General features: G+C 40.4%; 2 protein-coding genes and 1 pseudogene across 4 annotated transcripts; 1 reads left to right on the top strand and 2 right to left on the bottom strand.

The window, feature by feature from the left end:
• Positions 1-4,190: 4,190 nt before the first annotated feature.
• On the bottom strand, positions 4,191-5,877 carry LOC132399327 (elongation factor 1-alpha 1-like; annotated as a pseudogene).
• Positions 5,878-14,770: 8,893 nt separating this feature from the next.
• eif3ba (eukaryotic translation initiation factor 3, subunit Ba) lies at positions 14,771-71,364 on the bottom strand. Its single transcript, XM_059979575.1, has 19 exons — positions 71,206-71,364; positions 62,251-62,443; positions 56,506-56,625; positions 56,174-56,231; positions 55,381-55,509; positions 47,919-48,076; positions 46,800-46,931; positions 39,671-39,737; positions 34,092-34,138; positions 33,666-33,876; positions 31,614-31,686; positions 28,115-28,237; positions 26,505-26,583; positions 22,012-22,150; positions 21,510-21,635; positions 19,337-19,414; positions 18,553-18,661; positions 17,280-17,393; positions 14,771-15,216 (listed from the first exon to the last, which is right to left on the bottom strand). The coding sequence occupies exons 1-18, from the start codon at positions 71,321-71,323 to the stop codon at positions 17,290-17,292; spliced, it is 2,064 nt and encodes a 687-aa protein (XP_059835558.1). The 5' UTR covers positions 71,324-71,364; the 3' UTR covers positions 14,771-15,216; positions 17,280-17,289.
• Positions 71,365-71,410: 46 nt separating this feature from the next.
• brat1 (BRCA1-associated ATM activator 1) lies at positions 71,411-112,451 on the top strand. 3 transcript variants are annotated; one of them, XM_059979571.1, is made up of 14 exons: positions 71,411-71,541; positions 76,038-76,187; positions 76,612-76,763; positions 83,080-83,227; positions 86,973-87,393; positions 88,430-88,549; positions 95,401-95,483; positions 98,175-98,293; positions 98,588-98,774; positions 99,457-99,530; positions 99,702-99,807; positions 100,706-100,804; positions 107,461-107,639; positions 109,067-112,451. In XM_059979571.1, the coding sequence occupies exons 2-14, from the start codon at positions 76,061-76,063 to the stop codon at positions 109,751-109,753; spliced, it is 2,502 nt and encodes an 833-aa protein (XP_059835554.1). In that variant the 5' UTR covers positions 71,411-71,541; positions 76,038-76,060; the 3' UTR covers positions 109,754-112,451. The 3 variants fall into 3 exon arrangements, with proteins under 3 accessions (XP_059835554.1, XP_059835555.1, XP_059835556.1); XM_059979572.1 differs by lacking the exon at positions 71,411-71,541 and adding an exon at positions 71,628-71,693; XM_059979573.1 differs by lacking the exon at positions 71,411-71,541 and adding an exon at positions 71,794-71,889.
• The last annotated feature ends 7,530 nt before the right edge of the window (positions 112,452-119,981 follow it).

Genomic DNA, 119,981 nt, shown 5'->3' with positions numbered 1-119,981 from the left:
ATAGAAGCAAGGAGTTAGATGCTTCTTCAGATTGCGAGGAAGCATTTTGACAAGTGGTTACAAGAACTGGACGAAACCACGCTGTGAGCGCAAAATACAACACACAAAACTGGAAGAAATGCAGGTGATTTTTGTTTCACCCTGACGGGTAATTTGGTTCTCCAGACAGCGAGTAGGAAAGAGATAAAAGGGAAAACATTGCATCCCCTGCAGTTGCATGAAAAATAATTTTCTGAGTGGGAGAGTGGCGCAGGGAATTTTATGAATGGGAGAGTGGAGCAGGGAAATCTTCTGAATGGGAGAGTGGAGCAGTACCTATAGACTACTGAAAGAGAGGGGAAAGTGAACCTGCTGGCAAAATCCTGGAAATTAGGGAATAAATTGGGATGCTGGTAGAATGGATGTGAAGGTGAAGGAAGCTTTATCCTTATTCCAGGAAGGAGAGGGGTAAGGGCAGACGCAAGAAATAGAGGACGTACAACTTAGACCCTGTTGACTTTTTTGGGAGAGTCACAGTTAAGGTAAGAAAAAAACACCTTGAAGGTGGTGGTGTGGAAAATCTCATCTGCAGACAGATAGAGCAAAGAAATTTATAGAATCAGATGGAATCCTTAGAGGGAGCAGGATGGAAGGAGATGATTTGTGGATTGAATTTATAAGGACTCTGTCAAGCTAATGGAGAGAATTTTTAATTTATTAATTTACTGGCGTTATAAATACTGGCTAAGCCTCTGAGGTGTGGGAGATGATCAGTGCCTGGCGCTTGCATGGCTCAAATGTTACTTGCCACTTGTCAGCCAAAGCCTGGATATTGTCCAAGTCCTGCTTCATTTGGATATGAACTGCTTCACTGAGGAGTTACGAATGGTGCAGAAAATTATGCAGTCATCTGCAAACATCCCCACTTCTGACCTTATGATGGAAGGAAGGTCATTGATGAAGCAGCTGAAGATGGTTGGTCCTAGGACACCTCCCTGAGGAACTCCTGCAGTCATGTCCTAAGGATGAGATAGATGATTGACCTCCAGCCACCACAACCATCATCCTTTGTGTCAGGTATGATTCCAACCAGCAGAGGGGTTTCCCCCTAATTCCCATTGACTTCCCATCATTCCCATTGTCAGGCAGGTTGGTGAGAATGAGGTCAAGTGTGTTTTTCCTTCTTGTTGGTCCCCTCACTGCCTGCTGCAGTGTCAGTCTAGTAGCTGTGTCCAGTAGGACCCAACCAGCTCTGTCTGTGGTGGAACTACTGAGCCACTCTTTGAGTCCTCCACCCAGAGTACATTCTGAGCCCTTTCCATCCTCAGTGCCTCCTCCAAGTGCTGCTCAACATGGAGGAGTACTGATTCATCAGCTGAGGGAGGACAGTACCTGTTAATCAGCAGGAGGTTTCCTTTACTATGTTTAACCTGGTGCCATGAGACCTCATGGGGTCCAGAGTCAATGTTAAGAGTTGTCAGGGCAACTCCCTCTCTACTGAAGACCATTGTGCCAACACCTCTGCTAGGTCTGTCCTGATGATGAGACAGTATGAACCCAGGAATAGTGCTGGTGGAGTCTGGAATGTTAACTGTAAGGTATGATTCTGTCAGTACAGCTTTGACAGGCTGTTGCTTGACTAATCAGTGAGATAGCTCTCCCAACTTTGGCACAAGTCCCCAGATGTTAGTAAGGAGGAATTTGTAGGGTCAACAGGGTTGGTTTTGCTGTTGTAATTCCCAGTGCTTAGGTCAATGCCAAGTTATCCATCCAGGTTGATTCCTTATTATTTTCATTTTAGTGGTTGGATACAACTGAATGGCTTGCTAGGCCATTTCAGAGGGCATTTAAGAGTCAATCACATTGCTGTGGGTTTAGAGTCACATTTAGGCCTGACCAGGTAAGGGACATTTCTTGAACCAGATGGGTTTTTACAACAATCGACATGGTTTCATGGTCATCAGTTATTTTTATTGAATTCAAATTCACCATCTGACATGGTGGGATTCAAACTGATGTCCTCAGCGTATAATTGGGTCTGGATTACTGCCAAATCTCCCCACTTCTAGGATCTCAAAATGAAATTCAATAAGAACTGAGAAGGAACAACTTCATCTGGAGTTAGCTAGCTCAATGAATAATTGAGGGGAATAGTGTTGATGCATCGAGTTTGAGAAAGAGCAGAAAACAGCTAATTCCACAAAGATTGTTGACAAGTGAGAAGATTGGACAGAATATAAAAGCAACCAATTATAAAACAAAATAATAATTAGAAAGAAAACAGGTGGTGTGACAGATCTAGCTAAAAACTTAAATCTAAGTAGATGACAGATGAATTAAATGGGTATTTTTCATTGGTCTTCCTTGTAGAAGATACAGTTAGAAATAACATTCCAAAAAACCACTAATTTAGGAATTGGAAGGGAGAAAGGAACTCAGGAAAACAGCACAGTAGTTCCATTAACCTCCATATTACAAAGGGAGAGAGGTATAACATTCCTAGAAAGTGGCCTATAATCAAATTGCCATAATGTGAAGGTGCATCACCTGTGCCTGTCAAAAGATGCAAGTTAAAAATAAAATCAAAACTTTTTACCTTTTCCCTCTCATAACTATCATGAGTGCAAACTTTATCCGTACTTTTTAGGGATTGATTTGTGAATTTTGTCAGGGTAAATTTCCATAACACTAATGGTTGTAATGCATGGGGTTGCCTGTACTCAGCAGATTGTTGGAGCTGAAACCTGACGAGTCTCCAGGTCCTGATGGACTTCAAACTGAGAATTAAAAAGTGGCTAGTGAGATAGCTGATGTGTTAGTTTTAATTTTGCAACATCCCCAGATTCAGGGAAGTGTTAATATTATTCATAATAGTGAAATATTATTTAAGAAATGGAGGAAAGTAGGAAATAGTAAACTACAGGACTGTTAGTTTAACATCTGCCACAGTGAGAATGCTAGAAGCTATTAACGATATTGTAGCAGGACAGATGGGAAATTCAAGAGAAAAAATTAATATAGTTTTGTGAAAAAGAGAATAAGATGGTTTAAAAGTGCTGCTTTATAGTTGGCATGGATTTACTGGGTTAAAGGGCTTACTTCTGTGTCTCCAGAATTTGTGTAGGAAAAGGTAGGATCACTTGTTAAAATTGACCTGGAAAGATCACAGTTCTGAATGGCCAAAGAATGAAAAGTTTGAAGAAGCAAAACTGAGATTGTGAAAGAGGATTAAACATATGGACAAGGCAGTGGGTGGGGGTTGGGGGGGAAAGGAAATTGGACAACATTCTGAGATTAAAAAATACAGTACAGACTAAAGGCAAAACAAAAGCATGTTACTCAGCTCATGATCGATGCTGAACGTGTCTTTTTTTTTAATCTTTAGAGCTTTGGAACAAAAGATATACAGTACTGTGCAAAAGTCTTGGCACATGTATATAGCCAGGTTTCAAGACTTTTGCACAGTACTTTATTTGTCAACATGGAGTGGAGAGAGAGTTTGTAAGTCTGATGGGAGCATAGGATGTTGGGAATGATGAGGGTGGAACGCATGGGAGGTGTTGGGATAGGTGGCAGAGGTGGTGTGCCAGGGGCAAGGGGTGTTGTGAGTGCAGACACGCCCAGCCCTGAAACACCAGGCAAGGTCATTTGATTCTAAACAATTGCTTTATTGATCATTACGGAATGTCTCTCTAATGTTTCCCGCTCCCTCTCCCTGCTCCTTCTCACTCTCAGTGGAAAACTAGAGATCCAGATCAGAATCAAGTTTATCACTCATATACGTCATGAAACTTTTTTCCCAGTGGCAACAGCATAATGTAGTACCTACAATGAATACAGTGCTGTGCAAAAGTCTTAGGCACCCTAGCTATACATATGTGCAGTATTGCAGATAAGCCTAAAATTATGATTAATTTTGTGAACTTGGAGTTCAAAAGAAGTTATTTAGCTAAAAAAGGACATTTGAATATATACTGTAGCTATAACTTTGAAGTGAAATGGGAGAAGAAAAATTACCAATGTCAAGGTAACCACAAAAACACAATCCAAAACTATTATCTTTGATCTGCCAGCAATCTTCCTTATCAAAATGTTATACTATTTTTCAGTGAATGTATGTATCAAATTAATTCATGAATACATTTTGCATAAAACCTCTCTAATTATTTGAGTGTGTGCCTCAGTTCTTTTTTTTGCTTTTGAATATTTATTAGTTTTAAATCATTACACAACCAAAACAGCTTCTAATTAGTCAAAGGACATTTGCAATTACACTGTTAACTTTGGAATCTACATTTAGAATCCAACATTCCTAATCCTTTCCTTCTGAATTTCTTTCTTAGTCAATATCCAGTCTCTTATTAATATACATATTTGGCTGGTAATGAATAAACATTTTGGTGCAAGTCTCAAGGTTTGCTGGATCCTGGTGGCCAGTGGTAACATTCACTTTTTCTTTAATACTTTAGTGGCAGCCTTGGTGGTTTTTGTGGCCATATATTTCTTAGTAACTGACTTGATAACACCAGCAGCCACCGTCTGTCTCATATCACAGACAGCAAAGTGACCAAGAGGTGGATATTCAGAAAAGCTCTCAACACACATGGGCTTAGATGTTATCATGTGAACAATGGCTGCATCTCCAGACTTTTCAAATTTGGGGCCATCTTCCAACTTCTTGCCAGATCGACGACCAATTTTCTCCCTCAGCTCACTGAACTTGCAGGCAACATGAGCAGTATGACAATCAAGTACTGGGGCATAGCCAGCAGATATCTGACCAGGATGGTTCAGGATAATAACCTGTGCAGTAAAATCAGCAGTTTGTATTGGAGGGTCATTTTTGTTGTCACCAGCAACATAACCCCGATGGATATCCTTAACAGAGACATTCTTGATGTTGAAACCAACATTGTCACCAGGAAGAGCTTCTGGCAAGGCTTCATGGTACATTTCCACAGATTTCACTTCTGTGATGACTGGATTGGGAGCAAACTGCACCAACGTGGATGGTTTCAGAACCTGTCTCAACCCAACCGACTGGTACTGTGCCAATGCCACCAATCTTGTAGACATCCTGGAGAGGGAGATGAGGAGGTTCCTTTATTGGGCACTCTGGAGGCTGAATGCTGTTGAGAGCTTCAAGCAGTATGGTACCAGTGAGGTTTTCATTTTTCCTGGTAATTGACCAACCTTTGAACCAGCTCATATTCTGACTTTGTTCTAGTATGTTGTCACCATTCCAACCAGAGATGGGAACAAGTGCTACAGTTGCTGGGTTATAGCCGATCTTCTTGATGTATGTGCTGACTTCCTTCGTGATTTCATTGTATCTTGCCTCGCTGAATGGGGGTTCTATGTGGAGTCCATCTTGTTGATACCAATGATGAGCTGCTTGACACCCAAGGTGTAGGCAAGCAGAACATGTTCCCTTGTCTGTCCGTTCTTTGAGATACCAGCTTCAAACTCCCCCACACCAGCTGCAACTATCAGCACAGTGCAGTCAGCCTGTGAGGTTCCAGTAATCATGTTCTTGATGAAGTCTCTGTGTCCTGGGGCATCAATGATAGTGATGTAGTACTTTGAAGTTTCAAACTTCTATAGAGAGATGTCAATGGTAATACCACGCTCACGTTCAGCCTTCAGTTAATCTAAAACCCAGGCATACTTGTAGGATCCTTTGCCCATCTCAGCAGCTTCCTTCTCAAATTTTTCGATGGTTCTGTTATCAATTCCACCACATTTGTAGATCAGATGACCTGTGGTAGTAGATTTTCCAGAATCGACGTGTCCAATGACAATGATGTTGATGTGTGTCTTTTCCTTGCCCATTTTTTAACGTTGGAATGAGTCTGTTAAGATGTAGCTGCAAACCTCCCTTCCACAAAATCGGAGACTGAAAGGCGTGCCTCAGTTCTTGATTGTTGTTAAGTCAAGTCCAACTCTCTGTGACCTCATGGATCACAGGGTTTTCATGGCAAGATACGGAAGTAGTTGACAGGCCTTTCTTCTGTACAGATACTGCTGGGACGTGGCTGGGTATGAACTCAGGATCATCTGTGTCCAGTGCTGATGCCACTACACCACCAGCTGGTAGTTCCTGAACAGAACAGAGTTTGATTGAATTGTTCCTTGCTCTTGCTCCACTCCACCCCAGCTGGTTCCTGTACATTTTAGGTCACACATCATGGTGTTACTTCAGATATCCAAATAATCAGACTATAATACTGTAACTATAAATACACATTATAAAGCAGTGCCACATAAGAGTCCTCTGAGAAAGAGCAAGTCCTGGGATAAACCAGTAGTTAGCAAAGAGCAAGTCTAGTAATCAGGATAGCCAGGGACACAATAAAAACACAAAGAATATTTAAACTGCATTTATTTCAGTGCTTGAGGTTTAATGGGTAAGGCAAACTCAAGACTATGGATTGGGATATTATGGCCATAATAGAAACATGGCCAGTAGGGCAGGACTAACAACTTAATATTTAATGATATAGATGCTACAGGTGTGACAGAGGTGAGGTAAGCAAGGAAGGAGTGCAGCCTTTTTGATAAGGGTGTAACAGCTGTACTTAGAGATGACATTTTTGGCAGATCATCCCCGTGAGGCCATATCTTGTAGAAACAAGAAGACAGCCAGGGGTTACTTTAGCAGGTCTGTATTACGGACTACCCTACACAACCCCCGCCCCCCACCACAAACACCATTGGTCGGGGGAATTTGAGGAGCAGATGTATAGAGAAACTGCTCATAGTTGTATGAATAATGGGGTGATATTAGTGTGAGATTTTAATTTCCCCACTATTGACTGAGCCTCCAGAGTGAGGGAGCAATACTGGATCACCTCATAGGGAAAAAAATAGGGCAAGTAACTATAGTGACAGTCAGGGAGCACTTTGCCTTTTATGACCATAATTCTATTATAGTTTCAAGATAGCGATGGAAAAAGATAGGCCCACAGATTAGCAGGAAGACTTACTCTGGGTGAATTCGGCAGGATCTATCAGAGGCTGAGTGGGTGAGCCTGTTTGAAAGGAATTAATGGCAAGAGAGAGGCTTTTAAATGTATGATACCAATAGTCCAGGAACAGCATGATTCTGATAGGTTGAAGTTAGAGAGCTTTGGCCGATGAGAGATACTGAAGCTCTGATCAGGAAATAAAAAGAAACATAAGTAGGTATTGAGCAAATCCACTGATGAATATAAAAATAAGAATACTTTTAACAAGGAAATCAGAAAGACAAAGACAAGGTATGAAATGGTTCTTTAACTATATTAAAAGGGTAGCTAGAGGGAATAGGTTCACTTAGAGATTGGCAGGCAGGGCTTCCTATGTCTCAAGCTGTAGGAGATGGATAAGGTTTTTAATATTTCTTGTTGCTGTTTACTGAGATCATTGAAGAGGTAAGGGAAACAAGTGAAAATATTTTTAAAAACATTTGTATTATCAGGGAGGAGGTATTTGCAGCCATACCGCACAATAAGTCTACCACCTCAAACCAAGTGTATCCTGAAATTTTGTGGGAGGCTAGAGAGGAAATTGTGGAGATATTTACTTCTTCATTAGCCACTGTTGTAGTTCCCAAAGACTAAACATTGGATAATGTTTATCCGTTTACAAAGAGTAGCAAGGTTCAAACTAGGAAACTGCAGGCCAATTAGTCTAAGTTTTGAAAAATAACCAGGTAGTAAATGAGGGTAGGTGAGACTTGTCTATTTGGACTTAGTGTTCACCAAAGCTCCACGACGTAGTTTCATCTGGAAGGTTGGGTCCTGTGGAATCCGGGTACAGCCAGTTAAGTTGATTCAAAATTGGATTGGAGATTGGAACCAGAGGGTGGTGGATGAAGGTTGATTCTGGGAGTGGAGGCCAGTGATTTGAGGTGTTTTGGAGGGGTCAATGTTAGGACACTTGTTATTTATAAATTATTTGAATATGAATACACAAGATTTGATCAGTAAGTTAATGAATGACACAAAATTAGGTGTTGTTGATAATTAAGGTTATTGTAAGTTACAAGAGGATCTTGATCAGTTAATAAGTGGGCCAAGGAGTGGCAAGTAGACTTCGTTACAGTTAAGTATTGTGAGGTGTTGCATCTTGGTAAGTCAAATCAGCACAGGACATGTACTATGAATGATAGAGCACAAAGGAAGATAATGAAACAGGAACCTAGCAGTACAAGTGCATGGTTCATTGAAAGCAGCATCAGAGGGAGATAGGGTGGTAAAAAAGCATTTAGCATGTTGGCCTTCAAGGCGAGCATTGAGTACAAGAGTTGCGACACGAGGTTGCAGTTGTTGAAGCTGCACTTGGAAAACTATACAATTCTGGTCACCGTGCACCCTATTATAGGAAAGATGTGGTTAAACTGGAAAGAGTACAGAAAAGATTTGAGGATGTTAACAGGACTGGATGGCATGAGTTATAGGAGAGGTCGGTCAGCCAGGATAGGACTTTATTCCAATGGAACATGGAAGAATGGAGAACTTATAGAAATGTTTAATATTATGAGGAGCGTAGGTAATAATTTCCCAGCAACCCCAAGAATATAGGAGTACAAAACTAAGGGAAAAGGTTCCCGGTAGAAGATTTAAAATGAGTCTGAAGGGCAACTTTTTCCTACGCAGAGGGTGGTGAGTATATGGAATGAGCTGCAAGGGGAAGTAGGTGAGGTAGATAGAATAGAATCACTTAAGAAGCACTTGGGATAGGTAGATGGCAGGGAAGGGCTTACAAGGATAAGGTAAGATACCAAATGCAGGAAATCAGGAATAGTTGGGTAGGCACTGTAGTCAGCATGGACTCGTTGGGCTGGAGCATATTCCCATGCTGCATTGCCCTAATTCCATGTCACTCCTCCTACCATTAAGGTCATCCATCCAGCTGCTGTTTAAACTGCAAATTAAATGCTGCAGTTTCTGGAAATTGGAATCAGAAACTATAGCAAACATTTAGTTGGATGAAGTACACATGTTGAGAATTGAAGATGGCAAAATTTTAAATGTTCATCTCCAGTATTCTGTGTTCCATTGATGTCAAAAATAAAACAAAAATCATTTGAATAAACCCAATTTCCACTCTTCCCCTAGTCAATGATATTGGATAAATTAGGTACATAAAAGGTTTTAATTTATTTGTTGCATAATGTGATGTAGAACACACACCATTACTATATTAATGACCCATTATAATTAAATGCAAGATTTTATGTAGTTTTACACAAGTCTTGATTCATTCTTTTTGTTTTGAACATACATTTTTAAATAATGCATGAGATGTTCACAAAAAAATCTGTGAATTGAATTGTCTTTAAAAGAATGAGTTATGTATTCATTCACCCAATTTATGCAGTGCCAAGTACAGCATTTCAGTTTTCCAACCATGATCAGTAATTAATCACGATAATACATTGCTTACTGTGTATTGGAAGACAGCTTTCTCTCAATCTGAAAAGAACAACCAATGTCAATGTTTCCACATTTTAGAACAGCTTGTCTAAGCAGTCAGATTTGCATTATCCACAGCTTTGTATGTAATTGCATATCTGCCATGAACTGAATTGACACTTTGAAATTCATTTTATACAAGACTCTTAAAAGGATTTTCATCCAGTGCATTCAAGTCAAAAAGGTTAAAACTTATTGAATAATGTCACTTATTGTCTTACGTTACCCCTAGAATGAGGGAATTAACCCCAATATGCTGGCCAATATTTATCCCTCGACCAACATTACAAGTATACCTGGCTGTCAACTGTCAAACTGCTTATTTGAAATGAGTGGCAAATATAATATTGCAATTATTTATCATGTCATTAGCTGTTATGCTGTGGGCAATTTTAAAGTCATATAATTGCCCACGGATGCAAGCCCTCCCACCCCACCCCATTTGCACCCATATCCTAATATTTTAAGATTTCCAAAGTAAGGCATACAGCAAGATCCCACATGGAAGTCTGGCCTAAAGGTTGGAGCATACGGAATTTAAGGCAAGTTGGAAAACTGATTTCAAAATTGGGTTGGTAATAGAAGACAAGGTAATGATGGTGGATTGCATTTGTGATTGAAAGCCTAGTACTAGTAGAATACCACAGGGATCAATGCTGGGATCTTTACGGTTTATCATATACATTTGCAGAGTCCCACAAAAACTGGGAGTGTTGTTTATAGCCTGCAGGATAGTCTTGGGTTATATAATATCATCGAACAGCTGGCAAGTTGGACAAGGCAATGGAACATGGAATTCAATCCCAATAAATGAGGTGATGCAGTTTGGATGCTTTTATAAGGGAGGCCTAATCATATGGCATGACTGAGGAACAGCAGGATGATGCAGAAGTTCATAGATCCATTAACGTGGCACAGAAAATAGCAAGATGGAGGTCCTGGTTCAATTTTATGGTTAGGCCACAACTGAAATATCATGCAATTTTGGTTGTCACACAATAGGAAGACTGATTGCACTAGACCAGGGGTCGGCAACCCGCGGCTCCGGAGCCACATGCGCCTCTTTCATCTCTGTGCTGCGGCTCCCTGTGGCTTTGGAAAATAAATGATGAGTATTTAATTAAAATGTATTTTATGTTAGTTTGTTAGTTTTTGAAATGTATTTCTAAATTTGAAGATTATGGTGATCTTGTACAATCTAAATAAAACATGTTTTTTGTTGCTATTAATATACGTCACCACTGCCAATGCCTGACAACCGCCAATGCGCGATTTCTTTAATTTTTTGATCCAAGGTAGGCTAACTATGGATAATTCTAAAAACAGAAAAGTGACTGAAGAAAACAGAACGTTTAATGATACGTGGGCAGATTCATTTGCTTTCACTGCTGACGAGACTGATTTACCAGTATGCTTAATATGCAATGAGAAACTAGCAAACACCAAAAAGTCAAAAGTCGCAAGACATTTCCAGAATAAACATGCAGCCTTTGCTCAAAAATATCCGGATGGAGATGAGAGAAAAAAAGCCGTTTCAGAACTGATGCAGAAGGTTGATCTGAGCAAAAATCATTTCAAGAAGTGGATGATGTCTGGAAAATCAAAGCCATTTGCTAGTTTTGTTGCTGCTCAGGAAATAGTCAAGCACAGGAAGCAGTTTACAGATGGTGAATATATAAAAGAATCTTTCATTAAGATTTCAGAACATCTATTCACGGACTTTAAAAACAAGAGTGAAATTGTGCAGAAAATCAGGGATATGCCCCTCTCTGCAAAGACTGTCAAAGACAGAACCATAAAAATGGCAGAAGACATCATAAGACATCAATTCAGCTGTGGCCTACTCGATTGCCTGTGACGAGTCTAAAGACAAAGGTGATATTGAACAAATAGCGCTGTTCTGCCGGGCCACAGGAAGAAATGATTGAGTTGATACCTCTAAAAGGCCAAACACGGGGGGGGGGGGGGGAAGGACATCTGTGAGGCTGTCTTGAATTGTTTAAGAGCTAAAGTAATAAAGACCACCCACCTGGTGTCAGTAGCTACTGATGGGGCACCAAGTATGACAGGAGCGCACAAGGGATTTATGGCTTTACTGCAGAAGTCGCTGGACAGAAAGCTGCTGACTTTTCACCGCATCTTGCACCAAGAGGCACTGTGCGCTCAAACATTTCCTCTGGAATGCACAGAAGAAATGGATGTTGACATTCAGATTGTCAATAAAATAATGGCAAAAAGTTTAAATCACCGTCAATTCCGTTTGTTACTGGACGAGCTGGAAAGCACATATTCTGATCTCCTGCTGCACAACAAAGTCCGGTGGCTGTCAAGAGGGGAGATGCTGAAACGCTTTGTCACGTGTCTGGAAGAAGTGAAAACTTTCCTGGGCAGCAAAGGACATACAGCCCTGCACATGTTGGAGGATGTTTTGGCATTCGAGCGCATGTTGACAGTGCTTGCCAGAGATTTACAGAAAGGCACATTGTCTCACTTCCCCAAATTGAGAGAGTTCAAACAAGCTCACGACATGATAAATTCGGAGTATTTACATTCTGCAATCATTGCAGTGCAAACATCGTTTGGGAAACGCTTCTGTGAATTCAGAGAAGTAAAAAACACATTATCCTTCCCGGTCACTCCCCTAAGCATCGATCCATCCCTACTGAATACGACTGCATTGGCAGGTGTGAGTAAACCTGATCTTGAGATGGAACTGGCCGACATAGCCGACAAAGACATATGGGTGTCCAAGTTTAGACGCTTGACAGCAGACCTTGAAGATGTTGCCCGTCAGAAGGCCGTTCTTGCTCAGAATCACAAATGTAGTGATATTGAAAACCTCCCCAAACCGGACAAACTTGTGTTCGAAACATGGAATGCTATCCCTGACATTTATGTAAACATTAAAATGTATGCGCTTCGAGTCCTGTCGATCTTTGGATCCACATATGTATGTGAGCAGGTGTTCTCCAACATGAACTTTATTAAAAACAAACATCGCGCACACCTCACAGATGACAGCTTGCGACCCTGTGTAAAGATGAAGGTGACGTCATACAGCCCTGATGTGCAGACGCTGTGTGCTGAGGTCCAGGAGCAGAAATCCCATTAACCAAGTATGATAAATATTTTAATTGCCTATTATTTTACATATATTCATATTTTTTCATTGTTCAGTGAAATAGTCCTTTTATTTTTCAGGTTGACAGCTGGCTGACGTTATTTTTGGTTTGCTGCTGGCGGACAATTTAAGTTCGGCGTTTTTCATAAACACAAGAAGGACTCAAATAGACATTGAGTATTTTACCTAAAAGTAACCTTCAACCCAACGTCTTTTTTTCGGAGTTCAAAATGTTTTTGTTGCATGCAGAAATGTAATTTTGTTTTCTCTGCAGGAGTCCATCGATTTCATAAATGCAACACATTATAGTTTGTTTATACATAGCATAAAGGCAAAAAAAACGTTGTATGCAGTGTTATTTCATTTTAAATGTCAAATGGGTTTTGTGGCTCCCAGTGTTTTCTTTTCTGTGGGAAACGGGTCCAAATGGCTCTTTCAGTGGTAAAGGTTGCCTACCCCTGCACTAGACAATGCAGAGATTTACCAGTATGTTGTATGTGGTGGATCCTTTCAGTAGCTTATTTTCTGTGTGGAGATGGCTTAAGAGCGAATTGTAAGAGGAAATCAAAATTGAGGGATAGAGATGGGGTGGACTATGAAAATGACTGCCCTCTGGCTTTTGACATCTCCATTATTGAGAATAGGTTCAAGGGACCACTAGAGGTAACTCTCACACCGAGGGTCACTACAACTTGGAAGGCCTCACCTATCATATCTCCCAAACTGCATCTTCTCTACACCAATCACAATCTTCCTGTGGTTTGATGACCAAAAATGCACGATTCCCCAGCTGTAGTCTAACTAGTGTTTAAAAAAAAATGGACCATAACTTTCATGCTGTTATTTTCTGTGCCCAGCATCCCATTGTCTAAGAGGCTGGTTAAACAGGTATTCATAGCATTTCAAAAGCATCTGAGTAAGCACTACAACCCCTATGGACCAACTTCTAATCAATGGAATTAATACAGACGGTTGATATGAATGTAATGGGGTAAAAGGCCCCATTTCATGCTGTATGACTGAGATCTTTAAACCACGGCACAGGAGTACAAATAATCTCAATCAGCAGTACAATTACTATTATAATCTTTGAAACCAATTTTAAGAATTCAAAATATTAGCTATTCCTTACTACAAAATGGACACTACATCAATATTCCATCAAAAGAAGAACTAAGATAGTAGCTGTTGTTTCACTTCTAACAGAGAATGAGCAGATCAAAGTCTTTCTAGAAGGCACATCCACTTCACAGAAAGGTTACAGGACCAACTGGATGATTATTTATTCTACATGCACCAATATCCAACAGGGATCATCTCCTTTACTGATTTTATTCATGTTCTTAAATTTTGTAATAGCTCCATTTTATCTCCCATAGATGCTGCAAGACATTCTTGCTGGCACACATGCTATGTTTTGAAAAGGTTACATAATTTTGACGTGGCAAGATTGATAATGATCTTTAGAATGAATAGATGGCTCTGCGAGAAGCATTGCTTTACTCAGTCTTCTACTAGATGTTCAAATCTATCTGCCCCAGCATCACACCCTTCCCATTCCCTTCTTCCTGACTTGTGCTTCAAGATCAGCAACACGGACGAAGTTTCAGCACTGGATTACTCAAAAACCTGTTGGAGAGAGGTATGCAATTCCAGCACGTACCTGTTATGCAATATATAAATTGATCATTCACTTGCCATAGATTACTCAATTAAAAAAAAACTTCTCATGAAGTCTGAACTATTTAAACTCAAGACTCAAAGACTGGATATTGTTACAACTGTGCAGTTCTGCAAAAATACATAAATTCACTGCAAATTAAGAATTGCTCTGAAAGATTATTGATAAAGTAGCCACCAACCCAATCAGATCAAATTGTCCTGCTCTAATATAATTTAATGCTCAATTTTGGCATCAATATGGGATTTCCTTAGCATCCAAATTAATATGTAGACTTTAGGGTACTCCTACAGCTCTTTAACTGATTAGACAAATAGTCATTTATTAAAACTTACATTTAGTATTGTTTAGAATTTATTGTGCCTAATGAAACTGAGCAGTGTAGACTAGCAGAATGCAAAACCTGGGTTTGTAATGGTTCGTATATTATCAGCACAGTTTATGGTTTACCTTGGTGTGACAAAGTCAGCAAGGCATGTAGTTTCTTCGGACTGAAGTTGTTAAGTAATCAATACACAAGTACAACAGTAATTGGTGTTACTAAGCTTTATTTTATCCCATTTGATGTCAGATATAACCTGAATGGAGGAGGATACAGTCCACTGTAGTGCCTTAAGTGGACACTAAAATACATAATAATTCTCTTTGTAGTCTCAATATTCCTCCATACAAAATGCAATGTTAATTTACCATGGATGTAAAAATAGCCCATGGCTACAGGAAAGAGTGCCTCAATATTATACTTACTTAAACCAATGACAGCTTCCACAGTGACTAGCGAGTTACACAAAGTAAACTGCAGAGCTGCTGCTAATTAGTGAAATTTATTCACAATTAGTAGAAGTGAAGGCAGCGTCTTTATCACCACCACGGAAAGTAATATAGGAAAAGGCACTGTGATGATCTTTGCAGAGTGAAGCACATTGAACTTCCAGGTGACACAGGAGAAATCGGCTTCGCTGAAAAATATGGTGGCACTGGGGAAAAACAACAAACAAAACTGTTTGCACATGCACTGAAAAAATATCCAACGACTGTAAACCTGCAGGTGCTCTTTCATTAGATATGGAGGCCCCAATTCCTCTCTCAATTGGACATTAAAGATTACATGGCATGATTTTGGAAAAACAGTAGGATTTTATCCCCTCTATCCACAATAATCAGACCCACAATTTCCTTAATTTACAGGACTAAAGGAGATTATTTCAAAGTTATCTTACTGCTGTGTCTTGGATTTTGGAAATGTGCTGTCTTGTTTCCTATGTAATAGTGGTTCAATTCAAAACTAATTTATTGACTGTAAAGTACTTTGGGATATTCCAAGACTGAGAATACTTCATACCAAAAATTCAGTTAGCTTGCATTAACAGAAAACTCTACTAGATTGTAATTTATGTTAGGAAGTACAATTATTTGCAATGTTCCAATTCAAATGTTGTAACGATAAAAGTTTTATTTAAATAGAAGTCACAACAGAAATGTTTGTAGCCACAACCAAAGAGTTTTCAATCTTTGAAGTATATATTTTTATATTTACTTATATCAAAATTGGATGGTCTATCAGAACAATGAATAATCAATTTGTTCCAAGCTTATTTAGCTGTTCATTAAGAATATAGCAATCCTCTACCCCAAGGCTATAATCTTCAAATCAGTTGATTAAAAACCCTATCAATCTCAGACCAGAGTATATTTATTCAGAATATAATCTGTTGGATTGGGAATTCAAGATATTTCTTGTATCAATCTTAAATGTGACCTTCTTTTAAAGTTTATGCGCCATTATTCCAGACTTTCCAGCCATGGGGAATAATTCCTGAACATTTAGCTTATCAACTTCCACTGAATATAGTATACTTCAATGAGATCATGCATTTTCTTCAAAACTTCATTGAAGGGTAGCATACATTCACATTTGCTCACTCAGAACTGAGCTTTTCACTACAGAAAGATCAGTCATATGAATGGGTACAGAGATTAAAGCTGCATTCCAGTTATGATGTCAATGGTCCAGCAAGTTTCTTATATTTGCATTCCAAACAACTTGCAAAGAAAAAAAAAGAGGCCAAGATGCTTACAACACATTGAGGTTCCAAGTACCAGAGCCTGAATCCTTCATTGTGTCAGGACTTAAGTATTGGTGTTTCTAAACAAACTCTAGTGTTCCTTATACCAAGATGAATAACTTCCCCCAAGTTTTCCCCACTTAATCAAATAAAGTGCGTTTGCAGATTCCTGTCCTCTAATAGTCTCCCAACAGCAAATCTACATACATCACCTTCAGCCTTTTCATCTATAGTTACTTGAAAACCACAAGTGGCTCAACATTAATCCCAAAAGCAGTCAACCTGTGACAAATAGTTATACCATATTTATTTCTATTCCTTTATTCTTTAACTCTTTATCCCTGCTAATACATTATCCCATACATCTTGGCCCCACTGTCTTTTATGTAGCATTTGCCAAAGTGCCCTTTGAAAGTCAGATAAACTACAAAATCTTTATCTAGCTTGCTAATCATACCCTTGCGGAAAATCAGATCAAGGCTATACAGTATTCTATCAGATTTCTATTTCTCATGTCAAACAATTTCACTTTCAGAAAACCACTAACCACTCCCTCATACATCATTTAACCTTGACCCCATTACAATTATTGGATTCTAGTATACATCCACCAACTTATACCAAGTTAGCACCTCCTGCGGCAACTCATTTTCTCTCGATCCCTTCCTTGAACATTATAATCGGTACATTTTTATAAGATTGCCACTAACATATATACTATTTCAGCAGACACTAGTTTTAGATCCCTAGGTTATCAGCCATCTGGTGTCCTGGGAATTTATTCTGATAACTAATAATCAAAAATTCTCACTTTGTGACATCTAATGCAAAATTATTTGTTTTAAACCTCAACCACCTCTTAACTTCCCATTATAATATCTCCTGCTTCTTCAAGTATTAAAGACTAAGTCTTCCCTTTCTTCATACTACACTTAACAAAGTCCATCAGATTCCATATTATTATAGTAGCTCACCTGTATAAGACTACTCCTGATCTCCAACAGGGATAATTTCTTCTGTCACAAAAAATTCAACAGTCTCTTCCTCCCAATCATCAACGTTACTGTCCAGCTCATCAGTGTCAACACCTGCAAGGCAAGGAGGAAGAATTTAATTACAAGGATATTTATTTTTCTCAAAAGCACATTTTAACACCAGTTCAATCAGCAGAGTTTTGTTCAGATAAAATGTTTCTGTCTTACTGTTTAAATCAAGAAATCTTCCTTTTTAAAAGATAGCATGCAGCACTAAGCATAATTTAATCAAATTAAATTAGGTGAGGCCCCAACTTCAACCAACTTGTGCACTTTGTTATAAATGTAAGAATTCCTGTCCAACCAAGGTGGTATTTCCATTTAATTTTAAATGGAAATGTTACACTCACCTGTCAAGAACAAGTTCAAGGTGCGCATTGCTCTAGTTATGAAACCTAGATACAAAGCAGCATCCAATTCATTAAATAAATGTAAGCTAGGATACTATTCTGATGTGCAAGGTGGCTGCAGCCAGAGCATCTAGTCCACAATTTGTTTTTATTCCAGCTCACTTAAATATTTGAATGCCAAATTTCTTAAACTCAGAATCAAAACTCCTGCAACTATTTTTAATCAATGAAATAATTAAGTTTCCTTTATGTGGATGGGCCAATTTTCAAGTAGAACTTTACATACTTTAGGACAACCATACTGTATGTATTTCATATTTGCTTATAATGCAGATTGTCATTCAGATTATTAAGTTTGTGCATGGCCTGAAAGCCAGTATATCAGCCCCATTTCACCACTGTTTCCCTATGACATGGTCTTTAAACACTCTCGATTCTTCCACTGGCCGCCTACCCTCGGCCAATTCATAGGCAGCAAATCTTTGGGATGATGAAGGAAACTAGTGCTCCCTGTGGTAACTCACATGATCAGGAAAATAATGTACAAATTTCACAAAGATGATATTAAGAGATCAAAATAAAAATTGTACTGACTTGAAATATCTATTTTACAACAAAAAGCGATTACCCTTTTAACATACTACAGAAAAATGGTAAACTAAATGATCTTTCCCACCACAAACACAAACTTTATTACTAATGTTAAAAATAAGCTTATTTAGCACACATTTGGAAAATTACCTTTGTGGTTAGTTTGCCCCAAGATGTATACTTATTAAATTGATTTTATTAACCCCACAGCAATAGTCCTTAAACCTGACAATTTTAGCACTGAACAGATTAACCAGAAACTCAATTATTACCTCCACGGAGCTCTAAACGTTGGGGCTTCTGCTCTGCGTAAATTTGAGTAGCCTTCTCACGATACTTATGGAATTCTTCCATCATTTTACGCCGCTTATCTACTAATTCCTTTAAAGAAAGAATTTCATTAATGTAGGAGACTGACCCTAAAGAGTTACTTACTGAAAGATAGGGATAAACAATAAATTTAAAATTTTCTGTTTTGAAGAAATTTAACCAGATGCTAATGGCGTAAAATAGGAGTGCTTGAAGAACTATTAAACGTCCATCCTGATTTCACACGAAGAGATTAACAAGACACTGAAATAATATTACTCCAACTGCTGTCAACTGTTGTTAATATAACCAGTGACCATCTTGTGCACTTACCTGTCTATAAGGGGAAAAAGGGATTTCTAAATTTCAGCATATGCAGGAAAGCTAACCAATTCTTAACCAAAATAATCTGAATTTTTAAAAAATCTTGGCAGAAATTTATTGAAATTGTCAAGTGTTCAGTGACATACTTTAGAGAAAACTCTAGTGAAAGCTCTATAACCCAAAGCTGCAACACAACATACTGATTCAATACAACTAATGTTACAATGACAGTCAATTCTTAAAGGTAACTTTTATATCTGAATCAAAAAAGCAGTTCTAGGTTATAATTATTTCACTTTAAATCACGATGGACAGAATACAAATTAAGAAACAAGTTACTTTTAATAAAGTAAACAAGTTTACAAATGGTAATTCATGCAGGTTTGGATTTCAATAACCTTTTGTTCACTATAAAACACTTACCTTGGAAGCCTTGGACTGACTCAACCGATCTTTCTGCTCAAAGATTTTTGAATATTTCTTGTAATCTTTTTTAATTTGCTAAAAGATAAACACACACAATATTACAATTAGGTAAAATTACATTTATAACATTGTTAATAAGATCTATTTGTTAATAACTTTATAAAATCAGCTTACATGCAAAAACTTCATCTGAAAATTCCATTCGAAGAAAAATTTGGACTGCTTAATTTCAATAAATATTTTGTACATACTGTAAATATATAATTGAATCACATAGATCAGAGTAACCACGTCCCTAATGGGGATAGAATCGAGTTCAGTTCTAAAGAAGGGCCAAGATTCTAGCATGGTTAAAGCAGTGGCTGATTGGCAGGAGGCAGATAATGGGAATAAAGGGAGCCTTTTCTGGCTGGTTGCCGGTGACAAGTGGTATTCCACAAAGGTCTGTGTTGGAACTGATACTTTTTATATTATCTGTCAATGATTTGGAGGGACAGGTGGTTTTAAGGAAGTAGAGAGGCTACAGAAGGACAGATAAATTAGAAGAATGGGCAAAGGAACGGCAGATAGAATAGTGTTGGGAAGTGTTTGGTTATGCAGTTTGGTTGAAGAAAATGAAAGGGTTGACTATTTTCTAAATGGAGAGAAAATTTAAAAAAAAACACTGAGGTGACTTTGGAGTCCTTGTGCAGGATTCCCTGAAGGTTACTTTGCAGATTGAGTCTGTGGTGAGGAAGGCAAATGCAATATTAGCATTCCTTTCAAGAGGACTAGAATATAAAAGCAAGGATGCAAAGTTGAAAATGTATAAAGCACTAGTGAAACTTCACTTGGAGTATTGTGAACTGGTTTGAGCCCCTCATCTTAGAAAGAATATACTGAAACTGGAGAGGGTTCAAAGGAGATTCACCAAAATGATTCTAGGATTGAGTGGCTTGTCATATGAAGAGTTTGATGGGTCTGGGCCTGTAATCACTAGAATTCAGAAAAATGAAGGGTGACCTCTATGAATCTTATCAAATGGTGAAAGGCCTTGATAGAGTGGCATGGAGAGGATGTTTCCTATGGTGGGAGAATCTAAGACCAGAGGACACAGCCTCAGAATTGAGAGGCGTCCTTTTAGAATGATGACAAGGAGGAATTTCTTTAGCCAGAGAGTGGTGGATCTGTGGAAATCTTTGCCACAGGCAGCTGCGGAGGCCAAGTCTGTATGTATATTTAAGGCAGAGATTGACAGATTCTTGACTGGTCAGGGCATGAAGGGATACAGGGAGAAGTCAGAGGATTGGGGCTGAGAGGAAAATTGGATCAGTCATGATGAAACGGTGGAGCAGATAGCCTAATTCTGCTCCAATATCTAATGGTTTTATGGAAATAAAATAGCAAAACAATTAAATTAATAGCATGCTAATGATGTTGAGTAGTTGACTGCAAGTCTGAATTTGCAAGCTTTCATGGCATATCAAAGTATTTATACTTCACCTTGATAAAATGTAAATTCAAAGCTAGTTATATGTATAGATTTAGAAAGATGGATAAAGTTCTCAACATGATAAATCTTTCACAGAAACATTGCTAGACTCCAATTTATTTTGACTTTTTATATCTACATTCACTCTAAGACATTTTCTTAGTGTTCTCCACTTTGGATAATTATATCCCATTTCATCTCTCTCTCTCATGCCTTCCACCTCACCTAATGTCACAGTATGTATCTACATAAAATAAAATCAAGTATCTCAGAATTCATATCAGTGACAGTGGAGACTTCAGACTTTCAAATCCTTGTAGGCACACTAAAAGACATGCATAGTATTGCCCTCATACAACCAAGTATCACAAGACAATTACGTTTGAATGTAACATTAAGTAAGCAACTCTGCTAAGATAGAATAGTTTTAGTGGGCCAATATTAAATTTGAAAGCATCTCCTGTATTTTGTTTTGCTGTAATATTCAAGCTCTGAATCTGACTAGCAGCACACCAAGTTTTGTAATTTACCCATCAGGTATTAACTTATTTACAGAACAGTACAAGGCAACTTTAGTATGTTTTTTCCAAATTAACTCTCAACCAAATGATACTATCAAACCAAATCTTTGAGAGAAAATTTATCAATTAGTCACAATAATAACTTTTATTAAAAAACAAAGCAGCACTTGATACATACTTTAAGCTGATCCTGAGAGAGCAGAGTTGCAGGTCTAGGTCTCCACAGCAGTTGACAGAAACGATCCTTGGTGTTCTTTTGCAAGAGACGCCCTTGGAATGTCCACATCCAGTATGCATTATCCACCTAATAGTGCAAAACACATGACAACATCCGTGACATTACACAAGCACCTGGATGCTACAGAAATACACCCTTCTCAACAATGCAGAGGCAATTTGCTCTTCTCTACTAAATTCAATGCTAAGGAAGATCAGTTACCCAGACAACCATCAGCATTTCCAGAATGCAGAACTCAAGTCCTGTTACTTACTATCTTAAAGGGTCGTTACAACAAGATTCCAGTGCCAGCATTTCTTGTATACACAATCATACCTCAGTTGTATTACTGCACTTCTATCTCTATGTAATATAAATTCCCACTTGAACTTGCTGCTCTATTTAGCCTGGTCTAGAAGTGCTAATAAGAAATCAGACATCTGAGATAAGTATTTAAGCTTACCTTGTGACTCCACCATGAGACTGAAGTAACTACATATCGTCCGGTTGGGTCCCATTCGACATCAGAAGCCATATAATGCTCTGCTACATTCATCAGTGTACAATCTGATGTGTCATAGAATGCTAAAGCACCATTCATGCTACAGATAAAGAACACTTTATATTAACCAACTAACAGATATTTAAGTACAAAGCACATGACTCAATTTATGTATTGCCTTTTCAGTTTTGTATAGTGGAACTAGAGGAACAGTACTTTCCTACACAGGCATAGAACAGTAAGGTATGATACAGTACGATATGGTGCTGACCTTTTAACCTACTCCAAGATGAATTTAACACTTCCCTCCCACATAGCCCTCCATTTTTCTTTCATGTATGTGCCCATCTAAGAGCCTCTTGAACATCCTTAATGTATCTTCCTCCACTATCACTTCTGGCAGTGTAATTCGTGCATTTATCACTGTAAAACAAAAAACTTGCCTCTAACATCGTCCAAATGCTTTCTTTCAATCATTTTATAAATACACCCTCCAGCCTTAGCCATTGCCACCATGGGAAAATGGCACTGGCTGTCCACTCTATGCCCCTGATCATGTTATACACTTCCATCAGGTCACCTCTCGACACCTGACTCCAAAGAGAAAAGCCCCAGCTTGGCTTATCTTTCCTTATTAGACATGATCTCTAAACTCTAATGTGCCTGTCAAAATAAAAGGCAAAGATAACAGGTTTAGAGAACCTTGGTTTTCAAGAGATATTGAGGGCCTGGTTAAGAAAAAAAAAGGTGCATAGCAGGAATAGGCAGGTAGGAACACACGAGGTTCCTATGGAGGTTGAGAAATACAAAACACTTAAAATAAATCAGGAGAACTAAAAGAAGGCATGAGGTTGCCCTAGCAAACAAGATGAAGGGGAATCCTAAAGGATTCCACAGATACATTAACAGCCAAAGGACTTCAAGGGACAAAACTGGTCCTCTGGAAGATCAGAATGATAATCTACGTGTGGAGACAAAAGAGACGAGGGAGATCTTAAATGGATTTTTTACATTTGACTATCCCCAATCAGTCCATGTCTATCCAAATACTCAAATATCCAGTCCCTTAGAATACCTTCAAGTCACTTTCCCACTATTGATGTCATGCTCACTGGCCTACAATTCCTGGTCTGGGAGACGGATTCAATCTATACGAGTGAAGCAAAGCAGCAGCAAGGTCACGGACCCTATACAGATTACAGAGGAGGAGGTGTTTGCTGTCCTGAGGCAAATTAGGGTGGATAAATCCCCAGAGCTTGACAAGGTGTTCCCTTGGATGCTGTGGGAGGCAAGTGCAGAAATTGCAAGCGCCCCAGCAGAGATATTTAAATTATCTTTAGCAATAGGTGAAGTAACCGGAGTATTGGAGGATAGCTAATGTTGTTCTGCTGTTTAAGAAAGGCTCCAAAAACAAACCAGGAAATTATAGGTCAGTGAGCCTGACATCAGCAGTGGGAAAATTAAAGAAACCAGATATGAGTATTTGCATAGACATGGGACTGATTAAGGATAGTCATGGCTTTATGTGTACTAAGTTGTGTTTAACCAACTTAAAGAGTTTTTTTTTGAGGAAATTACCTGGAAAGTTCATGAAAGCAAGGCAGTGGATGCTGTCTCCATGGACTTTAACAAGGCGCTTGACAAGATCCCGTGTGGGAGATTGGTCAAGAAGGTTCAGTCGTTTGGCATTCAAGATAAATTAGTACAAATTAGGAGAAGACAATGGCGCCCAACGGAGACTCATTTGCTTGCATCTTCAGAAACAGCTCTCAGGGTTTCACGACTGGCTGTTATTTGACATGTCATGGGCACAGCCTAAGACTTCACTTAGCCTTCAGAGGGCCAGGATCTCATGGCTCTGGAGATGGGTGGATTGGAGATCAGTGTTCCAGCACATCGGTGTGTCCTGGGAGTCGGAAGATCTATGGCTGTGTGCCCAGAGATCTGAGATCTTTGGGCACAGAGCTTGGAAAAAAAGCGACACAATGGACTTTTAACATCACAAACCAGCGAGCTGTTTGTTATGTCTCTCCTTTTGCTGTGAGAGCCATTTCTTTCTCCCTTATTAGGGTGAGAGAGAGAGAGAGAGAGTGAGCGAGCCTGCGGCATGTCAAATACCAGGTGAACGAGTAGTCTTTGGGTAACTCCAAGTCTGTGTCTATGCTGTTGCTTTGTTGCATGCTTGAGTGCTCAGTGGTGGGTGCCGATGCTTTTTTTTGCTGGTGGGGGGGGGGGGGAATCATTGCTGCCGCCTACGTGCAGGAGGGAAGGGAGCTGGGGGGGGGGGGGTGGGGTTGGTTCTGACATTTAACTGTCATTCATTCTTTGGGGACACTCCTCTGATTTTGTGGATGGTTGCGAAGAAAAGAACATTTCAGGATGCATTATACTCTGACATTAAATGCACACTTGAAACCTTTGAAATGTTTTACACATCGGCTTTGTGGGAGAAGCAGAGAGTGGTGGTAGATGGTTGCCTCTCTGACTGGAGTGCCACAGGGATTGGTGCTGTGTCTGTTGTTTGTCACCTATATCAATGATCTAGATGATAATGTGGTTATCAGCAAATTTTCAGGATGACACTCAGTTTAAGGGTGTAGTGAACAGTGAGGAAGACTTAGAATTGGCAGCAGGATCTGGACCAGTTGGAAAAATGGCAGATGAAATTTAATGCAGACAAGTGTGAGGTGTTGCACTTTGGGTAGGACCAACCAGGGCAAGTCTTACACAGTGACCGGTAGGCACTGAGGAGGGTGCTAAAACACAGGTCCATAATTCATTGAAAGTAGCACACCAGGAAGATAGGGGCATAAAGAAATCTTTTGGCACATCATTGTCCTTCATAAGTCAAAGTATTGAGTACAGGAGTGGGATGCTATGTTGAAGTTGTACAAGACGTTGGTGAGGCCTAATTTGGAGTATTGTGTGTAGTTTTGGTTACTGACTTACAGGAAAAATGTAAAAAAGGTTGAAAGAGTACAGAGAAAAATTACAAGGATGTTGCCAGGTCTGGAGGACCTGAGTTATAAGAAAAGACTGAATAGGTAAGGACTTTATTCATTGGAATGTAAAAGATTAAGGGGAAATTTGATAGAGATATACAAAATTTTGAATGGAATAGGTAGGTTAAATGCAAGCAGACTTTTTCCATTGAGATTGGGCAGGACTATTACTAGAGGTCATGGGTTAAGGGTTAAGGGTGAAAGGTTAAAAGTTTAAGGGGAACATGTAGGGAAACTTCTTCACTCAGAGGATCATGTGTGGAACAAGCTGCCATGCAAACTGGTGTATGCGAGCCTGATTTCAATGTTTAGGAGATATTTGGAAAGTACACAGATGGTAGGAGTATGGAGGGCACAGGCCCAGGTGTAAGTCAACAGGACTGGGCAGTTTAAATGGGTTGGCATGGACTAAATAGACTAAAGGGCTTGTTTCTGTGTTGTATTTTTCAACAACTCTTCTGACTTTAACCCAGGGAGCATCCTGATAAATCTCTTTTGCATCCACTCTGAAACTTCCACTTCCTTCCTATAATGAGGCGACCAGCACTGACCACAACACTCAACGTGGTCAAACAAGAGTTTTATGCAGCAGCAACATTAGCTTGCAGCTATTGAGATCAATCCCCTGACTAATAAAGGGCAACACACCACATACCTTAACCACCCTATGAAACTGCACGGCAACTTTGAGGGATTGATGGACTTGGACCCCAAAATCCCTCTGCTCCTCTACACTGCTATGAATCTTGATATTAACTTTGTACTCTGCCTTCAAGTTCAACCTTTCAAAATGCATCTCTTCACTTTTCTGGATTAAACTGTTAGCCACTTCCTAGCCCATCCTGCCGATGTTCCATTGTAACCGCTACACTATCCACAATACCACCAACCTTCATGTCATCTGCAAACTTCCTCATCCAAGTCATTTATAAAAATCAAAGTGAAAGGGTCCCAGAACAGATAAATCCATATATTTCACTGACAAGAAATTGTTTTTAAGTCACTCAGACTGGAAAATATCTGAACACAAATGCAGCTTTTATTTTTTCAGATGGATATGTCAACTTGAATTGAGTGTTGCTTAATAACACAGTTGTCAATTTAAACTTTTGATGCAACTCTCGTAATATTTTACATCAAAATGGCAGATATTCTGCAGGATTATATAACTGTTGTATAATAGTCAAAGGTTCTTAAAATAAAAGAAACACACAAATTCCAGCAGCTCTTCCAAAAATACCTTTCAGCTACCTTTCTGAAGAACACCTACGATGAAAATCTCACAAAAATCACCACATATTTCTGCTTGAGACAAATCTGAATTGTATTACATTTTACCTTTTATTTTGATATTGACCAAAAACCCTCTCCTCTCCATCCACTTTTACCTGAAAAAGTTTCAATAGAAAGACAGCCAATGTGGAATAATCTTAATACTATAACATCACTCACCTCCTCAGACCAGCTAGTACCAGAAACTGGCCTTGTGGACTCCAAAAGATGCTGTTAGCTTGCTGTTTGTCAAACATTTCTGCAGAAAGAGATCACAGCTAAATACATTTTATCTTAATTTTTAACATCACAACTACCTCCTGCTGCTATTTGACCTTTACTGCACAATGCTGGCAGAATCTATTGTTACAAGAACAGATTGACAAAAGTCAACTCTTAGCAGATAGCAAAAATTAACCATTAAAAATAGCAACCAATCTTATATTTTATGTCATAGATCAATATTTGAAGGTCATCAGTCTGCAATTGTTATTGTACATAATAAATCATTCATTTTTCTTTTCCCTGTATCTTGTCAAATTATCATTTCTCCCTGGGAAATGTGATTTTATGTGCTCATAACCACAAATATTTTAACATCAGAGTTTTAACAGTAATAAAACTGAACACTGGTTAATAGTTGAACAGTAATTATGATTATAAAATCCTGCTGATTCCTAACGAATTAATTTAAATTACAAACCCACATTGGTTAACACCCTAATTTTACGCTCAATACACTTAATGAGTGAACTGAAAGCAAATATAAAATGCATTCCAAGCAATAAAGCAAGCACTGAGTTTAAGACTCAAACAAATACTTCCTTATATTTTACTGTATGCTGACATTCTGGGGCTTTAGGAGGTAGTGTTGTACTGGGTGCTTTATAGAACATTAGGATGGAGAAGTCTCCAAGACCTGATAGGATTTACCCTAAGGTATTTCAAGAACCAGAACATTATAAGACAGCAAACCCTGGGAAATTAATGGAGAAGATTTCTAGGGGCAGGATGTACTCACGCCTGGAAAAGCATGGACTTTAAAGGTGTGCGTGAGAGTCTGTGCGTGTGTGATTAGAGGCGACAATGTTTGATGAGGTTAGGGCAAGTGCATGGTGTCTATGTGGTCCTTAAGTAAAGCGTTCAACAAGGTCCTTTATGGTAGACCGGATTTTTAAAAATTATCTTGATCAAGGATTGCCTGAAAGAGTAGGCAGAATTTTCCCTCAGGTTGGAAATGTCGATTACTGGAAGGCATAAATTTAAAGCAGGAAAGGGAAGTAGATGTCTGTGGCATGCTTGGTTTTAAAAGCATAGAGTGGAAGGTGCCTGGAACGCACTTCCAGGGGAAGTGGTGGAGAAAGATCCAGCAGCAATGCTTAAGAGACATATAGGTAGGCACAGGAACAGGCAGGAAATCGAAGGACATAGACCACGAGCAGTCAGATGGAATAAGTTCAAATTGGCTTCATATTGGACACAAGCATCACAGATTGAAGGGCCTGCTCTCTACTGTGGTGTTCTACGTTCTTACTTCTCTGTGCCTATAAGAGCAGAATTGTTGGACAATCATCTAATCTATTCTTTTCAAACAGCAAAGATTAATATGCTGAAGCATACACCCAATTAATAGAGTTAAGTGCACAGAGGACCTAACTGGGTTCCTTTTCGGTAACCCAATAAAAGTCTTCAGAATTATTAATATTTAAATGAGTGGGACAGGAGAAAGCAAAATCAAGGTAACATTAATGCAAGACTGTCAACAATAAATTCAATAGGCAATTACTCACTGATTAGTTCAATTTTGCCATTATTCTTCACATGGTAGAAAGATACCGATATTCTAGGTGTTTCTCCATGCAGAACAGCAAACTTACTTCCATTTGGCTCCCAAGCAAAAGCTATGATACCCTCTAACAAAATATGGAATACAAAAAGACAAGTTATTTTAAAAGCCTATTAAAATTGCTTACACCATAAACAAAGACATGGATACACGTAAACACTCCAAACCACCTTGAATTTGAGCTTCTCAAATGATACATTAATATTTAGCTCATTTACATTCTCATTTCTCACCATCTACAGTACCCCATCCAAAATCCCAAAATAAATAACTAATGAAAGAGACTGGGTTTAAATATTTACAATGTACTTCAGATAAACTGAAAAATGAAACACTTCTAGTAGTTTTCTCCACTCACATTATCTATTATGTAATTTCTAGAATGTCAGCCAGAACTTATACAAAATGCCAGGGAGTAAATGTCCTTAATATAATTAACATTTCTGAATTACCTTCAGAATGAGTGTAATTCAGATGAGCTTCATTCAAACTGAACTTTTACACTCACTGGTGATCAAGTATGTTTGCATCATATTCAAGAAAATGAGGCATAATTTATATAATGATTTGAATAGGATGTCTATGGTCCTCTCTACTCTGAGAATATTTTTAATTGATTATAGTGCTGTAGATAGCATCATTCTCATGAGAATACAAATGCATACAGCAAAAACGAGTGGGGAGTTAAAGGATTTGGAAGCTTTTAAAACCAACAGAAGGCAACTAAAAACCATAAGGAGAGAAAACAAGGCAAGCTAGCTGCTAACAATTTCAAAGATGAAAACCAAGTTTTTCAGTTATACAACGAGTAAAAGAGAGGGACAAATAAATGCCAGAAGGACTTAATTATTTGGTGTCAGTCTTCACTGTGGAAGACACTAACAATATGCCAGAAATCCAAGTGTCAGGAGGCAGAAATGAGTACATTTGCTATTACTAAGGATATGGTGTGTGGGAAACGGAAAGGCCTGAAAGTAGATATATCATCTCGACCAGGTTCTAAAACAGATAGCTGAAGAGATTGTGGAGGCAATTGGTAATAATCTTTCAAGAATCACTAGATTCTGGAATGGTTTTAGAGGACTGGAAAATTGCAATTGTTACTCCATTCTTTAGGGGAGGGAGGCAGAAGAAAGGAAATTATAGGCCAGTTGGCCTGACTTCGATGGTTGGAAGACATTGGGGTGATTATTAAAGACGAGGTTTCAGGGTACTTGGAGATGCATGATAAAGTAGGCCAAAGTCAGCATGGCTTACTTAAGGGGAAATCTTACTGACAAATCTGTTGAAATTCTTTGAAGAAATAATAGGCAGGACAGACAAAGGAGAGCCAGTGGATGTTGCTTACTTGGATTTTCAGAAGGCCTTTAACAAGGTGCCACACTTTTGAGGCTGCTTAACAAGAGCCCACGGTATTACAGGAAAGATACTAGATTTGCTGACTGGCAGGAGACAGAGTCAGAATAAAGAGTATTTATTCTGATTGGCTGCTAGTACATGTGGTGTTCCGCAGGGGTTGGTATTGGGACAGTTTCTTTTCATGTTATATGTCAATGATTTGGATGACAGAATCGATGGTTTTGTGGCTAAGTTTGAAGATGATACAGGGAGGGGCTGGTAGTGTTGAGGAAGCAGAAAATCTGTAGAAAGAATTGGTGAGATTGGGAGAATGGGCAAAGAAGTGACAAATGGAATATACTGTAGGGAAGTGTATAGTCATGCACTTTGATAGAAGAATAAAGGCACAGACAATGTCCTAAAATGTGGATAAAAATGCATAAATCAGAATAGCAAAGGAACTTGGGAATCCTTTTATATGGTTCCCTAAAGATTAACTTGAAGGTTAAGATGGTGGTGAGAAAGGCTAATGCAACATTAGCATTCATTTTGAGACAACTAGGACATGATGCTGAGGCCTTATAAGACACTGGTCAGAACAGACCACACTTGGAAGTATTGTGAGCAGCTTTGGACACCTTACCTACAAAAAGGTGTGCTGGCATTGGAGAGGGCCTGGAGGTGATTCAAGAGAATAATTCTGGGAATGAAATGGTTAATACATGAGGAGGATTTGATGACTCTGGCCCTGTACTTGCTGGAGTTTAGAAAAATGGAATGAGGGTGGTATCTCATCGAAACCGATCGAATATTGAAAGGTCTCGATAGGTTGGATGTGGAAAGGATGTTTCCTATAGTGGGTGAGTCGAGAAGGAATTTCTTTAGGCAGAAGGTGATGAATCTGTGGAAATCATTGCCACAGACCATTGTGGGAGCCAAGACAATGAGTGTACTTACAGAGGAGATTGATAGGTTCTTGGATTAGTCAGGGTGTCAAAGATTACAGTGAAAAAGCAAGAGAATGTTGGTGAGAGGAAATGTGCATCAGCGATGATGGAATAGTGGAGCAGACTCGATGGACTGACTGGCCCAATTCTACTTCAATGTAATTTAATTTAATGTAAGAGAACAAGAATCAACACATACTATGTGAACAGAAGTTAGCACAGGACCAAAAAGGAAAGAGAGGGGATACAACTTTGAAGATGGCAGGAATGTTAAAGTCCCTATAAATGATATGATCTCATCAGCTTTATGGACAGATAATACAACTACAGACACCAGGCAAACAATCTTTGAAAGGTACTGATAGTGGCTAGGGTCACTCATCCTGTAAAAAGACAGTCCAAAAGGCAATGGCAAACCACTTCTGTAAAAAAATTTGCCAAGAACAATCATGGTCATACACCACGATTGCCCACATCATACAACACAGCACATACGATGATGATGACAACTACAATTACAAGTAGTCATTCTAAAAATTAAGCAAGATGGAATATGGTGGGAAAATATGGCCACAGACATTTGGGGGTTAAATTCCAATACAACGTTCTAGTGATGAAAGACTATGGAAATTTAACAGAGCACAGAATCTGAGATTTAAATATCATTAATGGGGTTTGGTGAAAAGAATCCTCTTCCAGTATCAGATTATTTAAAGAATTTAACAAAGTAAGCAAAGGCAACAGAAGAACTGCATTCTCAAAGCAAAAGATTTTTATGATCCATTATGCACTGCCTGAAGGCAGATTTAATAACAACATTTAATGATAAACTGGGTAACTGCTTGAAGCACAAAGACTTCCACTGTCAAGTGGATCAATCCAGGGTCTAGGACTAAATGTGCTGACACAAATAAGGGTCCCCTTGTGCTGTATCATTCTACCAACTCATTTGTTTAAAAAAAAGAGGTAAGTATGCTACATACAAAAGAGTTAAGTATGCAGACTCGAGGGGCCGAATGGTCTACTTCTGCACCTATTGTCTATTGTATTCTGCTTATAAAGCATCAATTAGAATTGTAGACAATAAAAGATGAGCTTTCATGGCAATGTCAAAACTGATGTTTGTTCAATTATAAGAATAAATCAGCCACAACTCACCTTTCATTTCCACAACATCTACAGGAACCTGCTTTTCCCTCATTCTGAAGATTTCAAAGTTAGTCACAAGACCCTATAAATGAAAAGCTTACTAAACATTACACATGCAATGTATTTCATGTCAAAATAATTAACAGCAGTTATTACTATCACTGCCTGAGGTGGATTAGTTGAAATCACAAATGCCAATCGCTACAAAACCAAACTATTTGCTTTACATAAATTTGGACACTGCACTTAAAATGCGCACATTTCCCAGTCTTTAAAACCATGGATGAGAAATAAGTTTTAAGAATAATTCCAACAATAAAATGTTCCAACAATTCCAATAAAAATGTTCCAACAATTATGATTAAGTTGTTACACTGCAACCGCAACTGAACACTAGCCAGAGCACAGTCAAATGTTGCTGCAACGGATCTGGTACAAATTTCACTGAAAGAAAAGATCCACAATAAAACTCCAATAACCCACACCTAGGTCAACAACTCCTGTTTCCTTTGTTCTTTTTAAACTCACTGAAAATTTATTATACTACTCTGGAACAGTTGTAATGCCCTGGTTAAGGGCATGTTTTATTATATTTCTCCTGCTATACCAATAGGTATTTTAGTTAGCAAATTTTCAGCAACCGCAGAATGTTCTATCAAGCTTCATAGACCAGTGTTTTGCCTTTGACTAAGATAATGAGTCCTCTGCTAAACTTATGAATGCTATGTCAGCCAATTGAGTTTGCCTTGGTTGCATTCTGTCCGGTGTGGGGGTGCCATGGAACATTCTAAAGATTTAGGCAGGATCAGATTTCTGAAGGACAGTATTCTGGTTTTAGCTTTTCGGTTGGGAGGTTTTAGAAGAGGTGTGGACCGGAGCACAGGGGAAGATGCTCGCAGAATACTGCTCATAGGAGAGATCCTGTTGTAAAAAGTGTTTTGTGCAGATGAATGGTTAAGGATGAGTAACAATACTCCTGAGTTAGCCAGTTCATCCAAAATGGTCTTCAAGGGAAGCTTGAACTGTGGCTGGTGACCTTCATGCAGAATGTGGGGTTAATGTGCGAGTAATCAAAGTGAAGCACCCAACCACTCCAGAAACAAACTCCAATGTTTGTCTGCACATTTTGACTGATTTAGCTGTACTGGGCCATTGTTTTCCCCCTATTAACTGTTCATTAAAATTGAAATATCTGTAAATAGACTTCTACTCTAATTTTATGCTGGAGTAAGGTCTTATTTTCTTGGCGAACAATACCTTTGCATGGGGTGGTATTTATTCAGCATTCACCATAATTTTTGTTCCCTCATTGGAACATTTCAACTATCCTGTTTGGTTGAACATGAACCATACTGACTCGAGAAACGTGTTGCTTATTGAAGGTCGCCTTCTCCATGCAACGCCGATTCACGAGGCTGCTAGCCAGAGTTAGCTAATGAGCCAAGTTTGTTATGAGACACGGTGAGAGGGTTATACAATAATACATGAAGTGCATTAGGATGTTATTAGGGAATGCTATCCAGTAAGTTCAGAAAAATCTGCTAGTCCAGCACCACCAAATCCAGAGAATGCCAGAATATCCACTGTGCAAAACCTACACATTCACATATTAACTGGGGAGTAAGGTCACAAACTATAGATTAAATTCAATATTTCAGTTGTCAACTGATCCCCATTTATTCTGTCCTAATCTGATGGAGAAATTTTACAGCACAGGAGGCCTACATTCTCATAGATGGCTCTTTGAAAAAAATCAGTGCAACGCTAATCCCATTGCTGTAGCTCAAAGATTGAGCACATCAGCAATCTTGTTTAAATGTATTAGCATTAAAATCTTTGCAAAGACATTGCCCCTGTCCTTTCCCTTCACTCTGAATTACATTTTAATTAACCATGACTCAGGATCTACAACTGTCCCCAATATCTTCCTCAAAATTCAAGTTCTATTTCATATTAATTAAAAGGTGCGTATTATAGATCCTCCATCAATGAGAGTTTAGGCTTTACATAAATTAGGAAAAAATCCCTTTGTTGACCATATCGCCCAGGTTAAGCACATACCTGTATACCTTTCAGAGTTCTATCTACTTTCACACAGAGGTAATCTCCATTTTTCTGCCAGTGTAATTTACAGTCCACCACATTGAAAAGATTGCGCACTCTTATTTCTTGCCTTGTTGGAAACTGCATTAGAGTGACTCTGGCTGGAATATCTTTATCCTCTGGCACCCAAAATGCAATAACATTATCACCTGGAGACCATGAGAAATCCCTGATGAGAAAGCACAATATGATTAAAAAGAGCCCTTGTGCACCTGAACAAGCTTGAAAAATAACACACAAAGCCGACTGCAAAGGAATGAAACATTTGTATGGAATAAGAGATATAAATTCAGTAGAAGAGAGCACAAAAGGAATAAAGGAATGGCATAGGTATAACCTTGGCAGAACTCACAAAAGCTAGCAAATAACTCAAAATACACTTACTTTATTCCACTAATCTTGAGGCTCTTTTTATCTAACAGACCCATGGACTGGAAAAGAAAATTAATCATTAGTGATCCTCAAATGTACAGTAAAAGATTACACACATTGAAGAGAAAGCAACTGACAAACTACAGAGGAATTTAAAATGTACATCACTTCTGTTGTTGCCAGCATTTAAACCCAATCACATTCAACACCATACTCTGATTGCTCCTTCTCTATCCACTAATCTGCCATGATTTAAACAATTTCCTCAATCAAATAACCTACTATTACAAATTTTGACAATGAACCTTAAGAACTGAAAGGAAGATCTAAAATGCAGATTAAAATTAATAACACTCCTAAAGGACATGGTGGGTCTAGAAATTTAGGTGCAACAGTGGAGAAAAGGTAAACAGATGTTGTCCAGTCCACCAAATACCTCTTTTTGCACTAGATCATTAGCACCCAAATGGGGCTTTCTGTGTGCATACGGACTGGTTTTGGAAAGGTTGACATAGTCCTGGAATCCTAACATGGATTGGGCTTGGTTGAGATTAATTTAAATATCAGAGCCCCAGGACAGATGGGCTTTAAAAGATTGAAACCTATTTAATATACAGAGAGGGGGGAAAAAAACCTAATTGGGGATGGTATCAAATGAGTGCTAAGATCTTTGGCCAAGGGTATCTGTTAAGTAACTAAAGGAGAGCAGAGTAAGTAAAGGAGCCCAAACTTTCTGGATTTCTTAATGAGTGCAGTGTATAGAGAGGGAAATACATGGATTTCTCGAAGGCTTATGGTAAGATGCCATGTTTTAAAAAAACCCATAAGGATGAATGAAATTACGGGTAATGAGTGGAGGCAATTGAAGGCAGCTGGGATAAATCTCTCATTGATAGTCAGTGGTGAGCAGAGTGCCACAAGGGTTGGTGCTGGGCACACAACTGTTCATGATATACATTAAAGATTTGGAAGAGGGCACAGAGTGTAGCGTATCTAAGTTTGCTCATGACACAAAATTAAGTCAAATAGTAAATTGGGCACTGCAGTCTGCAGTGATATAGACAGGTTAAGTGAACGGGCAAGGGCCTGACAGATGGAGTATAACTGGTAGATGCAAGGTCCTCGACTTTAGAAGAAAGATTGCAGCATGCTGTTGCGCACAGGGACCTGGGAGTGCTTGTGCACGACCAGCAAAAGGTTGGTTTGCAGATGCAACAAAATATCAAGGCGCCAATAGAATGTTGACCTTTCTTTGCTAAAGGGGTTGACTTTATGAGCAGAGTGGTTATGCTGCTGGGTATGGCTGGACTACTACATGTAGTTCTGGTCTCCTTACTTAAGATATACAGGTCTTGGAGGCAGTGCAGAGGATGTCCACCAGGTTGATTTCAGAGATGAGAGAGTTAGTTTATGAGGATTGAGTCACCATGGAATATACTTGTTGAAATTCAGAAGAATGAAAGGGGATCTTATAGAAACAAATAAATTATGAAGGGATAGACATAGTTTCCCAGTTCCATTCTAGCCCCCATATCATTGGCTTCCTACCTTCCACATAGAAATCTGGGAACCTTAGATGCAAAGCACCTTATCCTTTGAATCGGCAGATTGTAGCCCTCGGTGCTGAATGTCAGACACACAGCCTTTTCTGTAAGTATCCAAATTGGCCAGTTCTGATTATTTCCAAAAACATTAAACCATATGTTATTTTTTCCCCAGAGGTGCTGTCTGACCTGACGATTTCTTCCCGCACTTTTTGTTTGAACTGCTTCTGCCATGTACCTTAGTTCTAATATTTTTTTGCCTTACTCCTTTTTCTCTTTGTCAATCATCTTCTACTTAATCTCTAGACACATCACCCACTCTCATCAATCCCCCTCTCAACCAGCGCCACTAATACTTGAGCCAATCAGTCCGTTTTGCCCTACATCATGAATATCTCCACTGTTATATTCCACCTTTGCCCATCTTCTACATCTTAAAACATGTTTAACTTAAGGTAAACAATGATTCATTCAATTAATGAATAGTCACTGACCTGAAATATTAACTACAAATACGGCCTCGCACTCAGAACTTAGTTTTTATTTCATTTGCCAATTAATCATGTATTTTTGTTGGATTTGCAAAATCTAGTACAGGTGTCCCCCGCCTTATGAATGTTTGCTTTTACAAAAGACCTACATTAGTAACCTGTTTTCGCATTACAAAGAGGATTTTTGCTTTTACGAAAATTTTTCCCACATAAATTAATGGTTCTTCGCTTTACACCATTTCGGCTTAAGGAACGTTTCATAGGAGCATTCTACCTTTGTAAGGGGGGGAGGAGACATCTGTACTCACAGAAAGCAAACTTAATTATGGCCCATATATCAGCAATCTGCCAAGATTTTAAGCTGTAAATTATAGACTGAACAAAATATTCTGCATTTTTCCCTCTCCCCAGCTTCCAGAGCAACCATCTTAGCACCAATATCTCTGATGAGGAATTATCGGGTGAGATTTTATAAGATCAGCCTCTAGAAACTGATAAAGTGGATTCTGTTATTGTTGAAAATGTACAAGTTGGACCAGATTGGCCTAAGAAACTTCAAAACGTTATCCAGACGATCTTTCCCAAGCCTGGGAAAATTACAAATGAATCTTATCTAGAAACAAATGGGAAGACTAACGGGTATGTTATTATTGTAGTGTCTATTACTGTGACTTAGGTGAAGTTCAGACCACATTTTATGAGTAATTAATGCAGAAAACCAGGTGGTTGCAAAGGATTCACAAACTTTTTCTTGCAACTGCGTATTACAGATATTGGGAATAAATAACGCAAAACAAAAAATATAGAAAATGCAGAGAGGGTTAGGCAGCATTTTATCACTTTGGTGGGAAAAAATGAAAACATTATTTCCCTGGTAAATGCAGGTAATTCCACACCTTTTAATTTTTCTGGGGGGGGGGGGGAGGATCATAAAATAAGAATGTTGCCTCCTTACTTACACTGGAGACAAACATAGAGATTATATATCAGAGGCAAAAGAGCAGCACAGTCATGAACAGTATCTGCTTTGCAGAAGTGATGCTGGCTGTCTTGAAGTGAATTAAGGTGGATACGGGCCTAATAAGTTATTTCCTCAGACTTTATGGAAGGTTAGTGCAGAAATTACAGGGGCCCTGGTAAAGATATTTGAAACATCCTTAGCCACAGGTGAGTGAAGGAGGACTGGAGAATAGCTAATATTGCTCCATGGTTTAAGAAAGGCTCTAAGAATAAGCTGGGAAATTACAGGACAGTGAGCCTGATGTCAACATTATGCAAATTATTAAAAGGTACTCAGAAGGTCAAGATGCACGAGGATTTGGATAGACAGGGTTGGTTAGGGATAGTCAACATGGTTTTGTGCGTGGCAGGACACATCTAAACAATCTTAAGTTCCGTTGAGGTAGTTATAAGGAAGGTTAATGAAGGAAAGGTGGTGAACATTGCCTATGGACTTTAGCACTGCCTTTGACAAAATCCTGCATGGGATAATGGCCTGAAGGGTTAAGTTGCTTGACATTCAGAATGAAGGAGTTAATTGGATATCACATTAGCTTAACAGGAAAAGTCAAAGATTGGTAATGGAGTCTTGTCCCTGTCTGCAGACCGTTGCGCTGCGTGGTTTAGGGCTGGGTCCACTACAGTTTTTCATCTTTATGGTTTAGATAATGTGGTAATCTGGATCGGTACATTTGTGGATGACACCAAGAATAGGGGCACAGTGGGCAGCGAGGAAGGTTATAAAAGCTTGCAGCATGATTTTGATCAGCTTGGAAAGTGGGTTAAAGAAAAGGAAGATAGAATTTGTAAGTGTAAGGTTTTACACTTTGGAAGACAAACCAGGGCAAGACAATGAATGTTAGGGCTCTGAGGTGCGTGGTAGAATCAAACAAAGGGACCTGGGAACACAGATCTATAATTCTCTAAAAGTGCTTTTGGCACATTGGCCTACATAAACCAGGGCACTGAGTACATAAGTTGGGAAGTTATATTGAAATTGTTCAATAATTTGGTGAAGTGGAATTGAGTATCGTGCGCAGATTTGGCTACCTACCTCCAAGAAAGATATTAATAATTTGGAAGAGTGCAGAGAAAATTTACATGAATGTTGCCAGGACTTGAGGACCTTAATTGTAGGGAAGGGTTGAATAGTTTAGGATTCTGTTCCTCTGTGCGCAGAATGAGGGGATATCTTATAATCTTATAGTGGTATGCAACATTATTTATATGGATAGGATGAATGCATGCAAGATTTTCTCCTCAGATTATGTGAGACTAGAGTCTAGACTTCCCTTTCTCAATCTGTCTCCATCTCTGGAGACAAATTGTCAACCAATCTGTTTAAACCTACCAATTCCCGAGGTAATATTGACCATATCCTGATCCATTCAACCCCGCCCCCCCCCCCCCCCCCCCGTTAATCTTCCTCCTAGCATTTAGCCCTATAAGCCGGCTAAGTGCTACTGACCAATCACCACCTCCATTCAAGGCCCCAAACAGTCCTTCCAAGTGAGGCAACACCTCACTTGCAATTCTGCTGGGGTCATCGATAGTGTCCAGTGCTCCCCATCTTCTCTGCACTGGTGAGATCCAAGGTAAATCGGGGGACCACCTTGTCAAGCATCTCTGCTCCACCCATCAAAAGCAGAACTTTCTGGTGGATTTTTAATGCCAATTCCCACGTTGGCCCATGGCCTCCTCTTGTGCCAAGACGAGGTCACCCTCAGGGTGATGGAGTGACACCTTATTCCATCTGGGTGGCCTCCAACTTGATGGCAAGAATATCAATTTCTCCGTCCAGTGAAAAAAAAAATATCCCCCCCCCTTCCTTGTTTCCCCAATCTAGCTTTTTACCTCTTCCCACCTGCCTATCACCCTCCCAGTCCTCTCCTCCCACAGTCCATTCTCCTCTCCTATCAGATTCCTTCTTCCCCAGCTCTTTACTTTTCGCGCCCTCCTAACTTCAACTATCACCTGCCAGCTAGCTTCCTTCTCCTCCCACAACCTTTTTATACCGGCATCTACCCCCTTTCCTTTCTAGTCCTCAAGAAGGGCCTCGGCCCAAAAGGTCAACTGTTTGTTTATTTGTATAGACAGTAACTGACCCGCTAAGTTTCTCCTACATTTTGTTTGTGTTTCTTGGAAGTAGAGGTCACAGGTTTAAGGTGAAAGGGGAAATATTTAAGGAGAATCTGAGGACAAACTTCTTCACACAGATGGTGGTGCAAGTGTGGAACAAGCAGCCAGTTCAATTGGTACACATGGGTTCAACTGTAACACTTAAGTGAAGTTTGCATAGGTACATGGATGGGAGGGGGTTAAAGGGATATGCTTATGGTGCAGGTGGATGGGACTAGCCAGAAAATCAGGTCTACGTGGACTAGATGGGCTTAAGGGCATATTTCTGTGCTGTAATACTTGTATGACTCGAATTCTATCTTACACTATCACTGGTTGTATTCTGTCCTTGAGAAACATTCTTAAAGACAAAAATTTAAACATGTTCACTTCATGATTCAAAGATTTAAAAATCCTAGCAGTTAACAGATATACTCACAGGTGTTTCATAAATACTAAGAGTATCTTGTGTCATTCGTGCAAAAAACTTGCCATCATGGCTCCACCTATTGAAGAAGAAACATTTAAATCACTATTTACATGACGCTCTTTACAGTCCAAATTGCCGTCTGCATTACTGAAGGCAGTGCTCAGGTTGGCATCATATGACATTTAAACTTTGTACAGGAGAAAATTCAGCACTACACGAGGAATACTGTCCTGGTAAGTCAAAATGAAGAGGATAATGCTGAGTTTATAATACCATGATAATTGAAAGGGGGTGGGAAGAAATACGATCAAGCTGAGCAATTAAGTATATGGTCTTAGCACAGAAAGGATGTAGGGCATGGGGGGAAGAAGAGCTGGGTTGCACCTTGCACATACATTTTAATTTTTTCTTCAATGGTAAATCAGGGAGCCCTGGTGGGAAAGGAAACACCCAAATACAACATCAAAATCAGCCTGAAGAAAGTTGATATTACATAGAAAACCTACAGCACAATGCTGTGCCGAACATGTACAGGCAGTCCCCGGGTTACGAACAAGTTCCATTCCGAAGTCCGTCTTTAAGTCAGGTCTGTACTTAAGTCAGAACAGGTACATCCAGTATTATTTAACATCAGTTAGTCAAATGTTTGTCTTTAGTATACAGTATATATTTACCTTTCTATGCATATAAAACACATAAGAACACTTCAATACATCTTCAACATAGTAATACAGTAATAATAAAAGTAACTACATATGGTTCCACTGATGTCTTGCATACCGGAAGGGGCATTTGTGAGGTAACATTATGAGGGACTTGATTCTGCTGCTTGGGGCGGGGGGGGGGGGGGTTTACTATTTGAGTCAATTTCTTGAAGTAGGCATCAAGGGAGACTTGTACAGAGCTTTTCTTTTTCTCGTCATAAATAGCCTTGTAGCAGCTGAGGTCCTCAGTAACTGCACAGTGAACTTTGGCGAACCACTCTCTATTAGGATGTTGCTCCTCTAACTTTGCTATCCCTGCTTCAATGAGATGGAAAGCTTCAACTAACTCTTTTGCCACAAACTTTTTCAGTTCTGGAGTTCCTAGGTCCCAGTCTTCTTCTTCCTCAAATGCTCTCATCTGCTGCTCTAGTTCCATAAGGTCTGGCAAATAACCTCCCTCCTCAATAATTTTTTTTAAACGTTTCAGGAAAATCACTCACAGCACTTACATCGGCACTCACTGCTTCACCTTGCACTTTACTTATGTAAATTTGCCTACGCTTTGAAACGACTGAACCAACCCCTACTTGCAACAAGTTCTTCATCACAATCACCTTCACCTGCTGTACGTGCAGCTTTCAATTCATTGAAAAGGTTCCGAGCCTTTTCTTGCAGTAAAGTAAGGCTAATAGGAATATTACGATGATTTTGATCGTCTAACCAAAGTATCAATAGCCTTTCTATTTCAATAATCAAACCACTGCATTGCTTAATAATAATTGTAGTTTTCATCAGGCCAGGGCCTTTCACATGGTCCATTTTCTCACTTCATCCTTTAAAATTGTTCTAACTGTTGACCAACTGTAGCCTAATGCTTTTCCAATGACCGATGGTGTTTCACCTCTTTCCGATTGCTTTATTATTTCCACCTTATTTTCAATCGTGATTGTTTTCCTTTTCTTTGATGCATGAACAGCACTTGCATCGGATTTACACTTCAGAGACATGGTAAATAAGTGAAAAGTTTAAGCCAAATACAAAGTTACACACTCAAAACAGTGTTAAAATGGCGGATAATGTTCTCCTTCCTCGAGCCGACGAACTGCTGAAGCCACGCAATGTTTTCATGAGCATCACACAGTAGTGCGTGCATTCGTTTATTACGAACCATTGTATTTAACTCGAATTTTCAATATAATAGGCTTTATGGCAGGCCGCTTATAAATACGAGTTGCTTGTAAGTCGGACGTTCATAACTTGGGGACTGCCTGTACTTACTTTAGAAATTACCTAGGGTTACCCATAGCCCTCTATTTCTCTAAGCTCCAGGTACCTATCCAAGAGTCTCTTAAAAGACCCTATTGTGTCCGCAGAACTCTAAAGTTATATGTTGGTACAATTAAAAAAGAACTTCCAATAATAATGTCTTAACAAATATGTCTCGAGAGCTACATCAAAAAACTGAAAAGATATTGTGCTCAGTAGATACCTAGATGAAATCTGTTAAGGAGGGAGCTGTATTACATGAGAACAACCTCTGCTGTGCTGCAGAGAACATGTGGCAGCTGCAAAATGGGAGAACGAACAACCAAAAGACCCAACCATTGACCTCAACCACCACTCACTCTTGCTCACACTGCACCAGAATACGCAGATACCGATCAGCCTCTACAACTATGTGAGGAAATACCAGTAGACAACGCCTTAGGAGAACATCATACTTGACTCAAATGATCACACTGTAGCGGTGTGCTACAAGCAGCGCTAAAATTACGACACGGAGTCGGTAACTGCAGTCGAAGGAAAAACTTTATTCGAAAACTTCAGCCTCACTTTTAAGCCTCTGTCAACCGGCCCCCCATGGCGAAGAGGCTCCAAAGCTCTGTGCTCGCAAACCCCCGTAGGCTATCTAATTGTGAGTCGGTTCGCATACGCTAGGAAATGAGCCGCCACATAACCCCCCCCCAGAACCGGCGACACACCCCCCAATGTCCACAGCCTGGGCCAGAACCTGCTTGGGAGGTCGGCCTCTGCGCCGAGGCGCCGGAAACTCGGCCGGTTGCGCCAGGTCCACATGGGCCGGCTTGAGGCGGTCCACCGTGAAAACCTCCTCCTTCCCCCCAACGTCCAGCACGAACGTGGACCCGTTGTTCCGGAGCACCGTAAACGGCCCCTCGTATGGCCGCTGCAGCGGTGGCCGATGCCCGCCCCTTCGTACAAACACAAACTTACAGTTCCGTAGGTCTTTGGGTACGCAGGTCGGGTGCCGCCCATGCTGTGAAGTGGGTATGGGGGCCAGGTTACCGAGCTTCTCGCGAAGTCTGCCCAGGACTGCAGCGGGTTCTTCCTCTTGCCCCCTCGGGGCTGGTAGGAACTCCCCGGGGACGGCCAGGGGCGCGCCGTATACCAACTCGGCCGACGAGGCGTGCAGGTCGTCCTTGGGCGCTGTGCGGATGCCGAGAAGGACCCAGGGAAGCTCGTCCGCCCAGTTGGCTCCTCGCAGGCGGGCCATGAGGGCCGACTTCAGGTGACGGTGGAAACGCTCCACTAGCCCGTTCGACTGTGGGTGGTAGGCAGTGGTGTGGTGCAGCTGAGTCCCCAAAAGGCTGGCCATAGCTGACCACAGGCTGGAGGTGAACTGGGCGCCTCTGTCGGAGGTAATGTGGGCTGGTACACCAAAGCGGGATATCCAGGTGGCGATCAGGGCTCGGGCGCAAGATTCGGAGGTGGTGTCGGTGAGCGGGACCGCCTCTGGCCATCTTGTGAACCGGTCCACGATAGTCAGGAGGTAACGCGCTCCGCGCGACACTGGCAGGGGGCCCACGATATCCACATGAATGTGGTCGAAACGCCGGTGGGCGGGATGGAACTGCTGCGGTGGGGCTTTGGTGTGCCGCTGAACCTTGGCCGTCTGGCAGTGCATGCACGTCCTGGCCCATTCACTGACCTGTTTGCGGAGTCCGTGCCAAACGAACCTGCTGGAAACCATCCGGACAGTTGTCCGGATGGAGGGATGCGCCAAGTTATGAATGGAGTCGAAAACACGTCGCCGCCAGGCTGCGGGGACGACCGGACGGGGCTGGTTGGTGGCGACGTCACAGAGTAGGGTCCTCTCACCTGGGCCCACGGGGAGGTCCTGGAGCTGCAAACCAGAGACTGCAGTCCTGTAACTCGGAATCTCCTCATCTACCTGCTGTGCCTCTGCCAGTGCCTCAAAGTCTACCCCTTGGGAAAGGGCATGAACGGTAGGGCGAGAGAGCGCATCCGCCACGACATTGTCCTTACCCGAGACGTGCCGGACATCCATTGTGTATTCAGAGATGTAGGACAGGTGGCGTTGCTGGTGGGATGACCAGGGGTCGGATGCTTTCGTAAACGCAAAGGTAAGCGGTTTGTGGTCCGTGAACGCGGTGAAGGGCCGACCTTCTAGGAAGTACCTGAAATGCCGGATTGCCAGGTAGAGCGCCAACAGTTCCCGGTCAAAAGCACTGTACTTGAGCTCGGGTGGCCGCAGGTGTTTGCTGAAAAACGCCAGGGGTTGCCAGCGACCTGCGATGAGCTGCTCCAGCACCCCACCGACTGCCGTGTTTGACGCGTCCACTGTGAGGGCGGTAGGGGTGTCCATTCTGGGATGTACTAGCATTGCGGCGTCAGCCAAAGCTTCCTTCGTTTGAACGAAAGCGGCAGCGGACTCCTCGTCCCAGGTAATGTCCTTGCTCGGACCCGACATCAGGGCGAACAAGGGGCGCATGATCCGGGCAGCTGAAGGGAGGAAGCGGCGGTAGAAATTGACCATACCTACGAATTCCTGAAGGCCTTTGACCGTGGTGGGTCGGGGGAAGTGGCGGACCGCATCTACCTTAGCGGGCAGAGGGGTTGCCCCGTCTTTAGTAATCCTGTGGCCCAGGAAGTCAATGGTATCAAGTCCGAACTGGCATTTGGCAGGGTTGATTGTAAGACCGTACTCACTCAGTCGGGCGCAGAGTTGACGGAGGTGGGACAGATGCTCCTGACGACTGCCGCTGGCTATGAGGATGTCATCCAAATAGATGAACGCGAAGTCCAGGTCCCGTCCCACCGCGTCCATTAACCGCTGGAACGTCTGTGCGGCATTCTTCAGGCCGAACGGCATGCGGAGGAACTCGAAGAGGCCAAACGGGGTGATGAGAGCCGTCTTGGGGACGTCGTCAGGATGCATCGGGATTTGATGGTACCCTCGGACAAGGTCGACCTTGGAGAAGATCCGGGCGCCGTGCAGGTTTGCCGCAAAGTCCTGAATGTGCGGCACAGGGTAGCGGTCCGGTGTGGTAGCCTCGTTCAGCCTGCGGTAGTCGCCGCACGGTCTCCAGCCCCCCGTCGCTTTGGGCACCATGTGCAGGGGGGAAGCCCAGGGGCTGTCGGACCGCCGGATGATCCCCAATTCCTCCATTCTCTGGAACTCCTCCTTCGCCAGTCGGAGCTTGTCCGGGGGAAGCCGCCGAGCACGGGCATGGAGGGGTGGTCCCTGTGTCGGGATGTGGTGCTGTACGCCGTGCCTGGGCATGGCTGCTGTGAACTGCGGTGCCAGAACCGATGGGAACTCCGCCAGGACCCTGGTGAAGTTGTTGTCGGACAGCGTGATGGAGCCGAGGTGAGGGGCTGGCAACTGGGCCGCGCCCAGGGAGAACGTCTGAAAGGTCTCGGCGTGTACCAGTCTCTTCCTGGGCAGGTCAACCAGCAGGCTGTGAGCTCGCAAAAAATCCGCACCCAGAAGCGGTTGGGCTACGGCGGCCAGTGTGAAGTCCCACGTGAACTGGCTGGGGCCGAACTGTAGCTGCACCTGACGGGTGCCATAGGTCCTTACTGTGCTGCCATTCACGGCCCTCAGGGGGGGACCCGGTGCCCTGCTGCGAGTGTCGTAACTTGTCGGAGGTAAAACGCTGACCTCAGCCCCAGTATCGACCAAAAAGCGGCGTCCCGACCTGCTATCCCACACATACAGGAGGCTATCCCGATGGCCAGCCGCCGTAGCCATCAGCGGCGGCTGGCCCTGGCGTTTCCCGGGAACTTGCAGGGCGGGCGGCAACGGCGGGCTTCTGCGCCCCACCGCTGGTGGTAGAAGCACCAGTGGTCATTGGGCCGGGGGTTAGTGGGCTCTGCGGCCGGGCCTGGACTGGTTTGCTGCCGGGAGCGTGGCTGGGTGATCTGTGCGATGGACGCCCCGCTCACCTTTTTGGCGTTCCACAGCAAGTCCGCCCGGGCTGCCACCTTCCGGGGGTCACTGAAATCCGCGTCGGACAGCAGCAGGCGTATGTCCTCGGGCAGCTGCTCCAGGAATGCCTGCTCAAACATGAGGCCTGTGTGTCCCTCGGCCAGAGACAACATCTCGTTCATTAAAGCCGATGGAGGTCTGTCGCCCAAGCCATCCAGGTGCAGTAAACGGGCAGCCCGCTCGCGCCGTGAGAGTCCGAAAATCCTGAGGAGCAGGGCTTTGAATTCCGTGTACTTGCCGTCTGCCGGGGGCGACTGTACGAACTCCGCGACCTGGGCAGCTGTGTCCTGGTCGAGGGAGCCCACCACGTAGTAGTAGCGGGTGTCTTCTGAGGTGATCCGGCGAACGTGGAATTGGGCTTCGGCTTGCTGGAACCATAGGTCCGGGCGCTGTGTCCAGAAACCCGGCAGCTTCAACGAAACCACATGAACAGAGGCGGCGTCGGTCATTTCTGGTCCAAAAATCGTTTGGACCGTCGGGGTCACCAATTGTAGCGGTGTGCTACAAGCAGCGCTAAAATTACGACACGGAGTCGGTAACTGCAGTCGAAGGAAAAACTTTATTCGAAAACTTCAGCCTCACTTTTAAGCCTCTGTCAACCGGCCCCCCATGGCGAAGAGGCTCCAAAGCTCTGTGCTCGCAAACCCCCGTAGGCTATCTAATTGTGAGTCGGTTCGCATACGCTAGGAAATGAGCCGCCACAACACTATTACTACTTATACCACAGCCTACATTTTCTGTTCATCCAATCTGAATTGCATGGACCAATATCTTGGTAATCCAACCACACCAGCCAGGGTCTGGAGTCATATACAAACCAGACAGGACAAAGTTGGCAGAGTTCCTTTCATGAAGAACACAAATGCATCAGATAGAAATTCATGACAATCTGGAGTTATGGTCATAAAAGTCAACTTCATAAGCCCAGTTCAATTAAATTGTCTGAATTCCACATTTGCTGCACAGAATTCATGTGTTTTGTGAATGAACAGCTGAGGCCTCTGAGTTTTAAAAAAAAGCTATTATTTTCTTGAAATACAAAACAGGTGACAGGAACAATGCAAGTGTTTAAATGGTGAACATCTACAAAACTTAATAATAACAAAAAGGAAAAAAAAACAAATTTACTTTCTTCAGGTTTAATTACCTTCTGGCACAGAAGCACTCCTGAAATCATACTTACTTGAATATTGGCCAATGGGCTGAGCTTTCACAATGAAACCCTCGCTTCTTATGGCCGGTTAATACATCCCAAATGATAATGGCTTGAGGGTCGTCTTTTGTGTCCATTAGAGGACTAAATGACACCATATACCTGAAGGGTAATTAAAGAAACAAATTGTTAGCATTCAAATACATCCAAGTCACGTTCATTCTTTAGCTCTACTGGCATTAGCATCAGCAGCACTAAAACATTTGCAAAATGGTCAGAAACAAACTTCAATTAATAATAAAATTGCTAAAGTAGGGTAGTTAAAAGGAGTTTGAAAGAAGGAAATTAAATTAAAATATCTAGTTTTCTGTACTAATCTATTTATGAGTTACAAGTTCAGACACAACCAAAATCTGCTGTGGATTTGTTAATACAATCTCAATCCAATTATCATTAAGCACAAACATCAAGCTACCCTTGATTTCTGCAAATGAATCAGATCTCGCTCAGAAATGCCTCGCAAGACAAGCATGGTACTTTCCATACAAAGAGCTTGAATATTTCTTGACAATATGTTTGCTAGGTAGTAACTTAGCTTGGACCAGTAATTGCTTGAGTTGGACTCTGGGTATGAAAAGCATTTCTGATCCTCATTATAGTCAGTCTTATGAGTACATTGCACTCTAACCTCAAACTTCACTAAGACTACAAAAAATTGCACTATATTTATGCCTGCATTTCTATTGCTGAATACTGCACCTCAGCTAGTGAAAGAACTGCATTCCTGAATGGATAGCAAACGTGGCCACATTTCCACATCACAACTGCATCACCATTGCAGGATTAAATTTCAATTCCATATGTCCATACTGCTGTCCCAAAAAAGATTGTTATAATGTAATGTATATTGTTTGACTGCTGAACAAATAGATTATTCATTTTGAAGCACTGCATAAAAGAGAAGTATAGGTAAAATAATAAAATTGAATACATTATTGAAACATAAATATAGGTAATCCAATGCAAAATTTTCATGGATTATTAAAAAACTTAACACACTTCAGTTATAGGATACAACATAGCTAAAACACCGAGCACAAATGTAGAATTACGATTGAGGAAGCTATTAGTCTTCATTTACATAAATACCTTTCACATGGAGAAAAATCAATTAGCTGGACACCTTGGTGGCTGAACCGCTGAATTTGCTTGAACTTCTCCCCACCCCAAAGAGCAATACCACGTTGATGGAATGTTGCTAAGTATGTGCCTTTGGGAGACCAACGAACATATGTTTCTGTCCAGCGCTGTAAACAATAATAAAAGTATTTACAAACCTGAACATCTTATAGCAGATACAACTTGCTCAGCGATTATTCAAAGCAGACACGATAATTAATATTCAAAGTTAAAGCGCGATGCCTGGAAGTGTTTAGGCATCACACACAGATACTGGACAAACTTAGCAGGTCAGGCAGAAGTCAGAATAAGGTATTGGGAGAAAGGGGAAGGAGTACAATCTCGCAGGGGATAGGTGAGACCAGGTAAAGGGGAAGGTGGGTGGGTGGTATAAAACAATAGTCCATTTATCAGTAAGCAAATGAATACAAATTATAACATTTATAACAGGCTCATGAATTAATGGCACACATGAAAATGAATCAGTACAACCCAAGAACCATTATGGAAATGTACTTGCAAAATGACAAACCGAATTAAACATTCCAGGATATTTTTTTATATATAAAAAAAAGTCAACCCCCTACCAACTACCAAAGAAAAAAGCTGATGGATGATAATGGATAATTAGAAAAAAAGCATATTCGCTTAAGAAAAGATAAAAATATACAAAAAAGTCTGCGCACTGTTAAACTTTATAAATTGGAAAAGTAATTTAGGAAAGGTCCCCAGGTATCATAAAAAGATTGTTTTGAATTTAAGACTGAGCAGCGGATCTTTTCTAAATTTAAATAAGACATAATATCACATAGCCATTAAAGATGTGTAGGAGGAGTAGACTCCTTCCATTTAAGCAAGATTGCTCTTCTTGCTAAAAGGGAGGTAAAAACTAAAAAAAAAATCTTTTATTATGTATGACCTATCTTTAAATTTTTGATTACAGAGTGGTATACCTTTATGTGTTATGTTATAACATTTTGATCAATTTTATTACAATATATGAATGTACACAAGTTATGTTGAGATGTATCTATGTGTTGCACTGTAAATCTTGTTTTTTTCTGAATAAAAATATTGTAACTTTTAGAACAGACTACAGTACAAAAGCAGAAAAGGAGGGTATTAGTTTTTATATTAAGGAACAGAATAACTGCAATAGTGATGAAATTTCTCAGTAAGAACATTTACAAAATACAGTTTGGGTAGAAGTAGTTACAGCAAGTGACAGAAAATACTAGCAGTAATTTGTACATGCGCTCCCAAACCACAGAAAACATAATGACTAATCTACAAACCAGGAAACTGGAGGCGCATCTAACAGAAATCCAGTATCATAGAAGCCTTTAATCTACATATAAACAGGTGGAACAAAAATCACCAGTGGTTGTATAGAGAACACTTCATTGGAATGTAAAAGAGATGGTTTCCAACAAAACATTGAGGAACCAAGAGAAGGAGCTTAATACTTTCACTCTAGCATTGTGTAATGAAAAAAAGCTTTAATCTGTTAATTTTGATAATCTATCGATTAAAGAGCTTTTAGCCAACAGTGATCATTACATGTTGCAATTTTATACTAGATTGAAGGTAACTTAAATTCAATCTACATCTATGTCTTAAATCTGAATAATGTAAACTGCCAAGACAAATGACATGAACTGGCTATAAAAACTCCAAAGCAGTAGTTAATATCTCAACAATTAACATCTTACAAATAATATTTTATCCTTCTGTAGGCAAAGAAGAATAGAATAAGTGACCTATCCATGGTTTATGAGTGAAGACAGGATCAATGGAAGATGCATATAATCAAAAAGTAAACCCAAATACAACAATAGGCGAGGTAAAAACAAAAGGTTTCTATCAAGTCAAAAATCAGAATTTGATGGGGTTGCTTTGACTGAGAAAGCAAAAAATACATTGGGGAAAATAAAGCAACAGCAGAGAAATAAAATGGTTTTATGCTTTTTTCCAACAGAAGATGACACACAAAATATTCCAGTAGTAAAAGACTAATGGCTCAGAGTAAACGAGTTCAAGGAAATTAATCTCAGTAACTAATGGGAATAAAGCGCAATAAATCCTTATAACATGTTAACCCATATTCTAGGAATTAGGGAGGTGCTGATAGAGACAGTGAATGTACTGGTTATCATCTTCTGACATTTCAAATTCTACACAAGGAGCTATAAACTGGTGAGAACAACTGTGCTAGGGAATATGCGGAAAATTAAGGAAATGGGAAGGAAACACATCAAAAATAACAATAGAATGGAGCAATAAACTAATCTGCAAGAGATTATAAAACAGATTTAAAAAAAATAAATTCACTGATGTGGCAAAATTTGACCAGAAGGTCTTCAATAGAGAGACACTCAACAAATTATTAAGAATTATAATCCATTATACAAGGATAGTATGTTGGTGTGAACTGGGAAGTGATTAGTGGTTGAAAATAGAAATACTCAGGTTACTCTTAGATTGGGAGGTCACAACCACCAGAATTATTATCATGCCCCAGTTGTTCACAAACTATATTCAATGATTTAAATGAAGGGATCAAGAATAACGCAACATGGCAGATGAAATATAAAGTGGAACCATCATCCACACTAGTAGGAAACAAATTTCTTTAGGTGGTGAAAGACTAAAGGAGATAGACCGGCTGGTTGAGTGGTGTCACAACAACAACCTTGCACTCAATGTCAGCAAGATCAAGAAATTGATTGTGGATTTCAGGCAGGGCAAATCAGTCCCACTAAGGAGCCAGCAGTGGAAAGGTTTAAAAAAGGCTCAAAAAGTAAGCCGGGAAATTATAGGCCTGTAAGTTTGACATCGATAGTAGATAAATTATTGGAAGGAATACTAAGAGATAGGACCTACAAGTATTTGGATAGACAGGAACTTATTAGAAACAGTCAGCATGGCTTTGTGCATGGTAGGTCATGTTTAACCAATCTATTAAGAGTTTTTTGAGGAAGTTACCAGGAAAGGTCCCAAATGGGAGGTTAGTTAGGAAGATTCAGTCACTAGGTATACATGGAGAGGTAATAAATTGGATTAGACATTGGCTCAATGGGAGAGGCCAGAGAGTGGTAGTGGGGGATTGCTTCTCTGAGTGGAGGCCTGTGACAAGTGGTGTGCCACAGGGATCAGTGCTGGGTCCATTGTTATTTGTCATCTATATCAATGATCTGGCTGATAATGTAGCAAATTGGATCAGCAAATTTGCTGATGATACAAAGATTGGAGGTGTAGCGGAGGAAGGTTTTCAAAGCTTGCAGAGGGATTTGGACCAGTTGAGGAATGGGCAGAAAAATGGCAGATGGACTTTAATAGGGACAAGTGTGAGATATTGCACTTCGGAAGGTCAAACAAAGGTAGAACGTACAAGGTAAATGGTAGGACACTGAGGAGTGCAGTAGAACAGAGGGATCTGGGAGTACAGATACATAATTCCCTAAAAGTGGTGTCATTAGTAGACAGGGTTGTAAAGAGAGCTTTTGGTACATTGGCCTTTATAAATTATTCAGTGTAAGAGTTGGAAATGTTTTGGTGAGGTTATATAAGGCATTGGTGAGGCCGAATTTGGAGTATTGTGTGCAGTTTTGGTCACCTAACTACAGGAAGGATATTAATAAGGTTGAAAGAGTGCAGAGAAAGTTTACAAGGATGTTGCTGCGACTTAAGAAACTGAGTTACAGAGAAAGGTGGAATAGTTTAGGACTTTATTCCCTGAAGCGTAGGAGAATGAGGCGTGATTTGATAGAGGTGTATAAAATTATGATGGATATAGATAGAGTGAATGCAAGCAGGCTTTTTCCACTGAGGCCAGGGGAGAAAAAAAACAGAGGTCATGGTTAAGGGTGAAGGGAGAAAGTTTAAAGATAACATTACGGGGGGGGGGGGGGCTTCTTCACGCAGAGAGTGGTGGGAGTGTGGAATGAGCTGTCAGATGAAGTGGTGAATGCGGGCTCACTTCTGACATTTAAGAAAAACTTGGGACAGGTATATGGATGAGAGAGGTTTGGAGGGATATGGCCCAGGTGCAGGTCAGTGGGACTAGGCCAGGCATGGGCAAACTACGGCCCACGGGCCATATGCGGCCCGTTAAGCTTTTTAATCCGGCCCGCAGAACTTGATGAAATTATATTAATAAACCTTGTTAACGTTTTTTCCCCGCAATTCTGGCGCTTTCCCAATAGATGACGCACTCTATATACATTTGTGGCGACCCATTTCCTAGCACATCCGAACCGGCTCACAATTAGCCAGCGTTCCGGCTAAGGGAGATAGCCTGCGGGGATTTGCGAGTACAGAGCTTTGGAGCCTCTGTGCCACAGGGGGCAGGTTGAGGGAGGCTGAAAAGTGAGGCTGGGGATTTCGAATAAAGTTTTTTTCTTCGACTGCAGTTACCGACTCCGTGTCGTAATTTTAGCGCTGCACATTGACCTTTGTTGAGGTGCAGCGTATTACTCCACATTTGCGCTTTACTCTTTCGGCTCGACCTATTTGTGTGAACAGGTGTTCAGCGTCATGAACATCAACAAAGCCAGCCACAGATCCAAGTTAACTGACCAACACCTCAGATCCATCCTGAGAATCGCCACAACAAAACTAAATCCAGACTTTGATGCGCTGGCTAAAAAGGGAGACCAACAACACTGTTCCCACTGAAATTAAAAATAAGTTTCTTCGTTGTGTTATGTAAAAAATGCACTTGAAAATATTTTTTTCAATAAGCCTTACATGTTACATGCCATTTCTGTTAAGTGATGGACATGAGCAGTGCGCAGGTGCACATACGTTCTCAAAATAAAAAATGCGCTCCAGATCAAATAACGCGCTCCGCATACTGGCATACTGTTCTGTCCTTGTGCTGGTCGTTGTTGAGTTTTGGCACAGGGGACAATTGAATAAGAAGGAGCAGGACAAGTAGACCTGCATCTCCTACCGTTTTTGAAATAAAGACAGGCAGGAGGAGAGTGATGATGATAATATCTTGAAGGATAACAGAATTTTCAGTGCTTTAAAATAATAACTGTTACTATTAAAAAAAGCTGCATTTTATTCATTTAATTTTCAGTGTTTTAAAAGTCATTTCAATAAATAGCTAAATACCATGGGACTTCAAAGACAGATATTTTGTTGTAATGCATTTGTTCATTTTCAATTGAAATTAAAGCACATATTTTCTACATATCCCATGATATTTTATTTTCTCTTATGAGGTGTATTACCAAAACACTCCGTCCATCTGCTCCTGGTCCGGCCCCGCTGTCAAATTTTAGAACCCTTTGTGGCCCACAAGTCAAAAAGTTTGCCCACCCCTGGATTAGGCAGAAAAGTGGTTCAGCACAGCCAAGAAGGGCCAAAAGGCCTGCTTCTGTGCTGTAATGTTCTACGATTCTATGGTAAAAATCTTCTATTCAATTTTATATACAGTCCAGGCAAGACTTCACCTGAAGACTAAACAATTCCATTCTCCTTGGTAAGGAAAAATACTTCTGCAGTTGAGAGGGCATTGAACATTCACTAGGTTTATTCCGAGGATGATCGAGGAAAGATGAAGCAAATAGGCCCCATAATGCAGTTCAGAAGAATGAGTCATCATCTCATTGAAACATACAAATTCACAGAAATCCAAGCAGGATTCATGCAGAGTTAGCACTATCCTAGCTGGAGAAAATACAATCCCCAAGTCAAGTCACAAATCATGTAGTAAGCCAGTCAAAACAAAGAGGAAAACTATCGGCATCAAGCAGATAGTGAGTTTTTGTAATTCTCTACATAAGGTTGTGGTAGCTCATTCCCAAAGCATATTCAACAGAGAGAATTTAAGATATTAATGTATAGGGTCAAAGTGACCCAAATGTAAAACATCAACCATGTCTGAGCAGGAACAAGAGGCTGAATGGTCTACATCTATACCTCTTGATGTTCTTAGCTTAGTGGATTTAACATAGAAATTTCACGGTACACAGTACTCTAAGCAAGGTGGTGTCTGTTACTGGCCACAAGGTACTCCATACAACAGTCGAACACAAGGACAGAACCTACGGCCCCATGATTATGCCAACCACAATGACAACCTAAGCTAACCCCAAGTGGTCTATATCCCTCAACCCTCTATCTGTCTATGTGCCTGTCTAAACACTTTTAAATATTGCTTTCATATTTGCCTCCACCACTTCCCCCGGCAACATGTTCCAGGCACATCCCACCTGCCCCACACATCTCCCTTAAAGTTTCTCTCTCTCACCTTAAAGCTATGGCTTCTAGTACATGATACTTCTTCAATGGGAAATGTTTGACCATCTACCCCATCTATGCCTCTCATAATCTTAAAGACTTCTACTATATTTCCTAGTCTAACTTCTTCTTATAGCTAATACTTATTAATCCTGGCATCTTAATGAACTTACTCTGCACCTATGTTCCCTCTAAGCTGTGCGCATACACACACATTTTTCAACCAGCGCACAAAGGGAATTAATGTGAGCACAAAAGGTTAGTTACCTAAAATAATGAAGTAATTAATTATACTTTTTGAAAATAATCTTTTAGCTAAATGTTTCTGTTAACTAGTTAACAGAATATGTATTTTGTTATTCTGTGCAGTTTTATGTCAAATATTTTGTAAACTGACAAAAACTGTGCCATGTGTGCATTCAGTGCACACATACTTTTGTCACAGGAAAAAAATTTGCACAACATAAGATTTCTCCGCATACCGACTGCTAAAAGTTAGATGAAACATTGCTCTGCACCCTCTTCAAAGATTCCATATCCTTCCCCCAATGTGGCGTCTAGAACTACATATAGTACCTCAAATGGGACTTAAAAGTTTTAACACTACAATATGATTCCTTGACTTTTATACTTAGCACCCAAACTGACAGTGGCAAGCATGCTATTAGATGTCTTTGCCACACTATTTATCCATGTTTCCTTTTCCAGGGAGCTACAGCTTGCACCCAAAGTTTGTTTTGTATATGATCGCTCAAGTCCTGCTATTTACTATATACTTTCCTTGTGCATTTGATCTCTCAAAGTGTAACACCTCACACTTGTCAGGATTAGACTCCATATACCACTTCTTTGACCGTATCTCCAGCTGGTTTATAATCTTTGATGGAGTTTCGCACAGTAAGGAAGGATGTCAATTTCTTTAACCTTTGAACTTAACTAAAATCAGCCCACCTACATTTATATGTAGTTACATAAAACAGATGTCCCAGTATTGGTGGCTGCAGAACTCCACTGCTTAGACAAAAGAATTAAGATTCCCTTTGCTATCAATCCATTTTACTTTACTATACAAGCAAAAAAAACCACAAACTTGTTAACTTGGTACAATTATTTTGTTTTACATATTTAGTTCTCTCAAAATTCCCCTGCAATTCAATATTGATATTCAAATGATACTCACTGCACGCTCTTCAATAATGACGGGTTCTTTTATATCATTCCACAAGATAGCTGTTCTGTCTCCAGATTCATAGATAATACTGCATTGGTCTCTGCAGTCTGGATCCTCTATCCAGTATCGAAGATTCCCCTGTATAACATACAACATAAGGCTAACTTTTAATGGTTAGATGTAAAAGTGTCCACTTTTAAACGGCAGAATTGAAAATAGAACTTTCCCCTTATTGTAGTTGCACTGTTTATAATGGACATGTTTAATTTGTTAATGCAATTCAGTGATTTAAAAAGTGAAAACAGTTGTTTGGACTTTGCAAACTAGCCATTGCTGTTTATTATCTTTTAAATGACACTGTGGTAACCAACATTTGTGATATTAAAATCATCAGTACTATTTGCCCAATACAGATAGCTGCCAAGATATTATAATTACTTCTGAAATAGGGATAAAGCTTTCAAAAGGATCTGCTGTTGCTTGGTTCAGGTTTCATTTTCATGTTGAATCTAAATCCCTTTACACTGCTCAATAGAACATCGAAAACCTACAGTATAATAACAGGCCCTTCAGCTCACAATGCTGTGCCGAGCATGTACTTACTTTAGAAATTACCTAGAGATACCCATAGCCCTCTATTTTTCTAGACTCCATGTACCTATCCAAGAGTCCCTTAAAAGCCTCTATTGTATCCACAGATCTCTAAAGTTATATGTTGGTGCAATTTAAAAAGAGCTTCCATTCATAATACCTTAACAAATACATCTCTGTATTGTTGATTTAAAATACCACAAATACTCACAAAATCTTTGAAAGGCTGTTTCTCTGGAATTTCCCAATCATCACTAATATCCATGTATCTGATAAGAAAATACATATTGAATGTAGCTGTAAGGAAGTTCTGTCAATGAATGCTTCAGCAACAAGCAGGTTCTTGGCATTTAAATAAATTAAGCAAATTCAATAAATTTAATTCACAAATGATCAATGCCCATAGTCCCACTTAATACCCCTAACCTCAGTCCATTTGTTTCTTAATAGCCCTCAATGTGAACCATTAAAATTGTGAATTTAAAATGTGAAATTAAAATTTCTGCTTCCTCCTACCCCCAAATAGAAATAGTCCACACTCACTTATCAAAGTCTGTGAAGAGATTGACACGAAAGGTATGCTGTTTGTCTAACTTGTATCCATCTGCATTTTTTACAGCATCCACAGCAAAAGCTGGCGAACTGTATTCCAAGAAAATGTACCTGGAAACAAAAGTGTTGCCTCAATGTTTACTGGCTACACACCAAACCTTTTAAACACTTAGTACCCGTTACAGAGAATGGATTGTCAAGTCATATCATACAAAAACTGAAGCGCAAACTTCAGATCAGACTCAAAAATAGCTACACAATGTTTAGAATTCAGTCTCTTTTATCTGAGCACAGGAAAAAGTCATATTTCTAAGGTGAAGTATAATGGCTTCCTGCACAGCATTTTTGTTTTGCATCATATTGCTGCAGAACAACAAATTTCACAACATACACAAGTAGTAATAAATCTGATTCCAACATCATTACTTCCATTAAGCTTTGTGTTGAAATATTTTCAGGAAGGTTCCTTTTGTACTTCTCCTACATTTTGACTAATTTAGAATTTCAGAAAAATTCCTCTGTTCTACAATTGCACACAATTTAAATTCTACTTAAAATTTATTTTCAAATTTCACTGCAGTTTTACAATCTATTATCTACATAAATCACTTCCAGTATTATAGTCCCGAGATATTTGCACTCCAATTATAGCCTCTTACATGTTCTTGACTTATATTGCTTTTTGCCGATGACATGACATTGGCTGCAATCCAAACTCAAAATCTCTTTCTAAACCTCTGCACTACTTTCTTTCTTTAAAAAGGTCACAAAATTTAAAGCAATTCCTCCAACTTGTCTCCAAGGCTCCTGTCAAATTCAGTTTCTTAACATTAGAGCTTAGGACAATTCTAATAAAAAGGCCTTCTAATAGTGCAGGAAAATACTTGAACAAAAACTCCTACTTTATCAATTAAAGAAAACAATTCCAAAAATAAATTCAAAAAAATCTTGCAAATGATCAGCAGGACAGCCTCCAGCATCAGCTCAGATTTCCTGCTGTTCCAACCTTATAGATAAGAATGCCTTGGAGTTCAAGAATGAGGCTAGATGGTGGCAGGACCTCAATCAAATAAGATGACATAGGCAGGGCAGTATAAACTCCTTCCTAGAAACTCCCCTTTCTTCTGTGAAAGCTCATAAGATTTTCCAACATTTCTGGATATAGAAACAGAAAACCTACAGCACAATACAGGCCCTTTGGCCCACAAAGTTCTGCCAAACATGTCCCTACCGTAGAAATTACTAGAGTTACTCATAGCTCTCTATTTTACTAAGCTCCATGTACTTGTCCAAAAGTCTCTTAAAAGACCCTTTCATATCCTCCTCCACCACTGTTGTCGGCAGACCATTCCACACTCACCCACTCTCTGAGTAAAAAACTTACCCCTGACATATCCTCTGTACCTACTCCCAAGCACTATCCACATGATCACTGACTATCCACATGATCAATGCCTCTCATCATCTTATACTCCTCTATCAGATCACTTCTCATCCTCCATTGCTCCAACAAGAAAAGGCCGAGTTCACTCAACCTGTTTTCATAAGGCATGCTCCCCAATCCAAGAAACATCCTTGTAAATCTCTTCTGCACTCTTACACATCCTTCCTGTAGTGAGGCGACCAGAACTGAGCACAGTACTCCAAGTGGGGTCTGACTAGGGTCCTATATAGCTGCAACATTACCTCTCGGCTCCTAAATTCAATTCCACGATTGATGAAGGCCAATACAGCATATGCCTTCTTAACCACAGTCAACCTGAACAGCAGCTTTGAGTGTCCTATGGACTCAGATCCCAAGATCCCTCTGATCCTTCACACTGACAAGAGTCACTATATTCTGCCATCATACTTGACCTATCAAAATGAACCACTTCACACTTATCTGGGTTGAACTCCATCTGCCACTTCTCAGCCCAATTTTGCATCCTATCAATGCCAACCTCTGACAGCCCTCCACGCTATCCACAATACCCCCAACCATTATATTCAAAGCATACATGCAATTAATAAAAAGATTTCAAAAATATAATACAGGAAATTTAAAAAAATATTCAGTGAACATAACACAAAAAAAAACTTGTTTCATTTTTAATTCCCACAGCCATACATCGGTCACTAAAATGAAAGGGCATATTGATCCAGGGCCCAGTCTAGCCAACACTAGTTATTGAGTACTACAGCCCATCTAGTCCATGCCGACCTGATCTGCCTGGTCCCATACCTGTCTAAACCATTCATGCACCCATTCAAACTTCTCTTAAACGTTACAATTTAACCTGCATCCACCACTTGCACTGGTAGCTCTTTCTACACTTCCACCACTATATGAGTGAAGAAGTTTCCCCACAGATTCCCCTTTCACTCTGGATCCATGACCTCTAGCTCTATTCTCACTTAACCTGAGGAGAAAAATCCTGTAAGCATTCACCCTATTTATACTCCTCAATTTTAAGGTCTCTCCTCATTTTCCTGTACTCAATAGAATCTTAAAACATTTGCTTATAATTCAGGTCCTCAAGTGAATTTTCACTGTACTCTTTCAAGCCTCTAATCATTCTTCTAGGCAAGTAACCAAAACTGCACACAATACTCCAAATTCAGCCTCACCAATCCTCTTTACAATCCCATCTATTTGTGATGCCACATTCAGGTAATTATGGATCTGTATTCCCAGGTGAATTTAATTGATACTACTCAATAGCTCAGTGTCTTACTATTCATTCTGCAAGTCTTATCCTGTTTTGTCTTCCCAAAGTACAAAACCTCACACTTATAAGTTCCATCTGCCATTTTTTCTAGCTAAGCAACACGATGCTGCAAGCTTTCATAGCCTCTCTCACTGCCTACAATGCTCCCAATCTTGGTGTTATCGGCAAATATGCTGATCCGTTTACATCATCATCTGAACCACAAAGATGATAAACGACAATAAACCCAGCACCAATCCATCCGGCACAAGAGAGACAACACTCTACTACCAATCTTTGACTTCCCCGTTAAGCCCATGCTGTATCCAATTGACTACTTCATCCTGAATATCAAGTAACTTAACCTTCCAGACCAATGTCCTTTGCAGGACTTGGTCAATGGCTTTGCTAAAGTCCATGTTTTTAATGTCCACCACCTTTCCTTCTTTAACGTTCCTTATAACTATCTCAAAAATGTTCTAAGATTAGTTAGACATGACCTGCCACACACAAAATCATGTTGACCATCTCTAACGTCTAACTATCTCTAACCTATCCAAATCATCGTACAGTGGATTTCGGTTAATGTGGGCCATCAGTTAATTGGGGCAACTGCCTATTTAGTACAAAAAAGATCAAAAACAAAGCCATAAAATAGCCAGAATTCTCTTCATTTATTTGGGACACTGTGCAAGTTATTAGGACAGGAGATAATTGCCAAACAGTTTCTAACAAACATCAATTGTGTGCATGTCATGTGGCCCCATTAGACACTACACCATGCTTAGAACACTTCCAAAATAACTTCACTTGCGTGCACTTGTGTTCAAAAAGCAATGACTATTGTCACTGATAGTTGGCGAGTAGTAAGCAGCAAGACAATTCAGAAATTTTTTTCTCACTGCGGTTTCAAGCTTTCAGGCTTGGAGATGCCAGAAATGCCCGGGAATGAAAATGAATCCTTCACTACCTCAAGAAGTTAGGACCTACAAAGAACTTGGAAGGTACTGGCAACCACTTAGAGCATTACAATGAAAATTATAATTTGAAGGATGAAATTGCTGAAAGCATTGTTTGAAGGCAATTACCTGCACTAGGTGTCAGTGTTGATTTTGCTCATTTAGTCAATCAAAAGAACGTGTACACTGGATTAGTTCTTCCCTCAATACCTATTAAGAACTAATACAGCTATATGCTACTGCAGTTTTTGTAGTACCCTAATTTATTCTGCATTTCATTTAAAATATATATTATTCAGTTAAACAGTAGTTTGACTTTATTTTGACAGTAGTTTGAACTATTTCCATGAAACTTTGGCTAACTGGGGCATCCACTTAATTGGGCTAAAATGCACTAGTCCCAGTGTGTCCCAAATAACTGCAGTCCCAAATAACTTTTTAATACCTTACAATAATTTATACACGACTTTACATCAGGCTTATTGACCTATAATTTGCTGGCTTACTCTTAGAGTCTTTCTTGAACAACAGAACAACATCAGCTATCTTACAGCACCTCACTCATGGCTTAGGACGCTTTAAACATCTCTGCCAGGGCCCCTGCAATTTCTACACTAGCCTCCCACAAGATCTAAGGTCACAGCTTGACAGGCCCTGGAGAAAATCCTCTGCAACTGAATACTAGACTTCCTGACTGGGAGACCTCAGTCAGTCCAGATCGAGAGCAGCATCTCCAACACCATCACATTGAGCACCGGGGGGGGGGGGGGGGGGTGGTTCACTCTGCTGACCCACGACTGTGCTGCAACATACAACTCAAACCACATCATCAAGTTCGCCGATGACATGACCATAGTTGGTCTCATCAGCAAGAATGACAAGTCAGCTTACAGAGAGGAGGTGCAGAGCCAACAACCTGTCTCTTAATGCGAACAAAAGAGATGGTTGTTGATTCCAGGAGGGCACAGAACAACCACTCCCCGCTGAACATCAATGGCTCCTCAGTAGAGATCGTTAAGGGCACCAGATTTCTTGGTGTTCACCTGGCACAGAATCTCACCTGGTCCCTCAACACCAGCTCCCGAGCAAAGAAAGCCCAGCAGCATCTCTACTTTCTGCGAAGGCTGAGGAAAGTCCATCTCCCACCACCCCCCCCCATCCTCATCACATTCTACAGGGTTTGTATTGAGAGCATTCTGAGCAGCTGCATCACTGCCTGATTTGGAAGTTGCACCATCTCAGATCGCAAGACCCTGCAACGGATAGTGAGGTCAGCTGAGATCATCGGGGTCTCTCTTCTCGCCATCACGGACATTTACACTACACGCTGCATCCGCAAAGGAAACAGCATTATGAAGGGCCCCATGCACCCCACATACAATCTCTTCTCCCTCCTGCCGTCTTGGAAAAGGCTCCGAAGCATTCAGCCTCCCATGACCAGACTATGTAACAGTTTCCTCCCCCAAGCTATCAGACTCCTCAATACCCAGAGCCTGGACTGATACCTTGCCCTATTGTCCTGTTTATTATTTATTGTAATGCCTGCACTGCTTTTGTGCACTTTATGCAGTACCTGTGTAGGTCTGTAGTCTAGTGTAGCTTTCTCTGTGTTGTTTTTTTACGTAGTCGTCTAGTTTTTTTACTGTGTCATGGTCCTGAAAAACTTTGTCTCATTTTTTACTATGTACTGTACCAGCAGTTATGGTCGAAATGACAATAAAAAGTAACTTGACTTTAATTCACCCCAAGACAGCTAGCCTCTTAGGCAATACAGATACTGTCCATTAGCTCAATACTCTTTTGCCTCAGTTATAGTCTCTCCATTTGTCTCCTGCATTAAATATGGAAACAAGAGATTCTTTTAAGATATCCCCCAGAAAGTCATTGACAAATGAGATTACAATATTGGGATTTTCATATTTACATGCATCCCAAATGTACGAGGATTCATTGTGTAACCATTTGCATTTAACCAGCAAGATATAGCATGATGCTTTAACTCAATATAATTTGGTTCAACAATGATGTTTTAACAGAAATAAAGCTAATGTGCTTGTGACCCAAGTGTATATTAAAAGGAAACATACCCTTTAGTCTTCCCATCTGTTTCTGGGTAAAATTCATTTGTAATTTTCCCAAACTTGGAAAAGATCTTCTGGATAACATTTCGAAGTTTCTCTAGCCGATCTGGTCCAACTTGAGGTACATTATCCACAACAATAACAGAATCTATTCCATCAGCTTCTAGAGGTTGATCTTTTAAAATATCACCCAGCAATTCTATAGGAATTTTAAAAATAATAGTCAGTGTCACTGTTGCAGTACTGATCTGTTTTATTTACATATCACCATTTTGGGAATACCACACTATGTTAAAAAGATTAAAAGAAACAAGTATAAATGTAGAAAACCAGTTAACGTGATGCTTTTAAAGCTTTAGGGAAACTTAGATGTCAATCACGAGATCATTAAACAAAATTAGATTGCATTCTATTTGCAGTAACAAACACCAGTGGACTGAAGATTAGTTAACAGGCAGAAAACAATAGGAACAAATAAGTTCAAGATTCAAAGTACATTTATTATCAAAGTATGAATGCAATATACAACCCTGGGAAAACCATGGAAACAGTTCAAAGAAAAACATCATCCCCAAACCACCCCCACAAAAAAAACATACAAATGTGAAAAAAAAACGAGTGGAAAAACACAGAATATAAAACACCAACCCACAAAGTCACAGACAGAGCCCGGTATTACTCAGTTCAATCTAATGCCGTGTCATTCATTATCCGCAGGCAGCAGAGCCAGTCTGCCCTGATCAAAAATACAGAAAATAGAAACAAAATGTGACCAGAAACACATCGTAATGAGAACAACAGAGCTCAACCCACAAACCATGTCAATTAAACTTTGCCCAAGATCCTGGACTCCGGCACCATCAAGCAAGAGGAAAAGACAGACCATCACACACAGACACCTTCCTCTGGCAGCAATGAGTAAGAGGCTGATAAGACAGCACTGAACACCCACTCGCCTTCTGCTCTCACCTCAATGATTTCAATCTTCCTTGACACTTTAATCGGGGAGAAATAGAGTCAATCATGGGCTTGCACTCCATCTCCAAGCCTTTTGGCCTTGAGGCTGCACACTTCACTTGAAACCTCACCAAACACCCTTAAAGACAGCAAAGCGCCAGATTGCTCAATTGGCCTGAAAACATGCCAAAGTGTAGATCACGGGCTCCAACAGCAGCAGAACCACAATTGAAAGAAAAAGATGTAAAAGAAGTTGTTTTGCGAAACGTCCGGAAGATGTCGTCTTGTGTCATTTGTTCACTGGCGCCATCTTCTTCCCAAACTAAGAGTAGTCTGAGTAGCCGGACAGCACCAAGACAAACGTCAGTTTCCCAGGAAGTGAAGATCTAGATTAATGGGTTGGACAAAGGATTGAATGTAATATATCCAAGTCTGCTGAAGATACAAGCTAGGCCAGTACAAGGTGCCAGGAGGATGCAGAAGCTTTGGGAGGGCATGGCAGATGGAATGTACTGTAGGAAAACAGAAAATTATGCACTTTAGGCTTAATAAAAGGCTATTTAAGTGGTAAGATATTGAAAAATGACAGCTTTATGGGTAATCTATGTAACTTTATACTCAAATCTCTGAAAATTCATATATACGCACGACAAGCAATTAAGAAAGCAAATAACACATGGACATTTATTACAAGAGAATTTGAGTACAAAGTAAAACCATCCTGATTCAATTATGTACAGTCGTGACCCACTTATTTTTTTTGAACAAATACTCAAAAGGTTCCCTGGAATTGATCTGGTTATTGAAGATTTGACTGCGTCTCCATGGTTAGAATAATGGGATTTCTTTGAAACATATGGAAGTTTGAGGGACATGACAAAATAGACGCAAAGTTGATCACCGCCTTGCTGTGGTGCCAGTCTCAAAATGATCATTCAGAACCAGAATGAGAAGAAATTTCTCCTCACCGAGAGTAGGGATTATTTGGAATTCTCTACTGAAGTAGATTGTGGAGATTCTGTCACAAAATATTCTCAAGACATACAAACAGATTTTGAACTATTAGCAGAAAGCAACAGGTGCAGTGTTTGTACAAGAAAGTGATATTAGGTAAAAAGATCAGCTATGGTCTTATAGATCTCCCGAGCAAAGTTGTGAAAGCTTCTTGCCTGTTCCTAATCCTATTTTTATTTCTTAAGTTCAAAATAATAGAGAACTGCAGATGTGGAAGTAAACCATGCACAGCATGACCACCAATTGACATCAGACAAATCTGATTGGGCAACAACATTAGGGTAAAAAGCTGTGAGCACACTGACTATACCCATGATACACTAAGTTAGTGAGAAAAAGGAGGGGCCAAAAGTGCTTACACATTAGTTGACTAAAGGGAACAAGCAGAAATCATTCTGGCAGATATACCTGCTATACAAGAGCAGGACAAACAGAGCAGGTTATTAATTATAACTATGCCAATCCAATCAACAGTCTCTTTTACTGTAGCTTATTGATATGTTTATCAGCTATCTGAAATGAAACAGCAGATACCAATTCATAAACCACAATACAAAATGTTTACATATCCAAAACAATTTTTCTTTTGTATGATTAATCTTACTGCAAATTTTAATTTCCCCCATCCCCACCTAAACCTAACCAATTATCTTATAATCACCCATAGAAAGAAAGGTTGGTTTGTGGCGACCCACTTTCTGCGCAGGCAAACTGGCTCACGAATAGCCAGCGTGCGGGGGGAGACTTTGGTAATGCACCTCTGACGCCGTTTCCGCCTGGAGAGGGCAGGCGCTAGGGATTAAATGCCAGCGCCACGAAGTTTGAATAAACTAGTCTCGAAATGACTTACCGACAGCATGTCGTTATTTCAGCGCTGTGTGTAGCACATCGCTACATTGGTGACCCCAACGGTCCAAACGGGATTTGGACCAAAGATGACCAACTCTTCATCTGTTCACACAGTTTCACTGAAACTGCTGACTTTCTGGATGCTGCAACCACGCGAGTGGTTTAGCCAAGCAGAAGCCCAGTTCCAGATTCCACAGATATCTTCTGATTCCATGCGTTACTATCACGTGGTGAGCGCCCTGACCAGGAGACGGTCGCCCAGGTTGTGGATTGTATACAGTCGCCCCCGGAAGAAGGCAAATATGAAGCATTCAAAGCATTGCTCATTGGGACCTTTGGCCTCTCACGGTATGAGCGGGGTGCCCGCCTGCTTCACCTAGACGGTTTGGGAGACAGACTGCCGTCAGCATTGATAAATGAGATGCTGGTCCTGGTTGACGGACACAATCCCTGCCTCATGTTCGAGCAAGCGTTCTTAGAGCAACTGCCCTGGGACATACATCTGCTGCTGGCCGACGCAGATTTCAGCAACCCCCGGAATGTGGCGGCCCGGGTAGACATGCCGTGGAAAGCCAAGAGGGAGAGCGTGGCATCCGTCGGTCAGATTACCAGGCCACGCGCCCAACAGCAGACCAGACCAGGCCCAGCAGGGAGGCGCACACAACACAGAGGCAGGCATGAAGAGGATAGTGAATAGTGGTGTTTCTACCACCAGTGGTGGGGCACAGAAGCCCGCTATTGTCGCACGCCCTGCAAGGGCCAGGGCCAGCTGCCATTAATGACTATGGCAGCTGGCCACCAGGACAGCCTCTTGTACGTCTGGGACAAACAGTCGGGACACCGCTTCTTGGTCGACACCAGAGCAGAAATCAGCGTCCTGCCCCCGACAGGGTACGACACCCGCAACAGGAAGCCAGGACCCACCCTGTGGGCAGCAAACGGCAGCATGATACGGATCTACGGCACCCGCACAGTGTAGCTGCAGTTCGGCGCCAGCCGGTTCACGTGGGACTTCACACTGGCCACGGTGGCCCCAACACTCCTGGAGGAGGACTTCTTGCGAGCTCACAGCCTGCTGGTCGACTTGCAAGGGAAAAGACTGGTACATGCCGAGACTTTCCAGACGTTCTCCCTGGGTGAAGCCAAGCTGCCAGCCCCACACCTGGACTCCATCACGCTGTCGGACAACAAATTCACCAGAATCCTGGCGGACTTTCTATCGATTCTGGCACCACAGTTCACGGCAGCCATGCCCAGACACGGGGTTCAGCACCACATCCCGACCAAGGGACCACCCCTCCATGCCCACGTTTGAAGGCTCTCCCGGAAGACCTTCGCCTGGCGTAGGAGTTCAAGAGGATGGAGGAATTGGGAATCATACGGAGATCCGACAGTCCATGGGCCTCCCCCTTGGACATGGTGCCCAAAGCAGCCGGGGGTTGGAGACCATGCGGCGACTACCGCAGACTGAACGAGGCTACAACTCCAGACCGCTACCCTGTGCCGCACATACAGGACTTTGCAGCAAACCTGCACAGGGCAAGAATATTTTCCAAAGTAGACCTCGTCCGGGGATACCATCAAATCCCGGTGCACCCTGAAGACATCCCCAAAACAGCACTCATCACCCCATTCAGCCTGTTCGAGTTCCTCCGAATGCCGCACAGACATTCCAGCGGCTAATGGATGCGGTGGGACACGACCTGGACTTTGCGTTCATCTATTTGGATGACATCCTTATAGCCAGCAGTAGTCGCCAGGACTATCTGTCCCACCTCCGCCAGCTCTACTCCCGCCCAAGTGATTTCAGCCTCACGATCAACTTGGCCAAATGCCAGTTTGGTCTCCATACCATCGACTTCCTGGGCCACAGGATTACCAAAGACGGGGCAACACCTCTGCCCACCAAGGTCGACGCAATCCGCCACTTTGCCCAGCCCAACGCTGTCAAAGGCCTATAGGAGTTCGCTGGCATGGTGAACTTCTACCACCGTTTCCTCCCCTCAGCAGCCCGTATCATGCGTCCTTTGTACACCCCGATGTTGGGTAAAGGCAAGGACATTACTTGGGACGAGGAGGCCGCAGCCGATTTCGTTAAAGCCAAGGAAGCCTTGGCAGATGCCACGATGCTGGTGCACCCCAGAACGGACGTTCCGACCGCACTCACGGTGGACGCGTCCGACACAGCAGTCAGTGGGGTGCTGGAGCAGCTCATCAAGGGGCGCTGGCAACCCTTGGCATTCTTCAGCAAGCACCTACGACCACCCAAACTTTCGACTGGGAGCTGTTGGCACTGTATCTGGCAATCCGGCATTTCAGGTACTTCTTAGAAGGCAGGCCGTTCACGGACCACAAACCGTTGACCTCCGTGTTCACGAAGGTGTCCAATCCCTGGTCGGCTCGCCAGCAGCGACATCTGTCCTACATCTCCGAGTACACAATGGACATCCAGCATGTCTCGGGAAAGGACAACGTCGTGGCAGACGCACTCTCCAGTCCAGCTGTCCAGGCCCTGTCCCTGGGGGTGGACTATGCAGCACTGGCGGAGGCGCAGCAGGCAGACGACGAGATGCCCAGCTACAGGACCACAGTCTCGGGTTTGCAGCTGCAGGACTTTCTCATAGGCCCAGGTGAGAGGACCCTCCTGTGCGACGTGGCTACCGGCCAACCTCGCCCCATCGTCCCGGCAGCCTGGAGGCGGTGAGTTTTCGACTCCATACACAGTTTGGCACACCCATCTATCAGGACAACCATCCGGCTGGTCTCCAGCAAGTTCGCGTGGCACGGACTTTGCAAGCAGGTCAGTGAATGGGCCAGAACATGCACGCAGTGCCAAACAGCCAAGGTGCGGCAGCACACTAAAGCCCCGCCACAGCAGTTCGAACCCACCCACCGCAGGTTTGACCACATTCATGTGGATATCGTGAGCCCCGAGGAGCACGGTACCTCCTAACTATAGTAGACTGGTTCACGAGGTGGCCAGAGGTGGTCCTGCTCACCAACACATCTGCCGATTCCTGCGCCCGAGCACTGATTGCAACCTGGGTAGCACGTTTCGAGGTACCACAGTACCTCCGACAGAGGTGCCCAGTTCACCTCCAGCCTGTGGTCGGCTGCGGCCAGCCTGTTGGGAACGCAGCTACACCACACTACTGCCACACCACAGTCCAACAGACTAGTGGAACGCTTCCACCATCACTTGAAGTCAGCTCTCATGGCCTGCCTGAGAGGACCTAACTGGGTGGACGAGCTTCCCTGGGTCCTGCTTGGAATTCGCACAGCGCCCAAAGAGGATCTGCACGCCTCGTTGGCTGAGTTGGTGTATGGCGCACCCCTGGCCATCCCAGGAGAGTTCATACCAGCCCCAAGGGGGCAAGAGGAAGAACCCACAGCAGTCCTGGACAGACTACAGGAAAGGCTCGGCAACCTGGCCCCCGTACCGACTTCACAGCACGGACAGACCCCAACCCATGTACCCAAAGACCTGCAGAACTGTAAGTTTGTGTCTGTACAAAGGGGCGGACACTGGGCACCGCTACAGTGGCCATACGTGGGGCCGTTCAAGATGATCAACAACAACGGGTCCACGGGTTTAATGATAAAAAGTAAAACCATTTTTTTCCTTCAGTATTCTTGCAGATGTTGTTCATTTACACCGGTTATCAATGGCTCCAAACCCCAAACTAGGTTACAGAAGAATACATTCCACTTTAAGTAAACCGCAGTTAGGTTTATTATAGCCAAATAATAATTACAGCATGGAAACAGGCCACCTTGGCCCTTCTAATCCATGCTGAACACTTAGTCTCACCTAGTCCCACCTACCTGCACTCAGCCCATAACCTTCCATTCCTTTCCTGTCCACATACCTATCCAATTTTTTTTTAAATGACAAAAATCAAAGCTGCCTCTACCACTTCTACTGGAAGCTCGTTCCACACAGCTACCACTGAGTAAAGTTCCCTCTCGTGTTACCCCTAAACTTTTGCCCCATAACTCCCAACTCATGTCCTCTTGTTTGAATCTCCCCTACTCTCAAAGGAAAAAAGCCTATTCATATCAACTCTACCTATCCCCCTCATAATTTTAAATACCTCTACCAAGTCCCCCTTCAACCTTCTACACTCCAAAGAATAAAGACCTAACTTGTTCAATATAGAAGGCCATGGACAGACATGTTGGTGTGGGAATAGAGAGTTGAACTGAAACAAGTAGCCATCAGGAGATCCTGTCTGTTATAAGTACACAGATCTGTTAATTTTTCTTTGGAGAGTATTACTATCTGAAATGGTGAAAACTTTATGAATTGCCTTCAGCACTGAAAATGTAGTAGCAAATATAGTGACAGTTAGTACATTTGATAATATTCATGTTTGTTACCCTAAAGCGCGTGTTTAAACTGAGCTACATAGAGCCTTTGATGTTCTGTGCAGTTTTGTATCATGCTCTGTGCAGCACATGCATTCTCTCTGCCTAAATAAACACAGATGTTGTCAAACATACACAAGAAAGACAATCACAATTTGTGTGATGTAACAACAATGAAGCCCAAGGCACAGCACAGGAACATAATCAAATAAAACTAACTCAAGACCACAAGGAACTATTACAACAAATGACCAAAAATTTAGGGATATTTTGAAATCCCTTCAGAATTCAGAAAGACAGACGTGACGAGTTACAGTAAAAGTTCTAGAGTTTAGAACCTTGGGAGCTGAAAACACAGCCGACAAATGTGGAAGGAGTAAATTCAGGAATCAGGTCAGTACTGGTGGTTTAAATATACCTAGAGAATAGAAATGTGTAAATTATATACAGGGATTAGATTATAATACAAGGTTAAGAACACAAAATAGGTGAATAACAAGTGGAAAGGAAGGGGCAGACAAGGATTGACACTCAAGATAAAGCAAACTGTCTTACAGTCCAAGATAGGTTAGTATTGTAGGGAAAAGCTACTAGATGAGATTTTATCTATTTTATTTAGAAATACAGCATAAAATATGCCCTACCAGCCCTTACAGCTGTGCCAACCAGCAACCCCTGACTATCCTCCATTTAACCCTAACCTAATCACGGGACAATTTACAATGACAAACTAATCTGCTAACCGTTAGATTTTTGTACTGTGGGAAGAAACCCAAGCACCCCACGTAGTCCATGGGGCAAATGTACAAATTCCTTGCAGAGAACACCAGGATTGAACCCAGGGCAGTAAGATTTGCACTAACCACTAGATTAAAGGTACAGGCTGGCTGAGAAGTTAGAAGACTGATTTATTAAAAACCATGCAGGATTCAACGATTTTAACAAGTGACATCCAGTTAGAAGCATTTAAAACTTAGTATTCTTTAGACTTAGAGAAACCATCTCTAAATTTATGGCATCTGCAGAATCTCGTGTTTATATTCTAGGTGAGAAGCTGAAGATAGGTTGTGACTTGTAAAGAAAAAGGAATCTACTATCTTTACTTAAATGCAATAAAGATCATGATAAATGTGAATAATCAATATAAAAAAAACATTAGAAGTAGCAGTAAACTGTTTAGTCAGAATTACATGCTGAAATTCCGATTTCCTTAAATATGGTACTTAGATGGGCTGGGGGTGCAGAAAATGCAAAATTCTGTTTACTGATCTATTGAATAAAGAGTGTTTCACTAAAAAAACAAAAATCCAAAATAAATACTACAAGAACAAAGCAGGTGGTTAGCACTAATTTAAAATTACAGTATGATGCAATTAAATAACTCATACAAAATCCATGAAAACATCTCCTTCCAGTTTACCTCTCTTGTAAAAAATCCTCACCAGCATCTCATTACACACCTTACTAATGGATCAAACACTTTCCTACATATGTCTTTAAACATTAAAGATGCTTTACTCTGACAGTGTAATTAGATGCAATAACTAATGAATGACACTCCAGATAAACGATGACAAGGCCCATACGGCCTGGTTGAAATAATATGCAAGCAATCTAGTCAACATAGTATAAAATCTACAGTAGTTCTCGCTTCCGAAAGCCGGCTCTAGGCCTCGGGCTGCAGCTACTCCCAGACGCACATGGACTCAGTGCTACCAACTGTTTCAGCTCTGCGTCAAAATCATCAAACCGAATGGATTTTTTCCGCTTTACCCTCGTCGGAGATATCATCCACGAAGCCTTCGGGGTCACTGAAACCTTCCTCTGGCTCCTCCAACTCTGCAACTTCATCTTCAGCCTCCCGAGCCTCCCCGTCGCTCGTTTCCTTCATCCTTCTCTAGATCGGCGGCCGGAAAAAGAACGCGAGAGCGCGCCACCCGTCCACGCGGGCGCGCGGCCGGCCTCGGGAGCACGCGCAAACCGACTGCGCCTGCGCTTGAACTTTCCCTCGGGGTTAGCGGCGCTCCCGGCACCCGGAGGGAAGATGTCAAAGACGGGCGGGATTCTTATCAATTACCAGCATGGTCACAGATGAAAAACGAAGTAAAAGTAAAGTATTCTGATTTGCGCTAACTGTTAATGCCGTTGAATTTTTTTTTGTTAAGGAGTTTTTTCCCTCCACCCCTCAGTTTTTCAGGAAGTCCCGGATGTCCAGCCAGCAGTGGTGGGGCCGGGCGGCCACCTCTCTGGTACCTCAATCAGTGAGTAGCAGAGACTGAGACGGCTGTGCCCTCCTGTTCGGCCATATTATTCATTAACTTAAAACAATAAAATTGTCGTCATGCCTTCGCGGCTGGTCTTCGTAGTGGTGCGTTAAAGGTCGAGGTGCATTTAATGTCTGAACTGTTTATTGGGAACTGCTTAGATGAGTGCTACAATTCAGTCCTCCGCCGTTTGGTAATTTACTACTATGTGCCATTAACTAGAACATGCAACACATAAACAGTGTAAACACGAGGAAATCTGCAGATGCTGGAAATTCAAACAACACACACAAAATGCTGGTGGAACACAGCTAGGCCAGGCAGCATCGATAGGGAGAAGCGCTGTCGACGTTTCGGGCCGAGACCCTTCGTCAGGACATACACATAAACAGTGTGTACTCTTTCAGTGTTCATGCTCCATGGAAGCTGCCTCCCATCCCTTCTTACCTTCACCATACTATTTATCTACCCCTTTTACCTTTGAGTAGGGCAGTGGGTAGGGAGCAAAATGAGGTGCTTCACTTTGGTAGGTCAGATATGATGGCAGAATATGTATATTATTACTGGTAAGTCTCTTGGCAATGTGGAGGGTCAGGGGGATCTAGGAGTCTGAATCCACAGGACACTCCAAAGCTGCTGTGCAGGTTGACTGTGTGGTTAAGAAGGCATATGATGTACTGGCCTTTATCAATGATGGGATTGCGTTCAAGAGCTGAGAGGTAATGTTACAGCTAGATAGGACCCTGGTCAGACCCCACTTGGAGTACGGTGCTCAGTTTTGGTTGCCTCACTACAGGAAGGATGTGGAAACCATAGAAAGGGTAAAGAGATTTACAAGGATGTTGACTGGATTGGGATTTAGGAGAATAGGCTGTGAATTTGGCCATTTCTCCTTGGAGCGACAGAGGATGAGAGTTGACCTGATAGAGGTGTTTAAGATGATGAGAGGCATTGATCGTGTGGATAGTGAGAGGCTTTTACCTAGGGATGAAATAGCTAACATGAGGAGGCACAGTTTTAAGGTGCTTGGAAATAGGTACAGAGGAGATGTCAGGAGTAAGTTTTTTACACAGAGAGTGGTGAGTGTGTGGAATGGGCTGCTGGTGACGGTGGTGAAGGCAGATACGATAGGGTCTTTTAAAAGACTCTTGGACAGGTACTTGGAGCTTAGAAAAATAGAGAGCTATGGGTAACCCTAGGTAATTTCTAACGTAAGTACATTCTCAGCACAGCATTGTGGGCCATAGAGCCTATATTGTGCTGTAGGTTTTCTATGTTTCTATCATCCTGGTTGGTCTAGTATTGCCACTAGGTTTGACAAGAATGGCAGAATGACAAGAACAGGGCTCCCCAGGGTTGCATACTCATTCCACTGCTGTTGTCTGCTGACCCATGACTGTACTGCAACACACAGCTCGAACCATATCATCAAGTTCGCCGATGACAGGACCGTGGTGGGTCTCATCAGCAAGAACGACGAGTCAGTTTACAGAGAGGAGGTGCAGCAGCTAACAGAGCCAACAACCTATCTCTTAAATGTGAACAAAACAAAAGAGATGGTTGTTGACTTCAGGAGGGCACGGAGCAACCACGGAACATCAACGGCTCCTCAGTAGAGGTCATAAAGAGCACCAAATTTCTTGGTGTTCACCTGACGGAGAATCTCACCTGGTCCCTCAACACCAACTCCATAGCAAAGAAAGCCCAACAGTGTCTCTACTTTTTGTGAAGGCTGAGGAAAGTCCATCTCCCACCCCCCATCCTCATCACATTCTACAGGGGTTATATTGAGAGCACCCTGAGCAGCTGCATCACTGCCTGGTTCGGAAATTGCACCATCTCGGATTGCAAGACCCTGCTGTGGATAGTGAGGTCAGCTGAGAAGATCATTGTGGTCTCTCTTCCAGCCATCACAGACATTTACACTACACGCTACTTCCGCAAAGGAAACAGCATTATGAAGGACCCCATTCACCCCTCATACAATCTCTTCTCCCTCCTGCTGTCTAGGAAAAGGCTCCAAAGCATTCGGGTTCTCACGACCAGACTATGTAACAGTTTCTTCCCCCAAGCTATCAGACTCCTCAATACCCGAAGCCTGGACTGACACCTTGCCCTGCTGCCCTGTTTATTATTTATTGTAAATGCTTGCACTGTTTTTGTGCACTTTATGCAGTCCTGTGTAGGTCTGTAGTCTAGTGTAGTTTTCTCTGTTGTTTTTTTATTACGTAGTTCAGTCTAGTCTTTTGTTCTGTGTCATGTAACACCATGGTCCTGAAAAACGTCGTCTCATTTTTACTCTGCTCTGTACCAGCAGTTATGGTCGAAATGACAATAAAAGTGACTTGACTTGATTTCAATCCCTGAAAAGCAAAAGTGACATTGAAGGTAGTTTTTTGATATTATATCTAACAATTGTTTGAGGCTAACGTATTTTTAAAATGTAATTGAACCATACAAAAGACTGCTGCCTTACATATTTTCTATTGAAATATGTACATAGCAATTTGGAAGAAACACTTAATATTGCTTTCATCTATCAGAGTATCAGAGTTAGATTTGCAGTGTAACACTGACAACTATTTACCCCTAGTTTCTAAAAATTTGGCAACTTACTCCCTACTTCAATATGCACTGTTGAAACCACTGTCTCTGCCTTCATATTGTTTTTTCCAGTTTGTCTTTACAAATTCGCTGCCATTGGCTTTACATATTTGAATCAATAAAGAATGTTGGTCTCTCTTCCTGTGCAATAAGCACCCAAGCTGATATCAAGCCTCAACAAATTTGTCCCTTAAATGTTCATTGCCTTCAAGTAGTCGCATGGCCACTTTCATAATGCTTTGTTGCCTTGTGGTCCTTGCGGGAAAGGTGTATTACTTCTTCATCTCTCATTGTTCTGGAGAAGTATTGGTGGACTATTTTCATGAACCTCACAGTCCAGATACAAATGATCTCGAAAGGAATGTTGAGATATTTCCAAATTAGTATGGTATACAGCATAGAAAGTCCCTGCAGGTTGTAATGTTCTCAGATGCCCACTTGCCCTTGTCTTACTTGGTTTGCGTGATGCTTATGGAATAACTAAAGTGCATTTTGTTAAGTTCATTTTCTGCACCCAGTAGTGGTGGAGAGATTGGACATTTGCAGAGTGGATAGGGTGCGTTATCATGGGGGATGCTTTGTCCTGAATGGTGTTGAATTTATCCATCTCAGCTCCAATCTAAAGAAGTCATTGCAATCTTTGCCATTCAAATGTGGGTTAAAATTTGTTATTGTGTTTCTCACTCCTTATCTTAAATCAGGAGATCCCAACCTGGGGTACAAAGATCCTTCGGTTATTTACAGGGGGTGGGGGGGGGCAAATCCAATGGCATAAACAAAGATTGAGAACCCATGTCTTAGATACTCTTTTTCACCCATTTTAGTTCCACTTCCCATACCCATTCCGATATATCAATATATGGCTTCCTCTACTGTCGCAGAGCCCACATGCAGGTTGAAGGAACGACATCTTATATTCCACCTGGGTAGTCTCCTGCCTGATGGCATGAACACAGATTTCTCAACCTTCTGGTAATGTCCCCTCCCCCCCTCCAACTTTCAGCATTCCCCATCCCCTTTCCCTCTCTCAACTTATCTCCTCTCTCTGGTGCTCCTTGCCCTGTTCTCTTTCTTCCATAGTCTTCTGTCCTCTCTTATCAGACACCCCTTCTCCAGTCCTGTATCTTTTTCACCAATCAACTTCTCAGCTCTTTACCTCATCCCTCCCCCTCCTGGTTTCAGCTACCACCTTGTTTTTTTCTCTACTCTCTCCCACTTTTTAAGTCTACTCATCTTTTTTCTCCACTCCTGCCGAAGGGACTTGGCCCGAAGTGTTGACTGTACTTTTTCCCATAGATGCTGCCTGGCCTGCTGATTTCCTCCAGCATTCTGTGTGTGGTGCTGGAATTTACAGCATCTGCAGATTTTCTCCTGTTTGTGAGCCTTTTTCTCCTCCCAGGATTTTCATTGTTCTTCAAAAAATGCCTTCATTTCTCTGCTTATCTATCAGTTCAGATATGCTTTGTTAGGATTACCAAGGCAATACGTTGTTACGAGTTTTATTATGGCTCTTCCATACACAAGAAAACAGCAATATCATCTAAAAATTAAGAAACTATAATATGGAGCCTGTAACTCATTCTATCCTATTTGATATGGTAAGTATTGTATGGTATGGTAACTTGAGAGATATTTAGCAATCTATGGCTTATTATGGAGGTTCTTGGGAAGGTGTGTGATATATTTATATACTGGCAAAAAAGCACAATGTTGTATATTTTTGAATTTTTTTTTCAGAGAACTTGTAGTAAAGTTTTACAATGGAAAGTGACTATGAGGAGCTGCTGCCCCGTGTTTGTGCGGTGTTGGGAGACACCAGCAAGTCCGTTGTTGATGATACTTGTCTGGAGAAGCTTCTTGATTGTTTCCAAGCAATTACAGGAAATGGTAATCATTTTATTTAAACCTGATTTACTATGCCACCATTGCTTGTGGAAAACTATGGTTTGTATAATTGTATTTTTTGTATATCAGAAGTGAATTAGCTTTTAAAATGTTGCAATTTGTACTAATAAAGTTATTGTAACTTATAGTAGTAATTCCTGGCACTGATGTACACTCCAAAGTGATTTTTCTCCCACGTTTTCACATTAGTCACCCTTGTTGCCCTTCATAGTGCACTGTGATGTACTAGAGAAAGGGGTTAACAGTGGAAGATGTGATTATAGCTAAGTTCTGCTTGTGGTACTTACTTTGAAGGACCATGAAAGTGATTTTGATCTAATGATCTGAAATATATTTGCCAGAAGCAAAATTATAATTTCAAAGTAAACATTTGAACGATCAAGATTTTTTTGTGGTCTTTCTTCAGAAACTGAGCTCAGTACTCTGCAGAAGAATCTGTGTCTGACAAGTGTTGTAAATGCTGCCAAGCACCAGGACCTTAATCCAAGCATCTTGAACTTCATTATGCGACTGACTGGACTACTTGCAGCTTCGGAGGAGCATTTTTGTAAACTTGAGGTATGTAGTCATGAGCCAAAGTTTAGTTCAACACAGATATAGGCCTTACGACTCACGCTGACTGGGATACCCATTTATGCTAATCCCATTTATGTGCAATAGGCATATTTCCTTCCTTTCTTATCCAATTATCTTTCCAATTGCTTTTAAACGTTGTAATTGTATCAGCCTTTACCACTTCCTATGTGGAATAACTTGCCCTGCAGATCTCCTTCAAATTTCTCCTCTCTCATCTTAAACCTATACTCTCTACTTCTAGCCTCTCCTAACCTGAGAACTCTCACCCGATCTGCACCAGAATCTTATAAGCCTTCATAAGGTCACCCCTTAGCCTCGTTTATTCCAGTGATAATAAATCCAGCGTATCCTTGCAACTCTAGCCCTCCATTCCAGGCGCCATCATCTACAGTCGAATCCAATCCCCAAAGGTAGTTTCAAAATTTAAAAGAAAGTAATAGCAAAAAGAAGTTGGAAATCTAAATAAGAGTACAAAATGTTGCAAAAGTCATCTGTTCCATAACCATTGAAAAGCTGAATGATGGGTGGATATATTTTTCTGAGAAGTAAAGTGTACTTTAAGTATTTTGTTCAGGTTTCCTTTGTATTTGTTGACCTGCTATGTCTTTCCTGTATTTTCTTTTTTAATTCTCCACTTTTCTATCATTTTAATAATTTCAAATGCAATGAATTCCATCTTAATTTCTGTTTTTGTATTCACTACATGTTACACAGCCCACCTTAATTATAAAATGATAGTGCAGACTGCTAAATGAGCAATACTTTACATCACGGTGTGTGTGTGTGTACATTCATGTTCATATTTACTAATGCTATTAAATCAAGAGATTATCCAAACTAACAGGTGCTCTATGCAGTATTCCATTCTCTCTTTATGTCTGTCTCCCTCCACATTAAGAACCCTGTTCACTGTCACCTTTGACAATGTTACATGGACACGCTAATCCCATCTTGTGAATTGTGCATCTTTATGTCTTCATATTTGCCCTCCGTTTAAGTCCCCTTTTGCCTCCAAATCTCACTCAGTATTGCTTATCCAGATCAAAGGAAGTGTGTATCCATCACTATTGAGTAACAATAGATCAGAAATGTAGGCATTAGAACTAGGCTTCATACAACTTGAAGCATTTCTGTAGCTACCTGTATGTGCAACAACTCCATTGTCCCAGCCTTTCAAATCATGAATCCTCACTACAATAATTATTATCTCTCTTATCCTAACTGCTCTCCCTGGTCCATCCATTGTCTTTGCTCTCTTAAATCCAATGGATGAAGACTTTATCCAGTCGATAAAATGCTCAAGTTGATAGCCAAGTCTGACTGCATGTTATAAGGTATAAATGGGTCTTCCTCTCATCTGACAGGTCAGGGCAAGATCTGTATGTGTCTTATATGGCTTAGCCCGATTTTATTTTTAAAGTTGGGGTGATTCTTTTATATATATCCTTTTTATATGGAGTGTTCTTCAGCTGACATGGGGGTAGGATTAGTCTTACTTTTTCTCTTTTTAAGTCATATTTTGGCTTTTTCTCTTTTTCTCGGGGGGTGGGGGGATGGTCTGTTTTCTAATTCTATTTTTTTTGTACCAGTTTGTGTTAGTTTTTTTATTCGGGCTGTTTTTGAACTTCAAATATGTCTGTGTTGTCGTCACTTCCGGGTCTTCTCACTACTTTTGTTCCTCTTCCGGGTGCATGAGTTTATAAGTTGGTTAACCCTTTCTATACCAAAGGGTTGATTATAGAATTATGGCTCAGACCATTAATTTTGTGTCTTGGAATACTAATGGTTTAAATCATCCAATTAAACGAAAGAAGATTTTCAAAGTATTCCAAAGACTTAATGCTCATATCATTTTTGTACAAGAAACTCATGTGAGGAGGGAGGACAAATTTCGTTTTTTTAGATTTTGGCGGGGTCAACAGTATCACGCAAATTCGAATGCTAAAGTAAAAGGAGTTTCAATTTTTATTGACTCCTCTATTCCATTTGTTCAACATGATATTTTTTCAGATCCGAATGGCAGATTTTTGTTAATTACGGGTTTACTTTGTAATAAAAAGGTTGCTTTGGTTAATGTTTATGCTCCAAATGTGGATTGTCCTGACTTTTTTAAGTCTTTATTTACTTCTTTACCCAATCTAAACGAATATAAGTTAATAATGGGTGGTGACTTTAATTGTTGTTTAAATCCTCTGATGGATAAATCTTTATCTATTCAGACTTTACCTAATAAGTCGGCCACTTGTATTAACTCTTTTTTGACTGACAATGGAGTTTTTGATATTTGGAGATTCCGGTATCCTAATGACAAAGAATTTTTATTTTTTCTCACATGTTTATCACTCTTATTCAAGAATTGATTATTTTTTTGTAGACTCTTGTTTTATTCCATTGGTAATCGGTTGTAACTATGATATTATAGCTATCTCTGATCATGCTCCGTTATTACTTTCTATGAAATTTACGGATACAGCTTCTAATGCTAGACAATGGCGATTTGACTCTACCTTGTTGCAAGACTCTGACTTTATAAAATTTATGGAGGAGCAGATCGACTTCTTCTTCTCAACTAATTCTACAGATGATATTTCCTGCGGAACACTTTGGGACACTTTTAAAGCTTATATACGTGGACAGATTATTTCTTATTCTGTTGGTTTGAGGAAACGTATCAAGATGGAAACTCTTTTATTGGTTGATAAAATTAAAGAGATTGATAAGAAATATTCGATTGCTCCTAATAAGGAGCTTTACAAACAAAGGGTTGAACTTCAAATGGAACATAGTTTATTACTTACATCCTCGATTGAAAATCAATTAATGAAAACTAAATCTGATTTTTATATACATAGTGATAAATCTGGTAAACTGTTAGCTAGTCAATTGAAGAATGCTCTGGTTAAACGTCAAATCACTAAGATTGGTCAGCAGAATGGGAATCTGACAGTTAATCATGATGAGATAAATAAGGCATTTCAAGATTTCTATACCTCCCTGTATCAATCTGAATTTCCTCAAGATTATAATACCATGTCTGATTTTCTTGGAAAATTAAATTTTCCAAGGTTATCATCTGATGATCTTTTGATATTGGATACTCCTATTACGGATGTAGAAATTAAGGGGGCTATTTCCTCAATGAATTCTGGGAAAGCACCAGGTCCAGATGGTTATACAGTTGAATTTTTTAAATTTTTTTCCGCTACTCTTTCCCCTTGGTTAGGTAAGGTTTTTGAGGAGGCCATTAGATTAGGGAATTTGCCACAATCTTTTTATAGAGCTGCCATTTCTCTAATATTGAAGAAAGATAAAGACCCTACTAATTGTGCTTCTTATAGACCTATATCTTTATTGAATGTAGACTCCCAAGATTTTTTCTAAGTTACTGGCATCTAGATTGGAGAAGGTATTACCCAAAATTATTTCAGATGATCAAACTGGCTTTATTAAAAATCATTATTCTTTTTTTAACGTTAGGAGATTGTTGAATATTGTTTATACTCCCTCACATGATACTTCAGAATGCGTGATTTCATTAGATGCGGAGAAAGCATTTGACAGAGTTGAATGGCCTTACTTATTTAATGTGTTGGAGAAGTTTAATTTTCGTCCGATATTTATATCATGGATTAAATTGATTTATCATACTCCAGTAGCCTCAGTGGTTACCAATAATCAAAGATCTCCCTTTTTTCGCCTATTTCGGGGCCTCTTAGTCCATTACTATTTAACATTGCCTTAGAACCTTTGGCAATTGCCATCAGACAATCACAGGATATTTTGGGTATTAATCGTGGGACAGATATTCATAAGTTATCTTTGTATGCAGATGATTTATTACTATTCATTTCTAACCCGGAGAAATCCATTCCAGCAGTTTTATCATTATTGGCTCAATTTAGTGAGTTTTCTGGGTATAAGTTAAATCTTAATAAAAGTGAATTGTTTCCATTGAATAAACGGGTCCCAATTTATGGAAATTTACCCTTTAAATTAGTTAATGACTCTTACTTATTTAGGGATCAAAATCACAAAAACCATAAAGATTTATTTAGATTTAATTTTTTACCCTTAATTGATCAGATTAAAGGTTTGTTTACTAAGTGTTCACCTTTGTCTCTTCCCTAATAGGTAGGATTAATGCTATTAAGATGGTTATTTTACCTAAGTTTTTATATATTTTTCAAGCAATACCAATTTTTATCCCGAAATCTTTTTTTACTAATGTTGACTCTAAAATTTCTTCATATATATGGCAGTATAAAAATCCCAGGTTAGGTAAAACATATTTACAGAAGACAAAAAAGGAAGGCGGGTTAGCATTACCTAATTTCAGATTTTACTATTGGGCAGTTAATATTAGATATTTGTTATGTTGGTTGAAAGATGGGGGTGGATCTTTTGGCCCTTGTTGGGTGAGTTTAGAAACTAAATCGGTATCAGCTTATGCTTTGGGTTCTATTTTAGGGACTTCTCTCCCTTTTGCTCTTTCTAAATTGCCGAAACGAATTGACAACCCGATAGTTAAACATACATTGCGTATATGGTTTCAATTTCGGAGATTTTTTGGGTTGACTCAATTCGTTTTAAATAGTCCTATTGTATCTAATTGTTTTTTTCACCCTTCCATTATAGATCAAGCTTATTCAGCTTGGAAAACTAAGGGATTACTAAGATTTTCTGATTTATTTTTAGATAATTGTTTCATGTCTTTTGAACAATTATCCAACAAATATAACTTGCCAAGATTTCATTTTTTTAGATATTTACAGATTAGACATTTTTTAAGTTCTGTACTCTCTACGTTTCCAAATTTTGTGCCTTCAGATACTTTGGAGATTTTATTTGAATTAGACCCTTTTCAAAAAGGGCTTATTTCAAAACTTTATAATATAATTATGAAGATACGTTCAGAGCCTCTTTATAAGACTAAACAGGATTGGGAAAGAGAGCTTAGTTTTAGTATTTCTAGTGAGAATTGGGATAGAATTCTTCAATTGGTTAATACATCATCGTTATGTGCCAAACATTCACTAATACAATTTAAGGTCGTACATAGGGCCCATATGTCCAAGGATAAATTAGCTCATTTTTACTCTCATATAAGTCCTATTTGTGATAGATGTCATTCTGAAATTGCGTCTTTAACTCACATATTTTGGTCGTGTTCATTTTTGGAGAAATACTGGAAAGATATTTTTGATATTATTTCTGCGGTTTTGAATATTGATTTACAACCTCATCCTATTACCTCAATTTTTGGTTTACCAATGTTAGATTCACTGCATTCATCTTCTTCAGCCCGTCGAATGATTGCATTTCTAACTCTGATGGCTAGAAGATCTATATTGTTGAATTGGAAAGAAATTGATCCTCCCACTGTATTTAATTGGTTCTCTCAAACTATGTTATGTTTAAATTTAGAAAAAATTAGAAGTGGTACTTTTGAGACTTCTATTAAATTTGAAAAGTTATGGAGACCATTTATTCAACATTTTCATATGATGTAATATGACCCTGTGCCAAGTTCATTTGATTTCCCAGTTTTCAGCTTATGCATTTTGAGAGGACCGGAAGTGACGGCATTGATGAATACTTATTTTTGTGAGATATTATAAACAGCCCGTTTTTTTTTTCCCTTCTCTTTTGTTTTTTTTCTTTTATATTACTTATTAGTTATAGTTATTAGATTAGATTAGCTAGTTCTGCATTATATAAATTTTTTTTTGTTTTTTTTTCTTTCTTTTTTCTGTTTTTTTTATATTATACATTATGAAATATTTAGATTTACTATGTCCATACATATATCTTATGGCTTATGTCTTGGTAAACTCATTTATATTGTAACTATTATGTATGTTTTTTTTTTCATATGTAATGGAACGTGTATGTTGGTAATTTCTTTATCAATATATCATCTGTATTCTGTCCATATTACTAATATTAATAAAAAGATTTAGAAAGAAAGAAAGGCTTAGCCATACCTGGCTGTGAATTTGATAGTTTCATTATATATCCACAGGATAAAATCTTCATCCATTGGGTTCATGGGAGCAGAGAGAGCTGTTGGGTAGGAAAGAATTCTCAGCATCTGTGGAGGGATTGATTCTTTGTCTTTAGATGCTGAACAACCTGTTGAGTATTGACAGCAGTTTCTATTTTATTTCTTTCAACTTTCAGTCTCCTAAAGTGATCAATTTTAATTTGCAGAGGGAAAGCCAGGCAATAGAAGATTATCAAAGGAGCTTTTGATTTTGTTTTAATGTAGTATGTCTGAAGTGTGCTTCTGTTATTCCAGACTGATGGAATTATGAGCTGTCTGTTTGGGAGTCCAGCGAACCTTGAAAAAGAAGCATGGAAGGATGCAACTGTACGCTGTGGATGGCTCATGGGTATCCAGAATATGCTACAGCATAAAGCTGTGATTCATTTGCTCTGTAAACATGGTAATTACTCAATCTCTTACAAATCATCTGCCCAGTGTTAATGATAATGTTGAAATTTAAACATTTTCTATTTTAAGCATCTATTATGATCACTGAAAAAAATCAGTTGAATGCATAGATGCACGTGAAACTCTTTGTTCTTTCTTTAATTCTGCATATGCAAATTACAGAGGCTCTTTTGATACCAGAATTAGGTGTATTGTCATTGACATATGTTGTGATGTCTGTTGCTTTGCAGCAGCATTACAGTGCAATACATACAAAGTAATATAAATTACATTAACTATATACAGTACCTTAGTGCAAAATAGTGAAGTAGTGTTCACGGACACTTTAGCAATCTGATGGTGAAGGGGAAGAAGTTATTCTTAAAATGTTGAGCATGTGCCTTTGGATTCCTGTATCTCAGTATTGATGGCTGTTCGGGTTCCTGTACCTCCATATTGGTGGCTGTAATGCAAAGACATAATGCAAAAATCCTGGATGGTGAGAGTCCATAATGATGGATTCCACTTTCTTGAAGTTTTGCCTTTTGAAGGTATCCTCTTGGTGGGGAGGGGAGAGCCCATGATGGAGCCTGCTGAGTTTACAACCATCTGCACCGGTTTCTGATTCTATGTATTGGCACCTCTGTGCCAGATGGTAATGCAGTCTAAGGTACACCTGTAGAAATTTGCTAGAGACTTTGGTGACATACAACATTTCCTCAAACTTCTGATGAAATAAAGCCTCTGGTATCCCTTCTTTGTAATTGCATCAATACATTGGACCCTGGATAGACCTGCAGAGTTGTTGACCCCCAGGAACTTTAAGTTGCTCATCCTTTCCACTGCTGATCTGTGAGTTCTCCCAATTTCCTGTCCCTGTAGTCCACAATCAGTTCCTTGGTCTTACTAACATTGAATGTAGAGTTGTTCTTGCAACCCTCCTCAAGCAGCCGATCTACCTCACTCCCGAACACCTCTTCATCGCCACCTTAGATTCTGCCAACAATAGTTGTGTCATTGGTGAATTTCTAGGTAGCATTTGAGCTGCGTCTAACCACGCAGTCATGAGTGTAGAGAGAGTAGAGTAGTGGGCAGAGCACATACCCTTGATCTGGGTGTGTCTGATTCCTGAGCTTGTGTTGATTGCTATTGAGGAGGAGATGTTATTTCCAATCTGCATTGACTGTGATCTCCTGATGGGGAAATCAAGAATCTAGTTGCAGAGGGAAGTACAAGAGTCTGGGCTTTGAATCTTGTTGATTAGTACTGTGGGGATGATGGTGTTGACCACTGAAGTGTAATCAATAAACAGCAGTCTGAATTAGATATTGCTGTTGTCCAGGTGGTACAAGGTGAAATGGAGAGCGAGTGAGATTGCATCCACTGTAGATCTATTGTGACAGTCGGTGAATTGGAAATAACTCTGAAGATGTAGCTCGGGTGGTCAATGGTTGGGTTGAGTTGCTCCCCCAGTCTTGGCAGTCCACTTGCAAATGTTTCGTCACAGTATGAGGAGATCTCATCTGCCTGAAGCAACTGGTTCTAGGGCACCAGTAAACCACCCCCCCCCCACCCCCACACCCTTTGCTCCTTCTTCTATCAATAGAAATGGTTCTTCTGGACTTGGTAGCTAAGCCACATGTGAAGGACCCGGAGCTGGACTTGGTTGTCAGTGGTTATTTGAGATACACACATTTAGGAACATTTAATAGGCAGTGGGATCTTATCCCCACTACCACCCCTGGCTATAACATCCTTAAGGAAACTTCATTTGCTATTTTTATTGTGAACTATTGGCCATCTTATATTGAGAATTTACAGTAGATTGACTCTTTCCAAATGTTCATGAAGCTTAATTATTTGTGCTATGACACTAGTTTTTCAGATGGAAATTAATCAGTGAAGGTATTTCTCCTCATATCAGTCCTAAATAGGCTATTTCTTATTCTTCAATTGACTTCAAGTTGCAGAATTATTAGCCAGAATTGAATTATTTTCTCTGTATTCAACCTGTAAAACCCTATTAGGACTTTGTAAGTTTCAGTGAGACTTTTTATTATTTTGAGCAAATGAAAAAAGGGAAAGTTTGCTCATTCTTTCCTATACAGCAAACTCTCTATCCCTGAAAGCAATCCAGTAAATCTTTACTCTTTCTTATAGCTAAGACATCTTAGATAAGAAAACCAAAATGGTACAAATGGTAATTGCAGGGATGCTAACATGATGTTTCATAAGCTTCTACCTTAACAGTCTATCCAATTCCACCTTAAAATGTTCGATAAGTTTGCTTCTACAGATTGAAGAACATTTTGAGGATCTGAACTCAATTAGCAAAGGTTCTTTGAAGGAGGTTTTTTTGTTGTCTCATCCTTTTCCTTAAATCTGTAACTAACAATTGCTAGAGAAACTCAGTGGGGCAGGCAGCATCTGTCAAGGCAGAGATCTTGCAACAGGATTGAGAATAGGAGAAGGTGAAATGAGGTGAGGCAATATATAGAGCCATGTACACAGAGCCATGCTGATTATCCTTAATTATCCTTTCCAAATGCGGATAACTTCTGTTTCATAGAGTCTCCTACAATAACTTTTCCACCACTAAAGTAAGTTCAGCAGCCTATAGTTCCTTGGTTTATCCTTGCATCCCTTCTTAAATAAAAGTACAACATTATTTACTCTTCAGTCTTTTAGTACCTCACTGGCAGCTAACGATGATACATGTATCTCTCTCCTGATTTTGCATTGTTCTGCGATATACAGTATTGGTCAGGTCTCAGGGATTTATTCAACTTTATGTGCTTTAAGATTACCAGAACCAGCTCCACAGAACCACAATGTGGTTATGTTTCAAGATATGGCTGTTCTCTCCCCTGAATTCTCTAGCTTCCATGACCCTCACTGTGGTACACACAGGCGAGATATAATAATTTAAAACTTCACCAGTCTCCTGTGGCTCCACACGAAAGCAAATGCATTGATGTTCATTGTTTCTCTGGAATGGGGGAGGTTAGAAGGGACATGAATAAAGTATGTAGAACGATGACAGGTATAGATAAGATAGACTGGAGGAATCTTTTTCACCTTAACAGAGGTGAATGAAACTAGAAGACAGGGTAAGGACTAAGTGACTTAGAAAGGACCTTGCACTATGGGTGAGAGCGGTGGAAATAGTCATTGTCAACACAAGAGATGTCTAAATGAACACTTTCATCATCTTGGCATTGAAGGCTAAAGGCCAAATGCTCATTTAGAAAATGCTTAAAGCATTACATTGCTTATTTCTTTCTTGTAATAGATCCCAACCAGGTCATGAGATAAATAAATGTGATATCCTCCCCTAACTCTCAACAGACTCACTTTGTTGGGTATTGCAAGAGTAATTGAGTACAAGGCTTGGTGACAGCTTTGGTGAGACCACATTTAGGGTGCTGTGAGAAGTATTTGTCTCTCTATTGAAGGAAAAATCCAAATCCTTTGAAAGCACTTCAGAAGTTTTATTGTTTTATACCTGAATTATACTGTCTAGGATACCTAGATGTGATCTTTTTGTTGATTAATGAATATGATGAAAGCCCCTTATCATGAACTGATGTTGTTCATTGTTCTTAGGAAACAAGACTGTGAGAACAAAAAATAATTCTTCCTGAAATTTAAAGAGTAAATTAGAACTGTTTCCTATATTAACATTGTATTTTTGCTTTATCTGAAAAAAGTTCTAATTTCAACAATAAGATATGTTTTCTTATCATTTGTGCTATTAGACTGTATTTCCAAGATCATATGTCTTCAGAGGGATCCAAGTATATTTGTGGCCTCAGCAGCGAGTCAGCTTCTGGCGAACATTTTATCTTTCTCTTTACAACATTCTGAACTTGCTCCATTGGAAACTAATAGAAAAATCCAATTAACTGACACGATTGGTGCAATGACTGGTTTGGACTCTACTGTTTGGTCTGTATGTGTCTGTGCAATTACTGAACACATTGAAGATTTTCTGAGATCCGACGTCACTTCCAACATTCAACTGGCTCTGAAACTACTCTCCAAGATTTCGGTAACATGTGATCCAGCTGGTATTACATCATTGTGGCCTAAAATAGAAGGAAGTTTAAAATTACTTTTAAGTGGTGATCTAACTAAAATTGGTCAACCTTTGGCAGAGCTGTTCTTGAATATATCCAGGTAAGAATACAGAAGCTTTTAGAAGAGCTGCCTAATATTTGTCTCCACAGTTCTGTCAGATGACATTCTGGTTTGCTTTACACTATGTTTGTTGATTTTCTGGCAATCCACCAGAAGTAAGCTGTGATGAATTTATTCCAGTTCCAGCTGGATTATTTTTAGATGTAAAATGTCTCGAGAACCTAATGTGTTATTTCAAGAGAAAAAAAATAGCTTTCAGCTGTGTCACCCAGTGAGTGCAAATATGAAGCTGTATTGGCACACATCATGCAGTGATACCACTTAGTGATACTTGAATCAAATTGAGTGTTCTTGTGTGAGTTTGCAGTTTTGGAGCATGGGATGTTAAGCAGTAGAAGAGTAATTGAGAATATTGACCAGAACAAATAACACTGAGTTAAAATTCTCCAACTAAAGCTGGAAATACTTCATTTTCATGAATGATTCAAGAAAATACTTGGGAGTGCAATTGACAATAGTCTCTTTACTTAATACACTTTTTGAATTACAATGGGCACGTTGTTTAACCAATAGCTTTGTAGTAATTCATTTATAAAAAGGAATTCATTTAGGAAATTTCTAATGCAAGAGAATAATATAGAAAAAAATTGGCATCTGTAGGTACTAAAATTACATAACCATATTCTACTGCTAATTCACTCCAAGTGAATGAAGTTTACCTCTTTAATACTACCTTCAAATATGCTGTGTGTTGTTAATTAGTTTCAATGTAAATGATGGAACATTGCCATTGCTGCTTCACTGCAATGGGATTCATAAGCTCATGCTGTGTGGTGATCATTTGTGTGATCGGAGGGAGGTGGAAAACTGAGTAGGCTGACTCATTCCTCAAAATAATTGGCCTTGGTAATGCTCCTTGAAATGTGTACAGCCAGTATTCTTTGTGTACACCTTACGGAATGAAGATGGAAAAGGAAGAAAAGTCAGTTATTGATGAATTGTGGCATAAATTATTGGCTTTATGTCTTTATATCACATGGAGTGAGTAAAGGTTTTTTTAATTTCAATCTTACAGAACAGTTCAATGTGAAATACTACAGTCCAAGACATGGGAATTGCTTGGTCTTTTACTGAAGTCACTGAATCAGACTGAAGCATTGGCATTAGCTTCAGGGATCGTAAAGCTCCAGAACTGGTATGAATACTTAGATATTTATTTCTTTTGCAGGGAAATATAAATATTTTATATCTTGATCAATGAAATGTGGAATGGATATATAGGCTGTCCTAAAACAGAAAGGCTTTCTCCCAGGCCTGGGTGTCAAACTTATTCTTTAAAGTAGAAATTATTGGCCCCTGTGTAATACATTCTTAAAATCGTTAGAAATGGGAAGCATAGCTCAAGTATTTTCAGGCTGTCTCTACAATTTCTTGTACGTTGTTCTAAGTAATTTATGAATTGTACAATTTCAAGTGTATTTTCTTTTAGCAAATACAAGTGAAGCTGCTTAAAATAACAACTGTGGAGATAAATGTACAGGTTGAGCCTGGTGCTGTTTGCCGGTAGAAGACCCATGCAATGAAATTACAAGTGCAGATTTGATAGCTAGTTGTCGTCTCTTAATGTACAAATATGTACAACCTTGAGTAGTATGGAGAACATTGTGATATCACTACAGAATATAATTGTAGCCTCCTTAGAAAACTTGTTTTTCAACTGAAGGCAGAACTTCAATACAACCGTGAAGAAACAAGTTTTTTTTTTAACACAAGAAATTCTACAGATGCTGGAAATCCAAAGCAAAGCTCAGAAAATGCTGGAGGAACTCAACAGGTCAGGCCGCACCTATGGAAGTGAACAAATAGTTGATATTTTTTGCTGAGACCCTTCTTATGGATGGATAAGGAAGGGGTAAAATAACAACACAATCAGTTAGGGGGAGGAGAAGGAGGCTAGCTGGAAGGTGATAGATGAAGCCAGGTGGGTAGGAAAAATAAAGGGTTGGAGAGAAAGGAATCTGTTAGGAGAGGAGAGTGGACCATAAGAGAAAGGGAAGGAGGAAGGGATCTGGGGGAAATGATAGGCAGGTGAGAAGACATAGGGAGCCACAGTGGGGGAGGAGGAGGAGGAGGAGGGACAATTTTTTTTAAACCAGGAGAAATTGATATTCATGCCGTCAGCTTGGAGGCTACCCAAAAGGAGTATAAGGTGTTGCTCCACCACCCTGGGAGTGTCCTCTTTATGGCACAAGAGGAGGCCAAGGACTGACACCTCGGAACAGGAATGGGAATCGGAATTAAAATGTTTTGCAACCAGGACGTTTTGGTTTTGGCAGATGGAGCAGAGGTGCTCAACGAAGTGGTCCCCCATTTTACGACAGGTCTCACCAATGTAGAGGAAGCCGCTTCAGGAGCACCAGACACAATGGACGACCCCAGCAGATTCGCAGGTGAAGTGTCACCTCACCTGGAAAGATAGTTTGGAGTCGTGTATGGAGGTGAGGGGGAGGTGTACAACGATAAGTGCCAGAAGGGAGATTAGTGAGGAGGGATGAATAGACAAGGGAATCATGGAGGAAGCAATCTGTGGAAAGTGGGGGTGGGGGTGTTGAGATATGTTTGGTGGTAGGGTCCCTTGGGAGATGGTGGAAGTTGCAGAGAGTTATGTGTTGGGAGTCTCATGGGGAAGTAAATAAGGATGAGGAACTCTATCACTGTTACAGCAGCAGGAAGGTGAGGTGACAGTAGGTGTTCGGGAAATGGAGGAGATACAGGCGAGGGCAGCATCAATGATGGAGGACATCTCTGATGTCCTGGAATGGAAAGCCACATCATGGGAACAGATGCAGCAGAGACGAAGGAACTGAGAAAAGGGAATGGCATTTTTATAGCAGACAAGGTGGAAAGTGGATAACCATCAAGCTAAACGTGGAAATCGGTAGTAGGTTTATAAAGATACTTGTCATCAGCTTGTCTCCAGAGATGGAGTCAGAGAGATTGAGAAAGACGAGAGAAGTGTCAGAAATGGACCAAATGAGTTTAAGGGCAGGGTGGAAGATGGAGGCAAAGTTAGTGATATTGACGAGCTCAACATGGGTGCATGAAGCAGTATCAATGCAGTTGTCAGTGTAGCAGAGAAAGAGTGGGGGAGCATTACTGGGGAAGACTTGGAACATGGACTGTTCTACATAGCCAACAAAAAGGCATATCCTCAGAGCATCTCCTAAATCTGTGATCTCTACCAACATGTACTGCAGTGCAATCAAATGCATGGACTCATTACCATCAGGTTCTCCTTGAAGTCCCACACCATCAAAGTTAGAAATATATTCACCTGTCTTTTATCAGGTTTAAATTCTGCAACTCTCTACCCAGTAGTGTGATGGTATTGCCAGTGATACTCAAATCCCAGAAAACAAGGAAACTTCAGTTTGTAATCTGTCAATGAGGCATGCATGTACAGTCATTACTGCTCCTCTGCTCATCCTTTTCTTGCAGTCAGAGGTGCAATACATGATGGAAATTGGGAATTCCAGCTGAGCTCAGGTGTCCAGTTCCAAAGAAGTAGATATGTTAGAGTAAAAGTCATAGAGGTTTTTATTGATGAGTGGCCTAATGAGCCAAATGAACTTTTTACACACCCAAAATTTTAAATTTATTTTCATATTTGGCTACTGACACTAATGAGAATAAATAAACTGAACATCAGAAAAGTGTGCAAGAATTAGATTGGTTTATCATATGTGATTGATCCCTATTTTTGAATCACAGCCAATAAAATATAAAGTATTATTTACTCTACATTATGGTTGGCATATCAAACTTAGCTATCATGGATCACCGCAGCAGTGGTTTTATTAACACAAGAGATTCTGCAAATGCTAGAAATTCAGAGCAAGACATACAAAATGTTGAAGGAATTCAGTAGGTCAAGCAGCATTGAATGAACAGTCGACATTTCAGGTAGTGACTCTCAGGACTGGAACGGGAGGGGGAAGAAATCAGAAAAAGACAGTGAGGGGAGCGAAAGGATTTCAAGCTAAAAGGTGATGAGTGAAGCCAGGTGGGTGGGGGATGGGGGAAGAAGTAAGAAGCTGGGAGGTAATGGGTGAAAAAATTAAAGAACCGGAGAAGGAATCCAATAAAGAGGAGAGTAGACCATGAGAGAAAGAAGGAAGAGGACCACCAGGAGGAGGTGATGGACAGGTGAGGAGAAGAGAGGAGGTAAGAGGGGGGCCAGAGCAGGCAATTGAAGAAGAGGGAATCGGGAGGAGGAAAAATTACTGGAAGTTGTAGAAATCAATGTTAATGCCTTCAGGTTGGAGGTTACCCAGGTGAAAAATGAGGTCTTGCTCCTCCAACCTGAGAGGAGGTTTATTGAACTTTTTGTATCTTGGTCCAATTGTTAAAGAGAATATAAATTAAATTTGAATGTTTATAAAAATCATTGTGAGTTAATACAATGCACAAAAGTGCAGAATATTTTATGGTTGTTCTTCAGAGACCTGAATTTTATTTCGATGTGGGAGAATAATTGAGTTCTCTTCCCTATAAAGACTATTCAAGCATTTTAACAATCTAAATTCTCTCTGACAAACCATTTAAGTTAATTTATGACATCTCTCATTGGTATATTAAAATCATCTCTCTTTAGAAAGCTTAATAAACCAACATTAGATTACTTTCACTCCTTTCAAGGGATTTATTCACACACGAATGATCATCTTATTTATAACTGAAAAGACTTTAGCAATCTCTGAGCAAATGTAATACATCTCGACCTTCTCTTTTCTCCATCATATGTAATCAAAATTTACTGGAAATGTTGACTCTGATTCTCTCTTCACGTAAGCACTTAGCCTGTGCTTCCAATATTTTCACTTTTTGTTTTGGATTTCCGGCATTTGCAGGTGCATATTTCTTTTACTCCATGATTTCCAAATACTTATTCACCTCAAGGTGACAAGGCTTATCCCTGTCGTTTTTCTTTCATCATTATCATTATGTGCCATGTCATATGACATAGGCAATCATGGTTTCGTGACCATGATTGTTCTTGGCAAATTTTTCTACAGAAGTGGTTTGCAATTGCCTTCTTCTGGGCAGTGTCCTTACAAACTGATGAGGCCATTAGCCATTATCAGCACTCTTCAGAGATTGTCTGGTATCAGTGGTTGCATAACCAGGACTTGTGATATGCAGTAGCTGCTCATACGATCATCGACCACCTGCTCCTATGGCTTCATGTGACTCTGATTGGGGGCAGGGGGGGTGCTAAGCAGGTGCTGCACCTTGCCCAAGGGTGACCTGAGGGTGAGGGAAAGGGTGTCATACTCCTCCTTTGATAGAGATGAATCTCCACCCCATCACCCCTGTCCTCATTCTGATGGTGTGATCCTTGCTCAGAGGAAGCATGAACTGTAGATGTACCTGTGAAGAAATATAATCTTTGACTAACGCAAGAAAATCTGTAAATGTTGCAAATCCAAAGACAGACAGGCACGCACACGCACACACACGCTCACATTCACACTCACTCACTCAGACACTCACTCACTCACTCTTCTGGAAGAACTCAGCAGGCCAGGCAGCATCTGTGGAAAAGAGTAAACAGTTGATGTTTCAGACCAAGGTCCTTCATCAGGATTGGAAAGGACGAGGAAGGAAGTCAGAATAAGAAGGTGGGAAGAGGGGGAGGAAGGAATACAAGGTGACAAGTGATGGGTGAAACTAGGATTGGGGGAGAGGTGAAATAGAGGGCTGGGAAATTGAGTGGTGAAAGAGATAAGGGGCTGGAGAAGGAGGAAACTGATAGAAGAGGACAGAAGACCATGGAAGAAAGGGAAGGGAGAGAAGCACCAGAGGGAGGTGATGGGCAGTTAAGAAGAGAAGGTGTCGGGTGAAAATAGAACGGTGAAGGAGAGGAGAGGGGCAGTTACCCGAAGTTCAAGAAATCGATGTTCGTGCCTTCAGATTGGAGGCTACCCAGACGGAATATAAGATGTTGCTCCTCCAACCTGGGTGTGGCATCATCGTGGCAGCAAAGGAGACCATGGACTGACGTCAGAATGTGAATGGGAATAGAATTGAAATTGTTGGCCACTGGGAGAGCCTGCTTTATCTGGCGAACGGAGCGTAGGTGCTCAGCAAAGTGATCTCCCAATCTACATCAGGTCTCATTGATATACAGGAGACCTCACCTAGAGCACCAGATACAGTAGGTGATCCCAACAGACTTTCAGGTGACATGTCAACTCACCTGGAAGAACGGAGCAGCTGTAGGGGCAGGTGTGACAGTTGTTCCATTTATTAGTATAAGTTCCAGGAGGAAGATTAGTGGAGAGGGACAAGTGGGCAAGGGAGTCACGTAGGGAGCGATTCCTGCAGAAAGCAGAAAGTGCAGATGGGGGGAAGGGAAAGATATGCTTGGTGGTGAGATCCTGTTGGAGATGGTGGAAATTACGGAGAATTATGTGCTGGATGCGGAGGCTTCTGGGTGGTAGGTGAAGACAAGAGGAACACTATCCCTGGTGTGGTGGCAGGAGGATGGGGTGAGGAGATGTTGGTGAGGGCAGTATTAATGGTGGAGGATGGGAAGCCCCTTTCTTTGAAAAAGGAGGACATCTCAGTTGTCTGAAATGAAAAGCCAGATTCTGAGAGTAAATGCGGTGGAGATGGTGGAACTGAGAAAAGAGAATGGAATTTTTACATGTGACAGGGTAGAAATAGGTGTAGTCCAGATAGCTGTGAGAGTCAGATGGACTGTCTCCAGAGATAGAGACAGAGAGATTGAGAAAGAGAAGATAGGTGTCAGAAATGGATCGGGTAAATTTGAAGGCAGGGTAGAAGTTGATGAGCTCACCATGGGTGCAGAAAGTAGCACCACTGCAGTTGTCAGTGTAGCGTAGAAAGAGTTGGGGAGCAATGCTGGTGTAGGCTTGGAACATGGACTGTTCCACTTAGCTGATGAAAAGGCAGGCATTGCCGGGACCCATGCCGGTGCCCATGGGTTTGATTACACATTGGGTTTGATGGAAGTGAGAAGAACCTAAGGAGAAATTATTGAGAATAAGTGCAAGTTCTGCCAAACAGAGGACAGTGTGGTGGAGAGCAACCTGTTGGGTCTGTTGTCCAAGAAAAAAAGCGGAGAGCTTAGGGCCTTCCAGATGTGATAACAGTTTTTTTTGGGGACTGAACATCCATAGTGAAAATGAGATGGTCAGGACCAGGGAACTTAAAATCATTGAAAAGATCGAGAGCATGTGAAGTGTCACTGATGTTGGTGGGAAGGGACCCAACCAAGGGGGATAAAACAGAATTGAGGTACTGTATGCAGACACGAGTTCAGTGCGGCATGAGCAGCAGGCAGAAACAATGGGTCTACCTAGACAATCAAGTTTGTTTGATTCCTGTGAAAACAAACAAAAATATTTGTGTGATATCTCTGCCATTATCTTAACTACCAATTGAATTACTCCTGCCTCAATCTAAGGAACCCACAAATTTTTGCTAAAGTTTTCCTTATTGCATATCTTGTGCTTGAAGGAGTCTCCTAGAGACTGGAGCTGGAGCTATCAATGTAATAGTCTTTATTCAGCTTAAACAAGTAGAGAAATCTGGTGGAAGAATGTTCCAATATTTGAAATGCATTGAGTTCCAATGCCTAGATCTTCATCTGTTGTTTCTCAGTATTAATCAATATCACACTTCCTTGATGGAAGTTGGGTTTTTGATGTAGACCAACTAACATAGCTCTGTTTGTACATGTAGCCAATGCTGATGTAATATCTAATGGTAATTTCATATTTGCTTTGTCCTACTATTTAATAATGAATTTTGAATGTATCTGTTATTTTTTAGATGCTTTCCTTAATGAGCTGGTAGCTTGCTCCTTTCATTTTGTTTATGCAGCTGATATTATAATTTTAGAAAATGATTACTGCTTGTAAGTTTTATTTAAAAGTAGTATGAAGGTTGTGCTTGTAATAGTGATGAGTATACTACATACTGTTTCAGCATTTCAGTTTACTGCTTTTGCTTATATAGTCCACAGCCACTTCGGATGCAGGCTATGACAACAGTGCTCCAGCCGCTGAATTACGTCTTTAATGTAACCAGGGATGATGCAGGTACTGCTTGCATAGATTTTACAAAAGCTGACTAATACTGCCTGTGGTCATTTTTTTTTTCAATTTGTAGATTTAAAAATTTAAACAGGTAGAAACACGATAATACTGAATACTTGACTATATTGTAGAAATAATGATGTAAACACAGAAAAGTGTCTGAGAGAAGAATGATACATTGTGTTTCTTCTTTTATAAGAGCTGCAGTAGACGTCAATATAAGCAGGAGGAACCCTGTGCCTATTGATTGCAGTCTAGCATTTTCATAGTGCCTGCTTATTTAAACAATTTTAATATTTAGCCCTTGTTAGCTGTGTTGTTGATTGACAGCACACAGCAGCAATCGGCAATAGCTCCAGTTAAAATTAGCCTTGCCAATTAAAATTATCCAACTGTAAAAGGGAATTTATTGTGGCAGGGGTGAAATATTGAAGAATGATGCAATGGGAGAAATTCGGCAGCAAGGTTTTCAGGTACTTCATCTGGGGCTTTTTAGTCAAGATGAGGAATGTTCTGTACCTGGATGTCTTCCAGTTGAAAAACAGTGGATGGCGAAAGCCCAGAAATCATTGCCATTAGGCATGTCCTTGTGAATTCACACAAGATTAGTGAAGGTACATTCAAAAGCCATACACTAGCAACTGATACCCAGTGACCTGTGCCCACTACCAAGAGATCCTATCAAATGGAGACATGCATTTCACTCACTTGCTTTACTTCACCTCACCCTTACGTATTTAACTCTGCTGCAAGCCCCATGTTCATATTTCACAGTTCGAAACACAAATTTTGATGTTGATGCATATCTCTTATATAAAAAGGCACCCCTTACTACTTTTCCCTTATATTCCAGTTCCTCATTTGTGACATTTTCATTTCAGACACCTAAGGACTGAAATGTGATCAACAGTGAGGAAAGCTCAGTCAATCAGTCTCACTTTTGCAACCGTACAGACACAATGGGCAATTTACTGGATAGCATGAAAGCATCATCTGCCTGGCACATATGCCCTGCAGTCAGGGCAGGAGACAAGAGTGACATGTGTCAGCTCAGCAGAGTTGCAATTAGCCATGTCTTGCTCTAGGGGACTTAGATACAGATTTTGATGGGGTAGGCAATGGAAAAACATTAGTGGAAGTGCACAATGATTCATTGGCACATCAGGATATCTACCAGAAAGCCTGTGTTTGGTATTGAGGAGCAAGAAGGTGTCAGCATCCCCTTTTCACAGTCCAAGACGCTGTACTTGGAAAGCAGCCTTCGCCTTTTGGGAGCAGTAGTGAGTTATATAATAACTCACTATCCATTGTGCACCCAGCTGCCATGCATTGTCGTTGCTTTCACATAATCAGAGGGCTTGTAGCACTGTAGGCAATAAATATGATCTCTAGAAGCTTACTAAGGCCACTTATTCCAGGGGAGTGGGGTAATTGAAGTGGCTGGCTCCATTAAACATTAATTATTTTTCCTCAAGAAGACATCATACATACTCTCACCAGTGCCACCCTCAAATTCTTTGTTTTCTGTTGTGCTCCATTCCAAAGGAAATTTCACATTGTCACGAGCACCTGCTGTTTGGAGAAATCACAAAAGCAGCAAAACAGGCCATTTAAAAAAATTTTTGCAACTCATAAAATATCCAGAAAGTACTATAATATTGTAGTAAAATCCTAACGGCATCAATCAGCAACTACTCTGTGAGAGCACGAACTCCCACACAAGTTTTACAACGTTGATGCAGTCTTTGAGTTGGTATGATCTCCTTTCTGATGCTGAATGTCTAAGGTTCTGAGAGGGTGAGAGCTGAAACTTGAACCTCAAGAGGGAGGGTTGGTGTCAGATCAGAATAGTATCCTTATCGGAATGTGCTTTTAATTTTTTGGAAGCTTTAATCCTGTTTGTTTACTGCTTTATGAAAATAAATTAGTGAAAATTTGTAGTTAGAAACTTGTCAGCTAGAAAAGACAGATTTAATGAGGATGTTTACCTTTTTTTCTACATTTTTCCTTAGCATTCCACAGAGAATAAACAAGACCTGACTAATCAGTCAGATGAGGAAAGGAGGGATGTCAGTTTGGGGATCAAGAGAAAACATTGACATTTTAGAACATAGAACTGTGTAGCACAGGAACGCATCCATGGTGTCTGTGCCAAGCATGATGCCAAATCATGCCTGTACATGATCCATATCTCTCCATTCCCTGCAAATACATGTGACTGCCTAAAAACCACCTGAATGCCATTATCATATCAGCTTCCAGTACCAAACCTGGCACTGCGTTCCAGGTACCTGCCACTCTCGATGTTTAAAACAAAAATAATATTTCCCCACACATCTCCTTTATAGTTCCCCACTCACTTTAAAGCTACAACATCTAGTATTCGATATTTCTACTCTAAGAAAGAGATTCTGGCTCTCTATCCTATCTGTATGTCTTTATAATTTTATATCAGGTCTGCCCTCAGCTTTCGATGTTACAGAGAAAACAATCCAAGTTTATTTAACCACTCCTTATTGTTAATACCCCTTAATCCAACCAACATCCTATTTTTAAAGTTGTTAACTTTTTATGTGTTGTAATTATTCAATAATTTGTTCTTTCAAACATAACACTATTGTAAAAACAGTACTTCTGAAAAAAACATTCCATAAAATCTATGTTTTGTTTAACACTGAAACATTTTTGCTGCAGTACAGCTGGATGAACTTTCAAATCGCAGGGTTGATACTGAGCACCATCTTTCCAAGAAATCAACCTGCGTCAGCTTGATCTGTCAGACACTTTCACATCTCTGTGAGCTGTTACAAATGGTGAGTAGTTGCACTCTGCCTTAAATTAGACTTCCATCTTCTCAGATTTGGAATCTAAATCATTAACAGGAAAATAAACAAAATGTTATGTTTGTCAGAGGAAATTCTATTTTATCTTTGGCTTTACATCGCAGGGAATAAAACAACACGTCTTCTCAACCCATGAAAAATGTCCATACTTCTCCAAATGGGCTTTTAAGTGTTGAATTCCAGGAGCAAAGAGTAATTGTAAATCAATTTCATTATACAGCTTGTAAAATAACTCAAAAATTGGTGAATTTCTTCCTTATTCAGCCCTCTCAGGTGATAGATTTTCCACACCAAGCGTTGATAAACTCAGTACTAACTATTCTACAGTTATGCATTGGCACTTCAGTTCCCATCACTTCAGCTGGTGTCAACATTGGCAGACATTTGATTGGATGCATCAAGGTTCAGAGAGCAGGGATGGATGTTATTGGTGCAGTTGTTCAATGTACAGGTACGAATCAAAATTTTAACTAATACTAATACTTCCCCAATGATTATGCCTTTAGCACCTTAAAGTATTGGTCTTGCCCAGTCATTCAAGCAAAAGCTTGGTTTGGTGTTTGAGGTGTGATGTGTTTTTATGCATTAATGTCTTAATAACAATAGTAACTTGGCATGCAGAACAAAATAATAAAATTTGCAAATGAATTTATAGATCAATATTCTTTATCCTTAGAGAAGCATCTTGAGACATTTTATTGTGTTGAAGAAAATATATTATAAAATGTTATTATTTTTTAACAGGTAAACAATGATCCAAGTGGTAGTTTTCAGTTAACTGCTCTGGATTTATCTGTGACTTAATATGCACAATGCCAGGTTAGGAAACATTCCTCTGAAGGCTTATTGGCAAAGATAAAATTCAGTTTTATTAGAAATCTTAGTTTAGCATAGAGTGAGTAAGCATTTTTTGTTATAAATATAATAAATTTAATTTTATTTGTTCACACCCCTCCCTCTACAACCTACTGCCAGCTTTTCTTGATAACTATTACTTGAATCCGTTTCCTGAGGAATCCTCCATTCAGGAGTGTGAACTTGGCTCCTGTATACTTTTGATTATGAAAATGTATGCAAATGTGATACTGAAATATGTTATTTTCAACAATAAATAGACCTATATTTAATTATAGGGAGAATCAAAGAAGCAGAGAATGCATTAAGCCTGCTCCTTGATTACGTCCAAAACCCAGATACAGATTGTACGGTGAGTATTATTTTGTTTTATATACAGATTCATAATATTTCAGTGTAAATCTTTTTATTCACATGATGCATAACAGTAAAACAATTATTTATATATTTATATATCTATATGTACTGATTTACTGTATCACATGTAAAAGCTTGAGTAATTATTCAACGCTATAATGTTTAGGTTTTGAAGAAAACTCTCCATGCTTTACTTCAGTGGATCTTATGCTGCTTCAAAGCTGGAGATTCTCAAATGCATGAAAATAAGTTCCAAGAGTTTTTACATGGAGGTAAGGAACTGGCATATATTATGGCTATGCTCTGGGCAACATTTTTAATGTTGCTGGAGCCGCTTTTTAAACTGGTCACTGCGAAATCCCGTGTAGCTCAGTTCAGAAAAATAAGTCAGAAAATAATTTTTTAAAATATAGCTCCTCAGTCTGTGCTGGCAGTTTGTACATTCTCTGGTGGTCAGACTTTGGAGCAGAACATGATATCTGGTTTCCCAGCAATCTGATCTAAGAAAATGTTAGAGGACCAAATTTCGTAAGTCATTTTTCAGTTATGCATTTGGCCTAGTATTGGCACCTCTTCCTGTCTCATCTGATTATCTGAAGATTGTGTCTTGGACAATATCATTTCTTTTTGGGTGCAGATCAACGTAATCATGACAAACTTATTTAGTTATACTGCCTAGTTTCCTTTGATATTAGCATTTATAAATATTGCATAATATTTACACCAGCAGGAATTCATTGTATAGAATTACTTTATTAACATTTTTGTTTGCTGACTTAAAGTATAAAAAAAATCCCCTCTGTACATGGGTAAGGACATTTTCCTTTTCTTCAAATAGCTTCTCTTGCAAACCTTTTTGATGATGCCAAAATTAATTTAGAGAGAATTGTATTATTTTATTTTTAACTTCATTTAATCATTGTACCAGAAGTATTTACAAATGAGAACTTATAAACTATTTTATATTTGGAAAATTTTAGTAAACTATAAGAGTGCAGAGCATTTTCACTTTGGATAACTGGTCCTCTTACAGAATGCATGAATTTTGTTTGTATGTGGTTTACAGCTGTTGAATATAATTTATTTGAGGCTTCCAAAACTGACATGGTCCATGTGGATGTATATTTGGTGAATCTCAAGTAATGTAACGTTTTTTTCACTATGTTGCAGATTTCATATCAGTAATGAAAAAGCGACTATTTGATGTTCATTGGGAGATTCGAGATTCCACAGCTGAATTCCTCGGTGAACTGTGTTTCCATTTTAAAGGTATTAACCTTCACACTAATGGAAAATATTGTTCCGATTATATGTAATATTAACAAAGATGACAAGTAACACACACAAAATGCTGGAGGAACTCAGCAGGTTGGGTACCATCTATGAAAAAGAATGAATAGTTGACATTTCAGGCTGAGACTCTTCTTCAGGACTGGAAAGGAACGGGAGAATTTAGAGTAAGAAGGCGCAGGTAGGGGAGGAAGAAGTACAAGGTGACAGGTGAAACCAGGAGAGACGGAACGGTAAAGTAAAGCGCTGGGAAGTTAAATAGTGAAAAAGATAAAAGGCTAGGAGAGGACAAAAGACCATGGAGGAAAGGGAAGGAAGGTGGTGGGCAGGTAAGGAGATAAGGTGAGAGAGGCAAACAGGAATGGGGAGTGGTGAAGGGAGGGGCATTATCTCAAATATAAAAGATTCATGTTCATGCCGGGTTAGAGACTACACAGATAGAATATAAGGTGCTGCTCCTCCAACCTCTTTGTGGCAGTAGAGGAGGCCATGGACTGACATGTCAGAATGGGAAGTAGAGTTGAATTGAGTGGCCACCAGGAGACCCTGCTTCTTGTGTTGGACAGAGCAAAGGTGCTGGGCGAAGTGGCTTCCCAATCTACGTCAGGTCTCACCGATGTACAGGAGGGCACACCAGGAGTAGTAGATACAGTAGGTGACCCCAACAGATTCACAGATGAAGTGTCTCCGCACCTGAAAGGACTGTTTGGGGCCCTGTATGGTAGTGAGGGAGAAGGTGTAGGGGCATTTGTTCCACTTGCAAGGGTAAGTACCAGGAGGAAGATCAGTGGGGAGTGAGGAATGGACAAGGGAGTCGAGTAAGGAGCAATCACTGTGGAAAATGGGGAAAAGGGAAAGATGTGCTTGACGGTGGGATTCTGTTGGAGAGGACAGAACTTACAGAGAATTGTGTGCTGGATGCAGCTGCTTCTGTAACCCTCAGGTTCAGCTAGTGGCTTAATCTGGGGGAAGGCAGCCTCCGGCCCAGCCAAACTTGAGAAACTTTGTTTGGGTAAATGCTGTGTGATGTGTTCCCTGTTACAAATCAGTACCATGAAATAATAAACAGTGCACAATATGCAATTAAACAATTGAGCTTTATAATTCTTAATTTGACTGTAGAGTTAGAAAAGCTCACTGTTTTCCCGTCTGTTCGTTCTCCATCGATTTTCTTTTCCCCCCTGGGCGTTGGCTCCTGACCCCATTCCAAGTCAACTCTGTCCTGCAGTCTATGACTTCCCTGTTCTGGTATCTTCTCTCTCCATCTTCTGCCAAACAAAAGACCGTGAAATCTTCACTCAGACACACAAGAAAGAAAAACATCTCCCTCATTGGCCAGCTCACATTCCAAAGCCCTCATTACCTCCAGTCATAACCCAAACACTGTGCTACATTAGCAGTCAAACCTTTCCCAGGTTGTTACACTTAAAAATAACATAACATAAAACTAACATAAGCTTAATCAATAAATAGTAGATTAGTCAGGTCATAGGTGTTAATTTACTTACTATCGCATGAATAAAGGTGCCCCATTGGGAAGATTCTTGCAGAAGTGTGCTCTATAACCAAGCTCTCTTTTCTTGGACTGACATAATTGAGCAAGACGGAAGCTGATACTGAAAGTAAATAAGTATTTATTCCGAACAGCAGGTCTTCTTGAGAGAATCTAGTTTTCTCTCCTAAGGTTGTGTTTTATACCATTTAAATGCAAACGCTATAATAAATTATTAACTCACACAAAATGCTGGCAGAACTCAGCAGGTCAAGTAGCATCTATAGAAATAAATAAACTATCAATGTTTTGTGACTGGAAAGGAAAAGAGAAGAAACCAGAATAAGAAGGAGGGGGGAGGAGGAGGAGGACAAGCTAGAAGGTGATAGGTGAAGCCATGTGGGAGAGGGATGGGGGGTGAAGCAACAAGCTGGGAAGTGATAAGCAGAAAAGGCAAGTGGCTGGAGAAGGAATTTGATAGAAGAAGAGAGTGGATCATGAGAAAAAGGGAAGGTGGAGGGGGCATGAGGTGTAGGCAAGTGAGGAAAAGAGGTAAGGGGCCAGAATGGGGAATTGAAGACAAGGAAAGGGGGGAAATTACCATAAGTTGAAGAAATCAATATTTCAGGTTGGAGGCTACCTAGGTGGAATATGAGGTGTTGTTCCTCCAACCTGATAGAAGCCTCATCGTGGCAGAGGAGGAGACCATAGGCTAACAAGTGGGAACGGGGATAGGAATTGAAATCAAGTCAAGTCAAGTCACTTTTTATTGTCATTTCGACCATAACTACTGATACAGTACACAGTAAAAACGAGACAACTTTTTTCAGGACCATGGTGCTACATGAAACAACATAAAAACTACACTGAACTACGTAAAAACAACACAGAAAAAACTGCACTAGACTACGCACATGGGACTGCATAAAGTGCACAAAACAGTGCAGGCATCACAATAAATAATAAACAAGACAATAGGCACAGAAAGTTGCAGTAAGTGGGTGTCATCGTTGGTCGTGGGGAAATTCTGCTTTTTGCAGATGGAGCTGAGGTGCTCGACAAAGCAGTCCCTCAATCTACATCGTGTCTCACCAATGTAAAGGAGACCTCACTGGATACAGTAGATGAGCCCAACAGATTCACATGTGAAGTGTTCTGGAAGGACTGTTCGGGGCCTTGAATGGAAGTGAGGGATGAGTTGAAAAGGCAGGTGTAGCACTTCTGCCATTTGCAAAGATTAATGACAGGAGGGAGAATAGTGGATAGGGACAAAAGGACAAGGGAATCACAGAGGGAGCAATCCCACAGAAAGCATGGGGGGGGGGGATGGTGAAGGTAAAGGTGTATTTGGTGGTTAGGGTCCCATTGAATGTGGCAGAAGTTTTGGAGAATGATGTGTTGGATATGAAGGCTTGTGGTGTGGTAGTTGTGGATAAGAGGAACTCTTCCTGTTAAGGCAGCAGGAAGATGTGAACATGATTGTCAAGACAATGGAGGAGATGTGGCTGAGGGCAGCATCAAAAGTGGAAGAAGAGAAACCCCATTCTTTCAAGGAGGACATCTCTGGAAAGGAAAGCCTCATCCTGGGAACAGATTCAGATTCAGTTTATTGTCATTTAAGAACCACAAATGCAATGCAGTTAAAAAATGAGAAAATGTTCCTCCAAAATGATATCAACAAAACACATGACAAAAACAGACTACACCAGAAAATCCACATAACGTTTGGCAATCCCCAATCCAGAGTCTGGAGAGGCTGCTGCGTATTAATATCGCGCTACCATCTTAGCGCGTTCCCTGGAAAGGAGCTCCAATCCCACCAGACAAATAAGACCAAAAACTAAAGCTACAAGGCCTGCACAAAACCACATAGTTACAACATATAGTTACAACAGTGCAAACAATAGCATAATTGATAAAAAAAAAGACCATGGGCACTGTAAAAATAGTCCAAATATGTTAAAAGACCATAAGTTCAAAAGAAACCACCACACAGTTTCCACAAGTCCTCAGGGTCCCGATTGACTCGTCATCCCACGCAGGCGGCAGAAGGGAATACCCCCACTATGGACTTCCACGGCGCTGCCCAACTCAACCTCGCAGACGCATCACACAATGAAAGCTCCGTCGAACCCAGCCTCGCAGACACAGTACACACTGAAAGTGACCTGACCGCAGTGGACTCCGAGTCCGTCGAACCTCCAAGCCTCCGACCATCCCCTCCGGCACAGCTTCTCCGAGCACCATCCTCTGCCGAGTGTATTAAGACGTCACCACCAACGGCCATCAGCAATGCGACCCCGAGGATTGGGGGCCTGTTCTTCCCAGCAGAGACCCAGACCTCGCAGCAGCAGCTACGAAGAAGGTCTTCCTGGAGATTTCCAGATGTACCTCCATGCTCCCACATCCGTTTTTCATCCAATTATGATTGTGCACGGCACCCGGCTTCACAAATAACAGATGATCAGCTCCAGATGCAGCAGAGACAATGGAACTGAGAAAAGGGTGTGGCATTTTTATTGGAGAACTGGTGGAGAAATGTTCAGGTGAATTTAAGAGCAGGCTGGAAGTTGGAAGCAAAGTTCATGAAATTGACAAGCTTAGCATAGCTGCTTGAAACAGCAGCAATGCCATCATTAGTGTAGCACAGAAAGAGTTGGAGAGCATTGCCAGGTTGCATGAACTGTTTCATGTAGCCAGCAAAAAGGTGGGCATAGCTGGAGTTCACGTGGGTGCCTGTGGCTACACCTTGAATTTGAAGGAGGCAAAAGAGAAATTGCTGAGGATAAGGACCAATTCCAACAGGTGGAGGAGGATTGTGGTGGAGGGGACCGTTTGGGTGTGTTGTGAAGAACAAAGCAGAGGACTTTAAGGCTTTCTTGGTGGGGGATACAGGTGTATAGAACTGGACATCCATGTTGAAAATGAGACAATTGGTGCCAGGGTTGTTGAGATTGAGAGCATGTGAAGTGTCGCGGAGATAGGTGAGAAGGGACTGAACTAAGGGGATAAAAGGTATGCGGACATGTTCAGTGGGGCAGGAACAGGCAGAAACAAAGGGCCTACCTGGACAGTTAGGATTTTCAGATCTTGGGTAGGAGGTAGAAACAAGCAGTGCAGGGTAAGGGTACTGTGAGTTTGGTGGCTGTGTACAGGAGATCTCCAAAGGTGTTTAGCTTGGTTAATCTGTTGAGGAGACAATTTTTTGATGCCACTGAATAGAGTCCTTTTTAAGCAGTAAGAGGAGGTGACCGCTTCAAGGCGGTTTTCCCATCCATTCCAGTACCGATGAAGGATCTTGGCCTGAAATGTTCATTTTCATTGATAATGCTTGACCTGAGTTCCTCTAGCATTTTGTGTGTTGTTTTGGATTTCCAGCATCTGCAGGATCTCTTGTTCAATAAATGATTAACTACCATTTCAGTGGCCATAATCAATTAATTATCGTTAATATTTTTAATTTAGACTAACTTTTCAGAATTACATATTTATAATGTAACACATGCCAATTAGCAGAATTCCTTTGAGTATTCAAACACTCATAGCTGATCTAAGCACTTCTTAGTACAAACTCTAGACATGCAAACTATAGTTCTTTTGTTACAGTACTGAGGACGGCTCCCTGAATATACACAAATGATTCTGTAAGTGCTGCAAATACAGGGCAACATACGCAAAATGTTGGAGGAACTCAGCAGCTCAGGCAACATCTATGAGGAGAATAAGCATTCGAGATTTTGAGACCCTTCATCTGTCTTAATGAATTTTGCATGTGTTTCCTGAATATACAACTAGCCAGAGTATTATGTGACAAAATAGACATGTCCTGAATTGTGCATTAAATGGCATTCATATGCCTTTTAACAATGGGTTAAATTAGAAGATGGCCACTTAATGCCTTCCCTGGTCTCATCCTGAAGTTTTCAATGAGCACAATTAACATGAACATGACTCTATTGTCACACTCTGTGACTGGTTTTGATGGCCTCAAGTTTCAGGCTATGTCCGCACTACACCGGATAAATCCGTAACCGAAGCTTTTTCTCTTCGTTTTTACCCTCCGTCCACACTAAAACGGCGTTTTCGTCCCCCAAAACCGGAGCTTTTCAGAAACGCTCTCCAGAGTGTGTATTTTTGAAAATGCCGGATTGGACGGGGTAACCAGAGAAATCTGAAAACACTGTCCGACGGCAGAGCGATACTTCATTGTCTTCTTGAACACAACCAACAATTTCAGAACAGACAGCAATGAGACTGACTCCAGAAGAGTTAGAAATATACTCACCAAATACTTTGACCCATTATTTACTGAATAAATAAGTATACTCACTTTGCCCTGTTTTCTGTCCTTGCTCATATAAAGGTGGTTTTACCTATTTATGCAAGTACTTCTCTGACAATAGATGTATAACAGCCTAATGTAACATTGTATGGAAATACAAGATAACACTGATGCAGACATGTTTTATATATTTAACAAGGTGCTTTATTAATGCAACAGAGTTAGTCAGTTTTTCAATGTTCGTTGTCAGCCAGTTCATACTGTCTGTGAACTCCCTGTCGGTTGCCTCCGTACGCTCCAGTATTTGATTTTTTTATACTTTTAAGTTCTCCTGCGCGAGAGCCAACAGCTGTCTGTCGTTTTAAGTTTTTCTAGTCTGTAACTGAACAAACGCGCATTTTCACGGCAAGATTTGACACCAATCATGTCGCTTGTTTTCAGTAGATGAGTCCTGCGCGTGTGCAGTAGGAGGAGATTCACCGAAATCTCCATTTCAATGTGGATGGAGATGTTTTCAAAAACACTTGGTGTGGACGCCTATCGTTTTTACGTGAAACTGACGTTTTCAAAATTATCCAGTCTAGTGTGGACGTAGCCTCAGTTGAAGCTAATCTGTGGACAGGTTTTATTTCCTGAAGACTAGTTCTCATTTTAATTAATATCTGCTGTATGTAATTAATTAATCCCTAACAGCCACATTCAAGGATGAGTTGAGATCAACACAGTGCAGCCAATTTCTTAGTAAAATGTTTTAAGTTAGGATGGGCAAAATGATTGATCATGCTAAGGCTGGTATTACCAGTTGTAGAAGGTGCTTATTTGTACCGGATTTTAATTTTGACTCTTTTATCTTTATTTCAGCTGTTCAGAATTTCTCTCTGTTAATTTGGACCTGTGGACTTCCACATCTTGTTTTGGAGCTGCTTTCAGATCCTGAAAGTTATGTCCGTGCAAGTGGCATTATTGCAGTGGGAAAGATGGACTATCTCTCTCCTAACTGGCAAACTATGTCAAATGAAAATAACTTCACAGCAGTGAAGGTGCGTTATATTTTTGATTATATTTTACATGTTTTGGTTAAATCAATCATTTTATTTTGGCTGCTTTTCACATTACCAATAGGTTTTGGTGAACGGGATTGTTCTTAGCTGAGGATATCCACCAAAAGGTGTGCAAAGAGCTGAGACTGGATTGTGTTACACTTAATACTTAACTCTGAAGGACTTGGCTTCTGCTTTATCCATCTGATCTCACTATAGTTAAATTGAGAGCTGACATTGCAGTGAGGTATCATTCCTCTAGCACAAGTTGAGCCCCACCAGAACAATGTAGGGGTCTAAGAACAGGCAAGTATAACAGCTGAACAATGGATTAGATTCTGTGTTGACTGGAGGTCTGGATTACGTTAACACACTGGATGGAAGTGTTTTACAAAGTGAATATCAATTCTCCATCTGATCCTCACATCATAGAGATCACATGCAAAAATGAGATACTAAAATGATGGCTGTTTCATTTTGAGTAAGTACTTGTGCCTTTGCAGTGTGTAGAGAAAAAGGTACACAATATAAATTTAAATAAGTATATATGCTCGTTGCTGGAAATGAGTGTAAAATCCCAACGTTTATTTGGGAAAGTCATGGCAACTATTATTTCTGTAATGAATAGTTTATATCAAATTCCCTCACACTTAAATAATTGAAACTAAAATTTTATACTTTGAATCATTATTTGCTGATATAATCCATAGAAGATAAATGAAGAAATTTAGTTATTATTTTTAAGTAAATACTATTTTCAATATTTGTATCCAAAGATATTTTCAAAGTTCAAAGTAACTTTTATTATCAAAGTACATGTATGTCACCATATACAACCCTGAGATTCATTTTCTTGCAGGCGTACTCAGTAAATCCATAGTAGAATATTAACCATAAGAGAATCAATGAAAGACTGCACCAACTTGGGCATTCACCAGTGTGCAAAAGGCAGCAAACTGCAAATACAAGGATAAATAAATAATAATAAATATGCAGTAAATATCAAGAACATGAGATGAAGAGTCCTTGAAAGTGAGTCCATAGGTTATAGGAACATTTCAATGATGGGGCAAGTGAAATTATCCCCTTTGGTTCAAGAGCCTGACAGTTGAGGGGTAACAACTGTTCCTGAACCTGGTGGTGTGAGTCTTGAGGCTCCTATGCCTTCTTTCTCATGGCAGCAGCGAGAAGAGAGCATGTCTCATGTGGTGGGGCTCCCTGATGATGGATACTGCTTTCCTGTGACAATGTTTTGTGTAGATGTGCTCAGTGGTGGGGGAGGGCTTTATTCGTGTTGGATTGATGTAAGCACTGGATGTCTGCCTTAAAAGATTTAACTCATTTATACAAATTTAAATCTTTGTTTTATTACACGGCACCGAGAACATTTAAAAGCAAGTAACTTACCATATATTTTTGTCTTCCAGGGAAATATTCTTTCGTCTTTGTTGGATATCCTGAACCAGGATACAGAGGGCTTTCCTAGAAGGGCTGTGGTTAAAGTGTTTGTTGATTGGGTGAAAAATAGCCACAAGCTCAGCTCATGTGAATTGGCGGATGTGGTTCCTGTTGTTTTAAAGGTTGGAAGCAATGATTTGGATTGGGAGGTCAAACTTTACAGTTTGGAACTGGCCGAAGCTTTCATAGATCGATCAACATTCATCTTATCATTAAATCCATATGCTGTTGCATTAACAAATAACACCTGTTCATCACAAGTGCAAGGCTTTCTACAAAATCTCTGTGATCTAGGAATTTTTGATATCTTATTTCATGCTTTGTGGGACTGTGATAGACCAGTGGCTCAGAAAGCGTGCAAGATATTAATGAAACTAAAAATGACTGCTTCATGTGCTGACAACATAGAAATTGCCAAGAATCTGAATGGAAAAGAACCAAACAGTGAAAGTTTCAACAACTGGCTTTCCCTAAATGATCTAAATTTGAAAAATGTGAACGATGCAGTGAATGTTTTGATAGCACTAGACTTGGAATACCGACACCAACACCTCGCATGTAGCAGTGATCATATTGAGAGTAGCCTTCAATCTCTGCTACAAGACATATTGGCCACTGCTGAGAACTCTGAAGAAAATGATGCAGACTGCTACTGATCTGCCTAAATTGCATTAAAAAAGAATTCTATAATAAGTATGCAATTTTTATATAAATAAAAATATATACAAATGATTTCTGGACTTGAGCTTGAATATCTGGCTTCGGTCAACAAATTTATTTGACCAAAAAATACCATCTTGACAGATTTATAGGATGAACCAAGAAGTCAAAGTTATTGAAGCTAACGAGGAATTAGACCTATCCAGGTGAATGGTTGAGCCTGCATACATTGTGAGTGAGTTTAATCTACCTCACAATCTATCTTGTTAGGACCTTACACCTTATTGTCTACTGGCTCTGCCTTTTCTCTATACCTTGTTACACTTTATTCTACATTCTTGTTACACTTTATTTACCTCATTCTGCCTCAATGCACTGAGTAATAATTTGAAGTGTTTGAGCATTATGCAAGGCAAGCTTTTCACTGTGCCTCAGTACATGTGACAATAATAAACCAATTCTATTTCCGTAATGGGATCTGAACTAAACTTGTTATAGTTGATGAATTTATTATTCTCTTCTCGCATTTCACAGCTATAAAGCAATAAAAATAGTTGTATTTGACATTATTTATTTTTTCCTTAAGTCTTTGAAAATGAATTGGTCTTTTTCTTGTGGAACACAGTTTGTATTTTAGTCTCTTCACTCAGTCACATTCTTAAGCTCATTAATTTTCAAATCTTATAAAAGTCGAGCAAAACGTTACACAGAAACGGGTTCCTTACCCAGCAAAAAAAAGAAAATTAGAGGGTGTCAAGAGAATGTAGTCTGAGAATATATTGCTTCCAGTCTGAACTGTGGTGATTGAAGAATTTTAGGGATACAGGTAGGGACATAAGCTGTGAATATTCTGGAGTATGAAATATGGGGCCTTGGTGGAATGGAAGATAAATGAGTTGATTTCAGAGTCAAAAGAAATTTAAGATTGCACATTAGCCTGAATGGTCTGCCAGGGGTTGATAAGGTCTAAATAAAATGTATTAAAATGTAAGATGAAGCCAAAACATTTAACAGCACCTTTACCCTGTGACATTATATACAGTGTCCACAATAAAATTGTAAACTAAGCATTTCAAAAAAGCTGGACCATTATATAAGCAGATTTACATTTGCTGGCATCAGCATTTTGAAGTTAAAGTATCATTTAGTATTCTCACTGATATAGTTTAACAACTATTTGGGTTATATTATGTTCTAAATTAAACAGATGTTTTTCATTGCCCAAAGGACATTTTTCAAATGTAAATCATTTGAAAGCAGAACCAAAAATGGTGGCTGCACATTGCTGTTTTGAATCAGTCAGATTCATTGGTAACACTAATTTCTGCCATTGTTGGTTGTAAAGTTCTGATTTCAATCAATAAGATTTATTTTAGCTTAGTTCACTCAAATTTTGTTGAAAGCTTGTTAATTATAGAGAATAAACATGCTATTATTTTTGCAAGTATTTTTTCACTAAAGAATATTTCATCCTCAGACTTAACTATATCAGAATCAGGTTTAACGTCGCTGGCATATGTCATGAAATTTGTTATGTGGCAGCAGTACTTTGCAATACATAATAAAACTAAATTACAGTAAGAGGTATATATTTTAAAGTTAAACAAGGGGCACAAAAAGAGAGGGAAAAACAAGTAGTGAGATAGTGCTCATGGGATTAATGTCCATTCAGAAATCTGAAGGCAGAGAGGAAGAAGCAAATCATTGAGAGTGTGCCTTCAGGCTCCTGTACCTCCTCCCTGATGAGATGGGTGATGGTCCTTATTGATGGATGCCACCTTTTTGAGGCATTGCTCCTGGATGCTGGGGAGGTTAGTGCCCATGACTGAGTTTACCATTTTCTGCAGCTTATTTCAATCCTGTACGGTGCCCTACCCTCCAACCCCCCAACATACCAGAGGGTAATGCAATCAGTCAGAATGCTCTCCACAGTGCATCTGTAGAAATTTGTGAGTGTCTTTGGTGACATACCAAATCTCCTCAAACTCCTGATGCAATTTTGCCACTGTCAAGCCTTCTTTGTAACTGCATCAATATGTTGACACCCAGGAACTTGAAATTTATATATTACAGTTCTGGTAGTATTTAGTTTGTTTCTGCATATTGATCCTTAAGACTCACAAATGTTGCTCTTTACTTTCCTGTGAATGATGGAGAACTTAATTTTCATTATCTGCCGTATTCTAAAATTAACCTGTTTTTTTTTTTCCCTGCAGGCACGGCATGATGTGCTAGAAATTTCCTGCAGTCTCCTTCAGGTTTTAAGTTTAAATAATCACTCTGGCCAGCATTTCACAACTTTAATTAACCTTTGTTTGAATTTCTCCTTTTGTATTTCCCTCTGTAATCTTTAGACATAAGGATCATCTTTCTCCTATCCATCAATTCCCTCTCTGCAACTTAAAGCCAACCTGGTCTCTCTCCGAGATCTGAAGTATGGTCTTTGATTTACACTAATTTTGTTTTCTCAGCATGATTTCTGCCTGAGATGCCAAGTGTATCCAGATTTTAATTCCTTGAAAAGTTGTTTTATAGTGTCAGCTTTTTAAATAAAAACAATGATTTCACCTCAAAAATAATTCATTTTGTGGAATATTTTTGGGGTAGTTTATTGTGAGATCTCATGCAAATGCAATTTTTGAAAAAGAGAGTCAGATGCAGACTGCACTGAAATAAAAAAAAATTGACAGATTATTTCTATTAAGTATCACTGGCTCCCTTTGCAAACTCATTTTATCAAGTGAACCAATAAGTAAATTTCTGTTCAAGTAGTGTAGAATGACAAGTCTTGGAGACGTCACCTAAGTATTGTCCAAAAGGAGTTATTAAGTGCGTTGATAGGAGAGAGCTAAGTTAACACAAATAGCTTGAGTGTTAAACATTACCGTCGCATGTTACCTTCCTCTCAGAAAATGTTGTCTTAGTGATTCCCAAGAGTCAGTGTTCCTACTCCTATAAATTAAATAAAATATTATTAGGCCAAGCTGGTTAGAATTCTTTACACGTGTTTATTTTTACTAGTAGATTCGGGTATAAGAAATTCCAGGGTAGGTTTGTTTAAATAGAATGTAATCATGATACAGTAATATTAACCCTTGTACTTTTTCATAGCATGCATATAAAGTAAAGTGACAGTAGAAATTCATTAGAAAGCATTTTATTCGTCAAAATTTATTTGTGCAATGCTATGTGTTGGTATTTAGCTGTGAAATGACGATTTATTAACATGAAATTGATCAGTTAGTCATCTGATCAAAAAAAATTGCAGGGAATGAATTGCTGAAGAAACATAAAGATGCCACAATGGTTTATTTTCATATTTTAGATGTGTGCTTGCAAGAAGATAGGTTTTAGTTATGATGTAAATTTGCTTTTTACCATTATGGACTCTGCAACTGAAGGGAAGGAGATATCTGGAGTAGCTGATTCCCTCTGAAGTGAATTGGAAGTACCCCTTCTCCAAAGAAACAAAATGCCTGGTTCAAATTTTCACTTAATAAGAACTACTGCAGCAAATTCCAGTACAGTATCTTTTGCCAAGATTCATTATTCAAAAAGATTAAAGTGCTGAAACTTTTATTCCGCGATTATATATTACTTTAGGCCAAGTAATTTAACATGGCAAATCAAGGAGGTAAATTGTAAGGATTTCAGTTCATGACCAGCATTTCCAAAACTACTGAATGGCTTGAGAGAGATAACAGAAACCTCCCTCCATTTCATGCTTGTAGTAAAAGCTGAGAAACTTGTAGGAAAGGGGCAATGAGGAATAACAAATGGGTAAATTAAAAATTTATAAAGATTATTGAATTTCCCTAAATGGAATAGCATTTACTTTTTAATTACTGCAGGGAGGGGGCATAATTCCTTCTGGACATCAGGACAATCCAACACATAAAGACAAGTATTTCTGTAGATGCTGCAAATTTTGTGCAACAAGCTGAAAATGCCAGTGGAACTCAGCAATTTAGACAGCGTTTATGGAGGGCTGTTTATTCCCTTTGATAGATGCTGCCTAACTTGCTGAGTTCCTCCATCCTTTTGTGTGTATAACAAGCAATCTCTTTTATGCCCTAGCCATGAGGAAGTCTGCAAATGCTAAAAATCCAAAGCAAACACAAAACATTGGAGGAGTTCAGAAGGTCAGGCAGGATCTATGAAAATGAATAGTTAGTCAATGTTTCAGGCCAAGACCCTTCTTCAGGACTGAGAAGGAAGGGGAAAGATGCCAGAATAACAGAAGTGGGAGGAGTGGAAGGAAGATAGCCAGAAGGTGATAGGTGAAGCCAGGTGGGTGGGAAAGGTGAAGGACTGGAGAAGGAAGAATCTGATAGGAGAAGAGAGTGGACAATTGGAGAAAAGGAAGAGGAGGCCAACCAGGAGGAAGAAATAGGCAGTTGAGAATAGGTAAAAGGTCAAAGTGGGAAATAGAGGAGGGGAAAGTGGTATTTGTTTACTGGAAGGAGAAAAAGATGTTCCAACCATCAGGTTGGAGGCAACCCAGATAAAATGGAAGGTGTTGCTTCTCCACTTCTTGGCACAAGGGGAGGCCACAGACCAGTATGTTGGAATAGGAATAAGCTATAAGATGTCTGGCCACCAGGAAGTCGAGCTCGTGGTGCATGGAGAGATGGTGCTTGATGAAACAGTTCCCTCAATTTATGACATCATGTTAATGTAGTGGAGGCTGCACTGGGATCACTGGACGCAATAGATGACCCCAGCAGATTCACAGGCAAAGTTTTGCCTCACTTGGAGGGACAATTTGGGGCTCTGAATGGAGGTGAGGGAGGAGGTACGTGGGTGTAGTACTTAGAACTCTTGCAGGGATAAGTGCTGGGAGGGAGTTTAATGGGGAGGGACAAATTAATGAGGGCAATCACAGAGGGAACAATCCCTGTCGAAAGTGGAGGGGTGAGATAAAGATATATTTAGTGGTAGGATCCCTTTGGAGTTGATGGAAGTTGCAGAGGATAGTGTGTTGGATGCAGAAGCTGATGGAACAGTAGATAAGATAGCGGCGCAACGCAGCTTGCAGCGGCCACTCCGGAGCTGATTATCTGTTATTTGTGGTGGGGTGCCGTGCGCAATCATAATCAATTGAAAACGGACATGGGAGCATGGAGGAACATCGGGAAATCTCCAAGAAGACCTTCTTCATTGCTGCTGCTGCTGTGAGGTCCGGGTCTCTGCTGGGAAGAACAGGCCCCCAGTCCTCAGGGTCACATTGCCGATGGCAGTTGGTGGGGCTGTCTTAATATGCTTGGCAGAGGATGGTGCTCGGCGAAGCTGTGCCGGAGGGGATGGTCGTCGGCTCGGAGGTTTGATGGACTTGGAGTCTGCTGCGGTCAGGTCGCTTTTGTTGTATGCTGCGTCTGTGAGGCTGAGTCAGGCAGCGCCATGGAAGTCCATAGCGGGAGTATTCCCCTCTGTCGCTGGTGTGGGATGGTGAGTCTGTCAGGACCCTGAGGACTCGTGGAAACTGTGTGGTGATTTCTTTTGAACTTACAGTCCTTTAACATCTTTGGACTATTTTTACTGTGCCCATAGTCTGTTTTTTAATCAATTATGCTATTGTTTGCACTGTTGTAACTATATGTTGTAACTATGTGGGTTTGTGCAGGTCTTGTAGCTTTAGTTTTTGGTCTTGTTTGTCTGGTGGATTTGGAGCTCCTTTCCGGGGAACGCGCTAAGATGGTAGCACAATATTAATATGCAGCAGCCACTCTGGACTCTGGATTTGGGATTGCCAAACATTATGTGGATTTTCTAATGTAGTCTGTTTTGTCATAAGCTTTTGTGATATCATTCTGGAGGAATATTGTCTCATTTTTTAACTGCATTGCATTTGTGGTTTCTAAATGACAATCAACTGAATCTGAATAAGGATGGGAGGAACTCTATCACTATTAAGGCAGCAGAAAGATGGAGGAGAGGCGGGTGAGGGCAGCATCAATAGTAGAAGACATCTGTGATGTCCTGGAATGGAAAGCCGTGTCTTGGGAACAGATGCAGCAGAAGTGAAGAAACTGAGAAACAGGAATAGGATTATTTCAGGAGATGGGGTGAGAAGAGGTAGACTCGTGGGGGATCAGTAGGGTTTATAAAAGATGTTGGTTGACAATTTGTTTCCAGAGATGGAGACAGAGATCGAAAAAGGGGAGTGAGGTGTCAGAAATGGACTGAGTGAATTTGAGGGCAGGATGGAGGTTAGAGACAAAATTGATGAAGTTGACAAGCTCAGCATAGGCAAATGAAGCTGCACCAATGTAGTCGTCAATATAGCGGAGGATGGGTTGGGAAGTTACCGCAGAAGGCTTCAAACTTGAATTGTTCTATGTAACCAAGAAAGAGGCAGGGATAGCTGGGGCCCATGCAAGTGCCCATGGCTACCCTTCAAGTTTGGAGAAAGTGGGAGGAGCTGAAGGGAAAATTGTTCGGTGAGGATGAGTTCTGCCAGACAAAGGGTGGTGGTGGTGGAGGGCAGCTAGTTGGTTCTTTTGTCAAAAAAGAAGCAGAAGAGCATTGCGGCCTTCTTGATGGGGGATAGAAGTGTATAGGGTCTGATTTGTGTCCTTGTTGATTCAGCTGCAAAATTGGCTGTTTTGTAGCATCAGTTTTATGTAACTGGCCAAGTCTAATTTAATCTTGTCCCAGCATCAAGCATCTTTCTACATTCATTGTACAGAATATACCCTCTCTAATGTTAGAGAGGACCAGAAGCAAAGTAGACAACCTGATTTAAGTCAAAATCTTGTGGACAGGAACCTTGTTGTGTCCAATTGCATGCTAACTTCAGAGTAAGATTAGAGTGGCTGATTTGTTGTAATTGGAAATGTAACTGAGAGCATTAACTACAGAGAATAGATAAGATATGGTGGTTGCTGTTAATGTCAGCATTACTTACCTGAGGAAGGTGTTAGTGAACCCTTCTGTTGAAGGTACTACTATAATGTTGGGTCAGGAATTCCAAGATGAAACCCAATGATAATGAAAGATCAGTAATACGTTTCCACATTACGATGGCATATGACAGTACTTTGGGGAAAGCATGCAGGTGGTGATGCTCTTGATAGTAGAGGTCACTGGTATCGGAGGTATTCTTAAAGAAGCCTAAGCAAGCAACGACATGTCTTTTGTAGATGGAGTGAATAAGTATTGAGGTTAGTGAATGAGGATGGTATCAAACTTTGGAACTGTTCTTGTTTAGACAAGTATTCCTTCCTGCTTCAGACATGAGCTTTGTAGAAGAATCAAATACTTGGAGGTATCAGGGAATGCGCCAGTTGCTATGTACCCTGCCTCAGATGTCTTCTAGTGGAGTCTCTGATCAATGAAGACACCAAATATATTAAAGGTGGCATTAGGTGATGTTACTGATATTCATTGTCAAGGGTAAGTGGTTACACTCTTGTCTGAAGTATATTATTATCTGGTATTGTGGCAATGCAAATTTTAATTGCCACCTTTTAATCCATGCCTCTTTGCTGTCTTGGTTAGTTTGAATGCAGGCATAGGCTGCTTCATTTGTTGAGGAATTGCTTATGGAATTGAGACTGCTCCAATTCCAGCAAACATCCCCAATTTTGAACATTTTATTTTAATAAAGCAGGATAATTAATGAAGCAGCTGAAGAGAGTTAAGCCCTGAAGAACTGGAGTACTGAGACTCCAGGTATGGGATAATCTTTTTACTTACTGAAGTGTTTTTGCTTTGGTTATTGACCATTTAACAGAGCTCCTGGATTCTACATTTGATCAACTGCTTCCTTGGTCAGACTACTTTCACCACATTCCTACATACTTATAACACTTCCACTCTCCATTATATTCCCATCTGTATGGCTATATTTCTCTTCTCTCACATAAAAAGATGGAAACCTCTTTTTATCCATAACCACATCTGGTAAAATTCTATTGGTCTTATCATTTCTGCCAATATCGCCATTACTTGAGAGTAATCCTGGGCACTTTCACTGATTCCCTCACAATCTTCATACCTACCCATTTTGTGCTACTCTCAGTGTTCTCATTCATCCCATGATCTCTCAAAGTGTAAATGCTCTCATGGCATGCTCTGGTATGTGCCTCATCCCTGTACTTTATCTCTCAACATGCTGTAACCAAACATAAGTGAGTGTGGAACAGTAAAGCTAGTTGTATATGCATTTATCCTTCATGGATATTTAGAAGTTAGTTTGCACGTATTAATATTGGCACCATTGTCAAAGTTCAAAGTTAAAAGTAAATTTATTATCAAAGTTCATTCTTGTCACTATATACAACCCTGAGGCATTCACAGTAAATACATGAAGCACAATAGACTCAATGAAAGACCACCCCTAACCAGTGTGCAAAAGACATCCAACTGTGCTAGTACAAAGAGAAAAAAGAGAAATAATAATTTTAAATAAATAAGCAATAAATATCGAGAACACGAGATGAAGTGTCTTTGAAAGAGAGTCATAGGTTGTGGGAACAGTTCAGAGATGGAATGAGGAAAGTTATCCCCTCTGTTTCAAGAACCTGATGGTGGAGACATAATAACCATTCCTGAACCCAGTGGTTTGGGTCCTGAGGCTCCTATACCATCTTCTTGATGGCAGCAATGAGAAGAGAGCATGGCCTGGATGGTGGGGGTCCTTGATGATGGTCAAACACGAGGAAATCTGCAGATGCTGGTTGATGATGGTTGCTGCTTTTTTACAACAGCACTCCATGGAGATGTGCTCAATGGTGGGGAAGGCATTGGTATTTCCATACCAGGCTGTGATGCAGCCAGTCAATATACTCTCCACTACACATCTATAGGAGTTTGTCTAAGTTTTGGATGTCATGCCAAATCTACACAAACTCCTGAGGAAGTAGAGGTGCTGCTGTGCTTTCTGCAGAAGTTGTTCTTGCATGCCAGACCCAGCACTCCGAAATAATAATACCGAGGATTTTAAAGCACCTGACCCTCTCCACCTCTGTTCTACCCGATGAACCACTGGCTCTTGGATCTCCAGTTCCATCCTCCTGAGGTCAATAATCAACTCCTTGGTCTTGGTGACACTGAGTGAGAGGCCCTCCTTTATGCTGATTTGTCACCACCTTTCATTCCGCCAATAAGAGTGGTGTCATCAGCAAACTTAAAAATGGCATTGGAGCAGCGCTTAGCCTCACAGTCATCAGTATAATGTGTGCAGAGCAGGGAGCAAAGCACACAGCATCATGGTGCACCTGTGCTGATGGTGATAATGAAGTTGATCTTGTTGCCAATCCTTCATCAAAGCTCTCTATTCTTGACTGTTTATGTAATATTACCTCACACCCCTACAACTAAAATATATTTTTCATGCTTCACAATGCAGCTTATTTCTCTGTCCATTTCCCCGGTCTGTATATATCCACCAAGCGTTTCTACACTGAGTGGTAGGATTCCAAGTTTTGTCAACTGCAAACCGTAGATTGGGTCCATCATATCAATAGTGAAGAGAGACAATGCTGGAGAAATGAAGCAGATCAAGCAGCAGTGTTAACATTTCTAGCAGTGAATTCTCATCAGAAGAAGGAAAAGTTAGAAATGAATTTTTTTTCAATTGCAGGTTGGTGGTGAGGGTAAGAAATCAAATGCAATGATAGCATGGAGAACAAGAGACGACAAGTATTCTAAGTTTATGACACAGGCTGAAAGAAGGTGAAGAACACTTGTTAACTTGATAACTTGCTGATCTTTCTGGAGAAGATATAAATATATGTTGCAGGAAATCTGAAATAAAGAGAATGCTAGAAACACTTGTCTTCTAACCAGACACTTCAAACTTCAACACTTGAAACTGAGTTCCAGCAATTCAGATAATCAGTGACACATTGATTCCCTTTTATTTCAGAAAATAAAGATCTGTTTGTCTTGCCCATCAGATCTAATTTATAAAGTCCAATTATTGTGCCTGTACAATAGGCGGCGTGGCACACGGCAGCAGCAGCTTTTCGGATCTGGCGCTACTTTAATTTTGTTTTTTTAATTTAATTTTAAGGCACAATTAGGGTTTAGGACAATGGATAACAGAGTGACTATCTACCATGGCCAGATACTGCTACAATACAGAGATCGCCCAAAAACAAACCTTCATGAAAATCTGCTGGTTAGATTGAGCAACCATGGCTTGCTAAGAGAATTGGGCCTGCAGCCCTCGGAGTGGTCTGATGCCGGTGGCCAGAGTTGGGGACGTCATAAGCGGTG

This window comes from Hypanus sabinus, chromosome 9 (assembly GCF_030144855.1).
Source record: "Hypanus sabinus isolate sHypSab1 chromosome 9, sHypSab1.hap1, whole genome shotgun sequence".
NCBI classification, from domain to species: Eukaryota; Metazoa; Chordata; class Chondrichthyes; order Myliobatiformes; family Dasyatidae; genus Hypanus; species Hypanus sabinus.
The sequence above is the reverse complement of the archived record's forward strand: the minus strand, read 5'-3'. Positions and strand labels throughout refer to the sequence as shown.

What these genes read in the sequence shown, in the direction of transcription:
- eif3ba (XM_059979575.1), bottom strand. Translation starts at nt 71,323, where the DNA reads ATGAAGGAAACGAGCGACGGGGAGGCTCGGGAGGCTGAAGATGAAGTT. An exon ending in GGATGATATCTCCGACGAGG is followed by an intron (nt 62,444 to 71,205) that starts GTAAAGCGGAAA and finishes AAATTCCTATAG; the next exon opens with AATTGCTGGGTGATATTTTA. An exon ending in GATTTTTCTCCATGTGAAAG is followed by an intron (nt 46,932 to 47,918) that starts GTATTTATGTAA and finishes ATTACCCTTCAG; the next exon opens with GTATATGGTGTCATTTAGTC.
- brat1 (XM_059979571.1), top strand. Translation starts at nt 76,061, where the DNA reads ATGGAAAGTGACTATGAGGAGCTGCTGCCCCGTGTTTGTGCGGTGTTG. An exon ending in AGCATTTTTGTAAACTTGAG is followed by an intron (nt 76,764 to 83,079) that starts GTATGTAGTCAT and finishes CTGTTATTCCAG; the next exon opens with ACTGATGGAATTATGAGCTG. An exon ending in TCTGTGAGCTGTTACAAATG is followed by an intron (nt 98,294 to 98,587) that starts GTGAGTAGTTGC and finishes TTCCTTATTCAG; the next exon opens with CCCTCTCAGGTGATAGATTT.